The sequence below is a fragment of the Anolis carolinensis genome, chromosome 1 (genome assembly GCF_035594765.1).
Source record: "Anolis carolinensis isolate JA03-04 chromosome 1, rAnoCar3.1.pri, whole genome shotgun sequence".
NCBI classification, from domain to species: Eukaryota; Metazoa; Chordata; class Lepidosauria; order Squamata; family Dactyloidae; genus Anolis; species Anolis carolinensis.
Genome location: NC_085841.1, coordinates 173,149,921 through 173,294,099, shown reverse-complemented (window position 1 = coordinate 173,294,099; position 144,179 = coordinate 173,149,921). Strand labels below are relative to the sequence as shown.

The 144,179-nt window shown below is 41.0% G+C and overlaps 2 protein-coding genes and 1 long non-coding RNA gene across 5 annotated transcripts; 2 read left to right on the top strand and 1 right to left on the bottom strand.

Moving 5' to 3' along the window:
- Positions 1-46,530: 46,530 nt before the first annotated feature.
- LOC103279406 (uncharacterized) lies at positions 46,531-72,593 on the top strand. Of its 3 annotated transcripts, XM_008114344.3 has the most exons (11): positions 46,531-46,927; positions 47,253-47,292; positions 52,939-55,179; positions 58,341-59,939; positions 62,181-62,246; positions 62,435-62,535; positions 64,086-64,174; positions 64,444-64,589; positions 66,673-66,825; positions 70,253-70,365; positions 71,983-72,200. In XM_008114344.3, the coding sequence occupies exons 1-11, from the start codon at positions 46,796-46,798 to the stop codon at positions 72,052-72,054; spliced, it is 4,752 nt and encodes a 1,583-aa protein (XP_008112551.1). In that variant the 5' UTR covers positions 46,531-46,795; the 3' UTR covers positions 72,055-72,200. The 3 variants fall into 3 exon arrangements, with proteins under 3 accessions (XP_008112551.1, XP_008112545.1, XP_008112556.1); XM_008114338.3 differs by lacking the exon at positions 70,253-70,365 and having other exon boundaries at positions 46,541-46,927; positions 71,983-72,593; XM_008114349.3 differs by lacking the exons at positions 52,939-55,179; positions 70,253-70,365 and having other exon boundaries at positions 46,640-46,927; positions 71,983-72,593.
- A 29,066-nt stretch (positions 72,594-101,659) lies between these two features.
- tmem17 (transmembrane protein 17) lies at positions 101,660-109,074 on the bottom strand. Its single transcript, XM_003230371.4, has 4 exons — positions 108,899-109,074; positions 104,824-104,927; positions 104,452-104,565; positions 101,660-102,449 (listed from the first exon to the last, which is right to left on the bottom strand). Exons 1-4 carry the CDS (start codon positions 109,002-109,004, stop codon positions 102,096-102,098), a joined length of 678 nt encoding a protein of 225 aa, XP_003230419.1. The 5' UTR covers positions 109,005-109,074; the 3' UTR covers positions 101,660-102,095.
- A 19,280-nt stretch (positions 109,075-128,354) lies between these two features.
- Positions 128,355-130,836, top strand: LOC103279403 (uncharacterized). Its single transcript, XR_506762.3, has 3 exons — positions 128,355-128,499; positions 128,924-129,007; positions 130,225-130,836. It is a non-coding gene; the product is annotated as an uncharacterized LOC103279403 (long non-coding RNA).
- Positions 130,837-144,179: the final 13,343 nt, after the last annotated feature.

Sequence of the window (144,179 nt, the reverse complement as noted above, 5' to 3'; positions counted from 1 at the left end):
CACTAGAGTATCTATCAAATTTAAAACCAGTTTCTGCCTCCTGCAGAATTCTGGGGTTTGTAGTTTAGAGAGGGGGCTTTAAACTGTTCTGCCCAACAGGTCCTGGGACTCACTAAACTACAAATCCTAGAATTTTGCAGGAGGCAGCAACTGGATTTAACATGAATAGATGCTCTAGTGCAGGGGTCCCCAAACTGAGGCCCGGGGGCCGGATGCGGCCCTCCAAGATCATTGACCTCGCCCCTGCCCTAAACCTTAGACTTAGGGTTGACCTAAGTCTACCTGGTCTTTGGAGGTCTTTTTGCTTACCTATGGTCTTATGAGATTGTCTAGATGGTCTTTGTAGGTGTCTTTGCTTAGCTATGGCCTTATGAAACCATCTAGATGGCTTTTAGAGGTCACTTTCCTTACCTATGGTCCTATGAGACCATCTAGATGGCCTTTGAGGGTCCTTTTCCTTACCTATGGTTTTGTGAGATTATCTAGATGGCCTTTGGGGGGCCCTTTCCTTACCTATGGTCTTATGATCATCTAGATCAGGGGTCCCCAAACTAAGGCCCATGGGCTTCCAAGGTGATTGACCTGGCCTCTGTCCTAAACTTTAGACTTAGGGTTGACCTAAGTCTGAAATGACTTGAAGGCACACAACAACAACAATCTTAATTTTGGACTATTTCATCCTAGTCCGGCCCCCTAACAGTCTGAGGTTCTGTGAATCGGCCCTCCACTTAAAAAGTTTGGGGACCCCTGCTCTGGTGTGATACTATCCTTAGTGTTCACTTTGGCTTACTATGTAGGGTTACCAGAGTGCAAACTGGAGAATTTCAGCAGGCATAAGAGGGAAAAAAAACTTGCTAAAAATCTTCCCTTTACACAGCCATTAAAACAGGGGTCCCCAAACTGAGGCCCGTGGGCCTGATGTGGCTCTCCAAGGTCATTTACCTGCCCTAAACGTTAGACTTAGGGCCGCCCTACATCTGAAATGACTTGAAGGCACACACTTTTTTGGGGGGGAGGGAGCCCCTCCTGGACATAAATGCCAGTGAGGGCCAAAACAAAAAGAGGGGAAGAAACAATTTTTTCCAGATGTTTCGCAGGGATGTGGCCTCCTGTGTTCCCAGACCATCCAAGCCTGTGGAAAGTCCAAATGCTGAGCCAGACTTTGAATAATGTGGTGGCATTGTCTTACATTTCTGTGGGCCAGCCATGTGCAGCATGTTATCACCACAGTACTGATCCTAACGTACATCAACCTAAGTGGTCAGTACAGATGGGGCCTGAGCACCAGTTCTTATATATTGTAGCATTTCCCCAAATTTTCTTTTGGTGCAATTGCCTACTATTCCCAACAAATAATGCTCCAGGCTTAACAATATCTTTCAGTGTATCTGAGTCCAATATTTCAGGGCCTTTCTGACATACAGTGTTCCCTCACTTATCGCAGGGGCTAGGTTCCAGGACCACCCGCAATAAGTGAAAATCCACAAAGTAGGGACACTATATATTTATACATTATTTTATTAGCTATTCACTATTTTAAGTCTATATCAACCAATTGTGTGTTGATAAATAGCCTCCTTCTCCTCCCGTTGCCGCTTGGGCTCCTTTTCTCTCTCTTTGGCTTCTCCTTCCTCCCTTCCTTAGGCTGTAAAATGTAATTTTTTATGATTCATAATATTCTTTTAGAGTTTATTGAAAAAAACGCAAAACAGCGAATCCGCAAAAAAGAAAACCGCGAAGTAGTGAGGGAACACCGTATCTGAAGAAACATCCCAAGACGATGTTCTCATTTCCAACCATTTTTAGAGCTACATTTAGAAGCCTCTCTGGGGTCAAATACTGTGTATATCATTTTATAAAATGTTTCATCCACATCTTATTCCAATACACTCAAGGGCTGTATACTAAGCATGGGTGGATTCAGAGTCAGGGATAGCTGAAGTAAAGCTGAAACCTGGTGAAACTGGCGTTAGCATTTATCTCTCATTTTCCCACTAAAACCTGAAAATCTCTAAGAATTACGTAGAGGTAATTGGGCTTAGGTGAGGAAAATGTCCTTTTCATGCTTTTTGCAACTGTGGCATAACATAGCAGGTGTAGTGCAGTTCATGGGAAGACTTGAGTACCATCACCACTCTGCAGACAGCAGTTAGATTTAGAATACACATTTTATTTGCTCACAGAATAAGAGTTGGAAGAGACCTCATGGGCCATCCAGTCCAACCCCCTGCCAAGACGCAGGAAATAAACCCCTCTTTTAGATGTTCTTTCTTTCCTCTCCCTCCACTTCCCCTTTTCCATGAAGCCTAATTGCCACAGAAGGACAGCAGTGGGCTGGTTCCCAAAGTCCTAGCAATTTACAATCTTATTCCAAATAACAGAAAAGTCTGAAACAGGAAACAAAAAAGGAGATTTAACATACAAATGTTTGAGCAAACTCCCCTGTACTTCAAATGGACAGGAACAATGGCCTCTCAAACATTCAAATATAATCAAAGGAGGTTGCTTTTTAAATTTGCAAGGCACAAGTATTGAGGAAGTTTAAACACTTGTAATGAATCATATAAATACAGTAAGGGAAGCATGTTAGCACTTCTCCAGCCACACTGTACACAATACATAGGTAAAGGTTTCCCCTGACAATAGGTCTAGTTGTGTCCGACTCTGGGGGTTGGTGTTCATCTCCATTTCTAAGCCAAAGAGCCAGCGTTATCCGTAGACGCCTGTAAGGTCATGTGGCCGACATGACTGCATGGAGCCCCATTACTTTCCCGCTGCAGCTGTACCTATTGATCTACTCCACATTTGCATGTTTTCAAACTGCTAGGTTGGCAGAAGCTGGGGCTAACAACAGGAACTCACCCGTCTCATGGAATTAAACTGCCGACCTTCCGGTCAGCAAGAAGGAGCCTCCACCATACTCTGGGGCAGAGAGTTCCACTGCTGAACAGCTCTCACAGTGAGGAAGTTCTTCCTAATGTTCAGGTGGAATCTCCTTTCCTGTAGTTTGAAACCATTGTTCTGCATCCTAGTCTCCAGAGCAGCAGAAAACAAGCCTGCTCCATCCTCCCTATGACTTCCCCTCACATCTTTATACATGATCCTCATCATGTCTCCTCTCAGCCTTCTCTTCTGCAGGCTAAACATGCCCAGCTCTTTAAGCCGCTCCTCATAGGGCTTGTTCTCCAGACCCTTGATCATTTTAGTCGCCCTCCTCTGGACGTATTCCAGCTTGTCAACATCTCCCTTGAATTGCGGTGCCCAGAATTGGACACAGTGTGATTCCAGGTGTGGTCTGACAAAGGCAGAATAGAGGGGTAGCATGACTTCCCTGGATCTAGACACTAGACTCCTATTGATGCAGGCCAAAATCCCATTACCAAATTCTTCAATACCAGTTTAAAAGTGCATTAAATGGTCAGTGTAGTTGGGGTCTTAGTCATGTTTCATAGCTTCAGGGCGAAAGTTGGCTACATTTTCAATAATCATTCAGTTAGTGTCTGTCATTAATACAACAAGGGGAAAACATAATGAGCTGCACAAGATACTCATGATACCAATTAATGATGTGAGAGACAGTATTTGGAATAGTACTAGCAGAGTACTCGCCCCCCACACACCTTCTGACCCACTGGGTCCAGAGGTGGAAAATAGTTTTCTTTGTGAAACACATAACATAGCCTTACTATAAAAATTTGTTTGTTCATAATCAAATACCAGGTGTAAAGGAGGACACAAAACCAGGGCCATAGCCAGAAAAAAAAAATTCAGGAGGGGTTTTGAAATTTTCGGGGGGGATGAACCCCCCCTCGCAACACCCCCCCCCCCCCCACTACAAACCTGTCAATATCTGCTTGAGATAGTGCTTGGAAGGACTCTTAATGTTTTGTGTCTCATAGACTTAGCATGGGGATTTGGTTAACCAGTTAAAATTCATGAGTAAACCAGGTTTTTTTATAACCTGAAAAATTTCGGGGGGGGGGGGGTGAACCCCCTAACCCCCCCCCCCCTCGCTACAGGCCTGAACAGAACAAAGGAAAAATTGTTGTTGGTCAGAACGGTGTAAGGAGAATGGGTGGGGATAGAAAATTGTACTTCAAATTAGCAAAGTATGCACTCTAATCTGGATAAGAAGTCAAACCTTCTCAAGTACCAAACACTGTGAATTAAAGGCTGGAAATTTTTGAAAGAAAATTTGTATAGTAGAAAAATCAACTTGTAGAGATGCACACAGAAATTGTCCACATTTTCCCCAGACATAATAAATCCCTATAGCATTTATTATGTGATAATCGGATGATCTGGAAGGTATCTAAGCAGCATATAACAAGATTTAGCTGGGATAAGGGTGCTGAAGAGAAAAGAAGCACAGAACCCATTTGAAAGGAAAGGATAATCATCTGACATTCCCGTGGTTTTGGTTAACTTTAAATAAACATTCAGATGTTCTGGCTGACGATCATCATTCAAAACAAAACTGACACAGAAATCAGATGACATGGAAATTCCTTCCACTGAGCCCTGCTGGAAGTGTAGAGTTGGCTGTAAATCAAGCACATCCAAAAGAGAACGGAATTATTTTATTTATTTATTTTTTAAAAACATGCTTATAAAACTGCTCTTTCCCCTTGGTTATTCTTTTAATCCTTTTCTTGTCTTTTAATACAATATGATGCCACTTCCCCACTCCATGACTCGTCTAAACAATGCCTTTTCTCCTTCAGATTATCTTCCTACTACATTATAAGTGATTTCACACATAACATTCCACTTAGTTTAGGGTTGAGACATATATATCTCATACTATTGCCTGTTTTACAGTTCTACAAGAACATGTACATGCTGTTAAAACGTGCTGAGGCGATACATAGAGATACATGGCTCTCCTCCTGCCACCTCAAGTTGCACTCAGAGTTTTATGTTTGAAGGTAGCTGTTTAGAGTAAGACAACAGGGTCTCTGTTGCTGACGTTCAGATTGGAGAGGTAACTCTATCACTGTTGACCTGCTCCTGTTCCTATTTCCTCTAGTTTGCAGCATTCCACTCAACTGAATCAAAATGAAATAGTTGTTCATGTCAGCACAAACTGCAACAGCACAGAAGCAGTGCGACCTTTTTATAGCTTCCTCGAAGACTGAACCTTAGTCAAATATCTCGTATTTCAAAATGTGCCACCGGGAAAGAATAATCTCTAATTACTCTTCCTCCTCAGCTGCCTTGTTTCATCTCAGCAATATTATCCAACCTGGGTAGTCTGTCCACGTTCTAGAAACAGCCATCTGTTTCAAACAGCAACTCCTATAATGCCTCACCATTTGCCATACTGGTCAGGGCTTATAGGAGTCAAAATGTTATCAAAAAATCGACCCCCCCCCCCACCTTTTGTATTTTGTTATATCATCCCGGACCAGGCGCAACTCATTAAAAATTTCATTTCTCTCTCTCTATAGCAGTGGTTCTCAACCTGTGGGTCCCCAGATGTTTTGGCCTTCAACTCCCAGAAGTCCTAACAGCTGGTAAACTGGCTGTGATTTCTGGGAGTTGTAGGCCAAAACACCTGGGGACCCACAGGTTGAGAACCACTGGCCTATAGTTTCTGTGATTATTGAGTGTTGTCCTTTTCTTTCTGAAGGTTCCCTAGCCACAAACAAGCCTCCCAAGAGAAAAAGCCTGTTCAAACTCATATTAAGTAAGGGTAAATGTTTCCCCTTGACATTAAGTATACAGTAGAGTCTCACTTATCCAACACTCGCTTATCCAACGTTCTGGATTATCCAACGCCTTTCTGTAGTCAATGTTTTCAATACATCGTGATATTTTGGTGCTAAATTCATAAATACAGTAATTACTTCTTGGCATTACTGCGTATTGAACTACTTTTTCTGTCAAATTTGTTGTTAAACGTGATGTTTTGGTGCTTAATTTATAAAATCATAACCTAATTTTATGTTTAATAGGCGTTTCCTTAATCCCTCCTTATTATCCAACATATTCGCTTATCCAACATTCTGCCGTTTATGTTGGATAAGTGAGACTCTACTGTAATTGAGTCCAACTCTGGGGGCTGGTGCTCATCTCCATTTCTAAGCGAAAGAGCCGCCGTTGTCCATAGGCGTCTCCAAGGTCATGTGGCCGGCATGACTGCATGGGGCACCGTTACCTTCTCGTCTAAGTGGTTCCTATTTTTCTACTCACATTTGCATGTTTTCGAACGGCTAGGTTGGCAGAAGCTGGGGTTAACAACAGGAGCTCAACCCATCCCATGGATCTGAATCACTAACCTTCCAGTCAGTAAGTTCTGCAGATTAGGGTTTAACCCACTGCGCCACCACGGCCCCTCTTAACCCGTATTAACAAAAAATATTGAATAATAAATATTAAATCCCTCCCAGAGGCCAAGATTCTTCCCCCACTGGGTTGAAAAGCATATCCATGCCCTTCATGAGGAAAACCTTAATCCGATCAAGCCTGAGGAAATACAGAGCCAAGATTAGGCTGTGACTCCAACACCTCAGGGTTGACCTTTCCTTCATCTCTTGAGCCTCATCCTCTCAGCCTCATGATGAGCAGAGAAAGTAAAATAAATCAAATAAAATGAATTTCCCTTAACTCAAGACACACACACACACATGTATGAAACCACACAAACAAATTAACAAACAGTCCCGGCTCTCCCTGCCAGATCTGCTGGATTGTCTTTTTTCTTTTTCCCCGCTACTGAAGTCTTCATCATTGCGATCTTCGCCTAGCTGAACTGCCAGCTCCAATATGTTGCCATTTCTCTCTTTGCAACTCTGCCCTTGCAATACAACGAACCAGCACAAGATCTACCAGAGCCCAAGTTAATAAATATCATAACTTATACTATATGTGACTTTGGACTATGTCCCTGCTTTGAGAAACTACACAGATACTTCCAGTGGGTGAGTTAACTCCTTGTTGAGAAGTGATTGCCAGTAACCCCCAGGACCCAAGACTCACCAAGGACTTTGTTTACCCACTTTATTGACTTTACGGTTTCTTAAACCTCACTCTTCATTCCAAGCCTCCAAAATCCATTAGTGCCAAGTACCCGTTACATCTTCTTCAACCTGACTTCAATGTAGCAATGTGTTGAGGGCACTTATCCCACCATTTCAGGCTGCTAGCTGTTTTCAGTAATAAAAACATCACAGCTTATTGAACTGTGGGCCCCAAATGGGTCCCCTTTGCCGAATGTTGGGGTCATGAAAAATTTGGCAACAGAACAAAGTTTCTGAACTCCATCTAGAATCTTATCACATTGAGGTCCCTAACATGAGTGACAATGGAGGAGTTTGCTGGGCAGCATGGCAAATCTGTGGGAAAGCTGCTGTCCCATGCCCCGCATCCCCGGCTTCCCCTCCATGCTATCCCTGCTGTCCACTATGAGAACACGAGGAGCCATTCGTATTCTCAGGGCTCCATCCTAAGACGCTTCCAGGATGGAGCCAAGAAAGATCCCCACTGAAAGAAGCCCTGCATCACGTGATGGACTCCGGTGTCTCCATCTTGGCTCTATCCTGGAAGTGTCCTAAGACAGAGCCAGAAGTCCATGTGATGACATTTATGCAAATCTGCTAGCAAAAATGTGGACGCTGCAGAATATGCTTAATCTCTCTACTTCATAAAATAAAATCAACCTGTTTACCAAGTCTTGCAAATGCTGGTTTATTATCAGTAAATATTTGATTTTTATACCTATTTTTATATTTATTTATTATTATTTTACCCTATTTATAGCCTGTCTTTCTCTACCCCGAAGGGGAATCAAGGCAGCTTATATATGGCAAATATTCAATGCCACAAAAACAAATTTAAAACATAAGCTTAAAATATTTGAATTAAAAATTAATACTTTGGGTCATGAAAAAATTTTTCTGGTGGAAAGGGGTCATGAGTGGGCAAGGTTTAAGGTACACACTAGGGGTATGCACGATTTCGTTTTTGTGTACCGCATTTGAATGATTTGGTGGATTCAATTGCCGAATGCATGCAAACGAGACTAGCGTGTGTTTCTCACTTTCTTTCTCAGCCAATCAGAGGCCTTCCTGACTGTGTCCGTCCATTATCCTCCACTCTTGTGGCATGTGCTTGGGACTTAAATTCCCTTGTGGGGGTTTTCTTTTAAAAGATATGATGGTAAAAACTTGGATTAGTAAAATGCCCTGAAACTTGGCAGGCTTGCAATAGAAGATGTGGCCTATAAGTGAGGTGAGTTTCATGCTGATAGGCCTAAAAATGATGGAGAAATTAGCCTCGCCGAACTGGTTCCTATGGAGCTAATGGACCTAATCTTTCCAGAATGAAAACATAAACCCCTCCTAAATTTGGGAAGTTTCCTAAAAATGGAACAGAGGGCAGCCAAAAACCAGACACTCAAAACAGGACAGTTTTTTGCCAAATTGCACAACCTTAGTACACACATCACATTTTCTAAAAAATATCCATGGATATGGAGGGCTAACTGTACAGTGGACCCTCAGTATCCGCTGGGGTTTGGTTCCAGGATCCTTTATTAATACCAAAATCTGTGGATGTTCAAGTTCTGTGAAATACAAGGATGCAATAAAATGATTTTCCTTATATAAAATGGCAAAGTCAAGGTTTGATTTTTTGATCTACGAGTATATATTAATATTTTCAATATCCCTCTGCATGGATACAGAGGGGGGGGGGGGGGGAGAATAAAAATGTAAGGAGAATGAACTTGTAAAGAAGATGATCAGATAATGTAGAAACGCTTTACCACAATGTAAACCCACAATAGACATTTATTATCTGCTCAAAGATTATGTTATCTTGTATTCAATAAAAGAAATTTTAAGGATACAGAGGGCAGACCCTATTCCAAGCCAAGCTCTGCAAGAAGATTAAGATACAATCCTTAAAAGAACAAGAACAACAAAAGAGAAATCAGATTTGCTTCAAGCAAGAAGGTGTGATTGGGGAGAAGGAAGGGCATACATATCTGGGAGGGCTGGCATGGTTTTTCTACTCCTCTGCCCTGAGATATCCCCTTTTGCCTTTCCTAGACCCCACACTCTCCTTATTTTCTTCTTTCTTTCTCCCACCTTGGACATTTGACAGATATGGAGTAGCTACTGCAGACTCCAGAATTTGGAAACGTTGTGATCCAGCTACAACTCCCATGCATTCCTAAAAACAGTGCTTTCAAAGTTAATGAACATAAAGCTGAGATAAGCATTCCCTGCCCCATTCAAAGCTGAGCTTGGAAAACTTAATTTATACCTTCCCTTTCATTAGACTTGATATTCATTAACTAAATGACATAACTGGGCAATTGTGCATAATGTATCATGTGTAATGACATTACAAAGGCCCACTGCCCATGACATCCACAGGGAGTTGTTCCTGGTTCTCAGGTTTCAGCCCTTTCATCTCAGGGCCTGAGATGCTCCTGACCTGGCAACCCTCATCATGATATAGTCTCCAGCCGTTTGATTATATTACACTAATTGAACACAATTATGCTTGCATCGTTGACCACGGAATATGTGCCCCAGCCATCTTCTGGGCAATGCCTTAATTGGGACTCATTTTCAAAGTTTCCAACGTAGCTCCTGAAGAAAATGGCGAGTTCCAGCCTAGTCAGGAGCCAAGTCACTTTTTGTTCAAGATTACGATACTATTGTATTGTATTGTATCCCAGGCAGGGAGCCTGGGCCAGAAGGGTATACATACAGCTGCCTGTGTTCACACGTATTTTCCCCCAAAAGTAGACTCAAAGAATTTGTATTCTCTAATGAGATCTTCATTTGCTGTTTCTGCTTCAAAGGTTATTGCAATTGACACAGGCTTTGGGTTTTGTTTCTTCAGCAGTGAGCACTGAAGCAGGAGAAATAGCAAGCAGCTTTCAAGCTGCCCACCATCCTCAGACTGCAGTAGAGCTTGGGCAGAAGTGTTAACATTATCATTTAGCAGTCATTATGTTGTCGAACAAGCCCCCTCCCCCGGGTCAAAATATTAAATTGATAAACTTAGTACTGCAGCTGAGAGTTTTGCACATAGTGGGAATCTCCATAGATTGGCTTACGAATGTCTGGAGGTATGGAGAAGCCCCAGCAGCACCTACCAGTGCCCAGGATACTTTTCAATACAATTTTTCCTTTTATTAGTTATATTGTTCCCCAAACCCTAAATAAACAAGCACCTTGGTGTGTTACTGATGCCGAACAGGGACCCCCCCCCCCCTTTTGCACAAAAAGATGATTTATAATAAGGTTCACATATAAATATGTGAAGCCAAGGTAGACCAGTAAAATAGGTTGGGATCCAGGTAGCATGAGACAAAGTGACCTTTTGACTTGGCCAAAACTCTAATGACCCAGCTATTTTCTGAGCTGGCAGAAGAAAATATGCATGCCTATACATCTGGGTTGATCTAATCATCTCTAGGGTCACAGAAGAAGAAAAACCAGAAAAACAAGTGTTGTGTCACCTATCTGCTTACATTTCATTTATATCTTTTTCCCCCTTTCACTATTGCATGTATTACTATGTATCACTCTTTTCTGATTCTGGGGTTCGAGATTCTCTTCCCCCCCCTCCCTTTGAGCCCCAAAAGGCTCTATCTCTATCTCCCCCCCCCCCCCCCCAGCACCCATTCCGGGCTGCACTAACCCTTGGGAAACTATAACTTACCCTCCATCCTGCTTTTCCTTTCAACCAGCTCCATGGGCTCCAAATCAACCCTTTTTTTGTCTTCTTATAAACTTTTATGCACTATCACTTTATCATTTTATTTATAGATTTATTGGGGATAGGGAAAACTAACCTTTTCTCCCCTGGATCCCATGTTTTCCCTTGTGATATATGAGCTTATCTTGGACTCTTTGGTGGATGGGATGGGTCAATATGATATTTTTCTCCTCCATGAATATCCCTTGCATGTCTCCCTTTCCTCAATGCCCCATATATGAAATATAAAATATGAAGTGCCACCCCTGTGTGACACCAGCCCCCAGGGAAACCTTCTCATTTCTGAGGGTGAATAATCCCTTGACAAAAAGACTCAACCAAAAGACTCTTTGTATGGATAAGAACAATAGACATCCTCTCCAGGTTTCAGAGCAAGGCCACCTGGAGAAGGGTGCCACCTGGTAATCCTGTCATATTCCAATGAGGGACAATCCACCTTCGAAAAGCTGAGATTGTTCCAAACTGCCTCTTCCTTTGTCTCTGCACCCTGGCCAAAACTACTATCATAATCCCGCCTATTTGCTTCCATATCCAGTTCCTGGAAAATCCGGATCCTGACGGCCACGTCAGACTCAGATGTATATTCTCACTACTTGAAATAATACCTAGCTGGCTGGAGGACCCCCAGGGGTTATCGCCAGCTGCTGGACACCCATTGAGTCATTACAATCCCCTCAAATTCCGAAGCGGCGCTGGCTTTCTGATTGGCTGAGGCGTCCACACCTCCTCTCCAGAGGACAACAACAGCCAATCAGCACGAAGCCAGCAGAGGGGGGGTGGGAGCTGGAGATTTGAAATTGACCGCCCTGTTTTTTCTGCTATAAAGTGTACTGTAATGCTTTGTGTAGTGTGTCTGCTTGACGAATTATCATGGTTTGACATCCTTTCCAGCTGGATCGCAATAAACGACTCGGTGGCATTTTTCTTCAGCTCTGGTGAGATTTATTTGGGAAATTCAAGGGGAATCCTTTATCTAGAGGCTCTCTTTTTCTCACCAGGGTATCAGACCCTTATTTGGTGGGTCTGTAGGCTCTCTCTCTTTGGGTGAGACCCTCCAAATTCTAGCTCGACTTCATTACCCTCTATATCTGTTTCTATGTCTCTCCTTTTGCATGAAGTCTACCATATCACCCAGGACTACGATTTTACAAAAACCATCCAGACTCTCTTAGAAAACCGCAGCTTCTATGTGGAGTTTCAGGGCAGGAAAGTAGATGAAGGAGGCACAAGAATGGTCTACCTCAAGGCAGCATTCTTGCCCCAATCTTGTTTAACATTTTTACTAACTGTCAGCCACAACCACCACTCACAAAGAGCTTTATATATGCTGATGACCTTGGCCTAACAACACAAGCAAAAGACTTTGAAACTGTTGAAAACCAACTTACTAATATCCTGAAAGATCTCTCCAGGTACTACAGAGATAACCACCTGAAGCCTAACCCTGCCAAGACACAAGTGTGTGCTTTCCATCTATGTAATCGTGAAACCAAAAGGAAACTGAAGATTACCTGGGAAGGTCAAATGCTTGAATACTGTTCCTACCATAAATATCTTGGCGTCACCTTAGACCGAACACTAACATTTAGGAAACACTGTGTGAACACCAAGCACAAAGTAGCTGCATGCAATAACATCCTGCATAAACTTACTGGCAGCGCATGGGGTGCAGACCCAAAATTAATAAGAACATCAGCCCTGGCCTTATCTTACTCAATTGCTGGGTATGCCTGCCCTGTCTGACATAAATTTGCCCACACAAAGCATGTGATATAACACTGAATGAGACATGTAGAATAATCACAGGATGTCTTAAGCCTACACCTTAAGCTAGCTGGCATTGCCCCCCCCCCCCCCTCCGATGTGCGATAAGAAGCTGCTGCCAATTGCGAGAGAAGTAAGGTTGAACACTGTGAAAGCCATGCCTCAAACCACTACTTCTCTTAACATTTCCCCAAGAACAGCAAGAGTATCCCTCTGGGCAGCCCCTGCCCCCCCGACAAGGGTTTGCCTCCAGGGGCAAACCAAGACTGGGCAACCTGAAGTCCTTGAACAAACTCAGAAGCGGAGTGGGCAGATCAAAAGACAACCTGGCAAAATGGCAATACCAAAAAGAATCCTCCACTTTGTACAACTGTGGAGCAGAACAAACAACTCTGCATCTGTATGCTTGCCCACAATGCCATGTCTCATGCACAGAGGAAGAAATGTTTAAAGCTACAGACAATGCAGTCGCTGTTGCTTGTTTTTGATCTAAAACTATTTAGCTGCTTGTGATCTCTTTATTTTATTCATTTTAAATGTACATATTTACGCAATGCTATTGACACGAAATAAATAAACAGCCTGAGAGTTATGAGCTTCCTTTGCTAATATGTACAACCCCCACCCAAAAAAACCCTCACCCCCTGGTTCCCAACATGAGGCACATGCCCAGCAGGGGGGTTATTTCATTTTAATGGGGGCAATTTGAGAATGAGTTATTAATAAGTGATTTTTTTGCATTTCTTATCGTTCTAGGGGACTTCCATACAGTATAGAAATAAATATTGTGACATACACTTTTTAAAAATTAAAATCACAATGTACACGGCAGTCAACTGGGGATGACAGAGAGAAGGAAAGCCAACTAAGAGAGGAATGGTGAGAGTGTTAAGGTGAGAGTGCATGAGCACTGAAAAGAGGGGTCACTTTCAGTCCGAACACCCCACTCCTCTCCATATTCTTTTAAGATGAGAAGCTATACAAAATATATAAAATGACTTTTTAATAGTAATTAAAATGATCAAAGAAAAAAGCTTCCATTAAAATTACTTTATATTTATTTTTTGTTCTCTATTATATGTCATGAGGCTTTATTTGCTATTTTTTCATATTGCTTCATATTATTATTATTTTAACAATTTCTTAGTGACTTCTTCCGCAGTATTTCACCTGTCCTTCCGCACTTTTACCTTTCTCTTTCATGGATGCCATGCTATTTGGAAGCTTGTTTAGAACAAGTTAATGACCTTTTAGGGTTCTTCCAGATGAATAAGAGTTACCTTTTTGAATAATAAGAGTTAGGACCTCATCACACGTACTGATTTAAGTGTCCTAGGATGCTTGCCAGCCAGCTGAGGGATGAATGGGCACACAGACCATCACACAATGTCCCAGCCGAAACCCCACCCCAACTAGTGAGAAAGCATCCTAGGGCACTTCCTCGTCAACATGGGAAGATTCCCATGTTGTGCTGGCTCCAATGGAGCTAGCAGACTTCTGTCTTGGTTGGGCAACACTCCCCCCGTGTGATGTGGAAGTGTTGCCACACCTGCTGTTTCACCATGCTTGCTGGGAAAACGACACAGGTGTCTGTTTGTGTGATAAGGTCATCTGGGGACGATCAGGATTTTTGAGATGTTTAGGTGGGGCATAGCCAAAGAAAGATTGGGAACCAAGAGTTCTTTGCCAACCCATAAAACTGACTCAATTGTACTGGTGGTATTGTTCATACACCCTGTCATATTTTCTTCTGAGAATTATAGTTCCCAGGACTGACCACAACCAAGAGTCTTGGAAATTGCCTCCTGTCTGCAAGAACAAAAGAGAGCTATAGAACTAGAAGGCAACTACTTCAAACATTTTTAAGAAACAGGCTCAAATAGAGAAGTGATTGCTTACCAAATAAAAGCCCGTTTACTCAAGTAGCCTGGTAAATAAACTCCCAGAACAGCACAAGTGTTTCTTCCAAGGCTAAGGAGTTAACGGAAAAGAATGTATATAGTGTACTCCAAACATTTCCTAGAGAATTTCACCAATACGTTATTTTGTTTATATCACACCTTTTTCCCAGCATGGGATTCAAAGCAGAGTACAACATTTTAAAAACATGTAGCATATCTTGATATCAGTGAGGTCTTTGACATGGAATTCATAGAATCATAGGGTTGGAAGAGACCTCATGGACTATCCAATCCCACCCTCTGTTAAGAAGCAGGAAAATCGCATTCAAAGCACCCCTGACAGATGGCCATCCAGCCTCTGTTTAAAAGCCTCCAAAGAAGGAGCCTCCATCACACTCCGGGGCAGAGAGTTCCACTGCTGAACAGCTCTCTCACACAGGGAGGAAGTTCTTCCTAATGTTCAGGTGGAATCTCCTTTCCTGTCGTTTGAATCCATTGTTCCGCATCCTAGTCTCCAGGGCAGCAGAAAACAAGCCTGCTCCCTCCTCTCCTTATGACTTCCCCTCAGATATTTATACATGGCTCTCATCATGTCTCCTCTCAGCCTTCTCGTCTGCAGGCTAAACATGCCCAGTTCTTTAAGCCACTTCACAAAAGAAGCTAGTAAAATGTAGGCTAGACAATGCTACTGTGAGGCAGATTGGGAATTGATATACTGGCCAAACCCAGAGGGTTCTGACCAATGGCTACTCTTCATCCTGAAGAGAAGGAAGAATGGGTTGCCACAGGGTTCGGCCCTGGGCCCAGTGCAATTCAATATATTTATCAATGACTTGGATGACAGAATAGAGGGCATGCATGCATAACAAATCTGCAGATGACACTAGAGTGGCAGAAATAGCTAATACCCCAAAGAATGGGATCAGAATCCAAAATGACCATAACATGTTAGAGAATTTCAGCAGGGGAAAATGTAAGATACTACACTTAGGCAGGGAAATAAACACAGAGATATAACATGGGAGACATCTGGCTTGAAAACAGTACATGTGAAAGGGAACTATGTGTCTTAGTAGACCACAACTTGAACATGAGTGAACAGTATGATGCAGCAGCTAAAAAAGCCAATGCGATTCTAGGCTGCATCAATAAGAGTATATTGTCTCGATCAAGAAAGTAATAGTACAGTAGAGTCTCACTTATCCAACATAAACGGGCCGGCAGAATGTTGGATAAGCGAATATGTTGGATAATAAGGAGGCATTAAGGAAAAGCCTATTAAACATCAAATCAGGTTATGATTTTACAAATTAAGCACAAAAACATCAGGTTATACAACAAATTTGGCAGAAAAAGTAGTTCAATATGCAGTAATGTTATGTTGTAATTACTGTATTTACAAATTTAGCACCAAAATATCACGATGTATTGAAAACATTGACTACAAAAATGCGTTGGATAATCCAGAACGTTGAATAAGTGAGTGTTGGATAAGTGAGACTCTACTGTCCCACTCTATTCTGCTTTAGTCAGAGCTCACATGGAATACTGTGTCCAGTTCTGGGCACCGCAATTCATGAAAGATATTGACAAACTGGAATATGTCCAGAGAAGGGCGACGAAAAATGGTCTGAAAGTCAAGCTCTATGAGGAGCAGTTTAGGGAATTGGGTATGTTTAGCTTGGAGGAGAAAAAGTTGAGAGGGGATATGACAGGTATGTTTAACTATTTGAAAGGCATCCATACTGAGGATGAAGCAAGCTTGTTTTCTGCTGCTTTAGAGACTAGAACTTGGAGAAAAGGGTTCAAATTACAGGAAAAGAGATTCTACATTAACATTATTAAATGTTTCCTGGTGCTAGGAGTTATTTGGCAATAGCATATGCTTCCTTCTCAGGGTGGAGTCTCCTTCTCTGGGGGCATCTGTTTGGAGTGCTTTGATTATGTATTCCTACACAGCAGGAGGAGGTTGGCCTGGATGGTCCTTGCGATCTCTTCAAACTCTATGATTCTCAGTAAGATTTAGTATGGAGTAACATTCTTTTAAAAAAACACCACTAAGCCCAGGAATGTTCTACAGTTTCTAAATAGCTGGCATAATCAGTGGCCACATTGTTTTAAGGATTCTGGCATTTGTTGTTCAAAAGGAACTTTTGCAAACTCTGAAAATGCATCTAGACATGTTGTGAAGAAGCACGTTGACCTCAAATGCTGACTGCATATTACAGTCTTTTATTTTATATTCATAGCAACAGAGAGCCTTAGAGCCGTGGTTCTCAACCTGTGGGTCCCAGGTGTTTTGGCCTATAACAGAAATCCCAGCCAGTTTACCAGCTGTTAGGATTCCTGGGTGATGAAGACCAAAAGATCTTGGGACCCACAGGTTGAGAACCACTGCTTTAGAGGGAGACAACATTCTATTCATCCTACAGCCAAGCAGGACAAGACTGACAAATTTCTTTTCCAAATCAGATCATAGCAAATTTCATCAGCACGGCTAAGAGAGGAACTTCTAAGGAAAATCATGTGTTTGAAAATCATGAGGAAAACCAAATTACCCTGAACAGTACTTTGTTATCAATCTCCACTGGGGGACTAATATCTTTTCTCCATTAGGAACAATACATTCGTCTCCATTGGGGACTAATACTTTGTGAAGGAAGGAAAAACTGAGCTAAATCTTAGGGAGGTCCATGGATAGCCCTTATATGTTCTGATTAGCAGAAGTCATGGCGTCCGTAGCCTGTACAAACTCTGCATCTTTTTGCCACGATCTTGAGACCACTTCCTTTCTGACCCATCTTTATAAACACCCTCAATGCCCTTTCAACTGAGATACAAAAAAGAGAGGTAGGAAGATAAGGAAAGAAGGAAGTAAACCAAACCAGTAATGAATTGCGAAGATCAAATACATTTTGTCCAGAAATATGTGAATGAATTTAAATCACAAACATGGAAAGACTGAATGCATTGTTGAAGGCTTTCATGGTCAGAACCACTGGGTTGTTGTGAGTTTTTGGGCTTTATGGCCATGTTCCAATAGTATTCTCTCGTGATGTTTCACTGCATCTGTGGCTGGCATCTTCAGAGGTTTGTTCAGAGGTCTTTAGGAGGTGAGGCAAGTGGAGTGTATATATCAGTGGAAGATCCAGGGTGGGAGAAAGAATCCTTGTCTGTTTGAAGCAAGTGTGAATGTTGCAATTAGCAAGCTTGATTAGCACTGAATAGCCTTTCAGCTGCACAGTCAGTGAGGGTATTTGCATACAGATAGACTCGCTGTTGCACCTGGAGGCATCATTTGTTTGGGAGGTAACATCAGAAGAGCTGCAAGAGCAAGAACAGGTCACAAGAGTAAAGACAAAGATCCACCTAGAGGAAAAGTGTTCTTACCATACACCAAGGGAACCATTGACCACATATGGAAGCTGATGAAGAAACACAACCTACAATCTACAGACCCACTAAGAAACTTGAATGAATGTTACATTCAGCAAAGGATAAGAGGGATTTGCTCACCACTGCAGCAGTCTACCGTATACCATGCAGCTGTGAACAAGTCTACACAGGGACCATCAAATGCAACACCGGACAAGAATCAAAGAACATGAAAGGCACATCAGACTATCAGACATCAGAGAAGTCAGCTATAGCAGAACACTTGATGAACCAACCTGGACACAGAATATTATTTAAGAACACAGAAATTCTAGACAACAACGGCCATGTCAGACTACACAGAAATGCCATTAAAATCCACAAGCATGTGGGCAATTTCAACAGAAACAGAAAGGAGGAAACTATGAAAATGAACAAAATCTGGTTCTCAGTATTTAAAAAAACAACAGTTTCAAGACAGTAAATAAAGAACACCGCTCAGAAACTTGCTAATCAAGCTTGCTAATTGCAACATTCATACATGCTTCACACAGACAAGGGTTGTTTCTCCCACCCTGGACATTCCACAGATACATATTCACTCCACTTGCCTCATCGTTGGAGCAGGGGTTTTTTCCATCTTTCCTGAAACAAGCTGTGATTCGTCCACTCCTTAAAAAGGTTTCCCTTGACTCCACGGTGCTGAACAATTTCAGACCAATCTCCAACCTCCCTTTCTTGGGTAAGGTGCTGGAGCGGGTGGTTGCCTCCCAGCTCCAGGGCTTTCTAGATGACATCAACTACCTAGATCAGTCACAGTCTGGTTTCAGGCCTGGTCACGGCACCAAGACAGCCTTGGTCGCCTTGGTGGATGACCTCCGTAGAGAGCTGGACAGGGGGAGTGTGACCCTGTTGGTTCTCTTGGACATCTCAGCGGCTTTTGATACCATCGATCATGGTATCCTTCTGGGACGACTCTCTGGGATGGGTTTTGTCGTGGCTCCGATCCTTCCTGGAGGGTCGATCCCAGATGGTGAAGCTGGGAGACGCCTGCTCGGACCCCTGGCCTTTGAGCTGTGGGGTCCCGCAAGGCTCTACTCTGTCTCCCATGCTCTTTAACATCTACATGAAATCGCTGGGAGAGGTCATCCGGAGTTTTGGAGTTGGGTGTCACCTCTATGCAGATGATGCACAACTCTACTACTGTTTTCCACCTAATTCCAAGGAGGCCTCTCGGGTGCTGGACGAGTGCCTGGCCGCTGTGTCTATCTGGATGAGGAGGAACAAGCTGAAGATCAATCCCGACAAGACAGAGGTCCTCCTGGTCGATCGTAAACCTGAACGGGGTATAGGGTGGCAACCTGTGCTGGACGGGGTTACACTCCCCCTGAAGCCACAGGTCTGCAGTCTGGGAGTCCTCTTGGACTCATCGCTTACGCTCGAGGCTCAAGCGTCGGCGGTGTCTGGGAGGGCCTTCGCACAATTGAGACTTGTGCGCCAACTGCGACCGTACCTCGCGAAGGCTGATCTGGCCGGGGTGGTCCATGCCTTGGTCACCTCCAGACTGGACTACTGTAATGCGCTCTACGTGGGGCTGCCCTTGAAAACAGCTCGGAAGTTCCAACTGGTCCAACGAGCGGCAGCCAGGATGTTAACTGGGGCCCCTTACAGAGAGAGGTCAACCCTCCTGTTCAAGGAGCTCCACTGGCTGCCATTTATTTTCTGAGCCCAATTTAAGGTGCAGGTGCTTACCTACAAAGCCCTGAACGGTTTGGGACCATCCTACCTCTGTGACCGCATCTCCGTCTACGAACCCACGCGTTCACTTCGGTCATCTGGAGAGGCCCTGCTCGTGAACCCGCCTGCGTCGCAAGCGCAGTTGGTGGGGAAACGAGACAGGGCCTTCTCTGTGGTGGCCCCCCGACTCTGGAACACCCTCCCCAAGGATCTCAGACAGGCCCCTACATTGGCAGTCTTCAGAAAGAACTTGAAGACCTGTCTGTTCCAATGTGCCTTCCCAGATTAATAGGAAATCTCCAATACCAAGTCCCATAAGCACTTTATTAGAACTAAGATCGCATATCGCACTCTGCACTTGCCCTATAAGCCTTATATATCACCTGTCACATCAGCACTTTTAATCTTGTACCCATTACTCTGGCCCGGCCCAGATCTATTGTGTTTTAGCGTATTGTTATTGCTTGTTGTTTATACTGTTTTAATTGTTTTTAATTTGCTTTTTGTTTTGTATTGTTATATTGTGTGTTGAGGCCTTGGCCTTTGTAAGCCGCATCGAGTCCTTCGGGAGATGCTAGTGGGGTACAAATAATGTTTAATAATAATAATAATAATAATAATAATAATTTCCAAGAAACTTCTGAACAAACCTCTGAAAATGCCTGCCAGAAATGCAGGTGAAATATCAGGAGAGAATGCTACTGGAACATGGCCATCCAGTCTGAAAAATTCACAGCAACCCATGGAGAGAGTTACCTGGGAGATAGATCCATTGAGTTCAGTGAGATTTACCACCAGGGAGACAGACATAAGTCTTTACTGCAACAGGCTTGTTTTCTGATGCCCTGGAGACTAGGACTCTGACCAATGGGTTCAAATTACAGGGAAGGAGATTCCACCTAAACATTAAGAAGGATTTCCTGACCTTGACAGCTGTTCAACAATGGAACTCTCTCCCTCGAGTATGGTGGAAGCTCCTTCCTTGGAGGCTTTTAAACAGAGACTGAATGGCCATCTGTTGGGGATGCTTTGATTGTGCTTTTCCTGCATGGCAGAATGGGGTTGGACTAGATAGCCCATGCGGTCCCTTCCAGCTCTGTGATTCTTGTGCAGGAGTAAGAGGACATACTGTAAATTATTTTAGAAATAGGATATTCAACTCAAATATATTTTGTTCCAGGGCACTCAAATTAAAGCTCATGTGAACTGGTTTCGCAGCTTTCTCCTCAATCTGCCAGCTGGCCAGGCTCACCTGAGACTGCCTCTCAGTGGTACCTAACAAGATAGTCTGAAAATAGAAACAATGATGCTGCCGTAACCTGTTTGCAGTGTTTTGTTGAGATGGGAATTGTACATATTGCATCCACTTGTGCACATATATTTTTTTTACATTTGGCAAGATGGAAGAAAGCTTTTAGAACAATATTAAACTATTTAGCACATCTCTCCAGCATGCAAACATAATGTAATTTGGATTTCTATTGCAGAAGGTTAAGAATTAACTCAACAGACCCATCACTATTATGAAGACCAGCAGTTCACAAACCTGCTTCCTGAATTCTAGCTGAATTGGCCTTGTAATAAATTTAAAGCATTTCTCTCACTGGTTGGCCTGAATCACTTACTTTAAATGAGAATTTTCTCAGAAGCAGAGAAGGAAACATCCTCCTCTTGGTTTTTTTTTTTCAGTCAATATATTGCTGTACAGTTCTACAGACCTCTTCATTGTGTGTGTATTGCCTTCAAGTTGTATGTTAACTTATGATGACCCCACGAACTTCAAAGGACTTTCTTAAACAAAGAGTATTCAATAGGTGGTTTTCCCTTCCGACTCCTTTATCTGAAATATGGACTACAGCACCTGCTATTCATTAATAGCAGGTGCTGCCATCAAAGTACTAACCTGCTTAAATTTCTAATATCAGTTGGGATCTGGTGCTTTTGGGATATTTACCTTTTCTAAAATACTGGTGCATACATACACAATAGCAGAGATTTAATCTAAGAAGGTAGGACAGGTTCTTCAGTGTATTCTACTGTATGCTTTTGATTCTGACTCCAAAAGAAAACAGGGCAATCAATACAGTCTCTTGGACAGTGCATAGAAGTGAGTGCCAATGAAGCAATTAAATGTGTATCCTGCCCATTCATGTGGTTAATCTACAGCGTAACAAACTAAAAATGAAGTTTGAGTAGCAGAATAGAATGAAAACTATATTATACACATACACATTTAATTATACACATACACATTTCAAACTACTCGCAATACAAGAAGTGCAAAACTAGATTACAATCAAAACCCTCCTTGCTCCAGCCTCCTTTCCTAATTCTACCTTGTTTCCAACCTATTTATAATAGGGTTGTGCGCAGATTAGTTTCTCCCATTTCATCCATTTCATCCAGTACCTTCAGTACTTTGGGAGCATGAAACAAGAAGGCCTTTCTGATATGAAAAAAAAGCCTTTCTGATCTCGCTTCCTCCTCCCCTATTCAGCATCATAATTGAATCTATTTGATTTTCCTTTATTTTCCTGATTCTTTTTATTTAGCCAGACTGACTGGGAGTTGGGGACCTAGGGATGGTGAGTGGGATGAGTGCACAAGTATTTGGGGACTTGGAGATGGAGAGTCACCCCATTACCTTTTTTTTCCTCCTTCCTTTGCTTTCCTTCAGATAATACTAATAATAATAATTATTAATAATAATAGTAATCCTAGCAAACAAAAAGAAAAGCCTACCTCTCCTTTAGAGTAGAAAGTAGAAATAGCAAACAATGGTTCTCACCCTGGGGTCCCCAGACGTTTTTGGCCTACAGCTCTTAGAAATCCCAGCCTTTTAGGATTTCTGGGAACTGAAAGCCAAAAACATCCAGGGACCCCAGATTGAGAACCACCAGAGCCGTTCCAAGAATGAGGCGAATTAAGCGGTCGCTTCGGGCGCAAAACATATGGGGGTGCAGTCGAGACTTCTTTTTCTGTTGATTTGTTGTAAAACATGATGTTTTGGTGCTTAATTTATAAAATCTTGATGTAATTTTTGTTTAATAGGCTTTTCCTTAATCCCTCCTTATTATCCAATATTTTCGCTTATCCAACGCTTTTATTTTTCAGTGATTGGTTTGGGGGGAGGGGGCGCCAAAATTCTGTTCGCCTACACTTGAAAAATACCTAGGGCCGGCTCTGAGAACCACTGAGCTAAAAAAAACAAAAACAAAAAAAGCAAAATCCCAAGCAGAAAGGAGATTGCAGCCTTGCAGGCAAGACAGGGAATTTTAAAGGTAGTCCAGGGAGGAGATAGCTCCACTGAACTCCCAAGTCATTGCTCTTCCCTTGGACCTCCTTAAAATGCCTCTTGGAAAACTGCTTGGCATGCTGGTGCTGTTGAGATAGATGCCTCTCTTGCTGCTGAGCGCATGTCCTCCAGAGTAGAAAGAGGTAAGAAGCCTCCTTAAAGCACACACACCTGCCTGCAGCTGCATGCCTCTCCTCTAAAGTAGAAACAAACAGCTTAAATGCCTAAAAAGACAGGAAGGGATACCTGGGAGGTGCCCTCCTCATAATGGGCTGATCAAAAACTGATATTTCGGCACCCTCAGAGTAAAAACAGATATCTGCCCTCTTGTACTCGAGAGGCTCCCAAAAACAGATTGAGGCCCCCACCGAAAGCCAGGACATGAAACGGCTCGCTGTTTACCCGGAGTGCATAAGTCTAATTCAGGGGTCCTCAAACTTTTTAAGCAGAGGGCCAGTCCACAATCCTTCAGACTGTTGAGGGGCTGAATTATCATTTGGAAAAAAAAAACCAAACCAATTCCTATGCACATTGCACATGTCTTATTTGTAGTGCAAACCCCCCCAACAATAACAATGAAAGAACAATACAATATTTAAAAATAAAAACAATTTTCTGGCCAGTGATATAGTCAGGTTAACCCTAAACTTAACACTAAGCCTAATCCTGGCCCTGGCCCTAACTTTAAACCTAACACTAATCCTGGTTTTCCAGAGAAGCAGAGCCACGTTAATACCAGGGCAGGAAGAGGAAGAGGGGAGAGCAGGGGGACACCTGGGAGGCCTTTTGGGATGTTCCTTGGTCAACGACAAGGTTGATCAACTTGTATGTTCTCCTGGCCCTGGTTTTCCAGAAAAGCAGAGAAAGAACAACTCCTCTAGTGTGAATTGGGTAGCAGAGAAAATAGGAGTCCTGAGTAAAACGCAACGAGGCAAGATGCCTTCTAGCCAATGGAAGAAGTTCTGGCCCTGGCTGGCGGAGACCACGCCTGGGATCACCTAAAGTGTTTGCAGTTAATATATATAGATAGATATAATAAATACAAAAAATAGTTTGCTATATAATAACTGAGATGTATATGTGAATTTGTAATTGTATTTGTAATTGAAACCAAAGAAGAAGATCATCCGGGGAGGCTCTTCTCGCGCTCCCACCACCGTCTCAAGTGCAGCTGGTGGGGACGAGGGGACGAGCCTTCTCGGCAGTGGCCCCCCAGCTCTGGAATGCATTGCCAAAAGAGATCAGGCAATCCCCTACATTATCCAATTTCTATAAGGAACTGAAGACCTGGTGGTGTCGGCAGGTTTTGAGTAATTACATTGGACTACCGCCGATTTCTGGGCCTGAATATATTGCACAAGATTTCCCTAGCCTAAAATGATGCCTTTTAATATATTGGGTTTATGGTTTCTGTCCCCTTGATCTGGTCATGTAAGTGTTATTTATTGTTATAATTGTATTATTTTACTTTGTTTAATAATGTGTTATTATGTTGTTATGTAATGTTTGTGTTGCTTTTATGACTGTAAACCACCCTGAGTCCCATCCGGGAGATAAGGCGGTATATAAATAAAGTTTTATTTTTATTATTATTATTATTATTATTATTATTATTATTGTTATTAGAAAATGTAAAGAAAAACAGAAAATTGTCATGTAACTGTAAAAGAAAAATATATAATTGTTTCAAGTATTGTAAATATTATAGAACTTGGCATTTCTTTTTTTGCAAATATTTTTTATTGTGCAATTTACAAGCAACCTGTATATTTATTGTTACATAAAAAGAAATCATATTCTTTTCTCAATTTAATAAAACCACATCAAGATAACCATCACCTAGAATAATGTATAAGGAGAAACTAACCAAAGCAATACTAAAAAATGGGAAAAAAAGAAAAAAAAAGAGGAAAAAGAAGGAAGATATATAATTCAACAGTTGCTATATTTTCCCTATAACTTCCAGAGCTCTGGATGGGATCCTCTTTGTTATTCTCTTAGTTCATACGTTTTAAGTTTGTAGGTAAGAAAAATTTAACTACAGTAAAACCCCGCTCGTCCGAGCCTCCGTGCAATCCGAGCGGGTTAGCGGGGGGGCCGCAAAGGCCTTCCCCGTTCACCTGCTCGCTGGCGTGTGTGTTGCTAGGTAGATAGCAAGCTACCTAGCAACACGCACGGGGTGCTCGCCCCTTGGGAGGTGCCCCCTGCATGTTGCTAGGTAGATAGCAAGCCACCTAGCAACACGCAGGGGGCACCTCACAAGGGACGAGCGCCCCCTGCGTGTTGCTAGGTAGCTTGCTATCTACCTAGCAACACGCACGGCTGGCTCCTTCACCACTCCAGGCACCGGTGCTGCTGGCCCCCGGCGTGATTAAGGAGCCAAGGCACGGGCGGGCGGGTGGCCTCTCCGTTGGGACGCAGGCTGGATCGGGAGGAGCTGCAAGCTCCTCCGGATCCAGCCTGCATCCCAACGGAGAGGCCTCCCCTCCGTCCATACAAATAAGTGCCTTTACTCGCTTCTGCGCAATTAGAAGCTCTGAAGACGATTGCTACCCAACGCCTCAAACGTCCACTTCTACAGACTTTGAGCACATTTTTAAGATGGAGTCCCAGGGTGAATGGCCAGAAATAGTTTTGCATTGTATGATGGGCTCTGTGGGACTCTGTCTTAAAACTGTTTTTAAAATGTGTATAAATGGGGGTTGGGGGAATCCTGCATCTGATATGGTCCTAAGAAACAAAGACACATGGACCCAGAAGTCAAGCCTCTCCTATTTATATTATACAAACACCTAGCCATTCATGTAGTATCTTCCCTTCAGCATCCTGTCCAAAATTTCATTATTTGAAGTGATTTACTCAAAGGTATTCTCATCAATGTCACAGATGCCCAGATGAATAAGAAGAAAGGAACACTGATCTGTGTTCCTGATTAATTTTGACAAGTTGTCATCCTAGAGATATGTGTGAGGGAGACAGGACACATCTCAATTAATCTTAGCAGGCTGGCACTCAGGTTCTCTACACCCTGAGAAATGAGTTCACAACCACTAGCACCTTTCTTTCTTTCTCCTATTATAGATATATTGACTTCTTCCTCGGCATGCAGGTCATATGCTTGAGCATCTTCACTGCTGTTATCCTCCTGAAGATATAGGAAGCGATTGCTCAGTTGGAGATATTCTGAATTCTTTCTGAATGCTCTTCTCCTGTCCATGCCATTCTCCAGGGTGATTCCACATGTTACTGTCCTCTTCTTTTGACTTGAAAATTTCTTCCTGTTATTCCGTAGGATCAATTCTTCCTGTGTTCTATCCAGGAAGTCCTCATGTTCTCTGATGCATTAATGGGTAACTCAACACTTAGCTCTAGTGCACTGACCTTCCCTTCCAAGACAGCTTGTACTTGCTATAGATATAGTTGATTACGTTTTCTCGTACGAAGGAAATATTGCACTTGTACAGCAGAGATAACTACAGATCCTTCTGCCTCATATCCATAGTCATCTCTTTCTCCCTCCTTCGTGCACAAATGCATTCACAATGAGTGACGTCAACAAAGCCCGATAGGAAAATATATGCAGATGAGCTGTTCTTCTCACACAGCTTCAGCTTCTACTATGCTGACTCAAAAACCTCTTTCTCTCCCAATGTGGCAGCTCTTTTGCTCACAGCAACTTCTGCAAAGACTGGTGAGAGCGTGTATGCAAATTTGACCCTACTCTCCCACATTCTACATCATATTTGCATAATTGGCTTATTCCATCAGGACAATTTGCATATGACATGTGTTGTCCAATAAAGTTATGGTTGTTTTGTGCTCCTCTGAGGATCAGTTTGGTAGCACTTGGAAACAATCGGTGATGACAGCTTCTTTGTCAGATGCAAAAGGCCACTCTACTCAGATCTGCATGCATTATCCGCCAATACATCACAATACAAAAGCCAGCATACTGTAGTGATCTTGTTTGCTGTGCATTAATCTTGTTGTGTCTTTAATAATAATAATAATAATAATAATAACAACAACAACAACAACAACAACAACAACAACAACAATAATAATAGGTAAAGGTAAAGGTTTCCCCTGATGTTAAGTCCAGTCATGTCCGACTCTGGGGGTTGGTGCTCATCTCAATTTCTAAGCTGAAGAGCCGGCGTTGTCCGTAGACATCTCCAAGGTCATGTGGCCGGCATGACAGCATGGAACGCCGTTACCTTCCCGCCTGAGCGGTACCTATTGATCTACTCACATTGGCATGTTTTCGAACTGCTAGGTTGGCAGAAGCTGGAGCTAACAGCGGGTGCTCACTCCGCTCCCCGGATTTGAACCTGGGACCTTTTGGTCTGCAAGTTCAGCAGCTCAGTGCTTTAACACACTGAGCCACCAGAGGCTCAGTGTGTTATAATAATAATAATAATAATAATAATAATAATAATAATAATAATAATAAAGTAGCCCCAGTCCAACCCCCTTCTGCCATGCAGGAAAAGCACAATCAAAGCACCCCCTGAGTAATGAAAGAAGCTTTTGGAAGTAAGGAAGGCAAGGAGAAAAGGCTTTTGCGGGGTGAGGAAGACGGGGGAGGAGCAGGAAAGAGGAGGGAAAGCTTGGAGGGAGAAGGGGGGAGGAGGAGCCCCTCAGTATGTTTTGCGGAGCCCTAAGGGCTCCAAGGAGCACACTTTGGAAACCCCTGGTCTAGACAGATCTTCTTTGGAGGGCTCCTTCCATTTATTGTCAGCTTTGTTGATCATAGTAAAGGTAAAGGCCAAAGTTTTCCCCTGGCATTAAGTCTAGTCATGTCCGACTCTGGAGTTTGGTGTTCATCTCCATTTCTAAGCTGAAGAGCCGGCATCGTCCGTAGACACCTCCGAAGTCATGTGGCCAGCATGACTGCATGGAGTATCATTACCTTCCCACTGGAGTGGTACCTATTGATCTACTCACATTTGCATGTTTTCGAACTGTTAGGTTGGCAGAAGCTGGGGCTAACAGCAGGTGCTCCCTCTGCTCCCCGGATTCGAACCACCAACCTTTCAATCAGCAAGTTCAACAGCTCAGCAGTTTAACCCCCTGAGCCACAGTGAGCTCATACATTTTGGATCTCATACGTTTTTCAAATGTAAGCATAGTGTTTTCAGCATTCTCTTATACTACTACTAGCTGTGCCCTGCCACGCGTTGCTGTGGCCAATTGGAATTGCACTGAATAGCCTTGATGCTTCAAAGCCTGGCCGCTTTCTATATAGGGGCATTCTTCCTTCGGCAGGTTGAATGGGACGGAGGCTTCAAAACTTGAGAGTTTTCTATCTAGGGGAAATCTTGGTTGGCCAGGTTGAACAGCACTGAATAGCTTTGCTGCTTGTAAGCCTGGTTGCTTTCTACCTTGTGGGATTCTTGTTTGGCCAGGTCGAATAGCAATGAATACTCTCAATGCAGCAAGTATGAATGCTGCAATTAGTTACCCTGATTAGCATTTAATGGCCTTGCAGCTTCAAAGCCTGGCTGCTTCCTGCCTGAGGGAATCCTTTGTTGGGAGGTGTGAGCTGGCCCTGATTGTTTCCTGTCTGGAATTCCCCTGTCTTCTGAGTGTTGTTCTTTATTTACTGTCCTGATTTTAGAGATTATATTTATGTATATGTATTGTTATACCACAGTAATTATTACATATTATATTTATAATCTTATATTATCTGCTTAGAACAGGATTATATGAGGCCCCTTCTACACAACTGTATAAAATCTATACTGAACTGGATTTTATGGCAGTGTGGACTCAAGAGAATCCAATTCAAAGCAGATGATCCTGCCTTGGCATTCAGAGTTATATAGGTGTGTGGTAGGACCTTGAGTCTACACTGCCATATAATCCAGTTCAAATCAGATAATCTGTATTTTATAGGCCGTGTGGAAGAGGTCTGATTGAAGAGGCCCTGGGTGCCATTAAATGGTTGAGTGGGTTGCTAGGAGACAAAGTGGGCGGAGCTTAACCTTCTAACTGGCAGCAATGGGGAAAAAAACAGTTCTTCCTCTTCCTCTAATTAGGACTTTATTTTTCTTGGGTTTTTTTATTGAAAGACATATTTTGGATGACTATGTCTTTTTTGACCAAATTTGGTTCAGTAGCTTTGTTATTTATTCCAAAATAAAATGAATATAACATTTATATATATATAGATAGAGTTAACATGATGTATCTTTTCTCAATAGTAGAACGTGTGCTGCATGGGGAAGAAGGTTATCCCTGATGTTACTTTCATTTTAAAAGCATTTACTTCATCACTCTTTCCTGTCCGCTACCTTTTGTACCCTTGCTTTGACATAATGTTACTGCTGGTAGTTTGCCAAGATTTTGGTGGTCCATCAATCAGTCTGAGAACAAATAGGGTCAAGTAGGTATTCGCTTTCGCAAGTTGCTAGGGCTGAATCATCCTTTGCCAGAAAGTGTTGTGGTCCATTCCCAGGATTAAAGCAGGAGAATTCCAGGCCAGGGGCACCATCTATTCCAGTCATAAGCATGTCAACCAATATGGACTATTTGCAGTCTTTATGGTTGCCAGGCAAATGGTACAGTACATTTTCTTTACAAATCTAACAGCTATAGCAACTACTTTTATTCCTCTAGCTACTCAGTATATAATTGGTGCAACTACCTACTACAAAAAAGAATTCAGTCACACAGGCATCCACTTCAATATCCTAAAATTGACATTTGTCCAAAATGCAATTTTGTTGCTACAGAGGATCACTCTCTCATTTGAATGTACTGTTCTCAATTACTTGTTCTCTCTTGGAGACTCTTACAAAAAGATAGCCCTTTTGGAGTTTTGACATTTTATAAATGGGCTATATGTACTTGATCAGAACTTTAGAATATGAAACTCTCATGTCTATCAATTTGCTTTTTCTTGTGAAATTTCAAGTGGAAAATCCCCGACTCCTGTGATGTTCAGTCCAAGATTTCAAAGCAACCTGTAGTGATAACCCACAAGAAGTTAAGTTTCTCTTCTGCACTTGTATGTCACCTACATCTATGGCAGGGCAAATATTCACACCCTAGAATATTAGAACACCCCACATGTTGTTTGTTTTGCTGTCTGTGCCCCTGTTCAGAAGACTTCTCCTCACTTTCTGTCCCTGTGGTCAGTGGATTTTGAAAAAATTGGCTAGTTGTGGAAACAAGGATTGGTGAGACAACTTTAGTGGAAACACCTTTTCCCCATGATAACTCTTTCAGGAATGAATTTCCCTTCCAAGAGGCAGACTTCTCTCACTTCCTGTTGTCTCGCCTCTGTTTTTAACTGTGAGTCATTTGCAAATCAGATGTTTGTAATTCAGGGACGGCCTGTATTTTGTTTCAAACTGTTTTTAGACTGTCTTACATTATTTATGACTGTTTGTATCTTCCCCTGAGTTCTTTTGACATAGGGTAAAATAGAATGGAGCCCCTCAATGGTGCAGTGTGTAAATCACTGAGCTGCTGAACTTGCTGACCAAAAGGTCAGCAGTTCAAATATGGGGAGCAGGATGAGCTCCTGCTGTTAGCTCCAGCTTCTGCAAACCTAGCAGTTTGAAAACATGCAAATGTGAGTAGATCAATACGTACCACTCTGGCGGGAAGGTAACAGTGCTCCATGCAGTCATGCCGGCCACATGACCTTGGAGGCGTCTATAGACAAAGCTGGCTCTTCAGCTTAGAAATGGAGATGAGCTCCAACCCTCAGACATGGTTTAGACTTAATATCAGGGGGAAACCCTTACCTACAATAGAATACTTTTAATACCATTATTAATGTTATGCCTTGTACCAAGGATGTAGTGTATGTTACTGACTAGTTGCACAGATTGCAAACAATTCAGTGGCCCAGTTAATGAACAAGCCAATGAGGGTTCACCCACAAGAATGCTTCTGTCATTCCACAACAGAAGGCTGGTCTTTGGATCCTTCCCGCCTGCTGATTTACATGTGTTGTTATCCATTTCATACGGGAGGCAGCTTTGAATTAACCGCTTTAATAATTCATTTAACCCGGAGGGAGTGTTTAGGTAGAAGAATGCATTCCTTCTTGATAGACGTTAATTCTATCCTTTGTACGTGCAGCTACTCATTCTACACAAAGTTTTATTTTTTTCCAGCCCCATAGTGACCTGGGTGTCACCATCCTCATATCAAGGAGTGGTGACGGACTGACAGTTGCATTGCTGAGTATTTCTTAGAAAGACAAGGCCCTTTCAGTGCTGTCCTCAGCTCACCTACATGCTTACTACTGAGGTCTAAGGTCTCATCTAATGTCTAACAATTCCCATTGTCACTCCCTTGCCTTGTTTACACCAGAAGTTGGCAACCTGACCCTTCAGTCTGATATCTTGTGTCCTGTTTAGAAAAAAAACATCCAGTGCTTTTATTTTCAATTCAAGAGGTCCCTGCCTCTGTGACACACAATAAGGGGGGGGGGGGGGGGGTAGCAGTTAAAGGATGGTGGGGTGGGTGTGATTTTGGCACCATCCCCATTTATCAAAGGTTTTAATTCGACTACAGCCAGTATCTTCTCCCTGACAGCTTTCCCCTGAAGGAAAACAAATATAATAAGCTTAACTTTTTTTGAGGGGGGAGGGATAATGATATACTCCATTCTATGAGTAGATCAGTTCTTGAGCAGATTTGTGGAAATGGAAAAGAGGTACCAGAACTTCCCTGGAAAGGAATCTTAAGAAATTGGAGATAAGGCACTTCCTCCCATGCAGTGAAATTAGTGTTTCTTCTCGTTTAAGAAACAGCAACCCATAGTGACCTTCACATGGTGCAAGTTTCAACCATGGAGTTGAAGTATTTTGCAGTTTCTTTTTTATATATAAATTTTATTGAAGTTTCCATTAATGTATACAACGAAAGTGTGAGAGCAAGTTTCATATAAAGAATAGTAGGAATGTCGGGACACAGAGGCCTTAAAGAGACACACACACGTTTAGTCCAACAAAAGGTTTATTATAAAGCAACAAAAATACGCTCAGAGACACTTAACTTCAGTGTCTCTGGCCAAAACTCAAGGGTTTGCCCAAACTGGGCTTCAAAAAGCAACCAGAAAATAACCCAGATTAAACATAAAGAAAATCCGGGTTAAACAGTAAGAAAACATGGATTTAAACTCAGTTCAAAATAAACAGCAAGCAAACAGCGCTGTAACAAAGGGTTCCACTAGACAGCGCTGTACCCAAAGAGTCAGTTGCAAATAGGAGTTGCCAAAGCCAGCCTAAGTCCCAGAATCACCGTAAAAAGGAGTCCAAACAAACGTCATTTCCGAGGTGGTCAAACAGAGCTGTAGTTGAGGTAATCCAAGGGTCCAGGAAGGGAGAGAGCCACACTCACGATAAGCCAGTCCAAACGTCGTCACTAAGGTGGTCAAACAGAGCTGTTGTCGAATCAATCCAAGAGTCCAGGAAGGGAGAAAGCCACACTCACAATAAGCCAGTCCAAACATCAAGAATTCTCAGGAAACAGAACTCCAAGCTGCAGAACCGAACCCAAAACCCAACACGAGAGCAGGCAGTGACAAAATACACACGATATGAAACTGACACTTTGCCTTCTGCAAAGATTCCCCATTTCAGAGCCTACTTTTAACTTACACATCATTATCCAATGATGGGCTGGCCTCCACCCCATCCTCATCTCTAGCAGCTGTCCTTGTCTCCACACCCAATCCCCTGTTTCCATCCCTCCAGTTCCTCTATCTCCTGTCAAGACTTAGATTTTCCCCATGACTCGGATGTACCTCCCGTTTGCCAATCCTAACGTCCTGAAAACCCCACCAACATGTTGCCAGAAGCCGGTTCTGCACATATGTTCCCAATCTCTTGTACCCTAGTCCAATCCATTGTGTTCTCCCCATCCTCATTACTTCCATACCCATCACTCCCAGAGAAACCCATAAACGATTCATCATCTGTGGGAGCAGTAAATATATCCCGGAGCTTCTTCCTCTCCCGTTCTTCATCCGATTCCTGCTCCCGAGTAACCCTCTTTGCGCCTCTATTCCCATCCATCACATTTCCTTCCTCGCTCATCGACTCCCCGCCACTTGGAAACCCTTCGAATGTGTCTTCATCAGTAGGTACCATAATTATATCCCGGATCTGTTCCCTTTGCTGATCCTCATCTGACACCTGCTCACGATTACCCCTTCTTCCCCTCCTGGTACTGCTACTATGACTTGCAGCATTACTTTCTGACTCAACTACAACAAGGAAAGATAAAGGATAGAAAGAGAAACACACACACAAAAAGAAAAAGAAAAAGAAAATATATATATCATCTTCAATGAATTATCAAACATTGAAGTATTTTGCAGTTTCTAAAGTGTTGGTTTCCCCAACGATTCCCTAGCCAGTTGGCAATCAACTTATTTTTAAATTCCTTGTGTAGAGATGGGCAAAATGGCCAATTTCCCAGTGTGGTGTTAATCCCTGTTGCCTGTTTGTAAATAAAACAATGACACTGTGTTCGGAAGGAGCTGAAATGCCCATTTCCCCCAATTTTAAACCACTTCTTATGATCGCCAATGCAGAGGCTTGGGGAAGGATTAGGGTTAATTTAAAACCACTTCCTATGATCTGGGGTGCTATTTTTTCCACAAAGATAAATAATTGAAATCCTGGAGGGATAATGGGAGTAAACAAATCTCTATATGTGATGGCAAATCAAACAGATAGATCCTAAAGAAAACAGAAAAAAAATGAGAAGGTGTGATGGGGATAGGAAAATCATCAGTTTAATGTTCAAAAGGGGTGTTGCAAAGCTTAAGGAAAAACCTACAATCCCAAACTATTTACTTATCCTGGGGGATGAAGAGCTAGTGCACCTGGTTATGGGATACATAATCATTCAAACTTTGGAATATACCCCTTTCAGACAGGCCCTATATCCCAGGATCTGATCCCAGGTTTTCTGTTTATCCAGATTATCTGGCAGTGGGGGCTCATATAATCCAGTTTAATGCATAAAACCTGGGATAAGATCCTAGAATATAGGGCCTGGTCTAGTTTATATGTTCTCATATTACACTTTAATATACTGGACTGAGCAAACTGTTAGCACTCATTGGAATCTCCCAGATATTCTTCTTCAGATCTGATGTGGGAGGCTGGCATTTTTCTTTCCCAGTATGGCACAGACTGGTACCATGCCATTGGCTAACATTGCTTCTTTCATTCCTGGAAACTCTCCAGAGACCAGTATCCAAAAATTCATGGATTGGCACCAGTCCACAGACCATGATTTTGAGTTGCACTGCTCCTACGCGATGATTATTTATTTTGTACCATATAATAGAAAAAAGCAATGTAATAAGACTTTGGTTTTTATAACCCAGTTTGAATAGGAAAACAAAAACAGACCGAATTCAGAATGTTTTCCTGCCCATGTAGAGCACAATACATTATGACTCTTGGGCCTGCCAACTTCAGGAGTACATTAACTGCAGCCTGGCAGACAAGAGTCCCTGGTGGGACTTGCAGGCAGCCTTGAATGCCAAGAATTGTTTGACAAATGAATTGGGAAGGGAATTCAGGGAAGCACTCAACAAAGTCAACATGGAGAGCTTGAAGAGGAAACACACTCCCTAAAGAAGCCCGCCCCCTCTCCTCCAGATGTGCTGCCCTACATCTCACAGAATCTGTGATGTGGTTTGTAAATAAACACTCATGGAAGGCACCAGTTTGGGAGTGGGGGGGACACAGTTCTAAAGGAGTGGTGGGAAATGTGTAGCCCTCAGGAAGTTGCTGAACTACATCTTCTATCATCCTCCTGCCACTAATAAAGTGACTGGTGTGATGAGAGTTGAAGTCCAGCAATATCTAGGTCAGTGATTCTCAGTCTGTGGACCCCCAGGTGTTTTGGCCTACAACTCTCAGAAATCCCAGCCAGTTTACCAGCTGTTAGGATTTCTGGGAGTTGAAGGCCAAAACATCTGGGGACCCACAGGTTGAGGACCACTGACCTAGAGGGTCGCATACGTCCTGCTCTAGGAATCAGATTCAGTTTAATTGTCAAAAGAGAGAATGTGAGAGTATCTTTGTGGCATTCATTTCCAAATACAGTAGAGTCTCACTTATCCCAGCCTCGCTTATCCAAGCTTCTGGGTTATCCAAGCCATTTTTGTAGTCAATGTTTTCAATATAGCGTGATATTTTGGTGCTAAATTCGTAAATACAGTAATTACAACATAACATTACTGCGTATTGAACTACTTTTTCTGTCAAATTTGTTGTATAACATGAAGTTCTGATGCTTAATTTGTAAAATCATAACCTAATTTGATGTTTAATAGGCTTTTCCTTAATCCCTCCTTATTATCCAAGATATTCGCTTATCCAAGCTTCTGCCGGCCCGTTTAGCTTGAATAAGTGAGACTCTATTGTATACAGGAAGTTTGTAGCTGCATTTTTTTGTGTCAGGAGCAACTTGAGAAATCACAAGTCGCTTCTGATATGAGAGAATTGGGCATCTGCAAGGATGTTGCCCAGGGGAAGCCCGGATGTTTTGATGTTTTTACCATCCTTGTGAAAGGTTTCTCTCATGTCCCCGCATGGGGAGCTGGAGCTGACAGATGGGAGCTCATCCGCGCTCTCCCCAGGTTGGATTTGAACTAGGTCAGCAACCCAACCTTCAAATCATCAGTCCTGCCGGCACAAGGGTTTAACCCACTACGCCAACGGGGTTACTGTAGCTGCATGTGTTGGCAGTATCACAGGTAATTCATACATCTCACACATCCCAATGTTTCTTTTCCTAAAAACGCCTGCAAAAATACAAGATCTTTTTCAAGCCAAGTGCAAAATTTCATTAACCTCCACTTGTCATTCCGAGATCAAAGACCAAACCTGCCTTTAGTTAGAGATTAGGCTTTCCAAACCCTTGATAGAGAGAAAACTTGCACATTCATTATTAACAGTTTAGTCATAAACAACAACTCCCTGCCCCAAAGAGTTCAAAGTGCATTTAATGGGGGAAGAAAATAAAAATAAATGCATTTATTGATTTTGTATCTTTAATCCTGCTGTAATATAATGGAGATAATTATGCAACCCAATTTTTTAAAAAGAGAAAAATAATAAGAGAAATGTAAACATTTCAAAATTGTTGAAATATCTATATGTGTGTGTTCACACTCTACATATATATACATACACACATGCATATATATATACACACACACATTGCTGTATAACATTGTAGATTTGTGCAACACACCTACACACTGCAGCCAATACAATAACGTGTTGCGACACAGAGTTTGGAAAGCTGTGCTCTAAGGCACTTTCCACACAGCTGAAAAAAATCCCACATTTTCTGTTTTGAACTGGGATATATGGCAGTGTGGACTCAAATAGCTCAATTCAAAGCAGATATTGTGGGATTTTCTGCCTTGATATTCTGGGTTATATGGCTGTGTGGAAGGGACTAAGTTACATCCTTTCCCTCATAGGCCCTCTTCACAGCATCACATGAGATATGACTGTTTCTACCCAGACTTGCCCACGCCCTTATTCAAAAAAGGATCCTGAGTATGGTGTGTAATTCATCTTCACAATAGTAAGGTGAGTCTGTTACATACATCCCTTTCTCCAACATGGGATTAAACATACAGTGGGAAAAACTGGTTTGGATGAGCATGGCAGAGAAAATATATTTTCCTGTCTAGTGCATTAGGAAACTGGTAAATCCAGAAGCTTCCTGTTTTAGTTGTTTTATGTTGTTTTATGTTGTTTTATGTCTCTAAGTCATTTCCAGCTTATGGTAATTGTCAGAAAACCTATCATTAGGTTTTCATAGTATAGAATCATAGAATCCGTTGGAAGAGACCTTACGGGCCATTCGGTCTAACCCCCTGCCAAGAAGCAGGAAAATCACATTCAATGCACCCCTGACAGATGGCCATCCAGCCTCTGCTTAAAAACCTCCAAAGAAGGAGCCTCCACCACAGCCCGGGGGAGAGAGTTCCACTGCCGAACAGCTCTCACAGTCAGGAAGTTCTTCCTGATGTTCAGGTGGAATCTCCTTTCCTGTAGTTTGAAGCCATTGTTGCGTGTCCTAGTCTGCAGGGCAGCAGAAAACAAGCTTGCTCCTTCCTTCCTATGACTTCCCCTCACATATTTGTACATGGCTATCATGTCTCCTCTCAGCCTTCTCTTCTGCAGGCTAAACATGTCCAGCTCTTTAAGCCACTCTTCATAGGGCTTGTTCTCCAGACCCTTATTTTAGTCTCCCTCCTCTGGACACATTCCAGCTTGTCAACATCTCCCTTCAATTGTGGTGCCTAGAATTGGACACAGTGTGATTCCAGGTGTGGTCTGACCAAGGCAGAATAGAGGGGTAGCATGACTTCCCTGGATCTGGACACTAGATTCCTATTGATGCAGGCCAAAATACCATTGGCTCTTTTTTTTTTTTTTTGCTGTAGGCTCATGTTTAGCTTGTCCATGAGGACTCCAAGATCCTTTTCACATGTACTGCTGTCGAGACAGGTCCCCCCTTCCCCAATTCTGTATCTTCCCATTTCACTTTTTCTGCATTAGTAGAGTATCTTGCATTTATCCCTGTTGAACTTTTTTTGTTAGTTTCGGCCCATCTCTCTAGTCTGTTAAGATCGTTTTGAATTCTGCTCCTGTCTTCTGGATTGTTGGCTATCCCTCCCAGTTTGGTGTCATCTGCAAACTTGATGATTGTGCCTTCTAACCCTTTGTCTAAGTGGTTAATAAAGATGTTGAACAGGACTGGGCCCAGGACGGAGCCCTGCGGCACTCCACTCGTGACTTCTTTCCAAGACAAAGACAACACATTGGTGAGCACCCTTTGGGTTTGTTCACTTAGCCAATTACAGATCCACCTAACCGTAGTTTGCCTACCCCACATTTGACTAGTTTGTTTGCCAGAAGATCATGGGGAACCTTGTCGAAGGCCTTACTGAAATCCAGGTACGCTACATCCACAGCATTCCCCGCATCTACCCAGCTTATAACTCTATCGAAAAAAAGATCAGATTAGTCTGGTATGACTTGTTTTTGATAAATCCGTGTTGACTATTAGTGATGGCCTCATTTGTTTCTATGTGTTTGCAGACCACTTCCTTAACAATCTTTTCTAGAATCTTGCCTGATATTGACGTGAGGCTGACCGGACGGTAATTGTTTGGCACAATTTATTCAATATGCCTGCCTCTACGGCTGAGAGTGTGTGGGCCCTTCTACACAGAAATATAACCCAGAATATCAAGGCAAATAATCCACAATATCTGCTTTGAACTGGGTTATTTGAGTCCACACTGCCATATAATCCAATTAAATATGGATTTTATACAGCTGTGTGGAAGGGGCCTGTGACTTGCCCCAGTATATCAGTGGCTTTTCATGGTTGAGAAGGGATTCAAACCCTAACCTTCAAACAATTGCTCCGCAATGGCTCTTGTCTATGTATTTTATATATAGATGTAGTCATATCACAAACAAGATGCAAAATAAATAAATAAAAATATTCAGCAGCAGAATGGGAATTGGTTGGATGGCAGAGAGGGGAAACATATTGCAGACTTTCGTTCACAGAGACACATTCCTCCATAGACACTGTTTTACAGCAAAGCATAGTTAGACTTAGTTGCAGCACCATAAACTTTGTGACATAAAGAGTCACAATAAAAGAACTGCACTCATATTTCAAGACAATGACCAGGCAAGGGCTACTACTATTATAATTACACACTGAGTCCCATCGAAGCGGATGGTGCAATTATAAAACCAGCCACAGGGGCAAGAAAGCGCATGAGAAGGTGAAAGAAACAGGGAAAGAAGTGTTAGGGCCCTTCCACACAGTCATATAACCCAGAATATCAAGGCAGAAACTCCCACAATATCTGCTTTGAACTGGGTTATCTAAACCCACACTGCTATATATTCCAGTTCAAAGTAGAAAATGTGTGTTTTTATTCAGGTATGTGGAAGGGGCCTTCATCTGGGTTAAAGGCTCGGCTGCAAAAAAAAAAAAAAAAGCTTGGAAAGAAACCATTTAGGGAAATGGAAAGGTAGCACCAGCTTTCAAAATTCAACGCTTTAAAAATGAGTGGCAGCAAAGCAGAATAATAATACAGCAGCGACCCCTGCTGGCCAAAAAACGGAAGGACAGGAAGTCCATAAAGCCCAGGTGGAATTGGAGGGACCCTGCTTAGAAAGAATTGGGTTTTGGATGATACAGGGCCCCTTCTTATTTAAAGAAAACACAGCTTTGAGGAGCAATCTTCATAATTAAAAAAAGATTACATTTAGACGACACATTAGTAAAGGTAAAAGTTTCCCGTGATGTTAAGTCTAGTCGTGTCCAAATCTGTGGGTTGGTGGTGCTCATCTCCATTTCTAAGCCGAAGAGCCGGCGTTGTCCGTAGACACCACCAAGGTCATGTGGCCGGCATGACTTCATGGAGTGCCGTTACCGTCCTGCAGTACCTATTGATCTTCTCACATTTGCATGTTTTCGAACTGCTAGGTTGGCAGAAGCTGGGGCTAACAGCGGGAGCTCACCCCACTCCCCAGATACAAATCACCAACCTTTCAATCAGCAAGTTCAGCAGTTCAGTGGTTTAATTCACTGCACCACCGGGGGCTTCCACTGACACATTAAACACTGAATATCTACTAGATACAATAAACCAGTTTTTCAGGCTGGAAGGTTGTCTCATGCATCAGCAGAAATGGGGAAACTAACAACATCCAGGCTCTTGAGAAATAAGTACTGAGAAATCCCAGTCTCACCATGAACTGCCTCTGCCTTAGTGCTGGGGACTCACATTCACTGAATTTCTGGCCTATATTAGCCTCAAAGTCAATTTGGGGGGGGGGGGGGCTGAGATGATACATCCATTAACTTGAACTGCCATGGCTCAATGCCATGGGATACTGGGAGTTGTAGTCTGACATGGTCTTTAGCCTTTGCTGCCAGAGTGCTGGTGCCTCGTCAAACTATAAATCCTACGATTTCATAGCATTGAAACATAGCAGTTAAAGTGGGATCAAACTGCATTAATTTGACAGTGTGGATACAGACAGAGACTTCCTAGAAGAGCAGCTCACTGTATGATCCATCTATGGGGGCATGGACTGCAAGTACAGTCCAGCGGGGCAGCATAGGGCTCTAGTCCAAAAAACTTCTAACTCTACATATGTAATGTAGAAACTGGCCAACTACCTAGTCCTCAAAGGCCCCCAAGATGTTCTTGTTCCCAAAACATTGGTCAGAGAACTTCCTTGAGCAAATGTTTTCTTTGGGAGTCACCTGCTGCCCATCCAACCCAAATGCAAACATCTCCTCCCTCTCTCTGGGCCTGGGCTGCCTTCCTTTCCAGAAACTTGACATCAGGTTCTTGTGTCAACAGCGTCTCTTCTTCTAAGCAACAGGATTCATTTCACTCTAATATTACAGCCGGGCAGCACTGAAAGGAAACAGATGTTCCCCCATCTTTAACAAGGACAGTGGCCTTGGATAGCCCGTGTCTTCATGGCAGGGTACTGTTTACTTTTTAGCGCACCTATTTTGCAATTGTTTATGTAAATACAGACTTTGGCAAACAAGCACCTACAAGTGTTCACAGAAACAGAGCCAAAGTAATGAACAGGCACTCCAGCCTCTTGTCTTACAGCTGTGTTTTGAACAGTAAATATCAGATTCAATCTGTGCCTGAATCAATAAAATAGTAGAGTTAGTTTATGATCTCTGTTTTCTTCCAGCCCAATTCATGTGAAATTAGAGACCAAGACTCACCACTGCCCTGAACTCAATGCAGACAGGGAATAACATTCGTACTCTTGTGGAGCCTCCAAAGGTTCAAGAAATAAGCCTTAGCACTGTGTAGTCCATGCTACTCCACACAACCAACATTCTGCTAATGTTAACTTGTTATATTTTCTGTTGTCTCCCTTCTTTACTTTCATGAAGAGGCAATATGAACAGTGAAAGCAACAGAAGAGAAATGTGGCCACCCCAAGATCGTCTGATTGTAACACATCATACCAGTGCTTCCCTCATCACCACCACCACCACCAATGTGCCTCACCATTTTCATTTCATTTGGGTTGGATCCTAAGCTTTTCCTCCAAGAACAGAAGGTACTTCTGCTCAGGGAGGTTTCATCCATGTCCATTTTTCTCTCACTATAAACTTGTATTTAACCTTCTACGGGTCTTTCCTAGTGGAAAGAAGCTGGCTCAAAAGAGGGTTTATATATATATATATATATATATATATATATATATATATATATATACATACACACACACACACACATACATACACACACACACACACACACACACACACTAGCTGTGCCCGGCCACGCGTTACTGTGGCGAAGTCTGGTGGTATGGGAAATAAAGTTTTGAGGAATTCGTGGTAGTTAAGGTAAAGAGTAAAGGTTTTCCCCTGACATTAAGTCCAGTCATGTCTGACTCTGGGGGTTGGTGCTCATCTCCATTTCTAAGCCAAAGAGCCGGCGTTGTCCACAGACACCTCCAAGGTCATGTGGCCATTGGCATGACTGCATGGGGCGCTGTTACCTTCCCGCTGGAGCAGTACCTATTCATCTGCTCTCATTTGTGAGGCCTAACTCTGCCTGTCCCCTGGACTGAGTGGGTTGCTAGGAGACCAAGTGAGTGGAGCTTAGCCTTCTAACTGGCAGCAATTGGATAAAAACAATTATTCCTCTCCCTCTAATTAGGACTTTATTTTTCTTTTTTTGTTGTTGTATGAACGTAGAGGCATGGATGAGGAGTTGTGCTGCCAAGTTTAGTGTTTCTGGGATGTGTAGTTTTGTTGTTTTGTCCTAGGCCGAAATTTCATTACTGATATATATATATATACTAGCTGTGCCCGGCCACGCGTTGCTGTGGCGAAGTATGGTGGTATGGGAAATAAAGTATTAAGGAATTGGTGGTAGTTAAGGTCAAGGGTAAAGGTTTTCCCCAGACATTAAGTCCAGTCGTGTCTTACTCCGGAGGTTGGTGCTCATCTCCATTTCTAAGCCGAAGAGCCGGCGTTGTCCGTAGACTCCTCCAAGGTCATGTGGGATGACTACATGGAGCGGCGTTACCTTCCCGCCGGAGCAGTACCTATTGATGCACTCACATTTGCATGTTTTTGAACTTCTGGGTTGGCAGAAGCTGGAGCTAACAGTGGGGGCTCTCTCCGCTCCCCCAATTCAAACCTGTGGCTTTTCAGTCCAGAAGTTCAGCAGCTCAGCGCTTTAACACACTGCGCCATCAGGGGATATTATTTCATAAAGGTTGTGAATATACAATATTTCTGATTGGTTTTTTTTGTTTGTTGGAGGCAAGTATGAATGCTGCAATTAGGAAAAATGATTAGGATGTAATGGCCTTGCAGCTTTAAAGCCTGGCTGTTTCCTCCCTGAGTGAATTTTTTGTTGGGAGGTGTTAGCTGGCCCTGATTGTTTCCTGTCTGGAATTCCCTTGTTTTCAGAGTGGTGTTGTTTGCGATATTTTATGTGCTTCTACTGTCTGTGGCCCTGAGAAAACAGGATTTTCCAGACTTTGATGATGGGAATACTTTGTTGGGAGATGTTAGCTGGCCCTGATTGTTTCCTGTCTGGAATTCCCCTGTTTATTTACTGTCCTGGTTTTAGAGATTATATTGTTCTGCATTATTCTATCCCAGTAATTATTTCATATTAAAGAAGAATCTCACTTATCCAACATTCGCTTATACAATGTTCTGGATTATCCAACGCATCCTGCCTTTTCATAATCAATGTTTTTGTAGTCAGTGTTTTAAATTCATTGTGATATTTTAGTGGTAAATTTGTAAATACAGTACAGTAGAGTCTCACTTATCCAACATAAACGGGCCGGCAGAACGTTGGATAAGCAAATATGTTGGATAATGGGGAATTAAGGATAACCCTATTAAACATCAAATTAAGTTATGATTTTACAAATTAAGCACCAAAACATCATGTTAGACAACAAATTTGTCAGAAAAAGTAGTTCAGTACACAGTAATGCTATATAGTAATTACTGTATTTATGAATTTAGCACCAAAATATCATGATATATTAGCATTGACTACAAAAATGCGTTGGATAATCCAGAATGTTGGATAAGCGAGTGTTGGATAAGTAAGACTCTACTGTAAATACTACATAGCCTTACTGCGCATGGAACTACTTTTTCTGTCAAATTTGTTGTATAATATGATGTTTTGGTGCTTAATTTGTATAACGATTACCTAATTTGATGTTTAATTGGCTTTTCCTGAATCCCTTCTTATTATCCAACATATTCACTTATCCTGCCGGCCTGTTTACGTTGGATAAGTGAGACTCTACTGTATATTTCTAATCTTATATTATCTGCTCAGAACTGGATTATCTGAGGCCCCTTCTTCACAGCTGTATAAAATGCACACTGAAGTGGATTATATGGCAGTGTGGAGTCAAGATAATCCAGTGCAAAGCAGATAATATAAGATTATAAATGGGTTATATAGCTGTGTGGAAGGGCCTTGAGTCTACACTGCCATATAATCCAGTGCAAATTAGATAATCTGTGGAAGAAGTCTAAGTGAGGCCTAAATCAGCCTGTCCCCTAACTGAAACCTGGCTGTCCCTTGGTTGCTAGGCAACCAAGTGGGCAGAGATTAGCCCTCTAAACTGGCAGCAATTGGATAAAAAAAATTATTGCTCCCCCTCTAATTAGGACTTTATTTTTCTTTTCTTTTTGTTGTATCGACCTTGAGGCGTGGATGATGGGTTGTGTTGTCAAATTTTGAGGTTGGGGGGCCTGTACTTTTGTTGTTTTGTGAATTGCCGTGATGCCATCACTCTTTTATATATATATATATATATATATATATATATATATATATATATATATGACACTAGGAAAATACTGGAAAATTTTAGTAACACCTGAGACCCCTTCCACACAGTTGTATAAAATCCTACATTATCTGCTTTGAACTGGAATATATGGCAGTGTAGACTCAGTTCAAAGCAGATACTGTGGAATTTTCTACCTTGATATTCTGGGTTATATGGTTGTGTGGAAGGGCCCTAAGCCCTCTGTAAAAGTCGATGAACATGGCAGGGTGCCTTGTTTGTAAATGCCCTGTAATGGATTCTCCATTAAAAGAGCCTTGTGGGCACTGAAGTCCATTGTTTTGGTGAATTTAGGCCAAGTGCTAATGAGGAGCCCAGGAGTTTCTGCATTTGTCTGAGCAACAACTTATATTTGATACTTTTCTTTAAATTTCACAAGCATGTTCTGCAAGCACCACTCCCATGTCTTGGAATAGTAAGTTAGGGACATGGCCTGGCAAGGTCTCAGCACCTTTCAGGCTTGGGTTAGAAGGGCCAGCCTCATAAGCTGATGCATGCTTATTTTAAAAGCACATAGAATCAATGCAGTTTTCCACGTCTTTAACTGCCATGGCTCAATGCCTGGGATTTGTAGTTGGTTGAGGCACCAGGACTCTGGGAGAGAAGGCTAATGAACTTGTACATTGGCAACTCCCACGAATCCACAATAGTTGAACTGATGTCGAACTGCATTAATTCTACAAGTGTAGATCAGTGGTTCTCAACCTGTGGGTGCCCAGGTGTTTTGGCCTACAACTCCCAGAAATCCCAGCCAGTTTACCAGCTAAATAGATTAAAAACGGGCAACAGCGACTGCATTGTCTATAGCCTTTAACAGTTCTTCCTCTGTACATGAGTCTGGGCTTTGTGGGCAAGCATACAGATGCTGAGTTGTTTGTTCTGCTCCACAGTCGCACAAGGTGGAGGATTCCTCTAGGTGGTGCCATCTTGCCAGGCTGTCTTTTGATCTGCCCGCTCTGCTTCTAAGTCTGTTCAGGGATTTCCAAGTTGTCCATTCTTGGTTTGCCCCTGGAGGAAGACCCTCGTGGGGGCCATCCAATTAGAATTGCCTGATTTTGTTGCCAACTGGGATATTCTTGCTGTTGCTGGAGAAACATTTAGAGGAGTGGTGGTTCTCATAAAACCTATCCTTGATTTAAGTCTACTGGGAGGAGGCTTATAGCCATACAGTAGGTGGCTTTCACAGTGTTCAATCTTATTTCTCTCAAAATTGGCAGCAACTTCCATCGCACATTGGGGGGGGGGGGGGGGGGGGGGCAATGCCAGCTAGCTTATAGAGTTTATCAACAAGTGCATGTTTAAGACATCCTGTGATTATTCTACATGTCCCAATCAATCCTATATTCACCTGCTTAGCATGGGCAGACCTATGCCAAATGGGCAGGTATACTCAGCAGTTGAGTATGGCCAAGGCTGATGTTCTTATTTTGGGTCTGCACCCCATGCGTTATTAGTAAGTTTCCACAGGATGTTATTGCATGCAGCGCCCCCAGTGGCGCAGTGGATGAGCTGCTGAACTTGCTAACCGAAAGGTCAGCAGTTCAGATCTGGGGAAGTGGGGTAAGCTCCCGCTATTAGCCCCAGCTTCTGCCAACCTAGCAGTTCAAAAACATGCAAATGTGAGAAGATCAATAGGTACTGCTCCGGTGGGAAGGTAACAGCGCTCCATGCAATCATGCCGGCCACATGACCTTGGAGGTGTCTACGGACAATGCTGGCTCTTCGGCTTAGAAATGGAGATGAGCGCCAACCCTCAGAGTCAGACACAAGTAGACAATGTCGGGGAAACCTTTACCTTAACCTTACCTTGTGTTTGGTGTTCGCACAGTGTTTCCTAAATGTTAGCATTTGGTCTAAGGTGACACTGAGATATTTAGGGTTGAAACAGTGTTCAAGCTCTTGGCCTTCCCAGGTAACTCAGTGGCTTTGCCTCTTTTTGGCTTTGTTGCTAAAGCACAATTTTGCCACCAGAGTGAGCCAGAGGACCATCTTTCTCTCTTCTCACATCTTGTAGAAACCAGAAATGAACTACCAGCAGTGCCCAGGTCGTGAACAAGATAGATTCTGGAGGTCTGTTCTTAAGTTGAATGTGTGTGTAAGTTGGAATAGGTACATTTTTAAGTGTAACTCCAAAGCCAACATTTTTGGATAGGATAGGGAAGGGTTAACATTCTTGTTGTGTTTATTTTGCTGCCTGTGCCCCTGTTCAAAAGATTTCAGCTCACTTTCTGTCCCTGTGATAATTGGATTTTGAAAAATGTGGCTTGTTGTAAACACAAGGATTGTTGACAAAGCTTTAGTGGAGACACCTTTTCCCCATGATAACTCTTTCAAAGGGGAATTTCCCTTCTGAGGAGTGGACTTCCTCTTACCCAGGACCCCACCACCACTACTACCACCACATTTGTAACTAGTTGTATGTAAGTCAGATGTACTTAACTCAGGGACCAGCTGTACGTAAAATGGTGAGTTGTAGTACTCATTCTGATGAGATTTAACATTATTGGTTTTGGAGAAGTCAGGCTCAAGAGGCTATATCCCTACATCATTTGGCATTAGAGAGGATATTGTTTAATTCTCTGAGCCTTCATTTTGAGTTAACATCCCTAGAACCTGGCACTGTTATATAATCTGACAATGGGCTTAAAAGCTGCCTATAGAGTCCATCCAGCAAAATAGACCAGGAACCATCTCCCTGCAAACTTATTCACTCAGATCTCGCCCCAATTGCTTGTTTCCAAGTAATCTTGCAGTCGTATGAACTCCCTGCTTTGTAGGCCTTCCCCAGCCTTCTGCTGCTTTATGAGTGTGACTTTGCATCTTTCCATCTGATGGGATAATGACACACATGTGTGTGGTGAAGAAGTAGTACATAAAGGGAAGACCTGGAGAAGTTCCTCTTTTTTCTGTCCTCTGAGAAAAGAGGGAGAGGAGGGGAGGGAAGGTAATCGAGTAAACCACCCCAAAGTACACTATGAGTTGCCTGGGAGGAGAGCAGAGCCACAGCTGAGACGGCTATCTTTTACGACAGCTCCTGGCAGAACCTTACCATGAAATTGCACTTTTCTTTATTGTTGTTTCCTTTCTTGCTTTTCTCTTTCCTGTTGGGGAAGGATAGGACCAATCAAGCTTCCAGGGTTTTGCTGAGCCCAAATCTTGATGGAATAAAAAGTGAGAAACAGGTGAGTGTTGCCCTCACTGGCTGGTCAAACACACATGTCAACCCTGTGGGGTGTCACAGAAGTATCCCATTTTCCATTGTTATGTCCCATGTGCCACTGGAGTAGATGGTCATGTAAGTTCAATAAACTTACATGACCATTCACCAACTTCTCTGTGAAGACTGTGCTTCTTCAAAGTTATGACAAACAATAATTACGTAACCCAAGGTGAAATGTTGATGTAGCAACGATTAGGAGCGCCTTCTGTTTGTGAGTTAGTGAATGAATTAATGTATCCTTTCTCTGAGTATAATGATATGACCCAATTCTTTCTTTTTCTTTACAGGCAAATATATCGCTTGAAAAATCCCAGCAATTCAAACCAGGTAAGCTTTAAAGCCACAGCAGTCTCAAACAGCAAAATGGCTCATTCATGGGTTCAGTAATCGTGGTGTACAGTTCAGTTCCATTTATTGCACAACACTCAACCAACTCCACCCCACACTTTCCTACATGGGCTTGTGAATGCTAGAAGGAAAGCTAAGGCTCCAAAACTAGTTATCAACATATTTTTTTAATCCCCTGCTTCGTACCATATCTTGAAAGTATCAAGAGTAATTACATTTAGGTATATTTTAACATTTCAATAATGCAAAACACTGGTCTGGGATATAAACATATGCTTTTTTCTCATCCATTTTGGAACTGCCCCTATTAGAAGTAAAGACAACATGAAAGTAAGAAGAAAAAAGATGATTTTGTAGATTCAATTTAGACAATCTTTACAGCTATAGCACTGTGATTCTACTTTACTCTCTCTGGCCTCATTCTGTGGGATCTTGGGATTTGTATTTTGGCTGAGAATGTAAAAGGGCTCTCTACCTAAACTGCCAATCCCAGGATCCCGTTAGATGTTATCAGTAGTAAATAATGTGGAACAATAGCAATATAATTGTAAAGCGTAAGTGGGCCTCATGAGAGGCTAAAGAACAATTAGTAAGGGAGAGATCCTGTCCTCCAGCAATGAGGTGTGGAAGGCTGCTGCCATGCAAAGGATTTATTATGGTTGTGTGATTGCATGAGTGTTGTTCAATTTAGCCCATGATTGAGGGTTTCTAGAAATAAGAGAATTACTAGAGCAATTGCCAGTCTTGGTGTCTTTGGTCAATTTAAATCATCATCATCATCATCATCATCATCATCACCACAAACCATATCAACATTGCAAATTAATCCATTCCCTATTATTCTCTTGATAGAAGTCTGTCAGCAAATGCATTTCTGTTTCCAGCATGGGGTTGGGATTCAGGCAGCCCTCCAGATGTTGCCAAATTGCAGCTCTAGAAGCCATGACTAGCATAGCCAATGGTGATGAATGATGAGCATTGCAGTCCAATATGTCACCAAAATATCACAATGTATTGAAAACATTGACTACAAAATGCGTTGGATAATCCAGAATGTTGGATAAGCGAATGTTGTATAAGCGAGAGACTACTGTATCATGATATTTTGGTGCTAAATTCGCAAATATAGTAATTACTACATAGCATTACTGCGTATTGAATTACTTTTTCTGTCAAATTTGTTGTATAACATGATGTTTTGGTGCTTAATTTGTAAAATCATAACCTAATTTGATGTTTAATAGGCTTTTCCTTAATCCCTCCTTATTATCCAAGATATTCGCTTATCCAAGCTTCTGCCGGCCCATTTATGTTGGATAAGTAAGACTCTTACCTGCCTCTCCTCATGGCTTGAGGCAGGTCACAGAATAATTAAAACACAAACATTGTAAGAATACCACAAATACACATATGAAATATATTTCTATAAAAGATATATACTAACACATCAGAATTGGTCCTCCAAGATTCACATGTAGTTGAGCTTTTTCAAGAACTATCGCTGACAAGTGAACTCAAATGTTAAAACAGCCATTTTTGCTGAGTCTTCCCAGGAATAACTAAGGCTACACGTCCTATATTATGCCAATTTACCAGAGAATAAACAACCCTGAAGAACTGCAGCTTGTGCCTGTACACGTTGTGCTTGTAAGTGTGGTTATAGTTAAAACTGATTAAGTTATAATGGATGGGGGAAATAATTTACTATATCCTTGAGTACCAGGATAGCACTTGTGAATGCTTGTCTGGAGGTATCAAGCCATAGCAGATGGCAGACTGTCTTGCTCCTATGATTTTTGGAAACATCTACACTCTTTATATGTTTCTCCATACAAAGGGCAGGGTTACATGCTAGAGAAGAGAGGGGGGAACTTTTAGGAACTGGTATTACTTTGTGTGTGATATAAAATTCTGAAGAAAGACCTGTTTTATCATTGTGACTCACAGTGATCCTTGAGTGAGCAGTATCTGCAAAAAGTGTTCCTTTTTTCCTTTTTTCTCTAATTTTTGTTTGCATATGATTAATCTTCCTCAGTATGTAGATCTTTGGGACATTGGTGACTCACATCTGAATCAAAAAACTGCAGATGCCATTTCTTTCAGCCTCCTCTCAATCCGGTTCAAGTATCCAACATCCATGGAATATTTCCAAGTTGTGGATGGTTGAATCCATGGAGGTGGAATCCATTGATATGGAGGGCTGAGTATATTTTGAAGGAAACCAAATATAGAAACTTGGATCTTGGCTTTCTTTTAAACAAGACATATTTCATGATCCCAAGAAGTCCTGATCAGTTGCTACCCCCATACATTACTTTACATCTCTTTTCATGGAATTTATTTACATGTGAATTCCTCCAGTTTGCTGAAATCTTCTTACAACCCTTTGCAATCTGCTTTTGTTCCCACAATCCTAATTATGTAATTTCATCAAGTAAGTGTGCCCACCTTGCTATAGACCAGTGGTTCTCAACCTATGGGTCCCCAAAGGTTTTGGCTTTCAATTCCCAGAAATCCTAACAGCTGGTAAACTGGCTGGGATTTCTGGAATTGTAGCCAAGACACCTGGGGACCCACAGGTTGAGAACCTTTAACTCCAGGTTTGGCCTCAGGAGATTTCCCCTGCATCTCAAGCTTAGAAGGCAGATGTCACCTGAATTTTCTTTTCAGAATATTTTGCCTGAAAGCCAATATACTCTGACATCTCTCCACAGCTTTTGCTCTTATAATATGAGGGCTATCCAGAAAGTACATTACATTTTGGAATTTAAAATTCTGTCGCTTGTCCTCAACCAGCCGGTCACCCCTTCCCGCAGCTGCGCAGCGTCGCCAAAATGCTGTGTTGCCAGCCACGCCCCCATTGTTGGAAACAAGTGGTTGAGGAAGCAAGCGGCAGAATTTAGTGGGGAAAGAGTGGCAAAGCTCCTTCATCGCTATGGTAATTGCCTAGATTTGAATGGCGACTACGTGAGATGTGGTATTTGGGTGTGGCTTTCAACTGCATATGGTAAATGTTTTCTCCTATACTTTGTTCATTTTTAATTCCAAAATGTAATGTACTTTCTGGATAACCCTCATATTATACTGGAGGGGCAAGTGTATTGGGAGACCTTCTAGGTACACTTGCATTCACTTAATGTAGTCTCATATTTATTTAAGTATTTCTTTGCTTGATATATGTGTTTTTAATTTGTTCAGTTTTGTGGTATTTCATTTATTTTGCCATTGCTTTATGTAGCAATCAGTTTTTTTTACATGTGTCAGGTATTATTGCTGTTGAATGCAGTGATCTCTGTTTTTGTTGCTTGAAAAAAGAACTACAATAAAGAGCAATCTGCCTATCAGTGTTAAGGTACATACCTTAAAAACAGTTCAGGGTCTCTGAATTCTGAGAGTTAGAAATCTGTTGAAGATAGTGGGTTGCTGTGAGTTTTCCAGGCTGTATGACCATGTTCCAGAAGTATTTTCTTGACGTTTCGCTCACATCTACCCAGTGATTCCAGCATGAAAACCTTCGACAACACACTGTTGAAGATAGTTCATGTCACACATGTTGCACATACTATCTTCCAGTGGTAGTCCACACCTGGTATAACGTGGAATTTCTTATTTTGGTGGCAAGAGCTTGTATTTTACTTTAACTATATTTCAGCCATTTGTGCTTCAATCATGTCCATCAGGAATCAACTCATCTCAAATCTTGCTTCTGCTATGATCTTTCAGCCTTATATCCCTGTTGGCTGTAGTGAAATAATACATGTGAAGCGCTCCTTGAACAAGTTTATTCAAACCTTTTCGATCATGAGCAATAGGTCCAGCATCACCCATCTTATCCAGATATCTTGATAAGTCTTCTCTCTTAACCATCCCTTGTAGAACAGTGATTCTCAACCTGTGAGTCCCCAGATGTTTTGGCCTTCAACTCCCAGTAATCCTAACAGCTGTTAAACTGGCTGGTGTTTCTGGGAGTTGTAGGCCAAAACACCTGGGGACCCACAGGTTGAGAATCACTGTTGTAGATGAAGCTAAACATGGAGGCTTCACAATCTTTTCTCAAACCCATCTTCCTCCATTTTGTGGCACATTCAGTTTGTGGATCTTTTATGACCACAAGCCATGTGCTGATATGTTTGGGACCAACGGTTGTGGTCTGACAAGGCAAGATCCAGCAGACATGCTGAAAGGAAACAGCTCGAGATCTGGCTGATTCCTGGATAAGAGACCACCTCAGAAACCCCTACATACCCCAAAGTTAGAAGAAAGGCAGGACTTAAATGTGATTTAAAAAAACATCAATCCACCTTGAAAGCCATTAACATAGATTTCCTTTGACTAACCACTTTCTTCCTCCTCCTTATCTATAATTTCTATAAAAATAGGAGTATTTTTAAAAAATTAAAATTGGAAAGGATATTTTAAATCAGAATCATTTGATGGACATGTCAGGTCTAAGTCAGTTTCTGATTTCTGTAAACAAAAGTTTCCTCTCTGTGACAGGAGTTGTTGTTGTTGTTATATTTCTTACCCACCTCACCTTGTGGCTCAAGGCAGTACACAACATATTTAAAAACACATCATCATAAAACATTATGTAAAATACACATGTTAAAATGCATTTCTACATATATGAAAATACAGAGAACAAAGATTAAAATACAGTTAACGTAGGATGTGACTTTAAAATCCATAATTAAAAATTGACTAAGTAGGCCTGCCGAAAGTGATGGGTCTTCAATTGTCTCTTAAATTCCAACAGCTGATTTAGCTGTCAGAGCTCTTCCAGCAGGTTGTTCCACAATCTTGACGCAACTGATGAAAAAGTCCTCTGGGTGAGCCAATCAGGTTCTGTCTGGTTGGAATAAATGTCCCCCAGAGGACCTCGGTGTTTGGGGCAGATTGTACGGGAGAAGGCAATCCTTTAGATAATCTGGACCCAAACCATGTAGGGATTTAACTGTCAAAACCAACACCTTGTACTTTGCCTGGAAACTAATTGGCAGCCAGTAGAGTGACTTTAGTATAGGGATGATATGCTCACTCCTGGATGTTCTCGTAACCAATCTGGTTGCCATGTTTTGAATTAATTGGAGTTTTGGAACTTGGTACAAATGTAACCCAATGTACAGCATATTGTAGATGTTACCAGTGCATGCACAGCAATCTTTAGGTCTTCAGATTCTAGGAAGGGGCACAGCTGGTGATCAGTTGAAGTTGGTAGTAAGCACTCCTGACTCACTGCTGGGGCTGACATTTGAAGAGATGGATCCAGGAGCGCTCCCAAACTGTGAACATGGTCTATCTAGAACTGGTTGACACACCTTCACTCCCAGATTACGATCCTTAATAGCAAGCACCTCTGTCTTGTCTGGATTCAGATTCAATTTATTTTTCATCATCCAGCCCATTACCACCTCCACACATTCATTCGGAAGAGATACACTGTCCTGAGCTAAAGCTGTTCTTGAAGGCATGGAGAAATATATTTGGGTGTCATAATCATGCAGAAAGGAGGGGTAAATGGACAAGAAGATGTGTGGAAAGGCTGTGCAACATCACCACTTATCAAAAAAAGAAACAAAGAAAATATCCAGTCCAGTTAACTTCTTTCATCTTCTTGCATTCTAGTGCTAGATCCCCCATGGATATCCATGTACATCCCCGTGAGAAGCTGCCACAGAAAGCTGAAAAAGAAATACGGAGAATTTTCTCCCCCCAAGTACCAGAATGGCTTTGAAGGAAACATTTGGTGCAACTGGACTGTTTGGGCAGGTTCTAGGAAACATATCATTATTTATATTGAAGGCTTTAAAAGTGATGATGATTGTGACAAAAATGAAGACAAGATTTTCTTTCATGGAATTTCTTCATTTGCAGAGAACATGGCAGTTTATGCTTGCTGGAGGAAAGATGTGCATATCTTTGCTACATATGCAAAAGGTGTTAATGTGGTCTTCCTAATGAGGCATCCTAGAAAGGAAGGGTTTGTGGGAAAGTACTATATATTCAAGCATCAAGAAATTCGGCCTCCACCCAAGGATGCAATTGACACTGAAATGCCTGTTCCACAACCATCCCTAGAAGCTATAAACAGCATTCTTCAATCAGATAAAGAATCACTTTTATTTATACTGGATAATGCAAATTCTAGTATCACTGCGAATCATGGGATTAACAAAGCAATGAGACTTAATGTGCCATTGCAAGAAAGCAGAAAAAATGCAAGTGTTGTAGCTCTTATGAGCTTCTTCAAGAAAACAGAAAATTTCAGGGTGCCATTTGTATCTTTAAAAAGGAGTGGAAAGCCTTCTGAGATGCGGAGAATGGGCACAGAAGAAATCACCATGGACCTCAATGAGTCTACTACTCCTTTCAGTGTTATCTCGTCTGACATTACTTCTTTTGAATTAGAACCTCTGGAACAATCTTCTGGCTTTTTAGAAGTAGAGGAACTTCCAAGCAAAATGCTCATTTCTACACAGGGGTCCTTTGTAATGGATCATTTGTGGATGAATAGCATATCTACACAGCTGAGGCCCACAACCAGCTACCAGAAGCAACCTAGTGTGGGCATTTCCCTGAATGCAGCTGCCAAGATGCTGAGTGGATCTGATAAGATTGGGCTAAAAACACAAAGCAGACACTTTCAGGAGTTGTCTACAACCACAACAGCCCATTTAATTATAGAAGAACAAGGATTTCCCCATATTGTCACTTTTTCAAAGACAGCAGACACACTTTCTTTTCCTGCCCTGGACCTGGAGCCTTCGCTCTTTCACAGGACTGGGGCAGCTCTTCTATTTGCTATTCCAGGCCCAGAGTCTATCCTCTCAGATCATGAATGTATCCTTTCCCCATCTATGACACCAACATATCCTTTCTCACCTGCAGGATCATACCAAACCCTTTCTGTATCTGCTGTGTTCCAGACACCTACCATTTCAGAACAAAAGTCCAAAACCTTCTCAACAACACCATCTGACATATCTCTCAGCATGGAAGAACTGGGCTGTACAAGAGAAGAAACAAGTCTGCAAGGAGCTCTTCAGCTTGATGCCATTTGTCCAAGTGCTACGGTGTTAGAATCAAGGGCTTCAGAAAATGCAGTGGTGGCTACCAAGACCCTGCTGTCTCCTGTCTTCCTGGTTAAAGGACTTGTCCCTTCCCTTGGATTACAGACTGCAAAAGATATTGAAAATCCTTTGAGCAGCCCATGCAACCTGGAGAACAGCTATCTTGTTACACAGCCATCCTCTAGTAGTCTGTCTATTCATAAAACAAGAGCCCCATGTAGTAAGTGCTGGGCAGATTCGGAGTGCCTTTTCTCTTCTGTTGTACAGTCTTCTGCCATCCAGCCATGGCTGGGAGGAAAAAAGGACAACTGTCTGGATTCAGAATCTGAAGAGAGTGGCAAAAAGGTGCTGCAAGTGAATATAGTCGAACCTTTGAACTTTATGTCCACGCCTGAACTGCATTTATCCTTTGAGAAAGTTACATTAAGCATGTTTCATCCTCTCCATGACTCTTTCACTGAACTGCTTCTTATTTCTATGCCAATTATGAATGAAGAGAAAGAGCCTGGGAATATGGCAGAACACGATTTCATCTCTAGGACAATAGTTGTTCCTCTTTTGTCATGTAGTGAGATGCAGTCTCCAACTTTGCTAACATCATTGCCTTTAGAAGTGGTAGGGCAAGGAAAGGGGCCAACCAGGGAAACCCACATGCAATATCATGCTAAATTGCAGCAGCCTCCCTTGGAATTCATTGTGACTGGTTTTGATGTTCCTGAAATTCTCCTGAAAGAAGAGGACATCAATTTGTCAGCTGTTCAGACTTCCACACTAAGGCTATCTTTAAATCAGAAAGGTATGCTTTCTATGATGCATTAGGCATTTGTTATACAGTGTTCCCTCCCTACTTTGTGGTTTGCTTTTTGCTCCCTCACTGCTTTCCCATTTTTTTTCTGAGGTACACATGCACATAAAGTGCAAGTTTCCCTTTTGCGCATGCGCCCTTCCTCTCATCGGCATCCAGCCGGGCCACTCTGGATGCCAACGAGAGGGAGATACATGCACAAAAGGCAAACTGGCAGGCGCTGGAGAGGAAGAAGCGCAGGAAGAAGGCTTGCAAAAGGGAGAAAGGCAACCTAACTACTAATATAATGTGTAAATATTGAAATAAATATAGTGCCCCTACTTTGTGGGATTTCACTTATTGCGGGTGGTCCTAGAACATAACCACTGTAATTCCTCTGTGGGATACCCCAACCTATAGAGAGGGGGGTAACAGGTAATGTTTTCTTCCATTTTGAGCAAGTGTTGGGAAATCTGTTTATGTCTCATGTGTAGTGCAGTTGCAGCATGTTCTTCAGAGTCTTGAAGCTGCTTGAAACTGTAGCAACCAGAAAGAACTCCATACAGAACTCATTCCATTCTGTATCACAAAAGTAAAGATTTGTCTATTGTCACCCAACTAAAGAGAGCATAATGTAATATATATTTGCAAACTTCGCTATGTCACTAAAGACCATAACAAGCACCGTTGGTACTTCTTTACATTGGCTATAAAAATAAATGGGGAGAGGAAGGTCCATGTGTATGTAAACTCCAAGAATGAGATAGACTAGTTCCCAAAAGAATTCACTTGCACATTATTCTCATAGTTCCCTGGGTTGGGATTGTGGATACAGATGAAGACAGCAGAAAAGATAGGATTTGCTTTAAGCCGCATCATTTTCCTAGGTGTTTCCTAGGTGCGATTTCCTGCTTCTTGGCAGGGGGTTGGGCTGGATGGCCCATGAGGTCTCTTCCAGTTCTATGATTCTATGTTGAAAACCACCATGTGAGTAGAGATTACTTCTGAGTAAATACACATAGGTTTGCTGTGGTACTAAAATAACTTGGAACTGAAATAAATTTACATCCATCAATTCTCCTTGGAAAATTTTCCAATGCCTGGATAATCTCTATTTGCTACTCAATGGTGCTCTATTTTAATCTTTAGCAATTGACAATGTTCTGTATTTGTCTAATAGGAGAGCCAGCATAGTATATTGATTTGAGTGCTGGACTCTGGATACCATGATTTGAATCCCTGCTTGACCATGGAAACCCACTGAGTGACCTTGGGCAAGTCACATTCTCTCGGCCTCAGAAGGCAAAGGCAACACAGCTTCTGAACAAATCTTGTTAAGACCCCACCGCAGTGATAGATACACCTTAGGGTTGTTATGTCAGAAACATCTTGAAGATAAACAACTGGAATGTATTTGCCAGGTGGCATGTTATGGTGACAACATGACAGTATTCATAACTTGGCATGCAGTTAAAATAATGCGGCTTTTTCAACTTTCTACTATCTTCTGGAAAAAACTTACCGTTCTCCATCTAAAAGCACTCTCGTTATCATTCTCCATCTAAAAGCACTCCTGAAGCGCACATTAGGGTTTCAGAGCATGGGGTGAGTGGTTATGCATAGTTTTGGGCCTCGTGCCATTCATCATGAAGAGAGCTATAAAACTCAACCACCTTTTCTGCTTGGGATTGAGCACTGCAGAAGCAGATTTGGTGAGATATGCATGTTTTTCTTTTTGCGAACAAGTCCCAATAATCTATCAACAATTCCATAAAAGCCACTGCTCAGACAGTCACTATTTGACTATTTGCATATATTTGTATCAAATGTTATCATGGAGTATGATGACATGCAATGGCAATCAGTTTTTTGCAATCTCAAAATGTGGGCCAGTTTGTATGGGGGAGTACTGTCTTTCAAATAGTCTGAACCAGAATTAGGGCTTTTTAGATTATCACCAACACTTTGCAATCAAATACCAATGGAGTCATTGCAACGAGGGAGTAGAGGTTCTCTCTGGCCAGTCCCAGTTAACAGCTTGGCTATAGCACCCATCCTGAAAAATATGGATGAATTTATTTGTGAATGTTTATTTCAGTTTTAGTATTAGAAGAGCAGTTCAAAATGAAGGCACATTCCTTGACTAAGCAAGTGAATATAAGGAGAAACTGATAATGGGAAGGAAAATACAGCTGGTCCTTTGTATCCCTGGATTCTATATCTAACTATTCCAACTACCAACAGCTTAAATACACACACACACACACACACACTCAAAAAGCAAACCTTCATTTTTTTCCCCGTTTTATATAAGAACGTCATTTTACTATGCCATTGTCTATCATGGGCATCCATGGATTTTATTACCCACCAGGATGCTGAAACCAAACACCAGTGGATACCAAGGGTCCATTGCACTTTGTAGATCGGTTAGTTCCAATCTGCACAATTCCACTTGGTTGCTAGCTGCGAATTTCTGGATATTATGAAACACTAACTGTAAACTGAAGAAAACAAGATGGTTTGTTTAGCTGTTGCCTGACCTCCGAGTGCTTATTGATCTACATTCTGAAAACTACATTGTGTTGCCTTACAAATGAAGCAAATTCAGTGTCTTTGCACAAGTTTTCCTACAGCTTTTTTTCATACTGTAACTTTCTATACAGAGAGTTGATGAACTCTCCAGGTTCTTCCTAGAACAGTGGTTCTCAGCCTGAGGTCCCCAGATGTTTTTGACCTACAACTCCCATTAACCCAGCCAGTTTACCAGTTGTTAGGATTTCTGGGAGTTGAAGGCCAAAAACATCTGGGGACTACAGGTTGAGAACCACTATCCTAGAGTCAGTGCAAATTTAGTAGGTCTTCTGATTTTTGAAATTTAACCAGCATTGTCCACACATTCTAGTATATTTTCAGTTAAAAAGGCTAAAACCTTCTTAAAAAGTAAGGGTGAAATGTTCAGAAACATATCTTTTGTCACTGTCTCTGGTCTAGACAGCTGTTGTATAGTGACTTGCAGAGATCCAATAAAGAAATTCCTTTGAGTACGAAATGCTTAAACAAGTTAGATAAAAATAATATCAAAGAGGAAGAGTTTCTTTCAGAAGAATAAAATCAAATTTTATAAATAACATGGTTGTGAATTCATATCTTTTATCTTTCTCCTATGACAGAGTTGGAGTTTCCTTGGTTATTGGTGTATTTTCCTTCAAAAAGTTGCCACGTGATCTTGAAGAACGAATCTGGAACTTTTTCACCTCCCACTGTGAGCAGAATGCAAACCAATAAGTGGTGCAACTGGACCATCTGGGCAGGCACTGACAAACACATCTTAGTTTACATCGAAGGATTTGAAGGAAGGTCAGATTGTGAGAAAAATCAGGATAAAATCATATTTCAAGGTGTCTCATCGAGCGTTGAAAGTAAAGTTGTTTATGCATGTAAAAATCAAGGTCCCCTGATCTTTGCCAAACAAGCAATGGCTGTCCATGTAGTGTTTTTGTCAACATTTATTTCTCAAAACCACATTCATAAACACTTTAAAGGACGATATTATATATTTGAAGATTATGAAACTTTTTCTACAGATTATGAAGCTCCACTTTTGAAATCCAAAAGCAATTTCGAACTCTTCTCCAAATCCTCTGCAATGCACCCAGGCCCTATTTTGGACTTTATAAAGACTAGCAGAAAGCTTAGCAATGAAAATTGGCTGCCTGTGACTAATAAAGAGAAATGGAGGGGAAATGAGAGTGCTTCCAGCTTGGAAACAGTCCTAAGACCAGCTGCGAGTAACCAAATGGAGATCTCTGTCTTGAAATCCATGAAAAATGCAACTGTGCATCCCTTTACTTTGAAGTGGATGCCGGTGGCAAAATCATCTATTCATGATACTAGAAGTGGGAATGAAATCTCTTCTGGCAACTTCAAGAAAGTTCTAGACAGAAGAACAAACATTTTGAAGAATGATGAAAAAGCGTTTATGTATCATCCAGTTTTTTCTTCAAGCTCTCCCCGTGTGCCTCAGAAAGTCAAAATGAAAATAAAAGCAATGGAAATAAAAGATAATGAGGTCACTACTGAGTCTGCCTACCTTCAAAACATAACAACACACTGGATGCTAGGATATATGAGAGGTTCTGGAAGAATCGTCTCTGGAAGTGCTTCCTTTAAGAGAAACAGAGCTTTTCTACAAAGCTCTAAGGAAAAGAAGAAAATTCCAGTTCCATCCCCTAAAAGTATAGCAAGGACAACACAGATACATATTCTTCCATCACAGCAATCTCATTCTGGCATCTTCAGGAGAGTTACAGATGTAAAACAGTCTCAACCACCTTTGAAACTGAAGGACACACTTAAGGAAGAGGAGATGGACAATGAAATGTATGGAGTAGACAGCAGCAACCATGAGCAATATATGATTGCCATGGTTGCAGAGAAGAATGAATTTCAGAGACCCAAACTACCTATTACAGAGATGCCTCCAACTTCTACAAGTAAAACTTTAGAGCACCTTGATGTGTTGCATGCGCCTTCTCTGGGAACACTTAAGCAAAACTTCATGGATGCTGCCACCACTTCCCAGGTGGTTCCTTCAGCTACCCTCAAGAGCACTAAAGGAAAGAAAGCACCAATAACTCATTCCAGCAATTCGGAAACTAGATACAAGAAGTATCCACAAAGAATGTATACTAAACCAAGACCTCCATATCCCACTTCTGACTGGAAGCTGAGAAAAAAGCCCTACCTGAAAGTAGAGAAGGATTCATATGGTAAGTCTTCTTTACTCTTGAGAGTATTTAATGACAAAGACATTGTAAAAGCTATTAAGAGAGAGAAAAGATGAAACAAAGGAAACAGGCCAATAATTCCTTGCTGAGAAGGAAGAATAATAACTCCTTGCTAAGCTTCTACACGAAACATGAAATCTTTTCAATATAGTATATAGTGTTTTCCAAACTTATTTTTGTTCATCAATAACTATGTTATATATGTCATTTCCTAATTGGTTCTATCATAAATACATGGAAAAGCTTATTAAACGGCAAAAATCTTGTTTTTGCTGGACATCTTGCAGCACATTTTGCTGTCGTTTTTCAAGAATATCTCATTTCATCATAGTTTGTGGCAGCCACAAAAACTAAATTTCTGGAGTATAACAACAAAGTACGTACTGCACAATTAAACAGGAATAACACTTTCATACCAGGAACCAGGCATGTAGCCGGGGTGGGGGGGCTTGAGGGGCTTCAGTCCCTGTCCCCCCCCCCTGAAATTTTCAGGGTGGTCCACAAGAAGGCCTTACTGGTACTGTTATGTTTATTCATATCATGATCTGATCACCATGCTCAATATATCCCATATACATGGGGTACTGGGATGACGATACAAAAGGTTTTCTAGGGTAGATCCTCTCTCACTCAGCCTCAGCCTCCCCCCCCCCCCAAAAAAAAAATCAAAATCCTGGCTACGGGCCTGCCAGGAACAGATTTTTTTTCACATTTTGTTACACAGTGAACATTTACAGGAACATTTTTATATTAACAATTATTAATGAACAAAAACAAACTTGGAAAAACACTCTATACTGCTCCAAGCTTCAGAGGGTGTCCACATGAATAGCTTTTAATACTACCAACCAAAAGACACTGTAATGCTTTACCATTTTTTATTTCTCTCTTTAAAAAAAAATTCATACTACCAAGTGTGGTGAGGTGGTTTGATTGTTGAACTAGAATTCTAGACCAGGGTTCAAACCCTGTGATAGAGATTCATCTGAGGATTGAAAGAATCAGTAGTAAAACAGTTTACCACTGATTCTTTGTAGAGTCAGGGCGGGGAGTCCATATGTAGTATGGACTCCCCGCCCCACACCCCAATTCTATTAATGAGACAATTGCCTAATGAAGCTCCATCTATAATCACTCCCAGTCTTTTCCGCATTAATTACTATTTGTTCCTCAATAGCTGCTTTTCTTGCTTTGCATGCTTTCAGCCTTTGGATTTTCCCTACATACTGTCTATATTTCATTACTATTTGGCTCTACCTTTTAATTTTTCTGCATTACCGTATACCATGTGTAATGGTTTGCTCTTGAGAATTGAGGATACCACTTTACAAATCTAATGAAGCTTAATCTAGATTACAAAACGCTGTATTTTTATTTTGGAATACTTTAAAAAGTCTCGAGCTAACACAAGACTTGTTGTTGATGAGCCCCTTGGCATTCTGTGCTAGAACCCTTTTGGCAACATGGGCATGAGCAGGCACAATACCCACTTACCCCTGTAGTTTTAGTAGTGGAGATATTCTTACAAAATGCTCTTTGTCACCAGCCCCTGGGGGACTTATGGGCCCAGTCCCATCCCTTTGGCCACCAGTCAGCTATTGGGTGGTGTCTAGATGTGTTCCAGCTGTCTCCATGTACCTTGGGAAGAGAGACTCACGCTGTGGGTGAAGTATGTTTCTTCTTCTCCAAGTAGACAAGGGCAACCAGAAAGTAGCCTGGTGCCCCTGCAGCTGATGAGTGGGGTATGGAGCTGGGAAGAAACGGGAAAGAGGGAGCAGACTGATGGAAGTAATAGCTCACTATGTTATTTGCTCACCTGGAACACTGTGTCCAGTTTTGGATGCCTCATTTTCAGAAGAATACAGACAAATTAGAGCAGGGTCACAGAAGGGCACTGAGAATGGTAAAGAGGTAGGGAGAGCAAAACATATGAAGGTTTAAGAAGCTCTCATGTTCAGCTTGGTGAAGACATGAGAGGTTTCCTTTAGGCAGCCACAAAAAGGAGGGGACAGACTTGATCTCTGCAGCTCTGGCCTGAAGTTACAGAAGAGTACATTTCAATTAAACCTTAGAAACAATCTCTTGATAGTAAGAGTAGTTAGGCTATGAAATCAATTGCCTAGACAAGGGTGTCATCTAACTGGAAATCCTGCATCAGACTCGATGGCTCTTTCAGCTTTCTGATTCTATGACTGATACTCTTATCTTGTCCTTCTCCCACAGAGAAAAATTTTATATTCAGAACTCATGAAGATCATTCTGCTCTGAAATCCAAACACCATCCTGGAGGTAATGTAATTCTTTTCTGCTTTCTCCTCCCTGCTTCCTCAGAAGTGAAATGAACTTGAAAAACGTTCTGTTTCCTTTGGTGCATGAAGGGTTCTTTCCTTTGCTTAACATGTAGCAGTGGGATGCAGATCAGGTTTGATACTTCCACATTCCTTACTGTGCTTTGGCAACTTTTGACTCTTCCACAGATCTTCTCTTTGAAATAACTTTTGGTATAGAATACAAAGGAAGGCTCCCACCCATCAGAAGCGACCTGGAGAAAGCCCTCATAGGATCCATTAAGCGGAAGGTAGGAAATCTTATGGGACTGAATGTATTCACAGAGCAAATTGTCTCCGATGAATAAGAGGTAGATTGTTGCCTTTCCCTTCAGCCGTTTTGATCAATAATATGGAGGAAGGTCTGTTTATGCCATTTCTTTTAATCAGAAGAATCTGGTGGCTCTAATGGCAATTCAACTAGCCTCCCCATGAACAGCCTCAAGTTCTGAGTGACAACTTACTTCTTTTCCATTTTGTTTCTTAGGGGATTGGACAGTTGGCATTTGGTAGAATAAAAGCACAAGGGCCATGCCACTCTACCTAGTGTAATACTCTGATTTCATTTAAGTTGCCATTCTATCAAATACTGGGATTAGCATTTTAGGGAGTGTCTCGCCCTTAAGAGTTTTACTATCTTCTCTGGTGAAACAGCAAATCTCATGATTCCATAGGATGCAGTCAAGGCAGTTAAAGTGGAATCACAATGCTATGAAAGGATAATGTGGCTCTTACTCTGCCAAGAAGTTAGATTTTCAGGATCAGTGACAGACCTCTTATCATTAACACAATTTAAGAACATTTCATGGACTTGAATTCATATTTAACTGATTTCTGAAATTTAAAAGGTGCTTTTGTTATATGTCTTAGAAGATGTAGTGGAACACTTCCTATGAACAAGTAAGCAATAAAGCACATTTTAAATGATCAGGTAGAATGAAAGAGAAAAAGAAAATTATCTTCTTACTAAGAACTGGAAAATTAGTTAGTTGGTTATACAACTTTTAAAAACAATCTTTTAATACAAAAAAGAAATCAAAAACATTGATATCTTCATTGAGATGTTAATTCTCAATGAACGGTACTGATTTTGATTTTTTATTGTCTTTTTTTTATCCTTTTTTTGATCCAGTTATTTGTTTTTGATCCTCCATGACAGTGAAGGGAATTGGCCTTTGGCCCCATAGATAGCCCACCATTGTGAATGACAACAGAAGTGACAACTGACAGAATATAGATCTGTGACTCTATCATTGTCACTTTTTAAGATCTATGCCCGAAGAAGAAGCCAATGAAGCTTCGAAAGCTTGTCTAATGTGTTTTGTGGTTTTTATACAAAGATATCACTGTTTTGTGGATTTGGGATTTTGTTGTACTTTTCTGCATCACTACCAAAACTACTCCTTGTCTTGTTAGTGGTAGGTGTGAGTTCTTCTTCCTATAGTAGAAATGGGAATTTGGAGACCCCTAATGTGATCAGCTACCACTAAAGTTGACTTTAAAAAAAATAAAAAGGTAGAATTGTACTGGCTGCTAACTGTATTTTGAACACATTTCTTTGAATCAAACTGAAGGTGAATATACTAAAATCTCAACTAGTGTTCCAATTGAGAGAGAGGAATACACTCTGAGTGTGACTATACATTTTCTCAAAACTGACCTCAACTTTTTTTAGGCCACCATCAGGTCCCAGGGATCCCGCAATTCCTGTTGTAAACAAACAAGTCAACAGATAAGAGGAAAAGTCATTAATTTGTAGCTGTCTGTCATATAAACCAACAGTGAGACGTTTTCTTTTCAGGTGCAAGAGAAAGTGCAACTCTTTTCAAACAAAGTCAAAGAAGTCAAGTTAAAGGAAGTTGTAAGAAGAGACAAAACTGAAATGGATAAGTACGACAATTGGGCTCTATCATAGTAATAAATATTTTGCTGGTATTCTTTGATTTGAAGTGCTACTCTGCTACCTGTTGCATTTATGAGGAGGGGTTTAGCCAGCCATATTATTTCTGGTGTTTCCTCCCAATTTACATTTTGTGCTCATTTATTCTCAGATATGATATGATGTTTTTCTTCTTAATAGTCCCAATCCTTAGAAAAAGGGAGCACTCCTCTTCATGTGTATGAAAACTAAACTAAGACACATCCATTCTTATGTGTAGGCAGAATGGCCCAAACTTGATATTCACATTCTGGTTGCATCTAACATCAGAGGAGACAAACATGCCCCGCTTAGTGTATTCCAAGCTGGAAGACCTTAGTGGTATATCGATGGGAATTGGAGAGATTCGGAACATTTTGGTGAGAGGTATGTATAAACAGATGAATAGGTGAATAAATAGGTGAATTATTTTTAATTCCTCAATTTAACAAAGGAAGTTAAATACAACCTCTGATAGCAAGAAGGATATTGACAATCTGGAATGTGTCCAGAGAAGGGCGATAAAATGTTCAGAGGTTTGGAAACCAAGCCATGTGAGGAGAAGCTTAAGGACCTGGTTATTTTTAACTCTGAGAAGAGAAGGTTGAGAGGAAACATGATAGCCATATTTAAAAATCTGAAAGGATGTCATATTGAGGAAGGGGAAAGGATTGTTTTCTGCTGCTCTTGAGACTAGGACACAGAGCAATGGGTTCACAATGCAAGCAAAGGGAATCCACCTAAACATTAGGAAGAACTTCCTGGTGATAAGAGCTGTTAGGCAGTTGAATATGCTTCCACGGAGCATGGTGGGGTCTCCTTCTCTGGAGGTTTTTAAGCAGAGATTAAGTGACCATCATGTACATTTTGCTAGGATCTCCATCTAGAAGTAAACCTTTCTCATCAATCACTTATCTCCAAATTCCATCAGCTCCCCTTCCCTAAATGACTCCTCCTCACTGATTTCAAAGGTATATACTTCAGGCTTCTATTTTTTTAAAAATGCAAATCTTACTCCACAACAAACCATGATTTATGAAGGGAGTGGATTTCTATCTAAATGCGTGTTACTCTTTCGCAACTTAGTGTTTAGAACTATAATTAGTAGGTGAATGTCATCCAAACCAAATAAAAACCATATTGTTGTGTGCTATATTCAGAGAACATGCCAAGAAATATAGGATATACTAACAGAATGTACCAATTTATACCAAACCATATTAGACAAACATATTTGAACTCTCAAATACTCCTCTCTCTGTCATCAGTAGCGAAAGAGGAAATACTTCTTCAAGAACACTCCATAGGCCACACTGTTGCCACCTCTCCTGTTGCACATGCAGAACTTTAGTTGTGCCTAGCTCTGGATTTCTTCCAAAGACTTGCAAACTTCATGGTGATGCTCAAGAAGTAACTGGTTGAAAGTGCATGGCCAGCAAAGCAATATCTCAAGCATTTGCTGATCAGCTGAATTTCTGGAAGTCTGGATGGCATGTTTCTAATGCTGTCACAACATTATTTGTGGTTGAACCTAAACAATCGAGCATTTGGGACAAGTAAAAGAGTCTTGAAGGAAGGTGATGTGGAACATTGTGGAGAAAATGGAAGATTTTAAAATTTGAGGGCCACTGGAGAAAAAAAGTGAAAAAGACTGGAAATTAAGAAGCATTTTGAAGTGTTAAGATGTCAAGGTCTGATCTAAACAGTTGACAGGTTAATAAACACTTTCTACAGGTGACCAGAAACTGGTTGTTCATATCCCCAAAAATCAATGCCTCTGTGAAAAGAGCTGGATTCCATTCTATATTAGATTATCCTACTGATGGGATTTACACATACCAGTTCTTTCCGTTTTTGAAAATTATTTTGGTTGTTCCCAATGTTTAACTGAATGTGCCTAAACTTTAATTTCCTCTCTTTACATTAATATAACTACCCTATATACTCGTATATATGTTGACTTCATGTATAAGTCAAGGGCAGATTTTATGGTTGAATTTATGGATTTTGATATGACCTGTGGATATGCTTAGGGTCATTTGGAAGAAAGGGAGCCAGCTGCCTCTGGGAGTCACCACTACAATTTTCTTGCACAAGCTTTTAAAATGCCACAGAGAGCAGAGGTTTTATCACTTCTTTTAGACGCTTTCAGCTCTCACCTTTCACCATGGTTCTTTTTTTGATAAGAGGTAAAGTACCGTATTTACATCAACCCATGGTTATGATGACCCAATTTTATTTGTCTAAAATTTACAGACTTATACATGAGCATATTCAGTATATCTGCTGACTTTGAATTTGTTTTGGCATTGCATGGCTGATAGAAGTACGGACTGTTGTAGGATGGAAATACAATGTACAATAGGTCTACTCACTAAGTATGGCATATGCCTGATACTTAAATAAAATGTGACTGAAATTTTAAAACCATGTTACTGAAAAGCTACTCTAATCTGTCTGCACTGGATAGATGTGAATGAATGCAACACTGGGATTGGACAATGTGACGCTGAGGCAACATGCCTCAATGGATTTGGTACATACATATGCCAATGTAAAGAAGAATATGAAGACCATTCCCTGACGAAGTCGGGTACTCTGTGCCTTCGTGGTTCACAATCAGGTATGTGATGATACAACATTAGAGTTTCACCTGTGCCAAAATGTTGGTGCTTCAGCAAAGTGGTCTTATTATGTGAGCCATCCGACTTATACTGAATATCTCCCTACAGTTAAACACTTGGTCCCATGGTCCCAGGCAAGCTAGAGACAAGGAGGAGTACTAAATGAATAAGACATAAGGAGAAGAACAGCCAAATGTATCTTCTAGATGTGCTGAGGACTTCTTTTTTTTAAATCTGCCTACCCAACTAAGTAGTCCATTCCCCTGTTCATGTGTTCTCTCTCCATCTCTTCGTGCTATGTTTCTATCTCCTACTTTCCAGCATCTCCACTTCCTTTCTGAACCCAGTTACACAATGGGGCATTCACCTCCTGGCCATTTACAGGCTAGTATTCTTCAAACGGCGCAGGTAGTGGTCACAACTGAGATTTCTGTCTTTAAAAACAATTTCAGTAAGTGTTCAGAAACAAATTATGAGTAATCCCCATCCCATCGTTGATAATACAGTGCATTACAAAATATATTTGCATTTCTAAATCCTAATTCAATACAATCACATTTGTTTTATATTAATTTAAAAGGAAGGAAGAAGAAAGTGGTGGTGAAGGAAATAAAAAAGAGATAAGGAAAAAGAGAAAGGATTTCAAAAGTAAATGATCTGTAGATGTATTATAGTATTCCACAAAAATATCCATATTCCACACAGAATACAAGAAAACAATTCAGATTCAATGAAATGTAGTTTCTTGTTTTAACTTGTTTTTTTCATGAGCATCCAATATCAAATGATCTTGATTCTGAGTAGTGATATTCTTAAATTTCCTGGATTTTCAATTTATATGTTTAGCCAGCAATATAGCTCTGGCAAATCATTCTACCCAATAAAATCCAAGTAATCCAGTAAAACATGTGTGACTTCCATTATCAATGAGTTGCCAAGAATCATATTAATTATTGCCTTGCTTATATCAAATGTACCAGATTAACTTCCAATTCATCTCCAGCACAGTCTTCTAAGACTGAAATGAGTGAAAATGAAATGAGTGAATGCCCAATACCCTATACATTTTTTATGAGCCTCAGCCAGACCTGGTAACTGCAGAACAACTTTCCAGCATAAAGGTCTTAGCTGGATTGGTTTTCCATCTGATGAAATCCAAATGAGAAGCAAGGGGCTCTTATAACTAAAGTAACTAGACTACCCTTTGAATCAGCTGAATATGTTCTGGAGATCAGTAGGACCTAATGCATCTGGAGCACATTTTTTCAACAATATTATTCTTAAGCTCCAGAAATTACCATGCAGCACCAGGAGATAACTGGGCTTACCTTCTGCAGTTCACTAAACACTTTGAAGACATTATCTATAGTCCGTGAGTTAAATAAATTATTCCCTTATTTCCCCAAGTTTTCCAGGTAATTGGTTTACAGGCAATGAAAGTATGGGGACTCCGATAAATAGTAAGCTGATTATGTACAACAGGTTGTATACAATTCATTTCCATGTCAGCTTTGTGGCTATCTTTGTAGGGCTGTAGGTGAGGGATGAGAAATACACTCAGGCAAGTGTGGCTCAGCTCTCATTGGTGCTTCTATGGCTGCTTCTACTTTAGATGAGACTTTGCACCTTCCTTCAGCCTGCCAGTACTTTGTTGTTGTGCACTTTGAAGTCATTTCCAGCTGATGGTGACACTAACATTTGACTCTAAGGCAGGGTATGTCCAAACTTTTTAAGCCGAGGGCCAGTTCACGGACCCTCAGCCTGTTGGGGGTCAGGTTATAGTTTGAAAAAAACATGAACACATTTCTGCATGTCTTATTTGTAGTGCAAAAATCATATGCAGGAATAAATACAATATATAAAACAAAGAACCATTTTAACCAACATAAATGTACCAGAATTCAATGGGAAATGTGGGCCTGCTTTTGGCTGATGAGAGAGTCAAGTTGATTAGAATTGTTGTTGTTGTATGTCTTCAAGCCATTTCAGAAAATGGCATATGCTGCCTCAGAGTCTGATCTCCTTCTCTGGAGGTTTTACAGGAGAGGCAGCATGGCCATCGTTGCAGGGGGATTATAATAGGAAGATACATAGAGATTAATCTGGGCAAAATGTTCAATTAAAAATACTTATTTTGTCTCACTGATAGACCTGACTGGTTGCGTCTAGCATTGTTTACTAGTGCATGCATCTATAAAGCACGCATCTACCTGAGTTACATTGAGACACTAACGTTTGGGCACTGCCTATCTTCGCAACCGCATCTCCCCTCCCTCTGTACCCGCGCAAGCTGGGGGGGGGTCCTCCTTGCGGTCCCGCCACAGGGTTTTCTCGGTGGTGGCCCCCGACTTTGGAACGCCCTCCTCAGGGAGATTAGACTGGCCCCCACCCTGTCGTCCTTCCGGAGGGAATTGAAGATTTGGATGTTTAGACAAGCCTTTGAGAATGTCTAGCCCAATGGTCTGCAATTATGATACAGCACAGCACTTTTATCCCATTCCCTTGTTCCTTAGCTACAACTTGCACTAGCCCTTTCCTTTCATCTTGTTTACAGTTGGCCATGTTTTTACAACAGTTGACACTAAAGGTTATTGGGTGCTGTTCTGAGTTCAAATTGTTTTTTTAATATACTAGTGGTTTTATTTTGTACTGTACTGTGTGTTTATTTTATATGTTGTTTTAGGCACTTTGTGTCAAATGTAAGTCACCCCAAGTCCTTTTGGGGACATAGAGGCGGGGTACATAAATAAAGTTATTATCTGACTCATGGAAAGGAGGTGAGAGGTTTTATTGGGGGAAAATGAACACTGATCTATTGTTTACCACCAAACTGTGATACAACCACATCTGCTCAGACTCAGAAGGCAGGGACTCAAAAATCATACCATTGCAGCACTCCAATGAAGTTTAAAAAAATAAAGAAATCAACAAGTTAAAACTGGTAACAAAGGAACAATATACTGCAAGGCAGATCAGAAAGAGAAAATGACAGAATATGACTAATTTCTACTTTCTTTTATAGATTTGCAGAAAGTCCAGAATCTAGAAATAAAATGTAGATTTAAAAGAGAATAGTGAGTACATAAGCAGGATCACACATTTGCATATGTATACCTATGCCCCCCCCCCCCCACACACACACACTTACTGAAAATATTTGCTTATGATTATATTTAGCCATTAGAGCATTATATACTGCAGCTGTGGATGTAAATTGGATAAACACCAGAATGCAACTGCTCTATATGTGTAAGATACATAAATATATCCATATCAATATCAGATGAACATTTGAACATGGAAGTTTTTTGCTTTTAGCAATATGAGCATTTGAATGTGTATTCTCATTCTTAAATCTGCTGTCAACTTGCTCAAGAGTTTGTGTATTCTGCCCATGGTTTTCATGCTGAAAAGTCTGTCTTACAGAATCCAACAGAAGGCGAGTTTGCAATAATTGTCCGTGCCAGCACAACGACTCTCTCTCTCCATTGGAAATGAAACCTGACAGTTTGCCATGGCAAGCCTTCTCAGCTGCCAGAGTGAGATTAGCCTTTTACAGTTGTACCATGGCTTCTGAGAGTCTTTGATGTAGTTATGCTTTTCTTGATATCACTTGAGAATAAAAAGAGATAGATGGACATGCTATTTAGAAAGCAGTCACAGTGAGTTCTTCACACCCATAGTGAGAGCTTTATGATTTCCAAATGTGGACCTGCATATAGGAGATCTAATGTGATTCAGCTAGCAGCCTTACCGCCTCCCCTTGTGCTCCGGAGGTGCTCCTCCTTTTGTTTGCAATGGCACAAGGAGCTGCAGACTGGGTATAATATTGATTGCCAGAAGAACAATAAATGATTTAAAAAATACATAAGTAGGAAACAGTTACAATTAAACATATTACAAAATAAGTATATATTTTAAGTAATTGCAATGTACATATTAATGGCAGTAAACAGTAGATAATGTAAATATTGAATTTTTAAAATTTAATTTGAAATAAACTGTGCTTGACTAATGTTTAAGGGGGCACGTTTGTCATTAGGCAAGCTGACTCCCTGTCCAGATCACCACTGGACACAAGCATTACCTTCTCATATTTCCACTCGTCCCATCCCTTCCTTCCCCTTCCTTCTTTTTTTCTAGACCAGTGGTTCCCAACTTCTTTTTGACAGGGACCACTTTGACCAGGGGCCACTCTCCAACATTAGTACCAAAAAGATTACAAATCAATTTTTGGTCAACTTTAGATTCAGTTTGATTATTTGAAGTGCTGATTTAAAAGATTGCATTGGATAGACCACACCAGCTCTAGTATCTGATACAGAACATATGGCATCCAGTAGTCACCATCTGCTTGCGCACAGAAAACTAGAGCTGATGTGATCTATCCAATGCAATTTTCTGAATCAGCACCCCAAATAACCCCAGAAACAGGCCTAAAAATGAAAACACCCCAAAAAATTTTGGTAGCACTGTGTTATTATTTGCAGATTGTGTTAACGCTTGTGTAAAAAAAAGAAGGGGAGGGGGCTGAAGTTGAACAAAAATACAAAAAGCGGAGCAGAAGCTCTCTTTCTCTCACTCACTCTCCTCCAATGGCAGCATGCACCCCGGCACCAATTTTCCCCGCATATCTTGCAGACCTTATTTTAGGTCTCGTGGCCCACGAGTTGGTAAATACTGTTCTAAACAATGCCTTTAAATGCTGGTTTCAAAACTGCTCAAAGGAATGAAAGATATGGTTTCATGAATGGCAACCAACTATAGGCCTTGACAGACAATTTTTTGACAAAAATGTTCAGACTGAATCAAACTGCAAAAAAAGCAGAACTGGTTTATATTGAGAATGTGGTGGATCCAGCTGTATTACCTCTAAAATATTCTAAGTCAGTGGTTCTCAATCTGTGAGTCCCCAGGTGTTTTGGCCTACAACTCCCAGAAATCCCAGCCAGTTTACCAGCTGTTAGGATTTCTGGGAGTTGAAGGCCAAAACATCTGGGGATCCACAGGTTGAGAACCACTATTCTAAGTTATGTGAGTGCAGGTTTTCTGGAATCCTTGGCTTTCTCTCTAGTCTGGAATGAGTGAGGCCATTTTGACCTGGAGGGCATTCAAGGTGGAAGGAGCTGAACAACCCACTCCTCTTTGTCTTGCAGGCACTGACTCCTTGTACACGTACACCGAGATCCTTGTGGGAACCACTGTATTTTTCATCGCTGCCCTGGTGATGGTGATTAGTGTGCTGTGTACAGTTATAAAGAAGAAGCATACGAAAAAGAACATGGACTTCCAAGAGGCTGCTTTGCCTGGGACACCAGCTGCATCACCGTTACAGCAGACCACCTTTAACCAGAATAATATCCGCCATCTCCTTACGCTAGATCCTGCCCAGTTAAAACTCCGAGCCAAAGTACCTGAACGGCCCTTACAAGGGAGAACTAGTCCCCATGAGACATACAGAGTATCTATTGAACAGTCTGAACGCCTGTAAAGAAAAAAACTATATAAGTTGTTTCTCCCTTTTTTTCCTATGTTATTAATCTTTCATTTATTGTGAATGAACAGATATGTTTTTGTTGTTTCTTGGGAAATTGAAATAGAAGCATTTTATTACCTTTCTGTGTTGATTTTCAACTCTCTGTCTTAATGAAAATTTAAGTTTTATATTACAATGTTTGGGCTATTGTAGTGTCTGTCTGGCTTCATATATAAAACAGGAATTTATCTAATGTTCGTGATTGTAAATAAACTGGCATCTTGCTCTTCATATGCCTGTGTATTATTACTGATGTGGGAGATGTCAAAAAGGAATCTGAGTCAAAATAGGTATTGCAAGAGAAGTCTGGGTACCATCAAGATTATCAGGCCTGGGTTTCCACTCTTAAGGCAGCAGCCAAGGTGGAGGCTTGTGACTGAGCTTTGGCCCCCTCTCCTTCTGTTCTTCCTCCTCGTTGGTTAAAATTTAAAGGCAACAACTATTAAGTAGGAGACAGGCACCCACCCCCCACCCCCATTTCTGCAGTTTCATTCTGATGTCCGCAGTTGATTGCCCTATGAAAAACATTCAACATTTTCTGGTTATTAGGCACTGCTGGGTCTAGGGTGGCCCACTGACGAGTTACTTGGCAAGGTCTTTTGTAGAATCCAGCTGGGCTCTCCTCTGGATCCTGTCTGATTTTATAAAGTCTGTTAAGGTAGAGAGCTTTTGGGTACATGCGGGGGAAAGCTGCATGTACCCAAATTGTCCTTTGATAGGTAGATAGAGCCAGCCTGTGTCTTCCAATTTAGCAAATCAGAAATTGTAAAGACAACATGGAGTAGGTGGTGCATTGAAATCTCAAGACCTCCTGCAGGGGTGCCTGGAGTGCAGGGGTGACAGAAAGAGACATCTACATGTTCAGACTCACCTTGGTGATGGCAGGGGCAAATTCTTCATCAACTCCCTCAGACTCTAAGGCTGAAATCAAGCCTCAAGTCTTTGGGGGGTGAGGCTTTGCCATTGGGGCTGCCTGGGCCCTGCAGACAACATCTCCCTGGGCCCTGATGTTTTTGGGGAGGGTTCAAAGCCCCCCTGTGCCGTCGCGCCTGGGGTTATAACTCTTAGTGAAAGAGGCATGGACATGACATCTTTCCCCAGGGGATTGCGTCTTGCCCTCCTTTAGGGAAACTGGAACTCCCAAGGACCAAAACATTGTAGATAACTCAAAACTGGTTTTATTGTTCACAAAAGGTTATCTCAATAAGCTGGAAGTTTCAAAGGGGTAAAGGAAAATATACATTACAGTCTTTGGTTGTTTTAAGCCCAAGGAGCTCTGTAGCTGAGAAGCTTTTCCAGGTCCCTCTTTCTCAATGACTGTGAATGCCGGAGTAAACTCAGCCTCAGTCCAAATGGCCTATGTTTGAAGACACAGTCTTCCTCTGTTGTCAAAGGACTGATTTGAAGGTGCTTGAGACTCCTCAACGTCGTTCAGGTTGGCCCTATGAAGTGTAAGTCTCAAGGGTAAGAACCTCAGAATTGGTGCTGAGAGGTAACTTAATCAAGGGCTTTTAGAGCCAAGTCTCTCTTTCACGTCCATCTGGTAGAGAGCTTGCTGGTGGAATGAAAGGAGGAAACACTGTCCTACTCCAGGAAGAGGTGGAGCCAAACAATTGAGCTGAGTGAGCAATATAACAGGTGCAAACAACATTGATTGACAGATATAAATAACCAATCCAACTACATTTACAGGATAAGGGCAAAGTCAGGCATGATACAACAATTCAAATCTTTCAACTTACAGTTTGACATATAGATGGCGCCACTTGCGCCGTCACACCCCCTGTGGCCTCAACGGGGCTGACATTGGAGGATTGCCTGCAGTGCAAAGGAGCAGCCTCGATTGCAAAGAAAGGTGCAGGGAGCAGCAAGACATGGGATGCTTCTGGAGAGGCTTGAAAAGCTTTGCGTCCAGCCGGTGGCAATACCCTTTTAACCGGCCATGGAGGGGGTTGGTTGAGACTAGGTAGGAGCTTCTAGTTAACTTGTTAGTTCTGATACAGCTTTCACTGTGTAAAGACCTAAATACCTGCGCCAGGCTTGAATGTTGCAGCTATCAAGTGTAGAATATGTGAGGCTCCCATTCTTCACCCTTTATTCCAACCTTATTGCAGTGCAGTTTATTGAAAGAGTATATGAAAAATCCCAGCACAGGAAGGCCAAGAGTAGAGAAATCCTTTCTTGCTCTTTCTAATAAATTCTCTTACAAATGTATGTTTTTTCATTCTTTCTTTGACGTTACAAAGGCCATCCTTTGCTGCATTTCTGGGTCTGCAAAGCTGCTTGAAAAAGAGCCAAGAATGTCTGCACTCCAGCAACCCCCTCCATGTGTTTCCATGTGACAATTGAGGCATGCCAGATTGACCACCAACTGGCTAGCTCCTGAAGTGGCCATTGTTGGGATGAGAAAGACCTGCCTGTTCCTGAACAAGGACTGTTACTCAGCACATTGCAAATCTCGCCCATGCAATCAGTTGTGCCACTCTCCAGCTAAGCGGGCTGGCCTCCTCTCAGATGAAGTTATAAACCCGGAACCTAAGTTTACAGAACTTGAAGATATTACTGTTTTTACTACCATTCCCAACACTCTGTTGCCTTTGAAAAAATAACTTTTTTAAGATCTATGGCCCTTGCTAATTTTATATGTCTGGTTTTCAAAGTGTTATTGGCTTTACTGTTGATATAATGTATTTTATATATTGTGTGGCACCATTATGTGCTATTTGTAAGCAGTCCCAAGTCCCTATGGGAGATATTGTTGGGGTATAAATAAAAGATGATGATGATGATGATGATTATTATTATTATTATTATTAAGATCGGATCATACACATCTGGCTATTTTAATTTTTTTCTGGTCACAAAGTATATAGTGTTGTTGTTTTGCGCCTTCAATTTCTCAATTCAGATTATCTCCTTTAAACTGGATTACATGAGTCTACAATGCCATATAATCCAGTTCAAAGCAGATAATCTGGACCCAGAAATTATATGGTAGTTCAAATGGGGCCTGAGCGTGACTTGTCCATTGTCACCCAGTGAATCCCCATGGCCAAGCAGGGATTTGAACTGTGGTTTACCAAATCATCATCCAAAACTCAAACCACTACACCAGACTGGCTCTCTCAAAATACATACAATGTTATCATTAAAATTATGGTTGTCAGAGTGAAAATTGGGGGGGGGGGTGTCTGTAGAAGAGGGAATTTCAGTGGGAATTGTTTGTTTTACAACCAAACAAGAAGCAAGCTTCAAAATATTTCTGATGTCTGCCAAAAACTGAGAACCAGTATTTCAGGGGAAGTATAACCCAGTCTGGCACAGACTGATTCTGTATTCTTTGACCTGCCTTTCCCTTAACCAGAAGACCTTTGCCTTGTCTGAAGTAAGTTTCAATCTGTTCAGACTCATCCAATTCATTAGTGACAGCAGATACTAGATTAGTCACAAACCAGCTTCCTGGGAATGGGGTAGAAAAAAGAGAAAAAATTGCCTGTGGTTCCAGCGGTTTCATGTAGATATAGACAACATGGGAGCCAAACTAAGCCCTTAGGGAATTCACAGAGTAATAGCCAGGGAGTGAATAGAAATCCCTCACTAAGACCTGTAGAGTTTGCCCTTCCAAGGTCTGAAGCAACTAAAACACTGCCTCAAAGTCCCATCCCAGAGGTGTCCCAACATGATGCTATCTTCAGTGGTATCAGAAATTGCCGAGAGGTCCAGCAGAATCAACAGAGATACTTGGTGCAGAGAAGACTGAGAGGGGACATGATAGCCATGTTTAAATATTTGAAAGTATGTCACATTGAGGAGGGGGCAATCTTGTTTTCTGCTACCCTAGAGACTAGGACTTGGAGCAATGGGTTCAAATTACAGGAAAGGAGATTCCACATGAACATAAGGAAGAACTTCCTGACCGCATGAGCTATTGAACAGTGGAATACGCTGCCTCGGAGGATAGTGGAGTCTCCTTCTCCTGAGGTTTTTAAACAGAGGCTGGATGGACACTGTTGTGAATGTCTTAATTGTGTATTCCTGCATGGCAAAAGGGGGTTAGACTGGGTGATTCTTGAAGTCTCTTCCAACTTTGTGATTCTGTCATTATAAAAGAGCCACCATTGCTATTAATCTGCAGCATGATGTCTGAAACTGGGATTTCAATCACAAATGGTCACAAGCAAAATCTTCTGTTCAACAAATCCATGTCTGAGCATAGGACTTCCTGTGTTCAGACTGATTACAACACCTTGAGTTCCCTTTAACTGTTCACTGTACAAATTTTTTTTGTGTAGCCTTTTCAACTGTGACAAAATCAGATGGTATATGCATAATGTGTGCTTACAAGACATTTCCCAATTCATGCTTCAGTTTTATTTCTAATCCTTTTGTTACTGTAATTAATAAAGGGGTTGTCCTCTATAAAAAGCATTATTTTGAATGAAGAGACATAACTAGCATCTTCTGCTGCCCTGTCTTTTATGGAATTATCTTCCATCAATGGTTTGTCTCCAATCCCTCTTCTTTGCTATAATCCTGCAGACTATGAACTCAGCAATATAGCAAACAGCCCCAAGATAACACAGCCTCCCTCCTTTTTTTTCTTGGTGTCTTGGTTTTTAGGCCTGTTCCTGGGGTTATTTGGGGCACAAATTCATCCATTTGTGAGTTTTATGAGAAATAAAAACTAGATAGCTGTCAGATCTGCAAGTAATACAAAGCTGTTCTTTATTCTCATATGGCGTTTTCACCAGAGAATTCATTTTGCTTTCCCTCTAAAGTCTGCCATGTCCCTAATCCTTTCCTAGATATAGCAGTAGTTTGGTCACAGTATTCAGGGTGAGAGACCCTCTTCACCTTTTTCTCAGATTGAAGACAGACCATCAATGTTTTAGAAAACTTGAAGATCTGAAAGGTCAGTTCTACCTCATGCTGTGTACACTCATCCAGAGCATACAAAAATTAGTTTTTGGACTATAATACCCCAAATCTCTAAACATCAAAGACAAAAAGTAACTTTTCCAAATTCTATATTCACCTCATTTTTGTTTCTGCCATATGTATCATCAGCATGCATATACACTATGGAAAGTGCTAATCTCATTTGTTATCCTAGAAACCATTATACTACAAAAGGGATGGAAATGTTGGTCTCACCTGTAAGCTGCCCCGAGTCCCTTCAGGGAGATGGTGGTGGGGTATAAAAATAAAGCTATTATTATTATTATTATTATTATTATTATTATTATTGACACAAAGACATAGTATAACACAGCAAATGAGATTTCGTATCACAAAATCACAAGTCGAACACTTCCCAAGTGCTTAGGACTGTGTGATGTATTTTTGGATGATGCGCGCAGATCCCAGTAAGGTGGCCTTTTGCAGTTGACAGATTGTAATTTTGTCAATGTTTATTGTTTCCAAATGCCAGCTGAGATCTTTTGGCACGGTACCCAGTGTGTTGATCACCACCAGGACCACCTGCACTGGTTTGTGCCAGAGCCTTATGCCACCTCCTTTGATGGGTGCCACCTTGTTGTGGTGGTGGGGAGGGCTTAACTGCTCCAAGGATGCTGAGACCTGTGCTGGCGGTAGTGTAACTACTGATGGTCCAACCAAGCCGGAGAGGTCTCAGTTGAGGAGTGGAACTAAGAGCACCTAACCCATTAGCATTATGGAGAAACAAACCAAAGCGAAGCCTATACTGACTCAGTCGTCACCCAGGATAAAAAAGACCACGGTGGATGCTGCCGATTCTGGACATTCATCGACAAGTGGGCTATAGAATCAAAATACAAATGAACAGTTACAAAAGCGGCAGAAATATACAATGCCAGAAAACGGCACAATTATTATTATTATTATTATTATTATTATTATTATTATTATTATTATGACAATAGATTCAAACCAATTACAATGGGCTATGGGAATCTTAATTGATTTCTGTTCATAATTACAGTATGCTGGGTCCCAAGACTGAAAGACTGGAAACCATTTGGGGATCCATGGGTGAATCAGTAAGCTAAACAAGGTGGGAGGCAAGTAAGGAGATGTGATCATAAAGGAAAGCAGGAGAAAGTCTTGTGACAGGAAATTGTCTTTTCAGAACTTTAACCATAATCAGATTCATGGCTTTTTGCCTTTTGCAGACAGAGCTGTGACGAATTCTCACAAAATGTTTCTTTCTTAGCAAAAGAATGTCAAGAGGCTGTGAGCATTTTGGCCTCCAACAAAAAACATAATCAAAAACACAGGTATGAAGTATGGCAATGCCTCAATTGCCAGGTTGTTTGTGCTCACCCCTGGCATCAGAACATTTTTGTATAACTCTTCCAGCCACCCACCTGCAACTGCAAGGGGTAGGGAAGGCATTATAGATATTTTCTCATTTGCTACGGTGGTCTTCTGCAAACAAAGCACTCCCTGTGTAGAGTTATTTAAAAGGGTCTGGATGGGGTAGCCGTTGTGTGAGCTTATATCCCTGGGCAAGTCCTTGATTGCCTTTACCCTGTCCTCTTTCTTGGCATGCCACAGTATTTTCATGAAAAGCAATCTTTTTGAATAAACCTACTAGTGCTGTGGAGTGGGGTATTTCATTATGAAACTATCAACATCGGTTGTTGCAAAGCAACTGGAAATACAGTAGAATGCAAACACCAGCACCTACATCTTGTGCTGCGGCAAGGATTGCCCGTAACAGCATCACTCAATGGCTTGCCACCTCAATGAGTCATGCCCTTGCCACAAGGAAGGAAACATGGGGATTCTTTGGCCGCTCTTTCTTCTAGTTACAATGAGGGAAAATACTGCTCATTAATTCTTCATTATCACTTTGTAGATATCACAGCAAAAGCTGGGAAAGCAGCTCACTCAAAATGGCCTTTAATATATCAAGCTGACAAAAAGGCACTCAGGACACTGCAAGAAAATGTCACTTTGCTCCCTAATTATTCACTCCTCAAAGAGACTCTTTATTTCTACTTTCAACAGGCAAAAAAAGAATAGCTAAAGCTACAGAAAGCAGATGGCAAATCTGCATGTTGTTTTACTAAAACTGCACAGAAAATTTGCCAAATTATGCTAGCCATTAAGTGCATCACATATTTGTAATGCATTGCTTGTCAGATTCAAATCTCTTTTTGTTTGTTTGTTTGTTTGTTTGTTTGAATGAGGAACTAGGAAAGCTGGTACATATAGTTTTCTTGATTTGCTCTGCTTTGGCTTCTGCCAGTGATGGATGAAACATATACATTCATTATATTTTTGTGATTTGTTAGTCATCTAGGGTTCTTATCTATAGGCCTGTAGCACCCCACAGAACTCTTTGACATTTTAGATCAAGTATTACGATATGTATCTTTCTAGATCTTATTACATTCTTTCCCACCACCACAACTGTCTAACTGCTTAATATCACACTATATCACATCTGAAGAAGTGGCTTGATGTCCATGAAAGAGCATGCCAAAATAAAATCCACTTAAAGGTACTGCTAGATTCTGTTTCTAAATCCCATCTCTTCTCCTTTTTTATGCTGCAACAAACATCACTACTTCTTTGGAGAACTTCCATTAGACTGATTCTTATTTATATGTACACTTGATCCCCAACCCCCGCCCCATGCAATTGTTATCTGTACAAGATACTTGAACAATCCATAGTGGAATAGACGGAATCTCCAGATATCATAATGAGACAGCCTTGAGATGTACATATTCCCCTCCCAAGTGTGGAAAACAGTATGGTACTGCTGAAGTTTATCGTTTATGGAAATCCCCACTTCCAATGTTAACATTTCTAAATTGTGTGGTGATGCAATTTCTCTTCATATTAAACAATAAGGATCCAGACTTTATATGACCAAAGCAAGAACAATGAGTCAAGAAAGGATAAATAAGGAACACGGTAGCAATCGCAACCCAGTGATGTTCAGCGGAAGACGTGCTTTGTCAGCAGATCACATGGCACCACACTTCACCCGGCAAACATGATTGTTGCACTTACACTGACTGCACACAGTACACACTTGCATCATGGATAATATGCGCACATTTTTCAGGGAGCTCTCCCAACTCTTAGGCCATTATAGTGGTAGGAAACATAGAAAGTCAACACAAAAATGTCTTGATCTTCATGACCAAGCATTGCCATAATTTTTTGCACAAACTGTATACTAATGCTATGCACATATCAGGGTTGTTCTGCTTTTTTGACAATGCTTGTGCTTATCTGTATTGCAAACACAATATGCTAAGGGTGCTTTTAAGTACCACATACCACTAAGGCAGCATTCAGCAGATGGGATGTTGCTGCTAAAAAGCAGAATGAAGTTCTGACAGAGAGGATTGCTGGCAGGAAACAAAGCTGTAATCCCTAGTCTCATCACATGGCCAGATTTAAGCTTAATAGCATTGCCTTATGCCAAGCAGTGTCAATTACTAGAGAGTTGCTGGGTAATGAAACATCTGTTAGCATTTATATATATGCATCGGTATTTTCATATTATTTGTTGGTATTTTGCTTCTCTTGGATATTGATGGATTATTGTTTTGCTCACTATAAATTCTTCCATGACCTTTGTGTTTCGGTACTATAAATTGTACAGCTGTCCACACAAATGGTTAAGAAATTCCGAATCATGCACCATAGTTTAATGATATTGTGTACAAAGGAAGCTATTTACCACATTTCATAATATGATGAACTTTAACGTGTCCTCCATTTATTCTCCCATCATGTAAAGAACACTTCATTTTATCTAAATCTTGTTGTTGTGTGCCTTCATGCCATTTCCCACCTTTGGTACCCTCAGGTAAATCTACAGTATTTGGAGTTTTTCCTGCTAATATCTATTCAAAGGAAGCGTAGTCCAACACCTCAAAGCACTACACCACACTGATTCATCTGCATCTTACAACTTGCTGTGTATATATGAATGATACAACATATAATAGCTAGACAATTCTGATTGTTTTCTTTATTCTTCCTTGGCCACAATAAAGTGAAGAATTCAGTGCCAGAAGTCAACTGACAGTAAATAAGCTATACAATTCGTTTTCAGCCCATAAGGTCGATCAATCAATGAAACTTTATTTATATCCCCTATGGGGACTCAGGACCGTTTACAACATGAAGGCAGCCATTCAATGCCTCAAAAATAATATGCAATACATTGAACAATAAATAAACAATATAAGCATTCTATCATAAAATAAATTGTAATCAAAACCAATAAAACACTAAAACTCTAAAAGGTCATTTTTAGGGCTTCCTTAGTAAGAACTTCTGAATCATTTTCATGGAAGACGTCTGTGTGTGTGAGTGTAAAATCCTAGCCAAACTCAATGGAATAAGTTAGCAATCTTTCACTAATAACAATTTCAGACAGAAGGGCATGAGTTACATATTTCCGAAATGTGTAATTCAGCTGAAGCCATGCTGGATCAGGATGTTTGTAAGACTTTAAAAATGTGGGTTGGGAGAGTTGAGGAAATCTTAAGAGACGCACAATACAGTGCAATGCCAAAACAAAAAGGGGTCAGGTTCAAATATCTTTCTGGGAAAGTTCTACTTCTACCCAAGGATGAAATTTCTTTCACTAAAGGGAGAAGAATTTTTACCAAGGGAGAAAAAGCAGACATTTTAACCAAAAGCAACCAATGCAAGTGCCAGCTTTATATTGTCACACCTGGAAACCAGTCATGCCTACATGTTGTACAATTTAAGCATTACTGAGGACTGGTTCTCACTTTGTTATTACTTTCTTGGACACAAATACGGCAGCAAATATCTATCAGCATAGTCAGTTTTATGCAGTGGTTTGCCTGCTTTTTAATGGTATTTTGTGACCTGTTTAGCCCATGGAAGAATTAGTCAAGAATGAAAACAAAGCTAATATGGGAGTCAAAAGTCTGATCTAAAAACCGGGAAAACTCTAGTACAAACGGTGTCCTTCCAAAACAGACTTAGGCAACTCTATATCCCACCTCTCCACATCTCCGACTGGACACAGAGGGTGGCGGGGGGGGGGGGGAGCTCTCTTGCCCTGTTTATCAAAGTGGGCAAGAGCAAAGTGGACAGCAATCTACCAAAGGGGACAAGAATATATCATTTCATATGTAAATTGAAATGGTGATGGATTTTGATATTATTCTACCTGTATTTACAAAAAAAATTAAAAAGTGGACAAGAGCACGAGGCATAGAGGCTGCTCCCCTGAAGCCCTAAAGCCCTGTACTCTCACGCTAGCGCTCCCTCTGGTACTAGCTCTTAACTCAAAATGTTGCTTGTATGTCAAAGCAAAACCAGGGCTGAGCCATTGCTCTTAACTGAAACACTCTTAAGTTTGGATGCTCTTAAGTAGAGGTCCTAATGGAACTCAGATAAACGGTATGTTGCAGAGGCACTGATTTTCCTCACCACAATACACAAATCTAGATTAGTCACCACTAATTTTAATTTCTCCAGATGTTTGGGAGATACAGCTGCTTCTGCAAGATCCAAGCCCTCCAGTATTTATGAGCCTGACACTTACTTGCTCCACCTGAGCCTTCAGTTTTGCAATACATTCTTTAACAAGAAGCACAAAGGTATATGCACATAACTAAATGTGATCAAGTAGCACGGGGCAGCTTCTTTGGAAATAACTGATGTAAGAATGAAGGGTTGTACATATTCAACTCTGGTAAAGGTCACTAGAAACCAAAAAATAGAAAATATGTTGTGAGTTCTGTGCAGTGAACATTGCTCTTTTGCATGACAGCTGTCTGTTTCCTAAGCACGTCTATTACACTGGCAAAATGCACTTTGGTAACTACAATGTTAGACCTGTTTCTGGTTATATTTGACCTGCTGATTCCAAAAAAATGGCACCAGGTTTCTCAGCTCTAGATTTTGGAATACGGTGTTCCCTCACTTATTGCGGGGGTTACATTCCAGGACCACCTGCAATAAGTGAAAATCCGCGAAGTAGGGACACTATATTTATTTTAATATTTATACATTATTTTACTAGTTATACACTATTTTAAGTCTTTATCAACAAATTGTGTGTTGATAAATCACCTCCTTCTCCTCCCGTTGCTGCTTGGGCTCCTTTTCTCTCCCTTCGGCTTCTCCTTCCTCCCTTCCTTAGGCTGTAAATTGTAATTTTTTATGATTTATAATATTCTTTTAGAGTTTATTGACAAACTGTGAAACAGAGAATCCGCAAAAAGCGAACTGCGAAGTAATGAGGGAACACTTACAGAACATATGCATCTACCAGTCTTCATTTTCTCACCCATAGAAAACCATGATGCACTTATCTAAGAAACTAGAGCTAATGCAATCCCTCCAATGCAATTTTTTGAATCAGCATTCTAAATAACTCCAGTAACAGGCTTAAAACCCAAGCCAACATGAATATTTGGGGGGGGGGGGGGGGGTTTGTAGGGCTTAGTTATCAGTTTGAACAAGTGAGTGAATGGGAGACTTAGATCCCTTCCACACTGCAATGTAGACTCTCATAATCCAGTTCAAAGTAGATAATGTGGATTATCTGATTTGATAATCTGGATTATATGGTAGCATAAAAGGGGCCTTAGTAGTTGAAGGGGGGGTGAAAATGCAGCAAAAGGTGCTACAGGCATTGACCACTAGAGGGCGGACAAGCACTCTACAAGATTATATTCCAGGCAGCTCTTGGATCTTGCAGTAAAATAAAGCAAAATTCACTCTACAAAAGAGATGTATCCTTATTATCCAATCAAAATACACATAACACACATCATGCAAGCCTTCAAATCTCCACTTGCTTCTTCATCAGGCAAAAGACATTTAAAAACTTAATTACTTTCCTTCTCCTGTATGATTTTGAATACCTTTGCCTGACAGAGAAGACAGTTGAACTTTGAAACCTTGCATGAAATTTTATGTGCGTTTTAGTTGGCCAATAAGGTATTTCCCAAGGAAATCTTTGTTATATTCTCCAAAAAATAGTTTTGGGTAAATGCCAAGTAAGAAGAATACTGAATGCAAGTAGAGAAGGCATTTCTAAAAGATTAAGCTAGGCACCTCCAGTCCTCCCTGCTAGTCCCAGCCATGCATTGATACGTGAAAGCACATGAAACCAATCATAAATCTACTGCCCTAAGCAGAGAAATAGCTGATGTGCTAAAAGTTTGGCCTGGACAAAAAATGTGCTGTAAAGTACAGAAAACAATGCAAAGAATAGAAGATGCATTGGAAATCAACACTCCCCATTTCAAAGAAGTCACCTAAGTTTTCACATTTTGAATAATCTTAGCATTAATGTCCTTAAACAAATAGTAACACAAGATTAGTATCAAAAACTGAGGCGGAGAACAAACATTTGGCAGTGGCATTCCCCCACCCCAGAAATTCTCTGATAAGATAACAACTCAGGTTGGGCAATATTCAAGAATTTGATCATTTGACAAGATAGGGTGACAATAGCATCATGTGTCCAAACAGTATCACACCCACAATGCCCATACTATCATCTAGGCATATGAGTGTAACCTCTAACCATTTGAATTAAATGGATCTGGAACAAATGTGATGTGGGGAAAGGGATGCTATTGCCTCCACCAGTGCCCCTTAGATAAACTAAGGCCCTTTCCACATAGTCCCATATCCCAGGATCTGATCCCAGATTATCTGGCAGTGTAGACCTCATATAATCCAATTCAAAGCAGTTAATCTGGGATCAGATCCTGGGATATAGAGCACCTCATATGTATGTGCCCAAAGCTGGAGAACTGAATTTTGCCCTGTCGAGAAGCAGGCTTTTGCCACTCCCAAGAATTGTAAAGGTAAAAGTTTTCTCCTGACATTAAGTCCAGTCGTGTCCAACTCTGGGGGTTGGTGCTCATCTCCATTTCTAAGATGAAGAGCCGGTGTTGTCCGTACACACCTTCAAGGTCAAGTGGACAGCAAGACTGCATGGAACGCTGTTACCTTCCCGCCAGAGTGGCACCTATTGATCTACTCACATATGCAAGTTTTCAAACTGCTAGGTTGGAAAAAGCTGAGGCTAACAGCGGGAGCTCACCTCACTCCCCGGATTCGAATCGCTGTCTTTTTGGTCAGTAAGTTCAGCAGCTCAGCGGTTTAACCCACTGTGCTACCGGGGGCTCCACTCCCAAGAATACATCTAGGTAAAAGATAGTTTCTTTTAAAATGCTAAGAATTCTGGTGCAATTTGGTAGAGCCAAGGGCAGATGTCAGCCATATACATGCACACAAAAACAAGTACTTTGGCAAACGGGAAGGGCTTGCTTTGCGGGACCCCAGGACAATTGCCAGCTGTGTATGGTGGTGAAAAAGAATTCTTCATAAACACGGAAGCTATGTGTCAAATCATTCAAATGTATCATGCACACTAGTAAGTCTACTTAAATGTATTAGTGGCTCCAGCTGGTTCCCTTTTATCCTTCAAGTAGCAAACATATGGTCACATATGGTTACATATACGGGTAATCAGGAAATAATGTGTTACTATAACATTTTGTTATTTGAGTTACATAATTATAAGAATGTGTACATACACATTCACATTCCACCCTGCTATCCAGAAGGAGAGAGAGCAGTTTTAAAGTGTGTGCATTGATACAAGCAGAGTAAGCCCCCTTCCACACAGCTGTATAAAATCCACATTGAACTGGATTACATGGTACTTGATATTCTAGGTTTATTTACTTATTTATTTATGCCATTTATATCCTGCTTTCTCTACCCCAAATTACACATATAATTCCAAAAATTAAAATTAAATTAAAATAAAATTAAAATAAAATTAAAATTAAAATTAATCAAACAGACATTTAAAAACATTACAGATTATATGGCTGTGTGGAAGGGTCCATTAAGAGATCCTCTTACTCCTCCAATCTTTTTTCAAGTGAGGTTCTTTAACAGAAACCATCTTATTCTCACAAAGAGTTCTCTTAAAGGAACCAAGATTCAACCCACCACCCTGAACATTGCTGCTTGTTCAATAGTCAGCAAATCTTACATAAAGGGCATAATTTTTTTCTCACCATGTGCCAAGACTGTCCAATAGAAATAATCTCTGGGTGTATAACAGATTATTTTATATAGACAGGAGCTTTCTACAACTGAAAAATGGAAATTACCCTAATAATAAGGTTGAATTTTTCCCCAAAAGAACTTCAGGATCATTATACTATATATAAAAATGGAGTACATTACATTTTATGTATTATGCTGCAGCCTGGTTCAGCTATTTATAAATTAGGATTATCAAGTACCATGAGTGAGAAGTTTTACATTGATTTATTGATGTAAATAAAATAAAAAGCTCACCTCTGAATCAGGTGGGATCTGTTTTGGGAATAAATGTTTCAAAAGCAGAAAACAGGATACAATAAATACACCTGTTCCTTGCATATACATGGGGATGGGAGTTGCAACTTTTCAGGCAGTGCTGAAATCCAACATCATCTGAGGAATCATATGTTCCCAACCTCTGCATTGATCATATACTAATTTACCAATACAACTGAAAGCTTTTTACAATGAAATGTAGTTCACACTTTATTTACCCTGCAAGTTCAGAGAAAAATTTAAAGGATGAAAAGAGGAATGGAGAACAAACCGTACGAGCAAAGGTTGAGAGAGTTTGACATGACTGTCCTCACTAAATACTTCCCAGAGAGAAGGGAGCAAGCCTATTTTTGGCGGCCCCAGATGGTAGGACCAGGTCTAACGGTCTGAAGTGACAAATGGGTAAATTTTGACTTAACATAAGAAGGAATCCCTTGGCAGTAACAGCAATTTGACAATGGGATTTATTACCTAGAATGATGGTGATGTCTCTTTTTCTCAATTTTTTTCCCAAAAAAACTTGCATAACTTTTTTTTTTCCGTGTCTGGAGCAACTTGAGAAACTGCAAGTAGCTTCTGGTGTGAGAGAATTGGCCATCTGCAAGGACGCTGAACGCCCAGGTGTTTCGATGTTTTACCAATCTTGTGGGAGGCTTCTCTCATGTCCCCGCATAGAGCTGGAGCTGATAGAGGGAGGTCATCCTCGCTCTCCCCGGTTGGATTCAAACCTGGCAGCTTTCAGGTCAGCAACCCAACCTTCAAGTCATCAGTCCTGCCGGCACAAGGGTTTAACCCACTGCGCCACCAGGGGCATAGTGACCTAATTGGGATGCTCCAGAAGGAATTTCTGAATTGAGCAGGGAGCTGCAAACTGTAACTCATAATACTTCCTAGGAAGAAAGGGAACTACACCCAGACATCTCAGGATGCCAAAGGAATACCTTTTAATTTTTTTTGATGTAAATTCCTTAACAACTTGTTACCTTTCAGAGTAGCTGTATATATATCACATGACAATTGACGAACTCTCTGTGAATTTCAGTCAGTATGGCAGTTTTATAATTACACATTTTTCACAAAACAGATATTAACCTAGCAAGATTTTGACACCTCTTAGAGGAGGACTATTGCTAGAGCAGGATCGAGTGATTTGAAATGAAAACTACAATATTGAATCAGGCTATTGGTCTCAGCCATCCAGTCTGTTCTGGGAGCTGTGAATCTCTCATTCTGAATTTTACAGGCTCAGAAGGAATGTATGATTAGCACAGGCAATTATGCATTGGATTATCTATTATTCAGTGCCATGTTCTCTTGGATAAAGCTTGGGGGATGGCATTTAAATCTATGCTTTGCCCTTACCCCACCTCCAGGGTTATGTTGACTGCTTCATGGCCAAATGTAAACCTGATGCCTGGGGTTCTGTCTTGGTAGTCTTCTGTATTGTACAGTACTTATAGCAGGGAAATCTCTGACAGTCGGTGGTTTCTGCATAATCAGTTGTAATGTTTATCTCTCTGCCAAGAAAGTGAAGCTGTGAGGCTATTTGTTTGGTTTATTCTAGGGGGCGAAAAGTGGAGGGGGGCTTTACATTGAGCTGGGATTAAAAGCCCACACATATATGAGCTTTGATGCTAGGAGTGCAGACTGGGCAGAAGTCCTAGGTGATGGCGTGAAGTAAGGATGGGTGAGTCCGGAGACAAAGTATAATGTATTGTGCACTAGTTGTGTGTTTCCACAAAGTCTGCAGAGTTGTACTTGTTGCACTGGATGCTTCTTTGACATGGAACAATGCCATCTAGCCCATTATGCTTCTTTAGAGGCTCACCTTTGATCAAATGTAAAAAGAAAAACAAAAAAAATGTAAATACATTCACTTTTGTTGATACATTTGTTTCCAAAACCTTTTCACCCAATCTTCCTAATATTAAAAAGGTTTTGATTTTTTTGAAGAACAAATTCAAGCCTTCTTTGTGCCTTCCTGACATGCCATCCTGCCAGATGGGGAAATGGCAAGCATCCATTTAGATCTTCTAGAACTCTGGGCAGCTTCAGAGCCCTCCAAATTGCATCATTGGCAGGATTTCTGGGTCTAGAATTGGAAAGAACTAACTCCACAACCCATGTCTCTTCTGCCCATTTTGTAGATCTTAATAATGCATCTTTCTGTAGTTCAGCTGATAGAACTGGGAGACGTTTCCTCTGTGACAAAGATTATGCCACTGCAATTTTATCATGAATTTTCCCCTTTGCACTCCTACTGTAGTGGATACTATAGGCTCATGCTTCTACATGAGAACACTTCTTTTTGTTCCCCCATTTTTAAGACAGCCACCTGTACATAGGACAGAATTCGTATAGCTACTTAGGTGCCTATCAATGGCTTCTCCTCAGATCAATTGGCTTCTTTTTTGTTCATTGAAACACTGGTCTCTATAGGCCATGTTAGAAAGCACTTTAGAAATTTCTTTCAGTTGTGGTTGTAGTTTGCCACATGGTAAGCGGGAAACAGAATGCAATCAGTCTCTTATGAGACATCAGCGATTCTTTGTATCTTGGCAGTACAGTCAGCTCCTTTGTAAGCGAAGATATCTGGATTGCCCTCTCATCAAGATGAGGATGCTATCTTGGCTCCATCTGGGCTGAAAGAACCAAAGTTAATGTTCAGCCTATATATCTTCCCCTGCAGATGTTACACACTCTACAAATAGAGTCACTAATGGAGAGCAGACAGGGCCTTTTTCCAAGGCAAATGAAGACATTGTTTCCCTAAAGCAAAATATGCTGCCATACTGTCAGTAGTGTAAAACAGTCTGAAACTCAGTACTGCTTTACAGAGCTGAATACGTGCCATTGTCTCTCCAGCTTCAGTTTCAGTTTAGAATGAAGTGGGCCTAGTGTTCCATTGTTTGGAGGCAGCCATATCATTAGAAGGACACTCCATATGCATCGCCACCATTTTCTATACAAGGGGTGGCAGCATTGCCCAACTGGTTATCATGTAGTAAGCATCAATAGCTTAAATATAATTCCTAGGGGGAACTGATACCAACACAGAGAACCTTGGCACCTGTGAACAGGGAGTGAGAGTGTGTGAGATAGCATGCTGTTCTCCAACCCGCATACCATAGAGAACACTTACAAAATCAGAATATCCTGACATCAGTTTCAATGCCTCCTATTACCACAGTTGCATAAAAATTAGAGAGGATTATTGTGGTACCTAAACTGTTATGGTTGAGCCTTATGGCTCCGATACTGGGAGACGTGGTCGTAAGACTCCTCGGGAGTCAGATACTCTCGAGGAGCGAGAAAGGAAGCGGCTGCGGGATATCTTTGCAGAACCATCTGACGAGGATTCCTTTGAGGGTTTTACTGAGAGAATGGAGGAAGAGATGGTTGGCTCAGAGGAGGATGACATGGAATGGACTCGTGTGAGGGAGGATTTGGGTGCCACTGGCAATGATAGTATGGAAGGCGATTGGGGACCTTCAGGACAAGCTGGAGGGATGGGACGGGATCCACAGCTGGGGATGCTGTGGGGCATAGTCAAAGGTGTTTCAGTTCTGATGAGGAAAGTGATGAGGAAACGCCTGGAATTAGGGTAACAGCTGATAGTGATGAGGAGCTGTAAACTGGCATAAAATGGGGTTTGGAAGCAATGGCTAATTGCGTTGGGCAAGGTAATCTGGACAAACGCTTGGGCTCTGTGTGGGAAATTCCTGAAGACGGGTGTGACTCGTTTGCTGACTACGTAAGTTACCAAGGACACTGGGCATAGACGGCGGGAGGAACTGTGTGGGCTTTTGTTGTGCAACCTGTGCTTAATCTTAATAGCTTGGACCTCCGTCGTCTTCTTGACGGACGCCATCTGTTTATTCTGGACTGACTGACTGACTACGGCCTCGGACTCTCCTTCCTGTGATTATCGTTGGACCTGGTGAACTACAAACGTCTGTATCTGCCTTACGACCTTCGGACCGGATTGGAACTTCGCTGACCGCTTCTGCCCTTGAATGCTGCGTTTGTATCTGGAAATTGCTTGCTGTGTGGAGGAGTAACCTCTTAGTTACTCAAACATAGCTTTTGGCAGCAGAGAAGCATCTGCTGCCAGTTTTTTGTATTCCTTTGAACCTTTTGTTCACCAGCTTTTGTTTGTTTTAGTCCCAGGCTGAAGTAAGCTTTTTTGGTTTAACCCGGATTAAACTCCGGTTTAATCCGGTTTATCTTTTGAACGTTTTCCTTGTGTTTTTTTACTTTTAAGGCCAATGTTTGCCTAGCCCTTGTCTTTTACGGGCATTTTTGGTTCTGTAACTCCAATAAACTTTGTTATATCTTATCTTGTGGCGTTCTGTCCTTGACATAAACTGTTTCCGGGTTTTCTTTTGTGTTGATATAATGATCAGATTTAATATACTGGTAATGCTGTGCTACAGCTGAGACTTTATTTGCTTTCTTGTCATACCTCTTTGACTAAAAACTGCCCAAAGAGAGGAGGAGCCAAAAAAAACTGCTGATCTGTTGATTGAGCTGATATGGTGGCCTTTTCATACTATGGACTGGTGGAATGGCCATCAGATGCCATGTAGGAGAAAAGCAAAAGCCAGTGGAACTGGGCATCTGAAGAGGGCTAATGGTGGGTTTGCTACATTCTGGAGGAACGGCTGCATTGATTTTCCTGACAAACCTGTAAGTAGGTTAACCTGAGAATATTATCACATCAGTCAGTAAGTCATGTTAGAATCCATTTCAGACACTCATTTTGGTGGATGTGACATCCATTGTGGTCTGTCCTTCCTGAATGCAAAGGAAAAACTTAACTGGTTTTATACATAGGAGATAATGCTTCTGGAACATAGCCATACATCCTGGAAAACCCACCGCAACTCAGAAAAACTAACCCTTTCTCCTCTTGATCATTCGATCACTCTCCTTCTTGGCTGCATAGGAAAAATCTAACCCTTTCTCTCCCCCCCCTCCCCGAATTTTTTTTTCTTTTAAAATTTAAGTGAAGAAACTGCGATGGGCTTGCTTGCAACAAGCAACAAATAAAAAACATTTCCCTTGTCATATTAATGTTTCTTTTCCCTTCAAGGCAGAACTTTTAATATATTCATGCTTTTGCCTTGTTACAAAAGCTTAAAATATTAAAGTACACCTCCCAATTGCCAAATAAACACAATAGCAATATTGATATTGCAAAGTGCTTTTTAAAAATGGATATTACTTGGTATTCAGGACTGTGAAAATAGTTCAGAGTTCAGGAGTGCACAGCCTCAAAGCTATGAACTCTCAAAGATGCGCAGTTCTTCTCTAAAAAGGAGGTCATATATGAAAATGGGGACACAAGAGTAATGTCTATGTATATGTAGAAGAGGGGCTAGGCAGGCATGCTTCCATCTCAGCCAAGACCTGTTTTAGGAGACACATGGGATAACATCTTAAGAGGCAACAGCTCAAACTGAGTGGCCAGGTAAGGCCGTGAGCCTCAGTGCTGCACACCAAACAAAATATCATCTCAGATCGCTTTCCCAGACTTCTTGGACTGCCCTTGCCTTTTGTAGAAACCAGTATGAGTTCAAATTGGGGCTCTAAGGCACTCAATCTTCTCCTCTGGGCTCCAGGGAATCCTGTAGGAAGAGCACTGCCTAGAAAAATGATGTGTAATAGTACCCTGATTGAGCCTGTTGCTGCAGACTACATCTGAGCAGTTGCTGCAAACTTCCCTCCCATATCCAGTATTTCTCCAATTGAGACTCAATGGGAGGGAATGGTCAGTGTGGGAACCAGATGGGGAAATACTGAGCCTCCCGTGCCTGTTTACAGAGACATTCAAACTATACTCATCTTACCATTATTATATAAACACCTGGGCTGCTCAGGATAATTTTATACCACCCAACTCTGTTATAACCTATAATGTTGCCAAGTGTTCTGTGGCAGCGCTTAAAATCTGGTACCACAATTTAGCACTCTAACTCATCAGTAAACTGAAACTATAGATTTAGTGCGACCACCCCCTAGTCACCTAGACCTGTGCCCTCCCTCTTTATGCTCCCTCATACTCCCTGATTGCTCCTACCCCTCCCTCCAGATTTCCTTCCCTTTTCTTTTCCTTCTAATCTTTTTAAAAAAAATAGTATTTTGTGGTTTAGCCTTTTAATATACCTCTCTATTCTAGCCTTTAGCCTAGACTCCAATGATTTTAATGTATAATACTTATTTGAGACTGTATCCCACTCTCCTTATGGTGGTCTAGGACTGTAAAAAAGATCTGTTTGTTATGCTGAGCCTTGACCTTCCCCCGCCTTCTTCTCTTCCACTTTGTAACTTCTACCTACACCCATCTTCTAAGTCATTCCCCACTTATCCAAAACTTAAACGCATCAGAAATGTCCTACAAAATATCTTCATGCAAGAAAGATTGTAGAAGGAACTTCTCTCATGCTTGAAGAAATGCAACTGTTTAACTGTGTGCTTGATGATACTACACAAGCAATCCTTGAAAATCTGTAGAAATTAATAAACATTAGCAACAAAATTGTAACAGATTATTAGAAATCCCATTCAGCAAAAACAAATGACTCGTTAATCTAATGCTTCCAAAGCCAGCATGCTATTTCTTTTAAATGTCAATGGAAGATGGAGTGCTGTACTAAGTTCCAGTGTGTAGATTTGGGTGCTTGTGAATCTTTACCTAAGGTCGAAATATCTACATTCCAAACCATCTGAGAGGTAATTACACATTACCTGAGCATTTCAAAAGAATCAAAGTCCACAAGCTGTGCACTGAGATAAAGATCTACAGGACAGATATAATTTAAACAGGGGCCTGGAGGCCAGCTACTGCTCGACTTACCTCAGGATACAAGGGTCCAGTGGGTGCAGGAGGGAAGAGCAGGGAAGTCAAGCTATGGTTCAACAATGACAGCCACCATATTTAACTTTTGGACCATAAATCAAGTAGGTTTCATCTCTGTGTAACAAATCACTGCTACAGATGCTCATTCATACACACAAACACAAACTAGATCTATACCTTGCCTGCATTAATAACTTTGGGTTGTTGTGAGCTTTCCGGGATGTATGGCCATGTTACAGAAGCATTTTCGACAAGTCCAGGTTGGGAAAAAGAACTCTTGTCTGTTTGAGGCAAGTGTGAATGTTGCAAATGGCCAGCTTGATTAGCATTGAATGGCCTTGCAGATTCAAAGCCTGTGTTTCTTGCCTGAGGGAAACGTCAGGAGAAAATTCTTCTGGAACATGGCCATACAGCCTTGAAAACTCACAACAACGCAGTGATTCTGGCCATCAAAGTCTTCAACAACACATGAATAACTTTTTCTGGCACCCAAAACTAGACAAAGTGGAAGTCATTTTTTTTTAACTGAGCACAAATTCTCATGATTACATAGCAACCTACTGAAAGGATGTCTTTAACCTGAACTCATCTTTTTCAAATACCATAAGGTCCTAAAAAACTAGCAAGTCAAAATAGCATATTCTACCCCAATTGGTATAGAAATAAATTAAGAAGTTTGCTGATGTCCTGAATGCTGACAGATTTGGAAGGTGAAGGCCAACACAGTTGGATAAATTTGACCATCTACCTCTTTTCAAGGGCAGCAAACTCTCTTGGTCCAAAGGGCTGTATTCCTCCATAGGAGTTCCACCATTCACACAGGAACATCTGATGAGAACAGCCAAGAGTTTAAGCTGGCACACTCTTTGCAAGTGAAGTCCTTTTTGTTTCAACAGGTCTTTGAAGAAAGAAAAAGGGTCTTGTGTAATATTCTGAATTGTCTACTTGTTGATTTATTTTTAAAGGCTATGTTTGCAACTGATTTTAATGTATTTGTGAGTTTGATTACATTTTTGGCTATTTTTATGCCGAGGTTATAGTAGTGCTTGCTTGAACTCGAGTCATGAACTGGGGGAAAATGTAGGGTATAAATAAAGAAAAGATCAGAAAGGAAACTACTCAAAGCCTGAGTAACACATGCATATAGCCCGCTTGATTCTCTCAGCTTGATTATTTCCCCACAGAATATATGCTATGGCTCCACTGGTCATAATTCTGCTTGAAATAACATGCATATTTTCTCCTTTGGTGTTTGAGATTGTTTTTTTAAAAAAATGTAAGATCAGGGGGGCTCTGGGCATCAGGGAGTGAGAGGGAAAGGCTTTGAGCAGTGACTGGCAAGGGGCAAAGGCTTGGGGGAGCTGGCGGCGGGGAAGGGGAACGAAACTGCATCAAACTTGTTGTATCCGGTCCGGGGGCCATAGTTTGAAGACTCCTGCTATAGCCTATCTTGTATTCTATCCATCTGCCTCCTTACTAAGAACTATAGACCTGAGCAGTGTGAGAATGAATTCTAACATAGTTATAGCACCTTGATTGTAATTCAATTGCCTTAGCTGAACCCTAGGGAATCATAAGCTTTGTCATCTGCTGAGGCATCAACACTTTCTGGTAGAGGATGCAGGCACTACTCCTTGACACTTGATCAAGGAGAGACTTCGACTTACAGCGCATGGAGAAGTCGTCCAATTGAGAACTCTGGCTGCATAATTTTACTTATATTGGAAAATAATTTGACCTTTTTTCACTTTGCAAAGAAGATATCAATCTTGCCAATCAATGAGGTAATTTGTATTTGAATAAGAATTTCTAACTCTGGGATAGAATTATTTTACTTTTAAAAGAAAATCCATTAAAACTCACATTTTTAGAGCTAAGCTTTTATAAAACACTATTACATTTTTTCCTGAAACCAGCTGTATCTCTCCCCATTTTATGCTCCTATCAAATTCTGTAGAACTGTTCTGAAAGTATTGGTAGTGAAAAATGAGAGGATTTTTTTAAATCAGTGATTAAAGAGGGGAATGAAAAAGTGGTTGTTATGTGTTTTCCGGGCTGTATGGCCATGTTCCAAAAGTATTCTCTCCTGACGTTTCACCCTTATCTATGGCAGGCATCCTCAGAGGTTGTCCCAACCTCTGAGGATGCCTGCCATAGATGTGGGCGAAACGTCAGGAGAGAATACTTCTGGAACATGGCCATACAGCCCTGAAAACACACAACAACCCTGTGATTCCGGTCATGAAAGTCTTCGACAACAGAATGAAAAAGTGTTTTCCTTAAACAGTGTAGCTTAGTTTAAAAACATTTTCCACTAATCTAACCTTGATCATAGCTTGAAATAAGCAGAGGAGCAGTTGCTTATTTAAGTGTTTGAAAATATCCTCTTCTTGGCATGCACTTTCTCATATTTTCAAGATAGATCTTCCTGTCTGATAGGAATGCTTTACTTTAAAAAACTGGAACAATCTGGGCTTAATTGTGAAATTTGGTTCTGGAATTAGATGAACACTAATAAATCCTATGAAAACATGGGTTCACCAGAAGTCATCAGACAACTTGAAGGCCCACACAATGTTGTAACAGTGGCTCATGCCACAGCCTGGTCAGTGGATGAATGTGGCAATGTGCTGGCTTCACTTATGCTCTCATTATGCTGCCAGTAGTTTTGTTTGCACGTCAGTGAGAAACATAAGCATTTAGTAATATTTTATTCCATTTTAATTAAACTTCTGTAGAATGGGTGGCAGGGAGGGAACACTGCCTCTTGAGCTAGCAGCTGTCAATGAAATACACAATGTGCCAGGAGATGAAACAGTGGAGTTCCTTACATTCCACCCCTTTCACAAAGCTAAGTTGGCAAATGAGCCCCATGCTAAATAAAACTGAGATGCCACTGAGATAATGCTAGGAATTTTTATAAGGATAAACTCTGTCACAGAGCAATAACAAATCTGTATCTGTGTAAACTGGAGAAACATTTTGAAGTGACGTCAGTGTAAACAACCTTTACACAAGCCCTGGCAGGTTCATAATGACATGTTAGCTAAGAAATTATTCAGTGGGATAGACAACTTAGGAAGGTGTGCTGTTTTAGACTCCTGGATTTTTATCTAAAACCATTCTACAATAAGACAATGGAAGTATGTAAAATGAATATGACTGTGTTCTGGGGCTACCTAATGTCCGCAACAGGGATGTTTTGTTTTTCAATTTGTCACCCTTTTTGTTAACACAAAATCTAAACTGTTGCCAGGTTCAAGATTATACCCTAAATCAGCATAGGAGCCTGATCCCCTGCCCCAACCAAAATCTGTCCCATCTTCTTGTTTTGAAGGGAAGAGTTCTATTCCTAATGTTTCTTTTTCCAGGTGGCAGGCATGGAGGCAGTTGAACTGAGTGTCTCTAAAGTATTTTCCCCAATTAAACATATCCTAAGGGAAGGCCCCATTCCATTTGATCTTCCATTGTTTTAATTTAAGACCTGAAGATGCTGAAATTGCTTAATTTCTTACATCTCCTTAACCACAGATGCAAATCTTTAGAATGTGTTTTGTGGGCTCCAAATCCCTTTGGATTTTGTGGATAGAAGGGAAAAAATAAGGAAAAAAGAGAAAGAAACTAGAAGTTTTTAGCAACCTTCAACGTTATAAATGTTGACAACTCCTTGGTTATACTAGTGTATTCTTCCATGTACCAGTGAAGTAAACTGCCTCAAACAGAAACAATCAGATCATGCCCAAATAGCTCAAGGCTGTTTTGTGCAGCTCATAACATGCATCATTATGCTTTGAAATAAGGAAAGGATGGGGACGAAAGAGATAGTATCGAAGTTTCTCAGAGCTTGAAAGGCTATTCCATTCAGAGTAGTAACCAACCTGAAATTCACTCTGATCTTTCTTTGTTTTGGGAAAGAAGCACAAGTGGCTGGGGAGCAGGGGAAGGATGGTGGACTCTGTGCCACTGGTGTTTGAAGAAATGTGGGAGGTTCTTTATATGTTACAGAAATAAATCACTTTGCTTTTCCATTGGAGGGCTACTCCCAGACTGTGGAAAACATCTTGGCTCACCTACTTGACTACATCATCAGACCTACTTTCAAGTGCCACCGTTCCTGACTCTGGGGTCCCTGCTCAGTCTCCAGACTTTTCTACCTTTCAGGAAATTGAATGCTTATTGGTCCTACATTTTAGACACGATTGTTCAAACCACAAGAGCTGTGACTTTTTAAAATTCCTTGTATATTTATTAAATCATATCAAGTGGAAATCTCAATTGCCCCAATTTTGTTTTTTAAACCTCAAATAGTTAACAAGAAAATAGCAAGTATACTGAAAGTTAAAGAGTGGTTGATGAAAGGCTTTTAGAAGTAAAGAAAACATAACAACAGACAAATGAAAGTTTGATGAGTGAAACACTTTGCTTAGGCTGTGCCTGGTTGATCCACTGAAACAATGAGATTTAAATGATCACTAGATCATTTTGCTAGATCATTTAAGTCCAACTGATAGCAATGGATCTTCTCCAGTGAGGTCATAACCTTCTGCTCTACTTTGCTGGGGCTCATTCAGCAGACCATGTAGTCCTGGTCATCTACTACTGGATTTCTTTTTATTTATAAAATCATATTTAAAGCAGACCTATAGAAATCAATGAGACTCAAATCAGCCATGGGGTATGTCAAGTCCTACTGATTTCTGTGGATTTACTCTAAATCTTTGTCAACTTGTAATTTATGGGAGTGAGGATAAAAAGAGTTTGTGTGTATTTGTTTATAGCAAATGATAATTTTATGCTGAAATGTATAATTTCCCCAAGGAACTAAACAGAATCGTAACCCCGTTTCTACTCAGGCACTTTAATATGTATCAGACATTGTGTCTTTAATACATGCTTCATATTTCTTTGTTCAGATTTAACTTCAGAAATATTTATGTATTCAGAAATGAATTAAACCCTTCTAGGACATAAGGGGCAGGATCTAAATACCCCTTTTCCCCACAGGGAAGCAGTAAATATTTTTAGAAGAAAAGATTTCATGCTGAGAACTGGCTGCTAGCCAGCACTGAAAACGCTTCTAGGTTTTTTTTATTAACCAGCAGCAGTATTAGAAACAACAAACAACCTCAGCAAGATGGCATTAGGCCATATGGTGGAATTAAAAGGCACTCAGCCTACCAGATACCAAAGTTCACAGTTTATAAAATGCAAGTATATGAGCAGAAACTATCACCCACAATTGCCTAGTCTGTTATCTTGTTGCCTGCTGTTGGCTGCTGACTGTTAAACAATTTCTATATAACTCGTTGAATAATTTTAGCTGTCTAAATTGATTATAGTAATTTAAAAAACCTTTATTTATAACCTGCGCTATCTCCCCAGTAGGACTCAGGGCGGTTTCCAACAAAATATGGCAAACATTCAATGCCATAATAAACAATAAAACAAAACAAAACAGTAAACAAATGCATCAATACAAACTTATTATAACTAGCCAAAATAACATACTCTTAATGAGGAGGGCCTGAATATATTGTGGGAGGGAACTATCCAAAGGTTGAATGTCCATAATCTAGCCAAACAGGTAAGTAATTAAATAGATGTGGTACATCTAAATCAATCACACTTATGTTCCTAATTAGTTCTGAAGGGCTACTTCCATTTATTAAAACTTCTTTACAGAGCTAATGTTTCATTTTTAGCTTGGTGCAGCAGCATAGATTTCAGCCTGAGCTTTAGTACACAGCATAGAAAACAATACTAAATGCCACTTACATTTTTAAACACAGCAAACACAAAATCAGTCAAACCCAAGTACTCAAAAGTTCTATTGTTTGCAGGTCCAACTAAAATCGGTGCTTACAAATTGCTCCTATTTAATAATTATTACATTTGAAACTAGAAGTCATTCAAATTTTGTACAGCATAATTTATGGGTCAATTTACTCTTGGTGATGGCTAGCACCACACTAAATTATTCTCCTAGTAAATTTTGCAGAATCCCTTCAAGACTTTTTCCTTCTTTCTTTTACAGCTCTGTTTTCAATCTTGGCTTATCAGTATCATATTTCATGCCCTATGCTTCTAGGGGGGAAATTCAATATTGAAGAACAAAATAATCCGGGCTTTCCTTCATTTCTGCCCTTTATATCCTAGGGCTGTCCCAACTCAATGACCCAGTTTCGATTGTGTTGCATTTGGCTCTTGCTGACTGCGACCAGCCTGGTTAATCCTTTTTGTGCCTTATCACTCATTCTTGTAATTTACTTTCCCTCACCCTTTAATTTTGTCCATTCTCCCTTCTCCGGCTACTAGTGTGTATTTCACCCCCTTTAAGAGGCTGACTGCTTCTCTTCGTGCTCTTTCATTCAGGTTGCTGGTCAGAGACACAAAGACATGGCCAGGGGTTAGCATCACATCTTGACAGTTAGCATTGCATTTTTCTCATCACCAGAGAGAAATTCCACATTTTCCAATAAAAGGCTATGCCCCTTGAAGATGCCATTATTGATAAGGGAGGATAGAAAATGAACCTCTAAATTGGTCATACTGAATAAATCACAATCTTCTGAAACTTTTCCCTACAATGCTAATCTCACTTCCCCTCCGTAATGCTAATCTCCTGAGTTAAACTGACATGAATCTCATAACAACTGTGTGGAACAAAATAACTAAATTCCCCCAGGTGAAATGAAACACCAACGACATCATCTGTTAAAGATAACAGAGGAAGAAAAGAAGTGGAGTATTGTTGGCACCTTAACATAAAATACAGTAATGTTTGAAACCTAAGTCTGGGTAAGTACAAATATTGTCATAGAAAGGAACTTAACTATATCAGAGTCATGCTAAATGTGTAAAATCACATTTATTATGTAAAAGTTTCTTGGAAAAACAAAATGAATGCCAGCTTTGCTCTGCTGAATTGCAAATTAGCATGAAAAAAATACTTTCAGACTAAAAATTAGTGGCATCAGTTTAATGATCCCTAAACGTGAAGCCTAAAGTTTTAGTAAGACTGCAAATGAACTAAGGCAAGTTATCTTGTCGTTGATGATAAGAAACATGATATTGCTCTAGTTGATCTATCCACATTTCTTCATAACAAATAGGAAGAGAGGTGGTGGTGTTGATCTTCCTGTTTCCACAAGGGACCTTACCACTAGTGGATTTCAGGGAAGCTGAATGGATTTTCCATTACAAGCACAGGGAAGGCTCTTTGAGAATGGACTAAAGCCAGTTAAATGATATTCAGTACTGTATGTGTTTTCAATTTTTATTTGTAAAAACTGTATGACAATGAAGATTTTTATTCTGTTAGGCAAAGTGACACAAAGTAGATCCTGGTCACTTTCAAGGAACCATTAGCAGGTTTCCATTTGATGGCACTAGTACATAATAGATCCGAAAAAACCCACACATTAAAAAGGTTGTGATAATGAGTTTAATGAGATAATGAGATTCTAGTTTGCTCTTTTCTCATGTTTTCTAATCTTAAATCCAAATCACAGAACAGCATTAAAAATGTTTCAATTAAAACTCAATTCTTTGTCTATTTACATCTAAATGGATAAAAAATAACCCCAAGCTCTAAATTGTGTTATACTCAATGTTCAAAAGTGTTTCGGAGCAAGAGAACAAATGAGACTGTGAAGTAGCTAGACTTAGTTTACTAGTGTGTATGGTACAAAATGAGAACAACAAAATTGAACTGCTTGAAATGAAAACTGTAATACTGTTTCTGAGGATTTTTCACATTTGCTGTATGTCATTACAGAACTCTCTCAAGCATTTTTCCTGGAGAAGTCCATCTGACCAATCCTATTTCAACTGTATCGAGAGATGGTACAGATCTTATGATGTCTTGGGGTTGTTGTGTTTTCCAGGCTGTATGGCCATGTTCCAGAAGTAGACTCTCCTGATGTTTTGCCCACATCTATGGCAGGCACCCTCAGAGGTTGTGAGGTTATGATGTCTTTCTTGTTACAGAGAAACAATGTGCATTGGGAGAACTATGGCACCGTTCAATGGGAAATGTTAACTTGTGATTATCTGTTAAAAGCTTTGAATAAATACAGTACAATAAATGAAACATATTTTATTCGTATAAAACTTTTTCTTTGGATGGTTTCTGAAATAACCCATTTCAATAAAAAATAGTTTCAAACACATCTTCATGCTGATTCAGATTTCCAAAAGAACAGTGAAATCCAACTGCTAGAGCAGAATATTTGTCCTCAATTGAAAAATGACAATGAAGACCTCCACATGGATAATCCAAGACACAACATGAGCAAGAGTGAACAGAAGACTACTCATTGGCTTGTGACTCATGCCTGCAAAATGCACATAGGGTTTTACGTTCTAATGTTACATCTTAAAGTTTGTAACCACAGCAGAATTATCCCACAAACTCCTTATAGAAGAGCAGGTGTTTCTGATGAATGCATAAATCAGGTTTTCCAAAACAAACAATAAAGGCACAAAAATAGAATCATGTGATGGCTTCCTGGTGATCCTCAAGCTCTCAGAGCAGGTCCCCATCCACCACTTGCTGAGGAAATTTCTTCTATTGGGGGTCTCATAACCCATGGGGTTTCCAGCCTTCCTTTCTTCCAGACCCGCTTCTCAGGGGACAAATCATTACCTAGCTGGTCAAACTCGTGAAGGCGGAAACGAGTTGCCAGTTGGTTCACCATTTTTTTGAGGGCAAGGAAGGCAGAAATGACTTGGAAAGAAAGGAACACTATAAAGATGATGTTCACTGCTCGTTCCAGTGGTTGGATCTTCAGACCTTCGTTTAAAAGCAGGAAGAGAATTAAGGGCAGTTGCAAAAGAATACTCAGGAGCCAAAAGCCAGCTAGCTCTGGAACCTTTGAATAGAGGAAATAATTATCAATGTACTTCCTCTTGACAACATTACAAATCAAGCAAAGAACTTAATGACATAGAAAGCTAAATGCAGGCTCTAAAAAATAAAAACCTGGGACCTCAAAGATTTCAGTGGACAGCTTCTCAGTGACACATTACAAGAATTCCACTCAGTCTTTTCTTTTCTGCAGATAACACTCTTGCCCTATTGTTACTGTTATGACTTTGAAGACAATTTTGTCAACAAGATGAATTGCCATGACTAGATTTTTCAATTAAATGTTTTGACAGGTATCATTCTTTATATTGTTCCAATGACAGGGAGGAAATAAGTGAAAATAAATAGAACAAGACAATGTTAGAGGAATGGAGGGAATACATATAAACTGTTCACTTTTAACAAGAAGCATCACATTTCTTAGTGACTGAACAGAAGCAGATGGGAAGTTGACTTGATCCTATTCTCATCTGTCCCACTTCAGCTTTGCAACAAAGGAACTTTAAGTTCAAGGAGCAGGTTCTTGTCATGTACCCCCGCTCTTCACAACAGGGAGGTAGAAACAGCAAAAAATAGAAAAAAAAGAGGTAACCCACAACTTGGGGACCCACAGGTTGGGAACCACTGCTCTAAACTATAGGCCAAACCAAAGTATTCCTTTCCTGAGCAAGATCCTACAAAGAGTGCTGCCTTCCCAGCTCTAGATGAAATACCAATGATTATCTAGATCCACTTCAACCTGGTCTCAGGCCTGATTATGGGATAGAGGCAGTTTTGATTGCCTTCAATGATGACCTCCGCAGTTGACTGTGTCCTGCTTGGTTCTGCTGTTCCTCTCAGCAGCTCCCAATACCAGTGACCATGGACTCTTTCTGGGCCGCCTCTGTGGGATGAGACCTGCAGAAGATTCCTGGCCTTCCTAGAGGCAGGAACTCCCTTTGAAATCACAGGTTTGCAGCTAGGGCATAATCTTGAGTTCAGGCTTGGGCCTGGGTGCCCAGGTTTCAGCAGTGTCCAGGAGAGCCTTTGCACAGCTAAGACTTGTGCATCAACTGCACTCATTCCTCAAGAAGCCAGAGCTAGATATGGTAACACATGCCTTCATTACACCTTGTTTGGACTACCAAGACACATTCTGTTTGCAGACAGAATGCTGCCTGGGGTCTGTTAAAGGGAGCATATAAACCCCTTGTTAAAACGGTTTCAGTGGTTACCAGTTCATTTCCAGGCACAATTGAAAGTGCTGGCCATATCTATAAAGCCCTGTACAGCTTGGATCCAGACTACTTGAGAGACTGTGTCTCCCTATATGAATCTGTCAGAACCTTAGGAACGTACAATATGAATGGGTTCCCGAGTACCTTGTGCTGAGAACCTTAGGAACCCCAGAGCATGGGCCTTCCTTCAGTCCTACTACTGTCTCAGAATCCCAGTGACTACGCCTGATCCCTAGGGTCCCATTCCACAGGAGGTAAGGATGGCACCCTCCCTGTCTGCGCTCTTTTTGCTGGCAGTTCAAATAGGCTTTTAATCAGTACTTGCTTGCGGGGGAGGGGTCTTATTGGGCTGCATTACTTTTAATGTTTATGTTTTTGAAATACTTTTATATTGCTATTAATCTATTGCTTTATCTGATTATTTTACTAGTGTTTTAGCTTATTCTTTCTGTGAGGTCCTCTGAATCTCATTCTAAGAAGAAGGCAGCATATAAATGAAATAGATCATCATCATCACTGTTGTGTAATTGGTTGGGCAGTTGTGGGATCCAACACAATGGTGTTGACATATATTTAAATTGCAATATATCTGAGTCCAGCTTTACATTCTTAGTCCTTTATTTGTGGAAGTTGTAATTTACAAATAGTTGAAATATATATTATGGATTCATCAAGTCTAACAAGGAGGCTCTCAGTTCAGACTTAAAATACTCCTTTATTTGGTTTAAACCAATTTAAAATGCTTTATTCAGTTGTTCAGAATAGTGATCCCAAAAGATGTGCACATACCTTCTCCTGCAAATTTCCCATGTATCCTAGGTATAGACGGATAATCTCAATCAGAGATGTTAATATAGCAATTGTCACAAGGATGAACTTGTAGTAGTCAGGTAAGACTGGATACTAGAGATGGGAGGGAAAATATAATTACTTCACTCGAACAAGGTCATCTTGCTAATATAATACACTGTGAAGCCACACTAAGAAGCCAATGATGTTTTTTTCTGAATTTGATGTTTCCAAACCTGCCTGCAACAAATCTATCATCATTGAAAACATTTTCAGCATAAATCTTAGTACATAATCACTGCAGAATTCTAATGAGAAATCACTAATTTATATAATGGGCATTATGAAGATATCAAGGTCTTGAGTACTCACTTTCAGCTGCAACATGAGTATATTGCTCAGCCACCAAAATGGGAAAAAGCAGAGGTTGAAATAGAGGGACATCTGCAATGGTAAACTGGAAACGATTTCATTATCTAGAGAAACGCAAAGAAAAAGCCTCGTCAGCCACTTGATAAATACGCTCTCTCATGTGTTGGAGGCAGTTATTGGTGTATTTATACTGGACTAATTGAACCTTCAGAGTACGCACAGGTTTGGGCCAAAACAAAACAGTCACAATTTTTACTTTTGAGAATCACCAGTGGGAATAGGCCAACATAAATACCATAAATACCTAAATATCCTAAAGGTGGGGACTTTTCCCAAATACCATCTCCTTTGACTTGTCCTTGGCATTAAACTTACCTAAATTCTCCGACGGATTCTTTTACACTTGTCACTCTACTCCCCCTGCATTCATCTTGTAATATAATCCCATTTTGCCAAATTTATTATTTAATCAAGTTTTATTGTGTTTTAATTTATTTAGTTAACTATTACAGGAGTTTTGGGATAGCAATTAGTGTCTATTTGTCTGTGTATTTTTGTCTTTTATGGCTGATACAGTTAATAAACAGATCTAAGGCCCCTTCTACACTGCCAAATAAAATCCAGATTATCTGCTTTGTACTGGATTATATGGCAGTATAGACTCATATAATCCAGTTCAAAGCAGATGTGGATTATCTGGTTTGAAAATCTGGATTATATGGAAGTGTAGAAGAGGCCTAAAGGTGTGTATGTGTGTGTGTGTGTGGGTGGGGGGTCCTATTAGATCTTGGAAGCTAGGCAGGGTCATTTTTTGTTAGGATCTGGATGGGAAGCCACCAGATACCAGGGGCTGTGGGCTGTATTCCAGGGGAAGGAGTTTGCAAAAACACCTCTCTTTGGCCCCTTCTACACTGCCAAATTATCAAATCAAATAATACACATTTATTTATTTATTGTGTCAGAAGTGAATAGAGAATACAATTATAATGTATAAAAAACCACAAAGTTATAAAAACTTGACATTAGACTGAATTTCTTATGACCAGAAGCTGGCCACTTCGAGTGCAATACAGTCTGAATACAATACAGTCTGAGCCCTGCCACATGCACAATGGAGGACCTTCTTACAGCAACACCTGAGGCACTCGAAGTGGCCAGCTTCTGATCAAAGAAAATTTAGTATAATACCAACATTTAAACTTTGTCTGTGGTTTTTTAATATATTATAACTGTATTCTAAATTCGCTTCTGACACAATAAATAAAAATAGTATAATTTCTCCAATGGTGTTGGGTGTAAACATCCTGTGATAGTGCAGCACGTCTCATTAAGAGCCACATTCACTGTTTTAATGTGGTGAGATGTATTCCACACTGGCCATGAGTATTCAGCAGCAGAGTTGCTGGTTTATCTGCTTTAAATTAGATTAATAAGAGGCTACACTGCTATAAGACCAATACAATCTGGATTTCATATGACAGTGTAGCAGTGGCCTTTCTTGCCTAAGGCGGAATCTACAATGTCCTATATCTGGCCCAGTTTACCTATCTGAACGTATCTCTTCCTAGTTTAAGATCATCTGGGGAGGCCCTGCTCTTGGTCCTGCCTCCTTCACAGGCACGACTGGTGGGGACAAGAGACAGGGCCTTCTCAGTGGTGGCCCCTCAACTGTTGGATTCTCTTCCCAGGAATATTAGATAAACCCTCTCCCTCCTGACCTTCCATTTTTAGTCATTTATATTGGTTTGAACTCTTCACATTTTTTTTCTGTTTTGGGCTTCGCTCCATGTTAGCCGCCCCAAGTCCCTTCGGGTGATGGTGGCGGGATAGAAAACAAAGTATTATTATTATTATTATTATTATTTCCATAAGCGAGTGGCTTTGTGACCAAGCCTTTGGAGAACTTGTCTATCAGATATGGAATGATGTGCAATGACCATTGGGATGGCCCGGATAACGCTGGATTACGTGATTAATTGTGAATGTATTGTTTTAAATGTTTAAATGTATTTTATACAGTAGAGTCTCACTTATCCAAGCTTCTGGATTATCCAAGCCATTTTTTGGAGTCAACATTTTCAATATATCGTGATATTTTGGTGCTAAATTCATAAATACAGTAATTACAACATAACATTACTGCATATTGAACTGCTTTTTCTGTCAAATTTGTTGTATAACATGATGTTTTGGTGCTTAATTTGTAAAATCATAACCTATTTTTTCTCTTTTCTTTTTTTAATTAATAATTTTTATTTATACTTGAAACTTATACATTCTTTAACAAACTTGCAATACAGAGTTATGTATATCAAGCTCATATAGTATTTTCATTCTCTATATTACATACTCATATTATTTACCTTTTGTTACCCCTCACCTAGTGCTATCCCTTCAGCCCAGACCAGCCAATTACAATATTTATTTCCAAAATTCCATTGTTTCTTTTACAGGTTTTTTCCTCTTACCTTCTACATATACAAACTTTATAAATTTTCCCCATATCTTCCCAAAATCATCCTTTTTTAATAACCCTCTTTTAATTTTAATCTTACATGTCAATTTATCATTTATCACAATATCCCAAATCTCCTTATACCATTCTTCCAATTGGCACTCCTCACTTCCCTTCCATTTTTTGGCTATTAACAATCTTGCTGCTGTTAGCAAGTTGGCGATTAATTCCTTTAACTCTTTTGATATTTGAATATTATCCATAAATGACAACAGTGCTATTTCAGGCGTTCCTATTATATCTGTTTTGGTGATTCCCTTTATTTCTTTAAAAACGTTCTCCCAAAATTTTTGAACATATTTACAGGACCACCACATATGTATATACAGTAGAGTCTCACTTATCCAACATAAACGGGCCGGCAGAATGTTGGATAAGCGAATATGTTGGATAATAAGGAGATATTAAGGAAAAGCCTATTAAACATCAAATTAGGTTATGATTTTACAAATGAAGCACCAAAATATCATGTTTAACAACAAATTTGACAGAAAAAGTAGTTCAATACACCATAATGCTATGTAGTAATTACTGTATTTATGAATTTAGCACCAAAATATCACGATGTTTTGAAAACATTGACTACAAAAATGCATTGGATAATCCAGAATGTTGGATAAGTGAGTGTTGGATAAGTGAGACTCTACTGTATATACCATTTTCCTGGCAGCCCCTCCATATCATAACCTAATTCGATGTTTAATAGGCTTTTCCTTAATCCCTCCTTATTATCTAAGATATTCGCTTATCCAAGCTTCTCCAAGCTTCTGCCGGCCCATTTACTGTAATTCTATTTTAACATTTTAATTGTACACTATTTTTAAGGCTGCCTTGAGTCCCCTCCAGGGTTGAGATAGGCAGGGTATAAATGTCGTAAATAAATAAATAAATATCTCAAGATTTGATTCCCAGATTATCTGCTTTGAACTGGATTATATACATCTCCACTGCCAGATAATCTGGGACAAAAAGATAACCCGGGAACAAGTCCTGGGATATTGGGGCAGTGTAGATCCAGCCTAAGGGCCCTTCTACACTGCCATAAAATCCAGGGCCCTTCCAGGCAGGCCCTACATCCCAGGATCCCATCCCAAATTTTCTGCTTTGAAATGGATTATATGAGTCGGCACTGCCAGATAATCTGGGACAAACAGAAAACCTGAGATCAGATCCTGGGATATTGGGCCTGTCTGGAAGGGCCCCCAGATTACCTGCTCTGAACTGGATTATACGACAGTATAGAACCGGTTTAGGGGGAAAGTGTGCTGCTTCCGAAGAGGCACGAACAACAGGTTGGGGTGTTAGGACTCAAACCCTGCGTGGGCTTCACTGTCAGGAAGCGGTGTGGGAGAGGACCCAGCAGGGAGAAGCTTCTCCTCCTCCCCCCCCCCTTATTTTTCTTTGCGCGTGCCTCTTCTCGCGCCTTCAGGCCAAACAAGGCCTCGAACCACCTTCCATCCTTTCCGCGTGGCGACAAGCTCCTTTCCAATCCCTTGCCACTACCACCACCACCGTCGCCGCCATCTTTGGAGCTGGCGAAACACCGCCCCCTCCCCTCACCCGGAACGTCGTCGCCTCCGCTCTCGGGCCCCGTGCGGCTGTTGTCAGTAAAGACCGTGCGGCTGAAAGAGCTGAGCCGACGCCTGACGGGCTCCGGCAAGGACATGGGGCCTTAAAGACAGGCAGCTGCCGCTGCTGCCGCCGCCGCCGCTCGTTGCTGTAGCAACAAGGGGCTTGGCCGGAAACCTCGGCGCAGGCGCAGTGGGAGAGTCGCTCCCTTGGAAAACTGGTCCTAAGCCAGACCCAGGCGCAGGGCCGTTCAGCCAGAAAAGAGAGACAAACTTTGGGCTTCAGTGGCAGAGACACTGCTTGCCATTCCAAGCTCAAGGATTCTCGCTCTTGAAGCCCAAGCCCATGGCCCTTCCACACAGCCATATAATCCAGGCCTTAAAAATGTAAAAGTGTCCCCTGACGTTAAGTCCAGTCGTGTCCGACTCTGTGGGTTGGTGCTCATCTCCATTTCTAAGCCGAAGAGCCGGCGTTGTCCGTAGACACCTTCAAGGTCATGTGGCCGGCATGACTGCATGGAGCGCCGTTACCTTCCCGCCGGAGCGGTACCTATTGACCTACTCACATTGGCATGTTTTCGAACTGCAAGGTTGGCAGAAGCTGGAGCTAACAGCGGGCGCTCACTCCGCTCCCGGGATTTGAACCTGGGACCTTTCGGTCTGCAAGTTCAGCAGCTTAGTGCTTTAACACACTTCGCCACCGGGGCTCCTTAATCCAGGCCTTACATGATCAGAATAAGGTTATTTGAAAAAGTCAGTGTTTTAATTATACAAAAGGCATAATGTTGTGGGTGAAGGACAACTCACATCATGCCAGGTTAACCACTCGGAAATTCCATCAGTACTTAAAGTTTGTTATGCTGGGCAAGTTTGCTTTGGATGCATCATTGGTGGGGTTCAGTGTGATCGCTGACTGTAGGGTAAACTACAACTCCCACTATGGTGAATCAGTCCCCTCAAACCCCTCCAGTAGGTGGAGCTAGTCATAGGGGTTCAGAGTGCCAAGTTTGGTCCAGGTCCATCAATGGTGGAAGGTCACAGTTTCCCTAGTTGTGGGTGAACTACAACTCCCAGAAAGGAAGATTGCCCCCCCCCCCCAAAAAAAAAAAACTCCAGTAATCCAATTTCGGCATATCAGATATGTGTGCCAAGTTTGACCCAGATCTATCACTGTTTGGGTTCATAGTTCTCTCTGGGTGTAGGTGAACTACAAGTCCCCTAAATCAAGGTGAATTTCCCCAAAACATCTCCAGTATTTTTTGCTGGTCATGAGGGCTCCCTGTGCCAAGTTTGGTCCATTTCCATCTGTGGTGGAGTTCAGAGTGCTCATTGATTGCAGGTGAACTATACAGCCCAGTCCCTACAACTCCTATAAATCATGGTGAATTTCCCCCAAACCTCTCTAGTATGATCAGTTGCTGATCAATTCCTCTGTTTGCTGTGTGTCATAGAAAAGAATAGGAAAGGGTTATGGGAGAGGCAGTGGGCGGGGTCATGCAAATTCCACACCAATGGGGAGAGTCAGAAACACTGGGATGTCTGTGGTGGAGGAAAAACAGAAAATCTAGGATGGAATTGTCCCTGTATGAAAGCCTTCACTTGGGTGGTGGGCAGTATGGTGTTTGTGGAGGACACTGGCAGGGCTCTTGGACATGTTTATGGTGCTCTCTATAACCTTCAATGTTATTGGAGGGAGGGCCATTGGTGTCTCCCGGATAGGGGGATTTATAGATGTTTTTGGAGGCAGGAGTTTGTGTAAGTGGACATTCCAGCCACATACACACATACATATTTTCACTTTTATTATGGGTATAGATTCGATTGATTTTAGATAATACTCAAGTATATAACTGCAGTTTTCCTTCTAATTCATAAATCCTACAGTTGACAATTGCCCCAATCATTGTTGTGAAAAGCCAATGAACAAGCCCCAATCTTTCTTGAAGTTGGTGAAAGATTACTCCTTAATCAACAGAGTCAGTTGGTCCATCTTAGCTAATTCATGAATCTTTGTGAGCCATTCTTCTTGCGTAGATGGTTAAGGCTTTTTCGTTGAGATATCTTTGCTGCTCAGATTGGTTTACCATCTCTGCTACAGTTTTCATGGCCAAATCTTTGATGATTCTAGAAGTTTTGATTGCTTTTGCTTCATTTTATTGTGCAAATTGAAAGTAATGTAAGCAGCTTTGAGAGCTTGCAATACCAATTGGCTATCAGCAATCAATATTATCTCAAATGTATCTTTTGCTACATAAATATGATAGGATATAAAAATGAAAGAAACATCCAAGACTTTAGCAAGCCTATGGCATAAGTTGGGGGTAAATGAGTAATTATGATGAATCTCACTGAATTGTATAGACTTCGTATTATTTCACTTCGCTGGATCTTGCGGTAATGTGGAAATAATAACTGTGTGGTCTGGTGTAGTACCTTAATCCCTAGAAAGGTAAAGATTTTCCCTGACATTAAGTCTAGTCGTGTCTGACTCTGGGGGTTGGTGCTCATCTCCATTTCTAAGCCAAGGAGCCGGCATTGTCTGTAGATTCATCCAAGGTCATTTGGCTGGCATGACTACATGGAGCACTGTTACCTTCCCGCTGAAGCGGTACCTATTGATCTGCTCACATTGGCATGTTTTCGAACAACTAGGTTGGTAGAAGCTGGGGCTAACAGCAGAAGCTAACTCCGCGACCTTTCAGTCAGCAAGTTCAGCAGCTCCGCAGTTTAACCTGCATGCCACCGGGGACTCCTAATCCTCAGTATATGGGGAGAAATAAAATCTCCTTAAGAAATTGTTTTTTAAAAAATATGTATACTTTGTGTCTACCACTGTGTGAAAAAGTCATCTACATTGTGTAAAATTGTATATCAGATTTAGCACTTCACTAAGGCTCTTTACTTGTAAAATGGGTCAGTGGGTGGGCTGAAGAAGAATCTTCTCCAAATGTGGCACACAATATCATGATCTTGCATCCGGTCTAGCATCTTTCTCAAAAGAATAAGGAATATAAAATCCACATATATTTTAAACAGCAGACCATTTGGCAAAAACCTAAGCACCTCCTCACATGTTGCCAGGCCTGAGAATCATGACTTAGTGCTGATCCGTACCTTTTGAGACTTCTATTGCAAGGAGCTCATGCCCTGCTTGGCCTATAATCAAATTCCTCTCTAGGTGCCAAAGTCTGACAGGATAAGCAAACTGTGGCGATCATGGCTATTCCATTGCATGGTTTGGATTAAAAAAAAAAAAAAAACCATGCAACTAGCTTAACAACCCACTGCCAGCTTTCTTGTTTCAGGACATAGTGATAGCATAATCCTCCAAGTACTTCTCCCACCCATTGTGAAGAACCTGTGAAAAGGACAGGCTGAATGCCAGCAGATCAGTTTGTCAGCCACTCTTCTATATATGTCACCATCACTTTAACACCCACTGAACGCTTTGTCTGGCTCAGAAGAATTAGTGCAACTGATCCGTCCTGGTTGGAGGCCCTGATTTGTTTCACATAATATCTAAATGTCATACAAAAATGCTATTTGTTATGACATTGACAAGCCAAATATCTCTGTCTTTTTTTTAAAAAAAAAACTCAGTTCAATATTATTGACTGATTGTTGATTATTATTGTTGGTGCAAAAGTGTATTTTTTCAGTCTTGCTGTCTCAACTAGAGTTAGTACAGTCATTAATGGCAAAAGCTATTATAAGCAATCAAAGAGAGTGTTTGATGACCGGGACATCCGTAGAGATACCAAGGTGCTTGTTTATAAAGCCATTGTCCTCCCAACCCTGCTCTACGCCTGCGAAACGTGGACGGTCTACAGACATCACACCCAACTCCTAGAGTGTTTCCATCAGCGTTGCCTCAGAAAAATCCTGCAAATCTCTTGGGAAGACAGGCGGACAAATGTCAGCGTGCTGGAAGAAGCAAAGACCACCAGCATTGAAGCGATGCTCCTACGCCACCAACTCCGCTGGACTGACCACGTTGTCCGAATGCCCGATCACCGTCTCCCAAAGCAGCTACTCTACTCAGAACTCAAGAACGGGAAATGTACTGTTGGTGGGCAGGAAAAGAGATTTAAAGATGGGCTTAAAGCCAACCTTAAAAACTGTGGCATAGACACTGAGAACTGGGAAGCCCTGGCCCTCATGGGTCATCAAGTCCGACCCCCTGCAAGAAGCAGGAAAATCTCATTCAAAGCACCCCTGACAGATAGCCATCCAGTCTCTGTTTAAAAGCCTCCAAAGAAGGAGCCTCCACCACACTTCAAGGGAGAGAGTTCCACTGCCAAACAGCTCTCACAGAGAGGAAGTTCTTCCTGATGTTCAGGTGGAATCTCCTTTCCTGTAGTTTGAAGCCATTGTTCCGTGTCCTAGTCTGCAGGGCAGCAGAAAACAAGCTTGCTCCCTCCTCCCTATGACTTCCCCTCACATATTTGTACATGGCTATCATGTTTCCTCTTAGCCTTCTCTTCTGCAGGCTAAACATGCCCAGCTCTTTAAGCCACTCTTCATAGGGCTTGTTCTCCAGACCCTTGATCATTTTAGTCCTCCTCCTCTGGACACTTTCCAGCTTGTCAACATCTCCCTTCAGCTGCGGTGCCCAGAATTGGACACAGTATTCCAGGTGTGGTCTGACCAAGGCAGAATAGAGGGGGAGCATGACTTCCCTGGATGTAGACGCTATGCAGGCCAAAATCCCGTTGGCTTTTTTTGCCACTGCATCACATTGTAGGCTCATGTTTAACTTGTTGTCCACGAGGACTCCAAGATCTTTTTCACACGTACAGCTGTCGCGCCAGGCGTCCCCCATTCTGTGTCTTTGTATTTCATTTTTTCTACCTAAGTGAAGTATCTTGCATTTGACCCTGTTGAACTTCATTTTGTTAGTTTCAGCCCATCTCTCTAGTCTGTTAAGATCGTTTTAAATTCTGCTCCTGTCTTCTGGAGTGTTAGCTATCCCTCCCAATTTGGTGTCGTCTGCAAACTTGATGATCATGTCTTCTAGCCCTTCATCTAAGTCGTTAATAAAGATGTTGAACAGAACCGGGCTCAGGACGGAGCCCTGCAGCACTCCACTTGTCACTTCTTTCCATGATGAAGACAACGCATTGGTGAGCACCCTTTGGGTTCGTTCGCTCAGCCAATTACAGATCCATCTAACCGTAGTTTTGTCTAGCCCACATTTTACTAGTTTGTTTGCCAGAAGGTCATGGGGGATCTTGTTGAAGGCCTTACTGAAATCTAGGTACGCTACATCCACAGCGTTCCCTGTATCGATCCAGCTTGTAACTCTAAAAGAGATCAGATTAGTTTGACATGATTTGTTTTTTGGTAAATCCGTGTTGACTATTAGCAATGACCACATTTGTTTCTAGGTGTTTGCAGACCACTTCCTTAACGATCTTTTCCAGAATCTTGCCTGGTATTGACATGAGGCTGACCGGATGGTAATTGTTTGGGTCGTCCTTTTTTCCCTTCTTGAAGATAGGGACCACATTCGCCCTCCTCCAATTTGCTGGGATTTCTCCCGTTCTCCAAGAACTCTCAAAAATGATTGCTAGTGGTTCTGAAATAACTTCTGCTAGTTCCTTCAATACTCTTGGGTGTAGTTGAACCAGCCCTGGAGACTTGAATTCATTTAGAGCAGCCATGTGTTCCTGGAGAACTTGTTTCCCTGTTTGGGGTTGGATTTTCCCCCTTCGTCCATTCCATGTTGCTGAGGTTGAAGATGGCTTTCTGCCTCTGTAAGATTCAAAAATGCTGAAATTGAGCGATTTAAAGCCGCCACAGATAGTGAGATCTGTGCTGCGGATAGCGAAACTGGAGTGCGGATATCAAGTCCCGTTAAGTGGATACCGGTACCGACTGCAGGCCACCTGTGGATCCATGCACCTGGCAAGATGAAGAAGCTAGCCCAATGTTCCCAAATGAAAATTTCACCAAGTTGCAAAAGCCTCTGAGATATTTTATTCAATCAGCTGAAAGTGATGCCAGCTCATGGTAGTATGGCAAAGAAAGCTGAGATGCCATAACATTGAAAAACAGACATTTTTATAGAGTACAGTCCTTTGAAAATCCTGCTCCTGAATCCTGTTGTCCTCTTCTCAGGCAGGGGTCTGTGGGACCAGTAGAGATAGGCTGGCCTAAAGGTGATGGGTGATTGAGTCCTTCTTATGTAGATGAGGCCCAGGAAGACAGCTGGATGGACTCACCGGGTCAGGAGATGTAGGCGAAAGATCACTGCAAGGACCTGGTCAGTGGCATTCTTCTCCAAAAGGATTTTATATTGAGAAATAAAATATAGTAAATGCGCACACACAAAAGGGTCCGTGGATGTCATGGGGATACCCTGTGGATGGGTAGCTGGGCACCCACGGGGAGGGAAGACATACACAAGAGATCTGTGGATACTGGGGGAAACCCTGCAGAAGAGTAGATCTCTGTATCCACAGGGAGGTTAGAGTTCACATGGGGTTATTGGGGCAAGGGTAGATGGATGCGAGGAAAAAGGGAGAGAGAGGTCTATATCAAATATACATTTTTAAAAAGGGAAAAATAAATATCTGCGGATTCTGTGGGTCCCACCAAGGGAACCAGGGCACCCACAGAGGTTGGCGAGGGAGTACACGGAGTTGTGAGGGTAGTTAGTTTTGGGGAAAGGAGACAATTAGACCAGTTGTGAGGGCCATGGGGGGCCATGTGGACACCGGGGCCAGCTGTGGAGGATAAAGTGGAAGAGAAAGACTCAGGAGGCAGAAAGAGATTCAAAGTAGGCAAAAGTAGAGGATAATGCACCGAAGTTTACATTTATTTAGGGTTTGGGGAACAATATAATAAAAGGAAAGATTGTATCAAAAAGTAGCTGCTGCTGGGGCTCCTCTATATCTCCAAATGTTCACAGGTCAACCTTTGGAAGCTCCCGCTACTTGCAGAAATCTCCACTGTGGTACCAACATTATCAATTTCATATTTTGACCCGGGGGGGGGGGGTGTCTATGCACAACAATGCTTGGGCTGAAATAATAATTCTAGTTCCATCTGCAAGATTAAAAAATGCTTGGACTGAAACTTAGAAGTAGCTCTCTGAGTGTTCCAGCTTTTCCTGTGTTATGAATTATGTAGATTGCATCCTACAATCGTCATCTTAGAGCGATGCATTTAACTGTCTTGTGCTGAGATTTCCTAGCGACATACAGGCAGTTCCCATTTTACGGACAAGAAAGATTATGTAGGTTTATCCTTAAGTTAGGGAACCAGGGTGACACAAGGGGTTAAACCCTTGTGCCGGCTGAACTACTGACCTGAAGGTTGGGTTGCTGACCTGAAGGTTGCCAATTCGAATCCGTGAGACAGAGTGAGCTCCACCTGTCAGCTCTAGCTTGGGGGAGCATGAGAGAAGCCTCCCAGCAGGATGATAACACATCTGGGCATCCCCTGGACAATGTCTCTGTAGATGCCCAATTCTCTCACACCAGAAATGACTTGCAGTATGTTCTCAAGTCACTTCTGTCACAATAAAAAATTCCTTAAGATGAATTTGAATGTAAAGGCAAGAAGCCACTATAACTAGAAATCCAGTAATATAAACTATATTCCCTGTAGGTCCACTCCGTCGTTGATACTGACACACTGAATTTATTTACTCGAAGAACGTGTCACATTGGAAAATTGACTACTCTAGGTTTTCCATACCTTCATAACCACCACCTGAGGTAGACTACACAGTCAAAACCAGTCGTGGAAGGTGACAGACCTTGAATTTGTTTAAAACATTGGATTTTTAAAAAAGGATTCACTAACTTGGACGTTTATATTTGGAACAATTAGTGATTTATACAGTCCTCCATGTGGAACATGAACTCTGGTTGTCATTGGACTCACTAACTCTTAATATAGAGTTCTGCTTTCTATGAATGTATGTGTGTTGGTAACACATTGGTTATATTTTGGTTTAGAGATGTGTTTTTTGAAGCATTAAGTATATTTTGAATCTCTATCATCCTTGGCTGTACATTGAGTGTTCTATGACAATAGCATATATAGAAATTACTGTCTTATAGTTTGTATCATTGGATTACATTTCTAGTTATTGTGGCTTCTTGCCTTTACATTTCAGGGAATCCCTTCTCTGTATTGAATTTGAATGTAAGTCAGAACAGGAACATTTATAAGTGTAACTCCAGCCAATTTTATTTTAGGATAGCATAGGGAAGGGTTAACACCCCTGTAACATTCATTTTGCTATCTGGGCCCTTGTTCAGAAGATTTCACCTCACTTTCTGTCACTGTGACAATGGATTTTGAAAATTTTGGGTTGTCATGGAAACAAGGATTGGTGCTAAAATTTCAGTGGAGACACCTTTTCCCCATGATAACTCTCAGAAGAGTGGATTTCCCTTCCTGGAGGTAGATTTCTACTCGTTTCCTGTTGTCTCGGGGACAAGAAGCGAGATTAAATCTTTCTAATGAGGATGCAGCAATATAAATCTCACAGTGGCTCCAACCTCAGACCATACTAACCAAAACTAAAACAATTAAAATGTGCATGGAGTTCTACTTTTAATGCAACTTGAACAGTTGTTTGCCTTGATATATTATTTTTACCTGTGCATGCAACTGCTTAAACATTTTCAAAAACTGCAAAAGGCTCAGTGTGCTGTTGGTGGCCCCTCTCACCCACGTGTAAAAGCTAAAACATTTTCATTAAAGCCACAGTTGTGCAGGGCAGGGGAATTTAACTCCCCAGAGAAGTTAAAATTGCCCCTCCCTTGCTGTTCCTCCAGCAGCAGGCCAAAAACTTTTTATGCAGCAAGGCTTTTAAAGCAGGAAGTTTTAAAGAGCAGGCCCAGGGGTGCTGCATGGACTTGGCAATTATTTTAACAGTTTTTACTTGTTTTTATTATTGATTTAATCATTCTAATACTATCTTGACATTTATATTGCATAGCTTTTGAAACTAGTTTTGAAGGTTGTGAGCTGCTTTAGAGCCCAGTCCTGGGATAGAAGTGAGATACAATTAATAATCAATTCCTTCCTAGTTGTGATTCAAGTGAATCAAATGTGGGAAGTGATGCTGGTGAAAGAATAGTTAAACCCTCTCTCAAGTATTCTTGATGAAATTACAATGCCCCCAGCACCTGATAATGTTTTGGGCTTTTCCTAAATAAAAAAAAATGTTGCTATACTTTGGCCCTTAGTGGTTCATGAATAGGTGTAGATTGACAGAACCCGGCTGGCATCCTGTTCAGTATCCATGAGACTGTAGGCCATTCTCGGGATCTTGTAACTTTGGAGGTTCACATCTATGCAGTACCTCAACCAATGGGTTTCTGACTCACATCAAATCAAGGGGCCAGGAATTGATCGAGGCAGCACTCTTCTGGTTGCAGGATGCATTGGGAGAAGCATTTGCAGCAGGACCCTGGGGGTTCTCCCCATTTGCCTACCTCAGTGCATGATTAGAAGAGCCATACAGTCACGATTCCTGGTTCCTGATCTGTAGGACCTCAGAAACTGTTCAGTTGTGGAGCAAGAGTGTTCTTGGAGGGAAGAGTGGCACCAGGAATTATGATGAGAGAGCTCCAGCATCATAATTACTTTTGATGACTCAGGGTCTTACGCTGGATCTACACTGCCATATAAGGCAGTCTCAGAATGCAGATTAACTGCATTGAACTGGATTATATGGCAGTGTAGACTCACATAATCCAATTCAATGCAGCTAATTGTAATAATCTGCTTTATGGCAGATCATACATTTTCCTTTTTTAAGACTTGTTACAGCTGAAACACATTTTGACATAAGCCAGGGATTGCATCTCTACACTGTATCTTAACCAAGAAATAAGCCTTTCCCACCATCACACTTCTCATCTAATCCTATGAGTTTACCGCCGAGTACTGAAGTAACTAAGGCCCCCTACATGGGGGAAAACCCTGAAGGTTGGCATGGGGAAGGGCAAGCTGCAGGGAGGGATGGTTGGTGTGGATGCAGGAGGAAATAAGGTTTTGGAGGCAAAGAAAGCAAGGGGGAAGGTTTGAACTGTGAGAAAAAGAGTCTGGGCAGCAAAAGAGACCCCGGGGGGCGGGGGCTGCTGTTTCCATCAGCTCAAAACTTTAATTTCCCTGCATTTCTCAGGAGGAGGAAATAGGAGAAGAAAGTAAGCAGCATGTAACTGCACAGCCCCTCAGTATCACCCTAGGTGCCCCAAAGGCTCTGTGGAGCACAGTTTGAGAACCCCTGGTATAGATGTATTAGTTACTAGTGCTGACAAGAAGCCAGTCAGTGATCCAGTGGGGCCCCAATGTTCAGGGAAGTTGTCCTGCTAAAACAAAACAAAACACCCCAGGTGGGCTTTTAAACACATTGTAATGCACATGTTTGATCCCATAAACCCAATTGTCCTTGTGCTCTCAACTTACTGGATGAGGCCAGAAGTTGTAACAATGCAGTCACTGCTATATCCAGTAAGTCAGGGACTCTACCGAAGTCCGCTGGCTCAGTCCAATTGATGAGGGAGAGATCACTCTCTCTGTCAGAACAAAAGAGTATCTCCATCAAGATGGTTAAAAGATTACACCAGTGAGATTCAAGTATCCTATCCTGCAAGAAAGAATAACTCCCAGGCAGACTTTTAAACATCACATTTGAATGTGTGTATTGGATCCCATTACCCATTGACTATGTCCTCTCTTCTTAGTAAATGAGGCCAAAAGTTGGAACCAGGACTTCTAACAGTGCATGTATTGATACCTCCACTCACTAGCAAACCTGTGACTCTGCAGAATCCTGCTGGCTCAGTCCAACAGAACAGGGAAACCACACTCTCAGAAAGAAAGAAAAGTCTCCACAGAACCTTAAAAATCAGGAAGAAATTTTTAGACCATCAGCTCAGGTAAGAAAACACAGCTAAAAGACAATAAAAGTCCCACACCACCCTTTAAAAATCAGTGAAAGAGTAACATTTGACCCCACAAACTGAATCCACTCTGCTTCCAACCCAGTGACTGAGCTCAAATGCTGACAGAAGCAGTTATATAGAGCTAGTGATTGTTAGCTCTACCCTCCAGCCAATTAGTGACTAATCAGAAGCCCCACCCCTTAGACTCGAGGCTCAGGTGACTTATAAGAAGCCTCGCCTCTTTAGACCAAGGGATCAGGTAACTCAACAAAAGCCCCACCCTAGTTTACTCCAAGAACTCAGGTGAGAGCACACTGCACAAAAATCCCACACAATCCTTAATAATGACAGTGAAAGAGTAAAAGTTAAGCCTATAAATAACATACTCTCTGCCCTCAATTCAGTGATTAATCACGTATGCAAATATATTGACCTAGTGACTGCTAGTTCCAATCACCAGCCAATTAGTGACTAATCAGAAGACTAGCAGCTCTGCTCCTTTTGGCTAATTAATCAGGTGACACAGCAGAATTCCCGCTCCTGTAGATTAAAAGCTCCGGAAAATATGGACAAAAGCATCCTGACTGGAATCTTTTGTCCATATTTTCTCCAAAACCATGGAGGATTGTTGTTTTTATGCCATTTCACAGGAATGCGAGAATTGTAATGTATTTCTCCTGGTTAATGTCAAGATTGATTTCAAGAGCAGTGATGTATGTCCTTGAATACATCACCTCTGATATTTATCAACTTGTCACATTTTCTATTGTAATCCCTTCATATCATTTTTCTAGAAAGTCCATGACATATTTTTTTCTTCTATGCTGAAATCAATTTCACATCTGCATCTTGTGCTATTTATTTAGCACAAGCTCAAACGCAGTCCATCTCTATCTAGGTCTTATTTGTATTTTGTCAGCTAATTCCTCTTTTGTGTTTGTTTTTTTTAAGACCTGGTCCAGTTTTTTATAGGTAATGTGTCCACATGTTCTTTATTAGATACTGGGGTGCTACAAACTGCAGTACACAACTTCCACCACGTTCATCTCTCCCCATCATTTGTTCAACAGTTTGGTTCTCTTTGTTTAGTCCTTTCTGCATAGAAAGCATGTTTCCAGTCTTTCCAATGGTTTTAAACATCTGCTTACAACTCCCTTCAAGAGTTCTTGGAATTTTAGGCCATCAGGGCCCTATTAAAATATGGCAATATTCACTGTTGAATTATAGATTTGTATTTGGAAAGGAACTACTCTCCAACTCACTGTTACAGACTTGCTGATTCACTCCAGTTAATTATGTCCTGAATTTTTCCATTCATTTTTATAACAGCATTTCAAAAAGTGCTTGGTTGTACGTATAAAGGAAATGAGTTAGACTTTCCTCTGTACTCATGGTAACTGTTGAGAAACCTGAACACAAAACAATACTGAGAAATTATATAATTTGTCTGCAGTCTTTTTGTTCACTCACACAGCCCAAATGTGTTGCATTCCAAAAGGGATAACTCACAAAGAGATGTTGTTGCTTCCAAGATCAGATGGGACCAGTTGTCTTTAAGGAATTTAGGACCATAATATAACGTTACTTAAATATTTTTACTGATGTGATAACTGCTATTGCTATCATTTTTACCTAATACTAGAATTAAATTTTGTTACCTATGTTTTACTGTCTTTGATCTCAGTTAGCTCAGAGCTATGAGGGCGTGGCATTGGTTGTCATCTGCACAGGCACTCCTTATACGGTGTCCCAAAGAAAAAACATAAATGCTAAAACTCTAACATTTCACTGCTTTATTATCTTTGATAAAGAATCCTCTGATCTTTAAAAGCTAGTGTGGTGCATTTTATAACTTTTGGTCAGTTGAATATAGCTATCAACATAAGATGGATTGTGGATTTTGTTGTTCTTTCGTTTATAATTTTGTTCTATGGTAAATCTGGCTAGCCTACTACTTGAGGGTTATCCTAGTATTTTTTGGTAGTTAAATGCTGCCATGTTCTGTTGTACAAGCTTCTATATCAGGAGTCCTCAAACTTTTAAAGCAAAGGGCCGGTCTACAATCCTTCAGACTGTTGAGGGGCCGAATTATCATTTGAAGAAAAAAAAAAAGAACAAATTCCTATGCACACTGCACATATCTTATTTGTAGTGCAAAACAACAACAATGAAAGAACAATACAATATTTAAAAATGAAAACAATCTTAACCAACATAAACCTATCAGGATTTCAATGGAAAGTATGGGCCTGCTACTGGCCAATAAGATAGTCAAGTTAATTAGGATTGTTGTTTGTTGTTGTTGTTGTGTGCCTTCAAGTCATTTCAGAATTTGGGTGAGCCTTAGTCTAAAATTAATTATTTATTTACTTACTACATTTATTTACTACATTTATATCCCACCCTTTTCATCCCGAAGGGGACTCAGAGCAGATGTATGTACATGCAATATATTATATTATTAGCATAGCACAATATTAGCATTATACATTACTATATTGAACTATGCCACTATATTGTAATACTATATGTAATATATGACATATAATTAATATTATTATATGGTATTATTATTAATATTATATTGTATAACATTATAATATTTTTATCAATATTATATGTATATACAATATATTATATTATTAAAACTAATATATGTGTTATAAATGTGTTATAAAACTGAGGGTGGGGGCCAGGTAAATGACCTTGGAGGGCCGCATTCGGCCCCCGGGCCTTAGTTTGGGGACCCCTGTTCTATATGTTTCACCAAAACAGAGATCTCTTTGGAATGTGGTATTTTCAAACCAGGGCTTCATCTTTATCCAATCTGCAATACGAAGGCCCTTCTACATATGGCTAAAAACCCAGAAGTAACCAGGTTAAAACAGGAGGGAGCTAAACAATGTTTAGCCAAAAGTGCGGCCGAAATCAGGTTAACAGCTGAAAAGCACTGTGTTAAAAAGGTGTGCTTAAAACCTGAATCCACCCCCAAAATGCGCACCTTCGTATGACTTCATAATCATGCAAGACACGTGCTTTCCTTCCCTTCCCCCCAGTGCACCTGTGCTTTTTAAAAGCCCAAAACAGCTGATCAGCTGATCGGGCTGTCAAAACATGGAGCTATGGACACACAGGTACACAAGAGAAGCAGAATGGGAAAGCAATTAGAACTCTTTGAAACTCTTTCTTTTGAAATTTATAATATTAGACAGAGCTTAAATTAACAATTGGGATGGGGGAAGAGAGAGATAAGAAATCTGCTTGTGTGTACATTAAGATATTTGCATGGGTGCATATGAGGTATAGCATGTCACAGAGAGATTTTTAAAATCTGTTAGATGTCCCCCATCTGCCCTCCATCTTGATCCACATCAGAGGAAGATGTGGGGACAGTGGGGGACCATTTCCCAAGACTGACAGGTATGCGTGTGGACCTGGTGTCACATCCCGAGATTTTTTGCCTCAGTTTTAAAATACGCATTTTGGGCTGTCTGGAAGCGCCCTAAGACTCATTGGAATCCTATATATGCCCATAGGCAAACTCACTATCTGCTCATGGACAAAACAAATATTAAGAGAGCCACAATGCTTGCTGATTTTTAAAGGAAGGAAAAATAACTCTGACAGTTGGGAAATCGAGCCCTCATTCCAAAAAACCTAGAGGACTGCCCATATTCAGTGGCCACTGAATACTGAATGTAAAAGGAGATGTGGGAAACAGATAACAAGGGTGAGGAATGGAAAGGCATTTCCTGAAAAAAAAAATGCATGGCAGGCTGGTTTAATGGGACTCTGAGCAGGAACAATCCATGCTGAAACAGTTCACTGGAGGCACCATCTACATTTTGTCTTCTGTCCTTTTCTTGTCTCTCCCCTCTTTTCCCACACCCCCAGGTTTTAAAAACAGTTTTTAAATGTGTGACTCATCTTTAATTACTGCTACAAACCCACACAGAAACCAATTAATAGAATGACAGACTTGGCCAAGTGTTCGTGATTTTTTGTGGTGAATTTTGCAGGCTTAACTACTATTTAAAATACCTATTTTAGTTTTTATTACAAGCAATAAAAGGACCCTCTTTGTTCATATATGCTATGGATGTCCTGCAACAGAAAACAGCTGATGCAATAATTTTAAAGCTGGCTTATGCATTTTTCAAATTTCAGTTGAAAATTCTGTCACTGAGTACATGTAGAAAGGCTGTTGTTATGGGACTTAAGATAATGTATTTATCTCTGTGTCAAAAGTACTTACGTCTCTGATGAGTGCCCAGAAAAATGTCAAGTGTAGGCAGCAGACAAAAAAACATTGCAGTGCCACTGGTATTCATCAAGCCAACACTTGGCATCCATCAAATCAATTAGACAACTGGTGCCAATATTTTTCTACCAGTGTTTGTGCTATAGGCAAAATCAAAACATATTGTCCTGTCGGCTCACATGTTTGTTGCCCTATGTTGTCATGCCATCATACCAAGATCATGATTCACTATGAAATGTAGTATTTTTTTTAAATGAAAGAAAGAGAAGGGATGGTGTCAGTTACTATTCTCAACCAGCTACCATATCAATCTTTTTGTTTTGGAAAGCAGAGGAAGCCGCATGGTAATGAAAGATCTCTGGGTCATTCTCTTGTGAACTATCTAATGAACTGAGAAATAAAGGGCAATGGCTTTATATCTAAGGCTCCCACATCACAAAATTTTTATGCTTTTAAGAGATCACTAACACCCACTTCTGAGATGTTGACAATTATTTGGTTTTATTAATAAGCTGCCTTTTCCCTTAGAGTGGTGCCCAAGGCACGTTTTCCTCCTTCAAGTCCCCCTCAATAAAATGGACTGTCCTTCTCTCTCTAGCACCCATAGTGGTCTCCACCCATATAATGGAACAGTACCTAGATAACTATAGTAGATATCAGACTTCTGGGTTGTTGTATATTTTCCGGGCTGTATGGCCATGTTCCAGAAGTATTCTCTTCTGACGTTTTGCCCACATCTATGTGGTATACCTCACAACCTCTGAGGATGCCTGCCATAGATGTGGGCAAAACGTCAGGAGAGAATACTTCTGGAACATGGCCATACAGCCCGGAAAATATACAACAACCCTGTGATCCCGGCCATGAAAGCCTTTGACAACATATCAGACTTCTGTTTTTCTTGGTGCTGCTGCCTTAATGCATAAGTAGGCCATGTAGAAATGAACAGCTTGTTTGAGAAGAATTGGAAGAATCACAGGCCCTTTAGAAACATTGTCAATTTTCTTGCCACCGAAGAGGCTACCTGTTAGCTCTATGGTACTTTTAAGTTATTAACAAAAGACGATCTTAGTGGTCCAAAGGAGGCCTGCTAACAACACTAAGGAGTTGATAACTTTTGTTCCCAAATCTTAATCCTTTAACACTAGTTTTTCCTTCCACATTCAAAGTACAAGCATTCTGAATCACTTGTGCCTGAGTTATCCTCTCACTTCCCTAGCTACCAGAGCTATCTTTTGTTCTGAACTCTGTACTGAAGGCTGGTGAAGGAGGGAGACAGAGGAGCAAGTTAACTTGGCTCAGCCAGTTTTGTATAGGATTGGCCTATTAGTTAAATCCTAAATAATTGGATATAAACCAGATTAGTCAGAGGTTCTTCAGATTAAGTGGCTTCCTATGAATTGTTCAGTCAATTAAATGTTTGCTAACCCAAGAGTAGAGTTCTGAAGACCCAGAAAAAGAAAAATCAGAACATTTTCTTCTTTGAACTTCTTTTACTTACATCATGATCTTCTTAATATATTGTACAACTTAACCAACAGAAGAGGAACCAAAATACTGGAAATGGTTCAATTAAATAAAGTGAAATTGTTATTAGTTGTTGGTTTGATGCCTTTTGATATATCGCTATAATGTTGTTGTTTTATTCTGTTTTATATTGTTGTTATGCATTTTAATGTATTACATTTTAAACTGTGTCGTTCGAGCTTGGCCACATGTAAGCTGCCCCAAGTCCCTTAGGGGAGATGAATGCAGGGTAGAAAAATAAAGTTATTATATTTTATTATTTTAAAAAAATATACAGCGAATGACAGGTGTCATTACAAAAATACATCTATATTGTGGATACGTTTTTATAAAGGCAGAGAAGCAAGAGACAATGCATTACAAAAGATGTTTCACTTCTATTTCAGAAGTTTGCATTAATGGATTACTTCTGCAATGTTTCAGTTTACAGTGCATTATTTCTTCTCAACTGATCACACCGATGAAAGTGAGGAAACGTATAACACTCTGGAACAAAAAGAAATCAGAACCAAACCTCCAGATTTTCTTGAAACAAGATGGGTTTTAAATGTCCACCACAACAAGCGTGGCAACTGGTTAGTGAGATTTAAGTGTGACTAAGGGGCTTGTCTACATTGATCAGCAAACATGGACTCACCATGAATTCACAGCTATGTATCTGTCTCCATGAAACGCAGCAACTTCTTGTGAGTATCCTGGATTTTAGAAGACCCAACCAGTCCATCCTCCAGGAAATAATGCCCGGCTGCTCACTGGAGGGAAGGATATTAGCGGCAAAGATGAAGTATTTTGGCCACATCATGAGAAGACAGGAAAACTTAGAAAAGATCATGATGCTGGGGAAAATGGAAGAAAAAAGAAGAGAGGCTGACCAAGGGCGAGATGGATGGTTGGTATCCTTGAAGTGACTGGCTTGACCTTGAAGGAACTGGGGGCGGTGACGGCCGACAGGAAGCTCTGGCGTTGACTGGTCCATGAGGTCACAAAGAGTCAGAAACGACTGAATGAATAAGATCCTGGATTTTAAGCCTTATATTGACTTTGCTCTGATATAAGCAAAGTTGGGGATATCTTGGAGTTAGCTAGGGCTTCATGGCAGTCTGGATAGTTGGATTGAATCCATTTCAGGGCCTTTCCACATAGCCATATAACTCAGAATATCAAGGCAGATAATCCACAATATCTGCTTTGAACTGAGTCCACACTGCTATATAATCCAGTTCAATGTGGATTTTATACAGCTCCAGATTGACACCACTGCCATCAGGGCCGGTTTAACCTATGAGGCCGGTTAAGCTGCGGCCTTGGGCGCACGCCGCTAGGGGGAGCTGTCGATGCCTCGACAGCGCCCCGTAGCGCCGCCGCTGCTGCCGCGCCGCTGCGCCGCGCCAAACTGCAAAGTGCTGGGAGGCGGGGCCAGGGCACGCTGGGCGGGAGGCAGGGCACCGCCCTGATGGTGCCCCGCCTCCCGCCCAGTGCGCACAGCTCAGATCGGCCATGTCGCCCTAAATTGCTGGGCGCACGGTCCCGCCTCCCACGCAGTGTGGGAGGCGGGGCCAGGGCACGCTGGGCGGGAGGCGGGGCACCGCACTGACGGTGCCCCAGCTCCCGCCCAATGCGCCCTGGTCTAGCTGGCCTTGTGGCCAGCAATTTAGGGTGACATGGCCAGCTAGACCAGGGCGCACTGGCCGGTAGGCGGGGCACCGTCAGGGCGGTGCCCCACCTCCCGCCCAGCGTGCCCTGGCCCCGCCTCCCATGCTGCGTGGGAGGCGGGGTCAGGGCGAGTAGCGCGGGAGGCGGGGCCAGGGTTGGGACCTCCGCTGCAGTCTGGCCAGCTGGAAAAGGCCAGACGGGCGAGGGTGAGTAGCGCGGGAAGCGGTCCAACCCTGGCCCCGCCTCCCGCGCTACTAGCCCTGACCCTGCCTCCCACACTGCATGGGAGGCGGGGCCAGGGGATGCTGGGCGGGAGGCGGGGCCCGGGCATGGGAGGCGGGGCCCACCGGCGCCGCGGGAGGCGTGGCCATGTGCCTCCCGCGACACATGGCCACGCCTGCCGCGGCGCTGGCGGGGCGCTTTTCCCCACCCCTGCTTAATATTTTAAATTTTCTCCGGCCGACCCTGACTGCCATCACCCTTTTTCTGACATCTAACAGAGTTCTATGGTTGGTTTGGAGGAGTGGCCATGACACAGAGGTGGAGGTGACAGATCTGGTGGTTTGGCATGGTCCTAGCCTGTCTGGACACCAACTCTGGGTTGTATGTGTTGGATCTGGGACTGCTCTGAGATAAATTTACACTGTCCAGTGTAGATGTAGCCTACTTTACATTACATTATCCCAATTTAACTGTCTTGGCAGCCATCTCTAGAAGTAAAATTGCATTCTTTTTATACCAAGCCTTCAATTAACATGTAAAAATCTCAGTATTTGTTCTAGTTTTCTAGGTCCAGTTCAGAAAAAAACTCATACACAGTTTACAACCCCCTTTAAAGATTTTTGAATTATACTTTAATTCACTTTGCTCTGGTTTAGTGCATAAAATCTGCCAGCATTTCAGCATCAGGATGATTAAAATTTCCAATATGTTTCACAAAGATATATTTGCTGATTAGGAAACATGGGGACATTGTTGCTGAAAGAAAATTAAAAACAATGTTATAAAAAACAGCAAGAGGCAGGGAATAAATCTGGATTACATCAAAATGAAAACAAGGGTTGTGGCGGTGCAGCTGGGCACACAAGCTGAGTCTCCTGTTGACTAACCCTGTCTCTAAACTATGCTCCTAAAACATCTTTGTGGAGGGATTCAGACAAATTTATTGTCTCATTAAACAGAAATGAGAAGAACCAGTACAGGCAGTTCAGTACAGGAAGTCCCGAAGTTATGAACAAGGTAGGTTTTGTAGGTTTGTTCTTAAGTTGAATTTGTAAGTCGAAACAGGTACATTTTTAAAGTACCTCCAGTCAAAAACAGATTTTTGTTTTGTTTTGGATAGCATAGGGAAGGATTAACACCCTTGTGGTGTTTGTTTTGCTGTCTGTGCCCCTGTTCAGAAGATTTCACCCCCCCCCCTAAGGTTAGGGAAACCTTTTAATGGTACCTGTTGTAAGTATTGTTATGTATGGCGTGTTCAAATTGGGTTATTTTTAAATTTGGCATATTATGTTTTTAGTTGATTGTGTATTTTATGTGTCAATGTATATGTATTGATTTTTTTTAAACTTTGTACACTGCTTTGAATCCCACCCATGAGAAAAAGGTGGGATAGAAATGAATTAATAATAATATCAGCAAAAAAATTCATAATGTTCATCAGGAGATTCATTTTGGAGATGTCCAGATACTGCCTGAAGTTGGGAAACATTCCACCAGGGATGGCCAAGACATTTTGCTGCCTGAGGTGAGGAATTTGCCCTTACACAAAATGTAATGATTAGACATTGGTCCCATCTCCCATTATGGATGTATATGCAAATATAGGTATCCCTAAACATCCTTTAAAAATCCAATCTCCAAAACACTTCTGGTCCAAAATATTTCGAGTAAGGGATATTCAACTTGTACTTGCAACCAGAGACAGTAAGCTAGCTTCTGAAGTACAGGGCATACTTTACTTCTATTTTTCCTTTTCTGCTGTATCAGCTCTTCATTTCCCATTTGGAAGTCTGTGTCTAATAAGGATGATCGGTGTATTGAGCATAGTTTGGCTTAGGTTAAGTAAGACATTCTTTGCCACTGAAGAATGTTAAGTAGCATTTGTCCTTGTAAGGATTTCTTGCTGCTGAGGCTGGAGACAGACACTTTTATTCCCTCCTTCACACACAACCCCAAACAGAATACAGAGTGAAAGAAAGACTCCAGAATAAGCAGGCTTTGTAGTTTATTATATTCTTTCAAACACCTGCAAAACTTATTTGATCTTACAGATCAGTTGGGCAAAAAAAAAATCAGTTTATACTCATTGGGGTGAATGCCTCAATAAGCTGCTTCTCTACACTGTTGCTTTTATCTAGCATCAGAGTCCAGTCATAAATGCATCACAATCTAAAATTAGTGCTTCAGAAGTAGGGCTTTAATCACAATTTGCCTCTTGCAGGCCACTTTTATCCAATACTCAAAAATCCACATTAGACTCTTGCTTTATTCCTCCATCAACTCTGGTTTTAAGACTGTCATATGGAAAGCAGAGGAAACCACCTTATTTCATTCCCTACCATCGCAGTCCAGCTTCTGGGATGGCCAATGATCCCGTATCCTTTCCCCTTCTTTTCCTGTATTTCTACCATTTGGAAAATGCATTCTGAGCTCTGTTTCCATTCACTATAGAAATGAAGTCCCATGCAGTCCCACCAGAAGTGTCCTTAAGCCATGTGATGGCTTCTATGGGACTTCATTTCCAAAGTGAATGGAAACAGAGCCCAGACTGCATAGGACGAGCTACTTACATAACATTCCCATCTTGTCTGAAATCACCTTTCCAGTGCAGACACCCATTCCCATAAAAGGGTTTTCACTCAGGTCATAATATCTGTATGGTCTTCACACTGTTTGGTTGTTTTATTCTTCATTCCCTATAACCTGCTCCTTCTTGTGACTTATTCTGTTGTGTTTTCAAAGGTTACATAATCCATATTGTACAGAAGCATCCTTGCTGCTGGAAAGCCCCCCTTCTGACTAAGGACTTTACAGCACGAGTTTCTAAAAACAAGTTCTGGCATTGCAAACCTGTCTTGCTGAGAACTGGAGCACACCAGAATAGCCAGACATCACACCAATATTTGCTGTAAGCACTGTTGGAAATAGCAACCTTCTTCAAGCCTCCACTAATTATTTGTTGGATTACTTATTGTATAATATATGTGTGTACTGGTATGCAATTTTCCTTAACTCTCTGTTGTGGGAGGGATTGCAGACCATGTGATCAGATCTGGGATTGTTCAGGACTCTTACTCCATTTTAGAAACAGTATATTTAGAGACTTCAATAGAAACAAATTTATGTTTTCAGACGCCAGTAGAAGCAGAAGCCATTAGACTTTCAATGTAGAAACAGAGACTTTATTGGACTCTCAGACCAGAGAAATGCTTTATGCTATGGACTATTGATTATGTGTTTTATCTATACAGAGAAACTACTATACTTCAAATCCTATTTGTAACTGGACTCATACGCAAAGTACCTGTATGCTTAATACATGAAGTTTGTGAGTAAACCAACTATGTTACTTTTAAAGAAGCCTCTGCTTATTTTTTCATGATTCAAAGGCCAATATATTTTGAGGGAGAGTTGATGTTTTTGGGCAACTAAAAAAACACTTCTGAAACTCTGCTATATAGGCGTGTGTGTGCTTATGCATTGGCATATCTTTGTCCCTAACAGTTCAAAGAGGTATGTAGGTATATCGGTTTAACAGCTGAGAAACCTAGACCTCATCACACTAGAGATTGGACACACTTTAAATCCACTTTAGGAGGGACCTTTAAACAGCTCAGCCAGACAGGTCCTGGGCCTCGCCAAACTAGAAATCCCAGAATTCTGTAGGAGGCAGAAACCAGATTTAAAGTGGATTCATGCTCTAGTGTGATGAGACAGCAAATTGCCTTGCATGAATGCCATTTTCTCCAAAAGTTATGACTTTTAACTTTTTTCTCAAGAGGTTATGGCATCATTTTCCAAAAGATTATCTTCTAACAAGATAATGCCTTTCCAAAGATCATAAAATCTCCAAAAGGTAATAATAATAATAATAATAATAATAATAATAATAATAATTTTATTTTTGTACCTCACCTCCATCTCCCCGAAGGGACTCGGGGCAGCTTACATGGGGACAAGCTCAATCAACATAGTTAAATTATAAAATATGACATACTAAGTACATATATAGTACATAGTAAGTACATAGACAATAACATTAAAAAGGTTATGAAGATTTCCATTTTCCAAAAAACACTACCAGCAGCTTGGATGTAACTCTTCCCAATTCATGCAGTGCTCCTCTTGTTCATGCCTTTTTTAAAAAACGTTTTTTCTTTTGTAAGAATTGCACAACTCCAAGACCTCAGCTTCGGCTCAGTACAAATTTGCAGTTAAAAGCCTTTTCCTGTTTTGTGTATTCTGCAAGGGAGCTGCAGTTATGATTGCAATCTTTATTTTGGGCTGTACAGGCATGCATGAGTAGGACGTTTGTAAAATGGCCATAGGAAGTCTTGGAAACAGTGAGGAAATGTGTTACCAAGAAGAGAAATCCCTATCTGAGCCTGGAATTATATGTGAAACTGGGTATTTACTAGAATTAATTAAATAAATAAAATTAAAAGGAAACAAATGGGGAAAAAGTGGAAAGTTTTGGCTTTTCAGCCAGAGGTCCTCCTAGGCTGCTCACCAGAAGAAGAATGGAGAGCAGCTTGTGGACAGGGAAGTGAGGCAATGGAAAGTTACACAATACATGTATGTCTTAAACCTGCTGCAGCAGTACGTTCGACCTATCATATCTTAACACACTTTGAAAGCGCTGTCTTCTGCCTAAAAATGGGAGTTTTCCATTTATTGAAAAGCATATCCTGACTATGAATTGAACATTGCCTTGAGATGACTGAATTATGACACTGTGCAAACATGAGCACTTTCATTCATGGCTGGGGGGTTCTACTGCACATTACTAACTTTGTTCAGTAATGCCCAAAATTGAATCCATAGCAAATTCTGAGAAATTACCAACTTCCTAATTCCAGAAAACTGTTGTGTCTTTGGAACTACCTCAACAGAATGCCAAATGTTGGCTCACCTTCTACTTTAGGTAAAATACATTGGGGGTTTTTTCCGAATAAAAACAGCAATATGAGGCAAGAGGCCATCTGCCCTGATTGGTCTGATAGGCAGACATTCATACTTACTCTAGTTATTAAGAAATAATGCAGATCCAATGTATCAAAGGCATTTTCTAGATAACAGGAGACATCTATAACAAGGTTGACCATACACTATATAATTAGTTTCACTTTTTTGTTTGCAGACAATGGCATAGTGTGAATGTCTAACACAAAGCTGTTGTGTTTCTTCAACTCTATACAGAGCCATTGTGAAGTAACCGCAGAGAAAGCACATTCTTTTTGTATTGTCGAAGGCTTTTTATATTGTCGAAGATACTTACTTAACCCTGACTTCTAAAACCTTCTGGATAAGTACACATTGGATCAGCCTGCTTGAGTACAATCTGATTCCATTAAAAGCACTGCGAGACTTATTGTAGATTTAAATGAAATGACAATTTCACCACACGTAAACAATACTTGTTTGACCACAGAAAGAACTGAAGTAGGAAAATTTTCCTTCCTTTGTATTACTCTTTGTGGGATTATTTAACAGATTCTTGAGTTGTTTTGTTTGAACAAAGGAAAATATTCTATTTCTGGACTGAAGAAATACTTTAGGATTCTGTCTTCCATCATGTGGGTTTATTACAGAACAGCAACATTCTGTTCCATTTAAGCTTCCATACATGGGAAATAAGTGCTACTGTGGAAATGTTTACATTTTTATATGTCAGTTAGCTCTATGTATACTAGATCTTATACACTTGTTGCATTTTGTGATTGGAAAGCAAACAAATGGAGAGATGCTTCATACATTGTTACCCACTGGGGTTGTTGTAGTGTCTATATGCATAGGGACACATGGAGCAAGATTAAATTTACTGAAATGTTTGTTTGTTTTTTTACTGCAGTTCTTCTGCTGGGACCTGCCATGAGGAGCTTTCCTCATCACTGGCATATTGCAACATCATGCAAGAAGTTTTTTATGTTGAATTTCTGTCTAGGAAATTATCTTTGAGATAGCCTTTGCAAGGTCAATGAATGCCATGTTCAAAGGTTTATTTTGTTCCCTGCATTTTTCTTGGCGCTGCCATTCAGTGAAGATCATATCATATCTACTATTCCTCTGGAGCAGTGGTTCTCAACCTGTGGGTCCCCAGGTGTTTTGGCCTACAACTTCCAGAAATCCCAGCCAGTTTACCAGCTGTTAGGATTTCTGGGAGTTGAAGGCCAAAACACCTGGGGATCCATAGGTTGAGAACCACTGCTCTGGAGGGATGGAAGCCATTCTGGGATTCTGGGAGGATGGTAGATTCTGGGAGAGATAGGTAGAAGGCGGTTTGCAAAGATTCTTGTGAAGCTTTTCCCAGCAGAGGTTACAAGGGAAATCACTATTTGTAAATAAACAGATATGGTAAACAAAGTACACACATTTACAGTGCTGCATCTCACAGAAAAACTAATTTTATAAAAAGGAGGTCCGAAAAATTACACTTCTTTACTATTTTGTTATTCATCATATAAATCTTCACACATTGTAACAGAAAAACCAAAAAAAAAAAAAGTTTAACAAAGATGAAACCCAGGCTTGTCTTCCATTTGTACTCAGAATATTAAATACCCAGATATTACAAGAGAATAATTGCTGGGAAAACGATTCATTAAGTGCTTTTGTTCTATAATGTATCGAAGGCATTTTCTAGATAATAGGAGACATCTGTAACAAGGTTGACCATACACTATATAATTAGTTTCATTTTTCTGTTTGCAGATAATGGCATAGTGTAAATGTCTAATGCAAAGCTGTTGTGTTTCTTCAACTCTACACAGAGCCATTGTGAAGTAACTGCATGGAAAGCACATTCTTTTTGTATTGTCAAAGGCTTTTTAGATTGTTGAAGGCTCCTCTGAAGATGCCAACCACAGATGCAAGCAAAATGTCAGGAGAAAACGTTGCTAAAACACGGCCATACATCCCGGAAACCACACAACACCCTGCGTTCTTTTTGTTTGAGGACTTTGGCTCTTAATGTAGCCACTTGTAGGAATTTCCAGAATAGCCTGCTGTTACCTATACTACAAACTGAGGATGATATTAATCTTAAATCACATTCCTAAAATGAAATTAGTTTGTTCACAGGATTGTGTTTGTAGCCACTTTCTTAAAATATGGCTCATAGCAGAGCATAGAAGAGTTACTATTTGGACTATAACTCCTGGTATCCCTCAATAAGAGTTGCCTAGGATTTGGGGAAATGTAGTCCAAAAACAGGAGCCCCCGGTGGCACAGCGTGTTAAAGCGCTGAGCTGCTGAACTTGTGGACTGAAAGGCTGCAGGTTCAAATATGGGGAACGGAGTGAGTGCCTGCTGTTAGCCCCGGCTTCTGCCAACCTAGCAGTTCGAAAACATAACAATGTGAGTAGATCAATAGGTACTGCTCTGGTGGGAAGGTAACGGGTGCTCCATGCAGTCATGCCAGCCACATGACCTTGGAGGTGTCTACAGACAATGCCGGCTCTTCAGCTTAGAAATGGAGATGAGCACCAACCCCCAGAGTCGGGCATGACTGGACTTAACGTCAGTGGAAACCTTTACCTTTACCTAGTCCAAAAACATTTCCGAATAACTTTTCTAAACTCGGCACCAGATCATTGGCCACTTCCCCATTAAGGCTTTTAAGGACCTTTCCCTTGAGGGTCTTCTCAGGCCCCTTCTCAAAGTAGATAATCTGGATTTTATATGGCAGTGTAGAAGGGTGTGGCCAAATGAAAATCACACATAATTCATGTTTGACCAGTCCACACACTGAGAAAGGATATGCTACACAGATGATCAATGAAGAACAAGAATCTTACTCTTCAAAATGCAGAGCAACATATATACAGTCATATGAACAGTCACATTGACTCACGCAATGTCCTTTGAGAGTTCTTAGATGTCCATGTAAATGGTTTTCTTTCAGCAGCCCAGAAGCAAACCTCTCTTGGTAAGCTCCCGCACAGAAAACTACATGTAACTGTTGCCAAAACTCCCAGGCTCAGTTAGCTCCCAACCAATCAGCTTTGTGCTTTGCATTTTCAGTTAACACACTAACCAACCGATTTTACATGGTCTAACAAAGGGACCTTAGAATGATTATTTCAATATGACTGACAAAAGTTACCTCTCCCAATTTGAGACTAGGGAACCCGAAAGATCGTATTCTCCCATAAAGGCATGCTAGGGTTGGCATCTCGAGAAGACCTGCCAACACCAGAAGCACCTGTGGCAGGAACAGGAAAGAAGCCTTCTTCAGGGCTCCTTAGTTTGTAAGCCCAAGAATTCCTCCGCACATTGTACCTGCTCCCTGCTTTGTCTGCAGGCAAAGGTTTGTGATGCCACATATGGGAATGGGGCTGTCTAAGAATTCAGGCTGACACTGTGTTGGACCGGGATCATTCTTTTTCACCATTGCCCTTCTCCTTAGTGATAGTGATTCCACTTCACGCCAGCAGAGTCTCATGGTGGCATGGGACAACAGGCTTCTTCCTGGCTTATAAACTAGTCCTGAAATACCCTTGTCTGGGTTCTATTTAATTTCAGATCAGAGGAAGGAAGGAACACTTTATGTGTCTTAAAAAAGCCTCTCTTTCCCATCTTCAGTGAGATGTGATTCTTGGCTACAGGAATAATATAAATACACCAATGTCAGTTATTTTTAAAACTGACTTTCAAATTTAAAAAAAGTAAACTCAGCACACATTTTTATTATCAGGATGACTGAAATTAAGGACGTCTTAGAATTGAAACAGAGCCTGGAAGAAGCATGAGGAGGAAGGCAGGGAAGGAAGTCTGTAGATCTTGCAGGGTACATTCCCATGTTTATTCCTGTGTTTACGTCAACATGTCAGGGGCCACTAAGGACCTAACAAAACCAGTTTCATTTCTCCAAGCTTTATGTTGTCTTTTCTGTTGCACATTTAGATACAGAGGATAATACAAGAGAATGATTATAACACAATATTTGAAAGGAAGGAAGGAATCTTCTGCCACTTTTAAAACCAAACAATTTTTTACAGAGTCCAGTCCACATTAGTCTTAAAGATGCAACACAATTGCTTTCTTTTTTTAATATATTGAAGCTGACTAACATAGCTATCAGGAAAGGGGGGGGGGGGGGGGAGAGAAATGTCTGCTTGTATAGAGGAAGAACTCATGTATGTTACAAGGACACCCAAAGTAATGGAGCAGGACTCATCATGTGCTTCCTACACAAAGTCAAGCCAGCTGCTGCTGGAGCAGGATGTGTCAGTTCCAGTGGTACCTTTCTGCACAACACTTTCTTTGAAAGGTAGCCATTCAGTTATATTGCCAGGCGAATACATAGGCTATGGTTCCATCTGTGCCATGATGATCACAGCTGGCTTTTATTAATATCTATCCGTATGAATAAAGGTAAAGATTATCCCCTGACATTAAGTCTAGTTGTGTTCGACTCTGGGACACGACTAGTCTTATCTCCATTTCTAAGCTGAAGAAATGGAGCATTGTCCATAGACACCTCCAAGGTCATGTGACTGGCATGATTGCATGGAGTGCCATTACCATCCCGCCGGAGCAGCATCTATTGATCTACTCACATTTTCATGGTTTTGAACTGCTAGGTTGGCAGAAGCTGGGGTAAACAGCGGGAGCTCACCCTGTTCCTCGGATTCAAACCGCTGACATTTCAATCAGCAAGTTCAGCAGCTCAGCGGTTTAACTCACTGTGCCACCATGGGCTCCTTATCTTTATCTGTATATGCACCTTATCCTTATCTACATATGATCTTTATAAATTCAGTGTCTAGGTTTCACTTAAGTTTCAGACCTTAAATCTCTGCTAACGTTAGCCTTCCTGAATCAGTTAGATTATATTCACCCATTCCTCTCCACCACTTTTCATGTCCTCTCATTTCAGCACCTCAAATATACCACCCACAAGCTGAACTTTGTCATCAGAAAGGAAATTTACTAAGAGAAAAAACATTCAAGAAAAGGAAATATGGGAGGAAAACTAGTCGGTGGTAGAAACTTGCGTATAGATATACACACATATATATCCCCATTGAAGCATGTGGCTGGCTCCCATAGGAACATAATGCTGGGCTCAATAGGCTTTTAGTCTGACTCAGCATGGTCCTTCCTATCTTCTCACAGGCCAAATCTGTGACACAGTGTTGGCAACTGCCTTTTGAGATCCAACTTTTAACTGACTGTCCCAACACTGTTCACCAAAGCAAGCCCTGAAAGTTCATTTCAAAGACCTGTGTCCCGTGAGAATTAATGCAGAAGAGTGCAATCTGAAGCATTCACATTGGGCTTCAAAGGGCCTTTCCAGACAGGCCTCAAAATGCATGCACCAGGAGGTGGAGGAACCAAAGAGGAAAATCAATCTCCCCACTCCCACCTCCTGGCACATCATTTCTATGCGCTAGGAGGACTGAAGGAGTACCTCAGTGGTGGTCTGGTAAGTTATTTCTTCTTTTAAGGGTTTTTTTTTGGGGGGGGGAGTGGCTGGGTGCCTTCTGGTGGACACCGGGATGGCATCAAGACACACCACCAGGAAAGCCCATTTTTGGTGTGTGTGTGTGTGTGGGGGGGGGGGGGGGTTGGACCCAAATCTGTGCCAAAGCGGGGTTTTTTTTAACCTGCTTGGTGCAGATTTGGGTGCTGCCTGGAAGAGCCCAAAATGTTTTGGTTCATTCCTGGAGTCAAAAGAAAGCCCTATCTGGATATAAAACTAAGGAAACCTGTGGATGAGATCGGCAGTAATAAATCTCAGGGTTTTAGGCATAACTGTTGCACAAAGAACTGTCTCTCTTTTGTTTTTGTCTGTATTCCAAAACTTTTTCTTGGAAAGAAAAGTTGTTATCAGAAAATATGAGCTCCGGATAGAAAAATGCACTCGAGAGCCAGCAAGAAGATCTAGGCCACATATGAACTGCTGTGCTTGCTGTTTCCCAATAATACTTTTGTTTCAAAGGGTAGTTACTGAACTGGGGTCATTGTCAGAGGCACTAAAAACTGGTCTTTCTTGAAGAGAACAACAAAGGTTGGTAAATTGTTTATGTAAGTATCTTATTGATGTTGAGAAGCCTGTCCTGTTTGCTACTCTGATTCATCTTTTTAAAAAAAATAATAATAATAAAGTTGCACATTGATCCTTTTATCCTGGGATATTTTTTTTTCAGATATGATGTGGATCAACTTCACTGCTCAGGGTCAAAAAAGTGTTCAAAGCAGTTCTTTAAGAAACACATACAAAAACATTTAAAGATTGTTTTCTTGAAAGTATTGAGGACTGCATACTTATGCCAGGTGGTGTTTTTGCCTCCATCTATTGCACTTTTAATAATCTCTTGTCTGTTGATATATGCGATGAATAGACTGTATTTTCAAATTTGGTTATTGAAGTAGCCTTGTCAGCTGTGGAATAAGCACTAAGACGATAATTAAACAGAAGGACATCCCTGAGAAGCTACTAATTGCCTGTTTCCAGGCAATCTGTTCCTCTATTTATTTATATAACCAGGGAACACAAAATGCAGTTGACAGTCCACATGATAGTGAACTTGGTGTCAGTTTTGGCTCTGTAACCCCTTGGAAATTTGCCTCGATCCACACAGTCTGGTCCATGGTAAGTACTGCTCATCCTGAAGTTTTGGTCCTCTGAACATTTAATTGAAAGCAAGTCTCATTAAATTTATGCATAGCTTTGGATTGCATTTTTAAAGAATGTTTTGGCCATGTGCTTTTAATAAATACCTATTACGGCCCTTCATTTCAGTACTGACCAACTTGATTATTTCTAAATGTCTTCATACAGTTTAACCCACATAGCTCAGAGGAATTTGAAACTAAAAAGTCAAAGGGGATATGCTATTTCAAACTAACACTTTTTTGCTCATTCTTTTCTTCTAAACCAGAACAAAGCTTTTATATCCCGTCCTTGCCACATGTCTTCTGTAACAAGCCAAGTAAAATATTATGATCTCAAAATATCAAAAGATTTTGTGAATTCTTGAGGTTAATAGGAAAAATAATGCTGAGCATTTATTTTTCTTCAACTAAATGCACAACACACAGCCCCCCTCCTCCCCTTGGGATGGATTGTTCTGTGCATGTATTATAGAACTTTTTCAAACTTTATCAGATCCCGCTTGGAAGGATGCAGAAGAGCAAATATAGAACTGCCTTCTATGTGCAAATAGAAATGCTGGTCACCACCATGCATTGCCAAAATCAACAACCCATGTAAATAGGGCAATAGGTAACACCAAGGCTGTAGCCAAGGAGGGTGTTTAAGGGGGTTCAACCCACCCCCCTGAAAATGTTCAAGTTTTTTTTTAAACCCGGTTTACTCATGAATTTTAACTGATTAACCAAATCCCCATGGATATCCACTGAAGTTTATCAAGGGAGCCTGATTTCTAAATTATTTTGCGTTATGGAACTACTCTTCATGATTCGCTTAAAAAAAGTTTCAACCCCCCCCGAATTTTTTTTTCTGTTTATGGCCCTGAGTAATACTGCCATAAGTTTGAAAGCAAATGAAGATACCTTATCATTTTCTCTTGCCATAGATTCATATCAACGTGTGATGACTCTGTCTTCAGTACCCTTACTTGTATTCTCTTGTAGAAGTATGTCCGTAGTAAACAATGCAATAATGCTTGAGTAAGAAATCATGCTATAATGCTTGTGCTGGAATGAGCTGATTCAACTATAGCCATGTAAACAGCAAAGTAAACAGCAGCTTTGGAATCCCTTACTGAGCATGTGTGAACAGCAAAACAGAGAGAAAGGGGAGAAACAGATGTTTCATTTTACATTTGTATATCTTTAGTTCCGATTATTTGTTTGATTGGTTGGTATAGAAATGTTGCCGCTAAAACAGAAAGATTTGTTTGTTCAGTGCAACAGCTCAATGAACACACCAAGTAAAGGAAATCACACAATAACTTTTCTTGAACAATTGCAGAAAGAACTTAGCTGGGAGATATTTCTCAAAGGGCCAGCTTAGTATAAACTACATGGATTTAGTATTATGATTTTAACAGTTTTGTAGTGTTTATGTTTTTACTTGATTGTATGCGGCATTGAATATTGCCATGTTGTAAGCTGCTCTGAATCCCCCTTGGGGTGAGAGAGAGCAGTATATAAATATAGTAAATCAGTGGTTCCCGACCATTTTTTGACCAGGGACCACTCTCCATCATTAGTACCAAATGGGTTACGAATCAGTTTTTGGTCAACTGTAGATTCGGCCTGGTGATTTGGGATGCTGATTCAGAAAATTGCATTGGATAGACCACATCAGTTCGAGTTTCCAGTACAGAACATATGCCATCCAGTAGTTGCCATCTGCTCGCCCACAGAAACATATTTAATAATCTAGAGCTGATGTGGTCCATCCAATGCAATTTTCTGAATCAGCACCCCAAATAACCCCAGGAACAGGGCTAAAAACGAAGACTCCCATTTCGTGGGTAGTTAGCCTCTCCCCTCTCATCATCCTTGTTGCCTCGGCACTATATGAGGAATTCTCGAGACCAGTTGCTCTCATTATAATGGTGTAGTAACAGTGAGGCCACGGATCATATTTTAGTTCTTGTGGACCACAGGCTGGGAACCATTGTAGTAAACAAACAAACAAATGCTTTAACATGATATTTATAGTATCAAGTTCTCCTAATAATAAATATCTCCTAATTTGTTCTTTGTAAGATGCTTGTTTTTCTATTTAATATAAATTGCTTACATACTCTAGTTTGCATTGCACATACTTGTCTTTACTATATAGCAGAGCACAGAATTACCTTCCAGATCATAGCTACTGAGTTGAGCAGGTCACTGGAATTAGATTGGGGCACTCCCACATTACGTGTTCTTGAAATTAGGGTGCCATTCCAAAACTGGGTCAGTTGATAATTGTTTCAGAACTGCAGCCTTGGTTTTTTTTTTTTTTTAAAAAGTGCAAACTAGCAAAGGCTGATGAACTCTCTCTAAACTGCAACACTGAATAAAACCAAACATCAAGTTTATATTATATTCAGTTAGTGACAGAGTACAATGAAGCCACTGTAGGCCATTTAAAAGAGTGTTTCAGATCTTCAGAAATTACAATCAAGGAGGTAATGGGTGACTCTAGATGGGATTTTGTTTATTGTGTTGTCGAAGGCTTTCATGTCCGGTATCACAGGGGTTTGTTTATTGTTTATTTTGTTTATTGTTTATTTTGTTTATTGTTTACTAAAATCAACAAGAATTGTGCATCATATTAAATGAAGAAAATTTTATATCTGCTCCCAAAGCGAATTTGTATACATTGTGAATTGTCTGATCTATATTTGCTGCTTATGTGCATGTGTGTGTGTTGTACATGTGCATGAGCATGCACACACATGTTATACAAGACATTGAAATTCTGATTTCTGAATACCCACTGCAAATTCTGCTTAGTTATAGAATCATAGATTTGGAAGAGACCCCATGGTGCTGGGTTTTCTCCTTTACCTAATCATGCATATGTTCATAGCACAAGGACTAGCAACTTGCTTTTGATGTCTTTAAATGAAAACCAAAAACTTGAATGGTGAAATAAATCCTACAGTTCATCCTTTCAGGCAAAGGAAAGTAAGAAAAATGCACAGCATCCTTCTTTCTTCTCACCAGTGCCCTACTTGTATCAAAATATTCATTTCAAGTTTCAGATTTTTCCTTTCAATGGAAAATTCAGTTTACATTGTCAAAAAGAATAGAGAAACTTTCAATGTCCTCTGTGTCACATAATATTTTGATTAACTTCAGAAATGCAAGAACAACACATTATGGACACAGCTAGTAATGACAGAACGGGCGGGAGAGAGGGAAAATGAAGCCATGTTTATCAGCCATGGCTTTAAAAAAAACCCACTTTCAAATATAATTGGATGTGTTTGGTGTCAGGTTGAGAAGTCAAGCTGTTTGTGCGTAAGCCCAAAGATTAGACTCAAAAGCTTCATAAAGAAGCAAACTGCGTAAGAAAAAAATTCCAATTTCCCTTCCTCTGAGCATTCCCTGCATCAAAATTGCCCTTCTGAAGTTTTTTTCACAGAACTACTGAATAGTATGGGGTGTGTTGCTATTTTCTTAGAAAACAAGAAGTCTGCTTCAACTCCAACTAACGAACATAAAAAATTACAGGTTTTTTGGACATATGGAACTAAATGGTGATGGTGGTTTGAGTTGTTAAAAAATTCAGAGGATATAACAGTTAAAATTGAACTCTGTATAAGTTCAAAGCTTCTCCAAATTTCCCTGAGAATTCCATTTGGCCCACTTCAATGTAAACATTCAAAAAATTACTTGCCCCAGGCGGTGCAATGGGTTAAAGCCTTGTGTCGGCAGAACTGTTGACTCGAAGGTTGCTGACCTGAAGGTTGCCAGTTCGAATCCAACCTGGGGAAAGCACGGATGAGCTCCCTCTATCATCTCCAGCTCCATGCAGGGAGAAGCTTCCCACAAGGATGGTAAAACATCAAAAACATCTGGGCGTCCCTTGGGCAATGTCCTTGCAGATTACCAATTCTCTCACACCAGAAGCAACTTGCAGTTTCTCAAGCCACTCCTGACACGAAAAAAAATTACTTGGAGTAGTAGAGAAACACAGACTTTGGGTATCAGATTGTAGCAGTATGTCTGCAGTCAACAATGCAAAAAAGGGTTGAACTGGGAAACATCAGGATTCTAATCTACCTGGTCCTCCAGTAGATCCCTACAACAAGCAAGGTAAACAGCAACTACCTCCAGAATCCTTTGCTGACAATGTGCATACAGCAAATGTTCCAAATGTTTTTGTTTGCTTATGCAAGGTTTACCTAACCAAGATGTTTTACTTCACATAAAAAGATTGTTAGTTCTGAATAAGGCATTTGCTGAAAAATAATCTGCTCTTCTTTGTGTGTGACAGAAAAGCCAACCCATGTTATTTCTATGTCAGATATCAAAGGCCCTTCCACACAGCTGTATAAAATTCACATTGAACTGGACTATATGGCATTGCGGGCTGAGATAATCCAGTTCAAAACAGATATTGTGGATTATCTGTCTGGATATTCTGGATTATATAGTTGTGTGGAAGGGCCCAAAGTTTCAGTTAAAGAAGTAAAGCCCAGGAACGCATCTACTTCGTTAGATGAGGTACTCTTCTATAAAGCATCATCTGGACATATGAATTTATGTTGATATAGGTAAGTGAAGTAAAGCCCAGGAACACATTTACTTCATTGACTGAGGTGCATCATTTGAGCATACAAATTTATGCTGCATATAGGTGTGTGGGGTCTGATGCAGTACGTCTGAAGTCACAACTAGCAGCAGAGTATTAATCAATAATCTGAAGTAAAGAGGATAGATCAATAGAGATGCAAACTTTCTGTTTGTGGAGTGGAAGAGACAGGTTGAATGTCCATTCTAGGGCCGTAAGATGAATACCAGGGTGTCTAGAGCACAAGGGTGAATCAGAATCCATAAGCCAAGGTCCAAGGGTGAGTTCAGGGTTCAGGAATGCAAGACAGCAAGAGTCTGAGGTCATAGTTTCTAGAAGTGATGTTGCAGCTAGCAACAAAGTGCCATCTCTGAGCTCCTTAAATCCTAAATTCACAGGTGTTACCTGTTGCTGGCTCTCTTCTCAGCTAATATCGAGGACCTGCACAGCTGCACACCTCTCTTCGCAGGTCTGTGAAAGCCAGAAC

Coding starts and splice junctions, on each gene's coding strand:
- LOC103279406 (XM_008114338.3), top strand. CDS start 46,796: ATGAAATTGCACTTTTCTTTATTGTTGTTTCCTTTCTTGCTTTTCTCT. Junction 55,180..58,340: donor GCTATCTTTAAATCAGAAAG/GTATGCTTTCTA, acceptor CTCCTATGACAG/AGTTGGAGTTTCCTTGGTTA. Junction 62,536..64,085: donor TAGGATCCATTAAGCGGAAG/GTAGGAAATCTT, acceptor TTTTCTTTTCAG/GTGCAAGAGAAAGTGCAACT.
- tmem17 (XM_003230371.4), bottom strand. CDS start 109,004: ATGTCCTTGCCGGAGCCCGTCAGGCGTCGGCTCAGCTCTTTCAGCCGC. Junction 104,928..108,898: donor CGGAGGCGACGACGTTCCGG/GTGAGGGGAGGG, acceptor GCGTTTCTCTAG/ATAATGAAATCGTTTCCAGT. Junction 104,566..104,823: donor TACTCATGTTGCAGCTGAAA/GTGAGTACTCAA, acceptor TCCCATCTCTAG/TATCCAGTCTTACCTGACTA.